General features: G+C 56.1%; 11 protein-coding genes across 19 annotated transcripts; 3 read left to right on the forward strand and 8 right to left on the reverse strand.

The window, feature by feature from the left end:
* The first annotated feature begins 2,419 nt into the window (after positions 1-2,419).
* Positions 2,420-15,297, forward strand: KCTD13 (potassium channel tetramerization domain containing 13). The gene is made up of 6 exons (XM_004586869.4): positions 2,420-2,866; positions 3,498-3,667; positions 11,876-11,965; positions 12,064-12,116; positions 12,609-12,804; positions 14,496-15,297. Exons 1-6 carry the CDS (start codon positions 2,620-2,622, stop codon positions 14,730-14,732), a joined length of 993 nt encoding a protein of 330 aa, XP_004586926.1. The 5' UTR covers positions 2,420-2,619; the 3' UTR covers positions 14,733-15,297.
* A 191-nt stretch (positions 15,298-15,488) lies between these two features.
* ASPHD1 (aspartate beta-hydroxylase domain containing 1) lies at positions 15,489-18,640 on the reverse strand. Its single transcript, XM_058680521.1, has 4 exons — positions 18,340-18,640; positions 17,065-17,433; positions 16,020-16,133; positions 15,489-15,619 (listed from the first exon to the last, which is right to left on the reverse strand). Exons 2-4 carry the CDS (start codon positions 17,420-17,422, stop codon positions 15,510-15,512), a joined length of 582 nt encoding a protein of 193 aa, XP_058536504.1. The 5' UTR covers positions 17,423-17,433; positions 18,340-18,640; the 3' UTR covers positions 15,489-15,509.
* A 617-nt stretch (positions 18,641-19,257) lies between these two features.
* Positions 19,258-37,032, forward strand: SEZ6L2 (seizure related 6 homolog like 2). Of its 2 annotated transcripts, XM_004586870.4 has the most exons (18): positions 19,258-19,877; positions 20,755-20,886; positions 21,523-21,822; positions 22,065-22,204; positions 22,401-22,602; positions 27,317-27,502; positions 27,735-27,903; positions 29,198-29,361; positions 30,902-31,102; positions 31,476-31,614; positions 32,286-32,482; positions 32,628-32,822; positions 34,543-34,734; positions 34,824-35,015; positions 35,447-35,485; positions 35,661-35,778; positions 35,892-35,988; positions 36,493-37,032. In XM_004586870.4, exons 1-18 carry the CDS (start codon positions 19,799-19,801, stop codon positions 36,520-36,522), a joined length of 2,772 nt encoding a protein of 923 aa, XP_004586927.2. In that variant the 5' UTR covers positions 19,258-19,798; the 3' UTR covers positions 36,523-37,032. The 2 variants fall into 2 exon arrangements, with proteins under 2 accessions (XP_004586927.2, XP_004586928.2); XM_004586871.2 differs by lacking the exon at positions 35,447-35,485.
* A 1,555-nt stretch (positions 37,033-38,587) lies between these two features.
* LOC118757784 (putative protein T-ENOL) lies at positions 38,588-42,023 on the reverse strand. 3 transcript variants are annotated; one of them, XM_058680524.1, is made up of 6 exons: positions 41,803-41,984; positions 41,412-41,495; positions 41,023-41,173; positions 40,432-40,465; positions 40,253-40,310; positions 38,588-38,669 (listed from the first exon to the last, which is right to left on the reverse strand). In XM_058680524.1, the coding sequence occupies exons 2-6, from the start codon at positions 41,490-41,492 to the stop codon at positions 38,634-38,636; spliced, it is 360 nt and encodes a 119-aa protein (XP_058536507.1). In that variant the 5' UTR covers positions 41,493-41,495; positions 41,803-41,984; the 3' UTR covers positions 38,588-38,633. The 3 variants fall into 3 exon arrangements, with proteins under 3 accessions (XP_058536507.1, XP_058536508.1, XP_058536509.1); XM_058680525.1 differs by having other exon boundaries at positions 38,592-38,669; positions 41,976-42,023; XM_058680526.1 differs by lacking the exons at positions 41,412-41,495; positions 41,803-41,984 and having other exon boundaries at positions 38,592-38,669; positions 40,848-41,165.
* Positions 42,024-42,795: 772 nt separating this feature from the next.
* CDIPT (CDP-diacylglycerol--inositol 3-phosphatidyltransferase) lies at positions 42,796-46,074 on the forward strand. The gene is made up of 6 exons (XM_004586877.4): positions 42,796-42,938; positions 43,054-43,188; positions 43,713-43,866; positions 44,913-44,994; positions 45,305-45,386; positions 45,485-46,074. The coding sequence occupies exons 1-6, from the start codon at positions 42,896-42,898 to the stop codon at positions 45,628-45,630; spliced, it is 642 nt and encodes a 213-aa protein (XP_004586934.1). The 5' UTR covers positions 42,796-42,895; the 3' UTR covers positions 45,631-46,074.
* Positions 46,075-51,959: 5,885 nt separating this feature from the next.
* Positions 51,960-78,642, reverse strand: MVP (major vault protein). 2 transcript variants are annotated; one of them, XM_058680501.1, is made up of 16 exons: positions 78,472-78,642; positions 71,091-71,196; positions 65,788-65,932; positions 65,467-65,662; positions 63,735-63,858; positions 63,495-63,626; positions 61,056-61,150; positions 60,611-60,847; positions 56,881-57,162; positions 55,591-55,835; positions 55,285-55,482; positions 54,106-54,492; positions 53,329-53,445; positions 53,016-53,142; positions 52,524-52,712; positions 51,960-52,223 (listed from the first exon to the last, which is right to left on the reverse strand). In XM_058680501.1, the coding sequence occupies exons 2-16, from the start codon at positions 71,158-71,160 to the stop codon at positions 52,035-52,037; spliced, it is 2,733 nt and encodes a 910-aa protein (XP_058536484.1). In that variant the 5' UTR covers positions 71,161-71,196; positions 78,472-78,642; the 3' UTR covers positions 51,960-52,034. The 2 variants fall into 2 exon arrangements, with proteins under 2 accessions (XP_058536484.1, XP_004587190.2); XM_004587133.4 differs by lacking the exon at positions 71,091-71,196.
* A 154-nt stretch (positions 78,643-78,796) lies between these two features.
* PAGR1 (PAXIP1 associated glutamate rich protein 1) lies at positions 78,797-80,896 on the reverse strand. Its single transcript, XM_004587134.3, has 3 exons — positions 80,141-80,896; positions 79,892-79,974; positions 78,797-79,195 (listed from the first exon to the last, which is right to left on the reverse strand). Exons 1-3 carry the CDS (start codon positions 80,599-80,601, stop codon positions 78,996-78,998), a joined length of 744 nt encoding a protein of 247 aa, XP_004587191.2. The 5' UTR covers positions 80,602-80,896; the 3' UTR covers positions 78,797-78,995.
* A 970-nt stretch (positions 80,897-81,866) lies between these two features.
* On the reverse strand, positions 81,867-85,074 carry PRRT2 (proline rich transmembrane protein 2). Its single transcript, XM_004586878.2, has 4 exons — positions 84,527-85,074; positions 82,989-83,880; positions 82,480-82,612; positions 81,867-82,338 (listed from the first exon to the last, which is right to left on the reverse strand). Exons 2-4 carry the CDS (start codon positions 83,805-83,807, stop codon positions 82,328-82,330), a joined length of 963 nt encoding a protein of 320 aa, XP_004586935.2. The 5' UTR covers positions 83,808-83,880; positions 84,527-85,074; the 3' UTR covers positions 81,867-82,327.
* Positions 85,075-85,618: 544 nt separating this feature from the next.
* Positions 85,619-90,557, reverse strand: MAZ (MYC associated zinc finger protein). 4 transcript variants are annotated; one of them, XM_058680508.1, is made up of 7 exons: positions 90,429-90,557; positions 89,717-89,803; positions 88,775-89,628; positions 88,354-88,417; positions 87,906-88,077; positions 86,971-87,195; positions 86,529-86,670 (listed from the first exon to the last, which is right to left on the reverse strand). In XM_058680508.1, exons 1-6 carry the CDS (start codon positions 90,462-90,464, stop codon positions 86,993-86,995), a joined length of 1,416 nt encoding a protein of 471 aa, XP_058536491.1. In that variant the 5' UTR covers positions 90,465-90,557; the 3' UTR covers positions 86,529-86,670; positions 86,971-86,992. The 4 variants fall into 4 exon arrangements, with proteins under 4 accessions (XP_058536492.1, XP_058536490.1, XP_058536491.1 ...); XM_058680509.1 differs by lacking the exon at positions 86,971-87,195 and having other exon boundaries at positions 85,619-86,670; positions 90,429-90,553; XM_058680506.1 differs by lacking the exon at positions 90,429-90,557 and having other exon boundaries at positions 89,717-90,239.
* Positions 90,558-91,198: 641 nt separating this feature from the next.
* KIF22 (kinesin family member 22) lies at positions 91,199-105,284 on the reverse strand. Of its 2 annotated transcripts, none has more exons than XM_004587135.2 (14): positions 105,135-105,284; positions 99,585-99,780; positions 96,929-97,056; positions 96,666-96,820; positions 96,265-96,474; positions 95,940-96,170; positions 95,704-95,857; positions 95,477-95,612; positions 93,236-93,404; positions 92,696-92,861; positions 92,341-92,408; positions 91,542-91,754; positions 91,402-91,461; positions 91,199-91,327 (listed from the first exon to the last, which is right to left on the reverse strand). In XM_004587135.2, the coding sequence occupies exons 1-14, from the start codon at positions 105,190-105,192 to the stop codon at positions 91,280-91,282; spliced, it is 1,992 nt and encodes a 663-aa protein (XP_004587192.2). In that variant the 5' UTR covers positions 105,193-105,284; the 3' UTR covers positions 91,199-91,279. The 2 variants fall into 2 exon arrangements, with proteins under 2 accessions (XP_004587192.2, XP_058536485.1); XM_058680502.1 differs by lacking the exon at positions 105,135-105,284 and adding an exon at positions 104,849-104,989.
* Positions 105,285-113,209: 7,925 nt separating this feature from the next.
* ZG16 (zymogen granule protein 16) lies at positions 113,210-114,461 on the reverse strand. The gene is made up of 3 exons (XM_012927469.2): positions 114,400-114,461; positions 114,110-114,242; positions 113,210-113,513 (listed from the first exon to the last, which is right to left on the reverse strand). The coding sequence occupies exons 1-3, from the start codon at positions 114,452-114,454 to the stop codon at positions 113,210-113,212; spliced, it is 492 nt and encodes a 163-aa protein (XP_012782923.2). The 5' UTR covers positions 114,455-114,461.
* Positions 114,462-120,471: the final 6,010 nt, after the last annotated feature.

A 120,471-nucleotide genomic window follows, 5' to 3' on the forward strand; every position in this document is an offset into this window, starting at 1 on the left:
AAGTCACTAGGTGACGATGCCAAGACCGACAAATTAATCTTTTTTAAACAAATTAATCTTCAAAATACAGATCTTTGTCAGGCAAAATAATTTGGTTTTGTCAAACAGGGTTACCAACTTCCTCATAAGGGTTTCCCTGCAGTTTATTCTTAAGTACCTCCCAACTGAACAATCTTTTCTCAACAGAAATTCCCTGAAATGGCCACTGTTATTCCCAACTGTACTCAGCAGAAACACATCCGCTGGGGGCTGCGTTGTGACACTGTAGGTTCAGACCCTGCTGAGTGCTGTCCAATGGTCTGAGTAGCTGCTGCTCCACTTCCCATTCTGCTCTCTGCTAATGCTCCTGGGGAGGACGAGGAGGAAGATGACCCAGATGCTCAGGCCTCTGCTGCCCACGAGGGAGACCCAGATGAATTTCAGGCTCCTGGCTTCAGTCTGGCCTAACCCTTGGCTGTCGCTATTTGAGGAATGAGCCTGTGGATGAAAGATCTCTTTCTTTCTCCTCCTCTCTCTGTCAAGTAAATTAATCTTTAAAATAAACAAATAAACAAAAGCTTCTGCATCAGAGAGGTGAGGGCCCAAGTTGGCCCAGCTGTGAGGAAACACAAAAGGAGCCGCTCTTCAGGCTAGTTAGCTGAGGCAAGGATGCTGCAGGATGGCACTTCTGCACTTTGCTATCTTGGCATCTCTGGCCAAGGCTGTGCCTCGCCTTTAAAAAAAAAAAGATTTATTTTATTTTTATTGGAAAGTAAGATAAACAGAGAGCAAGAGAAACAGAGAGAAAGATCTTCCATCCGTTGATTTACTCCCCAAGTGGCTGCAATGGCCAGATTTAGGTGATCTGAAGCCAGGAGCCAGTAGCTCTTACAGGTCTTCCATGTGGGTGCAGAGTCCCAAGGCTCTGGGCCAGGGAGGCAAGAACTTAGTATACAATTTGGGCTTGCGGTTTGATTTCTGAGGGAGTTCCAGGAAGGGGACCTGGCTCTAGGTTAGAGGCTGACAGGATTATTTGTTTCAATTATCTTAATAATTGTTATCAAAGACAGGAATGACTGCTGGCTAAACTGTGCTTGGTGAAGAAGCAGCCATCAGTCCACTATAGGAAAGGCAGAGTCACAGAGAGGAAGATCTTCCATCCCGTGATTCACTCCCCAAGCTAAGTCAATCTGAAGCCAGGAGCCCAGAGCTTCTAGGTCTCCCACGCGGGTGCAGGGTCCCAAAGCTTTGGGCCATCCTCGACTTCTTTCCCAGGCCAGAAGAAGGGAGCTGGATGGGAAGCAGGGCTGCCGGGATTAGAACCAGCAACCATATGGGATCCCGAGAGTGCAAGGTGAAGACCTTAACCACTATGCTATCGCGCCAGGCCCATATTTGCACCTCTTTTATGCAGAAAAGAAACCAATCAAGCCCAGAGAATGTTGGAATTTGTTAGGAAATCAAGAATGCTAAGGAGGCCAGCTTAACAGCCAAGACAGGTTTACTTGAGCAAACTTAAAGGAGTCCCCTCTCTTGCAGGCTATGGGTTTTTATAGAAGGAGTGAACAGGTGTGTGAGCTATCCATTGGGGAAGTTTTGTGGTGGGCAGTTGACATCTGTGGTTACTGGCAGCATGCAGGGAAATCGAAGCCCAAAAGCTAAAATGGTGGATTTTTCCAGATGGAATTACCCACGTCCTATTTCCCATGAGAGACAAATGACTCGTTTGGGATCCCCCCACCAGTGAACGGGTGGCAAGGCTGAAGCCCCAGAGCTCTGGCCCCGTGTTTGGTTTTCTTCCAGCTGACCTTCCTGCATGAAGGGACACCATTCGGTTGCCCATTTCCCCAGCTGCAAACCCCGGGTGAATGCCTGCTCAGAGAACACGGGGTTCTCTATTTCTTCTTTCTGGTCAGCTGGGGGCTAAGTATTATTCTGAGAATCTGTTATCTTTGTTCAACTGTTCCCGCCACCCCGAAAATTCTCTCGGTTCCAGACGCCAAGCCCGTTGCTGCGCGAGGTCTTGGCACCTGCTCTTCCCTGCGCCTGCTCTCCCCGTGGCCTCCCCAGACCCTGCGCCTGCTCTCCCCGTGGCCTCCCAGAGAGGCCCCCTTCCATTCAGGTTGCTCAGTTCGCAACCTCGGCACGGTCCATCAGCGAGTGGGGCTTTGGGAGGTGGACGCTGCCCAACACCCTGGTCTCTTCGAGCCAGGTTTCCCTCCATGCCCACCAAGTTCTGACAGCGGAGGCCCCCATCAGGTCCAGGAGTTTTGCTTTCCTCGCTCGGCAGGGGGCTGGGAACCTCCTCAGGGTCGATGCACCCTGAAACGCCGGCCTAACCGCGGTCCACACAGCAACTGTACCCGCTTCCGAGACCACTGGGCATGCGCCGCACGCGCGGCCACGCCCCAAGGTCAACATGGGGGCGGGGACTAGGCGCGCCTGCGCAGCTGCCCGGCGCCGGCTTCCGGGTGAGGCGAGCGCTGCGGGGGGGAGGAGGGCCAGAGTGGCGGAGTAGCGGCAGCGAGTGGGCGTGTACGGCGGACGGTGTGGCGGGCTGGCCAGCGTCCCGGGATCTGTGGGAACTAGCCTGAGAGCACGGAAGGAACCTGGGGTGGCCGCCTGCCGTTGTCACCCGGCATGTCGGCCGAGGCTTCGGACCCGGCGGCAGCCGCGGCCGCGTCCCTGGAAGTCCCTAAGCCCTCGGCACTGGAGCCTGGCTCGGCCGCCGCGTGCAGTCTGAAGCCGCTGACCCCGAACAGCAAGTATGTGAAGTTGAACGTGGGCGGTTCGCTGCACTACACCACGCTGCGTACCCTCACGGGGCAGGACACGATGCTCAAGGCCATGTTCAGCGGCCGCGTGGAGGTGCTCACGGACGCCGGAGGTAAGCCACGCACGCCTTCCCAAGTGGCGAGCTGCGACCCCAAGTCTCCAGGCTCGAGTGGCGCAGCCTTCTTGTACCCCTCTTCCCTGGCTCCCACTCTCACCTCCCTGCAGCCTCCATCCCATTAACGCCTTTCTCACTCTGGTGATAACGTTCTTTGCCTGTGTTTGCACAGAGCTCCTCACTCCGCCAGGCACTATTGCGCAGCGCTAAGTCTCTCCGTCATTCCCCTTGCCAGTTCTTGTATCCTTCACTCCTCACCTCAGGAGACTTGAGAGCCAGCCCTGCCACCAGCCACACCCCGCCCGGCCGCGTCTTCCCTTCTCTCTGCCTCCAAACCCTGCACCTGCACGGCCACCTGGACCGCTGCTGAGCCTGAGCGGTCGCTCACTCCACTCACGTCAATCCCTGCACACTGTCTGGAAATGCAGACTGTGGATGGGGCGGCCGTTTGGTGTTCTCGTGGCAGGTGACCCTTACCCACGTCCTGGTGGGTTGCACTCCAGTCGGCTTCAGATGGGCTAGTGTTTCAAAAGAGGTTACCAGGGCTGAAAGAACAGGAAACTGAGAGAAGTGAAGTGCAGGCCTTCCAGTACCCAAATGATTGCTCCGCTCCTGCCTCTCCCGCTAGGATGGGTGCTCATTGACCGCAGTGGCCGCCACTTTGGTACCATCCTCAACTACCTGCGGGACGGATCGGTGCCACTGCCCGAGAGTGCCAGAGAACTTGGGGAGCTGCTGGGCGAAGCACGCTACTACCTGGTTCAGGGCCTGATCGAGGACTGCCAGCTGGCCCTGCAGGTGAGGGACCCTCCTCCCGTGTCCCTGGGGGAGCTGTCCAAGTGGTTAGATACTGGAGAGCAAGAAAGAGAGCGAGAGAGTATGTGTGTGTGTGTGTGTGTGTGTGTGTGTGTGTGTGTAGGTACTGCCTGGAGAGCAGGGCTGTCCCTGGCCTGAGTCCCTCAGGCTCTCCCGCAGCCCTGCAGCCTCAGGCATAAGAAACTGCTGTCTGCTTCCTGCCGTTCCTTCCCACCCAACCCGGCCATTATCCTTCAACGCACCCCCAGTCTGTTCTGTCCCCTGCTTAGAAACCCTGGACAGGTCCCAGTGCCAGTAGAGGGGTCAGCACCTATGTTTAAATTGGGGTGTACATGCTAGGTGGCGCCCCAATCCCCAGGGTAACATTTCCATCACACTAAGAGTCTTTCTCGCTTGGGATGGTCTGTTTCATTTAGCTTCCAAATTCTTGGCTCACATGAAAGCACCAGGAAGCAGAGCCATTCCTAGACAAGCAACACCAGGGTTTCCATAGCACACCCCCCCCACTGGCTGGCTGGGGGGCTTCTTGGACCCTGAGGGTTCTAAGGAGCTGGGCTGAGAAAGCACAGGGAGACACAGAGCTTGGAGCAGGGGCTGCGGGGCTTGGAGCAGGAGCCGCAGGGCTTGGAGCAGGGGCTGCAGGAGCCGCAGGGCTTGAAGGCGGGCTGCCCCACAGAGCTGACTGAATGCCCTTGAGCCAGTCCCTCCCTCACACTCCCTCCTTCTCACGTTCTGTCCTCCTGCTCTGAAAGATCAGAACCAAGAAAAATAAGGGCAGTGTCCTGAGGTTCCCAGACAGCTCTTCAGTCCGTTCTGCTTCTACAATGGTAGAATGCTCTTTCTTTTAGGATACAATCATAGTAGGAGAATATGGGCGTTTCTTTTGATGTGTTTTTATAGCTTAGAAAGTGGCAGCCCTGACCAGCTCTCTGTCATCCCCACAAGCATTTATAGGCTCTTCAACTCCACAGACATCGAATTGTTGTGGACAAATACCATGTTTTTCATACTCTCAGATTGTAGCTTTTGTGGCGGGCCAGGGGTGGGGGGTAGGCATGCATTTTATACTCATGTGCATATAACCGAAAAAGAATTTTCTAAAACGATATGTGTTGGACACTCCGTTCGTTTGTTCGTTCATTCATTCTTTCTTTCTAAAGATTTGCTTATTTTTCTTGGAAAGGCATATTTGCAGAGAAGAGACAGTGAGAAAGATTATATCTGCTGGTTCACTCCCCAAATGGCTGCAGTGGCCGGCGCTGAGCCGATCTGAAGCCAGGAGCTTCTTCCAGGTCTCCCATGTGGGTGCAGGGTTCAAGGCTTTGGGTCATCCTCTGCTGCCTTCCCAGGCCAGAAGCAGGGAACTGGATGGGAAATGGAGCAGCTGGGACATGACCCAGTGCCCTTATGGATAGGTGCATGCTAGGTGAGGATTTAGTCACTGAGCCATTGTGCGAGGTGCTCTTTCTTTTCAGTGCTGTTTGGGACTCATTAAGCTTAGTTCCTGACCCACTCATGGGTTACCCATTGGGTTTTGAAATACAATGCATTATATCTGGGAAGCACATTTCTACTTTATAGTTTTCTAGGGAGCTGATGTGATTGCACACCCATCGTGTATCCATGAGCTGCCTTCCACCCAGTCTCCCTCTTGGACCCTAGACTGCCAGAGGAGTAGGAAGGTACATCCATGGTCAAGGCAGCAGCACACCGCAGAGCTCGGGCATGGCCCCAGGTCACCTGACCACCAAGCAGGGGTTTTCTCCCAAGCTCAGTCTCCAGTGCCTGCAGTCCAGGTTCCCTGAGATTGTTCCCACCCTCCCCGCCTCTGTACCCTCCCCCGCCCCGCCCCCACTCAGCACACTCCTCCCTATACTCCTCTTCACCTCAGCCTACGCCCATCTATTCCTGGTTGTTTTTTATCTTTCTCCCTTCATTCCCAGCCCCTGCCCACTTCCTTTTTCCCCAGGGACACCCATGCTAGTTTTATGTTTGATACAAAGGCTTGGATTATATTTGTAGCCCACAAGTGTCGTTTTATATACATCTTCATGAACGGCGCTGAGCTGTGGGTCACAGTTCATGGTTTCTGAGTTTGGAACTTTCTTCAGGATCTAGCTATACTGTTGGGTGCCCATCTCCTCCAGTGTGGGGCATTCCCTGCTGTCTTATGTGTTTGTTCCCTCTGGATTGAAGATCAAGACTGCCTCCTGCTTCCTGCCCCCCATAAGCAGTGCCCACTGTGAGCAGCCGTGCATACCTGCCCCATGGCCTGTGCCAGGGCTGCTTGTGGTTATAGCTGGCAGTAGAATGGCTGGATCACAGGAGACCTGCACATGGTGTGACAGTTTCAGTGGGATGCTGTCCTGCATGGCTGCAGTCCTTGGTCCTCACCTCTAACTGTGAGCTCCTGCACACACCCAGCCCCACGGGGTGTCCTACAGCTTCTCGCTCTGCCAGTCTGACAGGTGATCTCGTTTTAATTTGCACACTGCTGAGTACTAAATGAGATTGAGCATCTTCTCATATACATATTCACTGGTTTCTTCACCATCTCCGTCTGTGACTTGCTTATTCATATTCCTTACCAGCTTTCCTACTGAGCTGCCTATCTTTCTGCTAGGGCTTGGCAAGAAAGCAGAGCATATTTCAATTTAGTTTGCAGAAAGAACTAAGCCATCTTACATAAGGCCATGTGTCATACACGTTGTGAGGCTTGGGTTATACATAATCGGGCATGGTGCTATTTACCTACCAGCCTTGGGAGAGTTCAGAAAATTCTGTAAGTATTTGCTAGATTTTGAGATTCAGATGAGAAACCCCAATGAGAAGATCTGTTACACGTAATAACTTGTAGTCAGTTTTAGATATTGCCAACTTCTAATCAGTTTTAGGTATGGTTACCTATCCATGGCATCTGGTATTTAGTAAGTTTAGTAATTAGTAAATTGATAACTAATTTTTTTAAAGTTTATTTGTTTTCATTTTGTTTTGAAAGGGAGAGAGATAAAGGGGAGAGAGATCTGCTATCTACTGGCTGTTGCCCCAAATGCCTGTGACAGCCAGGACTGGGCCAGTCCTGGAACTCCATCTTGATCTCCCGTGTGGGAGGAAGGGACCCAAGTTCCTGAGCCATCCCCTGCTGCCTCCCAGGGTGGCCGAGCGGGAGGCCAGGACTCCCAGCTCAGGCCCTCCCATGTGAGATGCAGGCACCCTGAGCGGCATCTGTAATCACTCTATCAAATGCATACCCCAAGACCTTAGTATTTTAAAATGCAACAAACCATTTATTATTTCTGCAGCAGTATTTATGAACTGTAAAGGTTGAAGGAACACAGGTAATCATAAAATGAAGACACCAAACATGTACTTTGCAGATATGTTTGTGTGTATATTTTTGCCAGAATACAATCATGTTATGTCTACCATTTTGTTATCTGCTTGTTTTGGTATTGTTGAAAATTGACATCCTCCTGTATCAACGTAATGTTTATCTAGCATCCAGGGCAACCTCTAGTTTCTCCAGTTGTTCCAGAAATGTGTTTTTGTAGCTGAGTCATCCAATGCAGGATCCAGTCTAGATCCTCAAATTCCGTCTGCTTGTCATGTCTGCACTTCTATGCCAGTCCACACCAGTCCTGTTGCCTCCTCATGCTGACTTGTTAGAGAGCCTGCCAGTCGTCCTAGAGAATGACCCATTTTCTAAATCTGCCTGGCTGTTTACGTGTGCTATCAGTAGGTTTGTTACCTTACCCTAACTGGAATTTCCTGTAAACTAGACCATAGATTTGGAGGCATGATAGCAAACAGTTTGGTAAGAATACATTCTAGGTAATGTGATATAATTCTTTTTTGGGTTACCCCAAGATACCCATAATATTGCTGATCTTACTGTTAGTCAATATTGCTCAGAATTGGCCCCTGTGTTTAGGTGATGGCAGTTTAATCCCTCCACTGTTGGTGCACTTCCTTGTTCCGAACCATAGAGTATTCTAGGTAATAATGTAGGTGCACAAGTGACTGATCAGCTGTCAACACCAAATGCATGGAACGAGCAGAGGCGGGGCACACTGCAGCCAGCAGCCAGGATCTCAACGCCAGATCTCTGTTCCAGCTGCTCCCTCAGGTGCGTGTTAGTGAGAAGCTAGAGTCAGGCGCAGAGCTGGGACTCGAGCCGTAGTGTTCTGATATGGGACTTGGGCATCCCAGTCTTAACTGTTGGATCAAATGGCTGATTTCAACATGGTCAAGTTCTGAAGCGAGGAAACAGCAGCTTCAGAAGAAGGACCTCCCACACAGGTGCAGAATCCCAAAAACTTGGCCCATCCTCCACTGCTTTCCCAGGCCACAAGCAGGAAGCTGGATGGGAAGCAGAGCAGCTGAGCCCAAGTGTGTGACTTTCAGTGTAAATGGTACAAAAGGCATGGAAGGCTCTGTGTGTCTGTTGGGTCATTCCCTCTGGGGGAAGCAGCTGCTGCCATACAAGGGCCACTTGATGGGGAGATGACTGCCTCCTGCCAGCAGCCAGCACAGACTCGCAGCCAGGGCAGGAGCCTTTCAGAAGCAAATCTTCCGGGCCCAGCCACGTCATCAGATGACCACAGCCCTGGCCAACATCCAGACTGCAGCTTACCGAGAGACCCTGGGCCAGTACCACACTGGCTCTGTGCCCAGAGGGCCAGTGTGGGACAGTGGGTGTTTACTGTGGTGTTAAATCTGTAGCAATTTATTGTCCAGCAGTGAGTAGCTAACAGAGCTTGAGTTCCGGAATGGGGTGGCTGTCATAACAAAAACTGCAAGTGTGGAAGTACTTGCACTTTTCATCTATGCTAGGCAGAGAGGCAGGCCGAGCTGCCTCCTACTGGTGGAGTCCTCGGTTCTCCCAGTCCCATCAGTGCTCACAGGGGCTGTGGACTCAATCCAGGTCTCCCCCAGGGACAGCAGGGACCCAGTGCCTGCAAGCCAGGACTTGAGTTTAGGCATGCCAAGATGGAATGTGGATGTCCCAGCTAGGGACTGAGGGATTTGTCCAGTGGCTGCCCAGGCAGTAACTTTGGAACTAAGAAGTGGGCAGAACCGGAAGCCCTTTGGGGAGAGGGTTAGTAAAAGTGTCAGCGGGCAATGCAAGAAAGTCAGCTGCAGTGAGGGCTTGAGCAACAGTCAGGAGGATGTAATTGGAAACAGAAAGGGGATCCTTGCCTACCAGCAGGAAGTTCAGCAACTCTGTCTCCTGCAGTGCTGTAGAAAAGTACAGACTATCTGAGCCAGCACCACAGTAGAGCATGCTAAACCTCCACCTGTGGTGCCAGCATCCATTTGGGCACCAGTTTGTATCCCGGCTGTTCCACTTCCCAGCCAGCTCCCTGCTTGTGGCCTGGGAAAGCAGCTGGGGATGATGACTTAAAGCATTGGGACCCTGCACCCATGTAGGAGACCTGGAAGCAGCTCCAGCTGTTGTGGCCATTTGGGGAGTGAACCAATGGATGGAAGATCTCTCTGTCTCTCTTTCTCTCTGATTAACTCTGCTTTTCAAATAAAAACAATTTTTTTCCAGATTTATTTATTTTTATTGGAAAGGCAGATATACAGAGAGAAAGGGATACAGAAAGATCTGTGTGCTGGTTCAGTCCCCAAGTGGCTGCAAAAGCCAGAGCTGAGCTGATCCATAGCCAGGAGTCAGGAGCTTTTTCAATTCTGTGTAATAGTGCTCCTAAGAAGCCTGCAAACCTCAGTGCTGGCAGAAGCCCCAGCAGGAGCAGATCTGGCTTCGCAGAGGTCTGTCAGGACAACTGTCTCCTAAAGAACTGAGTTCCAAGACTTTCAAGGTACCCAGGACAGTTTTTTCTTTTTAAAGGTTTATTTATTTTTATTGGAAAGTCAGATATACAGAGAGGATGAGACAGTGAGAAAGATCTTCCGTCCGATGATTCACTCCCCAAGTGAGCGCAACGGCCGGTGCTGTGCCGATCCGGAGCCAGGATCCAGGAACTTCTTCCAGGTCTCCCACACGGGTGCAGAGTCCCAAAGCTTTGGGCTGTCCTCGACTGCTTTCCCAGGCCACAAGCAGGGAGCTGGATGGGAAGTGGAGCTGCCAGGGCATTAGAACCAGCGTCCGAATGGGATCCCGGGGTGCGTTCAAGGCGGGGACTTCAGCCGCTAGGCCATGCTGCCAGGCCCACCCAGGACAGTTTTTGAGAGAATTCTATGGGCAGAAACCCTGTCGAATGTAGACTGAAAGGGACAGAGCCAAAGAAGGGGTCGTTGGATCCCTGAACTATAAACAGGCAAAATGCAGGCTGAGGAGACGGCCGCCGCACACAGCCTTCATGGACAAGCAGGGAGTGCTGTGGCAGGGGCCATGGCAAAGCACTCAGAGCCAAAGTCTGCATCCTTAGCAGGCTGCCTGCAACCCGGTCCACAGCTCCGCCAGGCATCCCTTCTAGGCTTCACCCCTGGGAACAAGAGTGCCCCTGGTGGTGACTCTGGCTAGTCCACTGCTGCATCATGGGCACGTGGAGGCCCTAGCTGGTCTATGTGGCTCACTGGGGTGTAGAGGGGAAGTTTACCTAGAAAGCTGTAATTAGGAAACAACACCCACCAGAGGAACCTCATTTCCACTAGGACCTCATTTGAGACTCTCTTTGAGCACTGCTACATAACGAGATGACACTTGGGGACACCGAAGCCAAGTATGCATTTGGCATGTGGGAGAGATGGGTCTCCATGGGGGTCAGAGTGTAGGCTGTGGGAGCCAGGACTGCCCAAGCATCCCACTGACCCTGGCTTCCTTCATTCCTGTATGGCTGTACCGAAGAGGGCTGACAAAGCTGGGTCATCAGACATCAAGACTCTACTTGGCACAGGTAGATGCCCTGGAGATGTCTGTTGGAAGGGCGGTTGCAGCCCAGAGGAAAGGCCCCGTGTTGGCAGGGTGGGCTATTTCCTGGCTCTGGCTGGCTGGCTGACTGAGCTTTCTCCCAGGACCGTGGAGGCAGCAATGCCTTCGTTGCCTTCGGCCCCAGCTAACACCCTCATTACTACCAGGCCAGGACCACCTGGCTGAGCCACGCCTGAACTGACCACTCTGCTTATTGCCCCCTAGAGTTGCTAAGTTGGGGAGGATTTGTTCAATAGCAATAGATAACCCATACATACCTGTTTCCTACATCTTCAGATTAGCTTATCCTTGAATATTTATTTATTTGGAAGAGTAACAGAGAGACAGAAAGAGGTTTTCACCCACTGGGTCGCTCCCCAAATGGCTCCAGCAGCCAGGAACAGGCCCAGCTGGAGGTAGGGGTCTGGAACTCAATCACTGTGAGCCATCAGCTGCTGCTTTCACAGGTGTATGAGCTGGATGGGAAATGGAGCAGCCGGAACTCGAATGAGCCCTCCCATGGGATGCCTGTGTTGCAGGTGGTGGCTTAACGTGCTGTGCCACAGTGCTGGCCCAGAGGTGTCTCTCTCTTTTTTTTTTTTTGAAATGGCTATTTTTGTGCACGCCCCAGTCTGTATCCTGGTCCTGACTATGTTCCATTGAGTTTTCTTCTGTTTGCACCAGGAACCACCCTGTCATTACCATGGCTTTGTCGTGCCTCCCTCTGTCCAGCAGGATCTGTCTCTTCTTGGCTTCTCTGTGCAGATTGACCTGTGACTGTGGCTACCATCCTTCCGTATTAATTTTAGTAAAAATTTCTAAAGCTTCCAGAAGTACTGTGTGCTAAAATTATAGAGATGCGCCTTCTAGTTGTCAGGGTTGGGAGAGGTGAGCGCAGATTGAGCAGGATGATTTGAGAAAGCAGAGGAGAAACTCGTCTGGCTTGTTCTACCCTTTTCTCCAGCCTCTTGCCACCCAGCCAGGTTTGCCACTTAACAGACACTTGCTGAGTATCTGATGTCTGTCTGCTGGGCACTGAGTGCTGAGGGGGAAAGGAGCTGGGAAGGGGGTGGGGTCACCCTGCAGGGAGGGGCCTGGCTTCTGCAGGGGTGGGAGCTGACAGCCCAACAGGGCAGACAAAGGTAGCCCACAGGCTGGGTGGGCCAAGGGGCAGGCGGCTGGAGCCTAGCTGGCCAGGGGAGACCACTGAGGAGTCTGCATTCTCTGGCCACCCACCCCCACCGACGCTCTAAGTGGGAGCATGCAAGACCTCCTTCTGGTAAGCCCTGAACCACTTTCCACTTCTTCCCCAGCAAAAAAAGGAGAACCTGTCGCCACTGTGCCTCATCCCAACCCTGACATCTCCCCGGGAGGAGCAGCAGCTCCTGGCCAGCACCTCCAAGGTGAGGCACCCTCCCAGCCGCAGACAGCCCTGCAGGGGGGAGGTGGGCCTCTCCACAGCCTCACCCCAAGCCTTCCGCATCCTCTCTCCCCCCAACAGCCGGTGGTGAAGCTGCTGCACAACCGCAGTAACAACAAGTACTCCTACACCAGGTGATGCAACCTGTGGGGGGCATGAGTGGAGCCTGGGGGGCATGGCCCTGCTCCTGACCCACAGCAGGGTGGCAGGAGTGCCAGCACCCTGCAGACAAACCACTGCAGTTGCTGCCATGGACGCCCTGCCACTCACCCCAGGGTATTCAGGTAGCTCATTTCCCCCTCAGAGTTCCAGATTGGGTTCCAAGGGCATGGGGCTCCAGGGAAAGTTCTTGTGAATCCCTGTTTTGTGGATGGGTGTTCTGAGGCCCCAAGAAGTTGCCTGGTGTCACCCTGCTTAGGGGTCAGGGTGGAGTGGCAGGAGCCCAGTGCGTGCAGCCTTGTCAGGGAGCTGCCCCGTGCTGGGACTTAATGCTTCCTTTCTGAGGCCCACTTAGCCTGGCCCCAGAGGGCAGGAGCTAAGTGCAGGTAACTGCGGACTCTACCCTGGGTGGGGTGGGGGACTCATCCAGGGAAGCTGAGGTCCTGGACATCCCTCCCTGTCCTCAGTACCTCTGATGACAACCTGCTTAAGAACATTGAGCTGTTTGACAAGCTGGCCCTGCGCTTCCACGGACGGTTGCTCTTCCTCAAGGACGTGCTGGGCGATGAGATCTGCTGCTGGTCCTTCTATGGGCAGGGCCGCAAGATTGCCGAGGTCTGCTGCACGTCCATCGTGTATGCCACGGAGAAAAAGCAGACCAAGGTCAGGAGGCTTTAGGGGTGGGGGATGTGAGGGAACTGGGACAAAGGCAGTTGAACATGCCCAACAGGAGCCGAGCACCTCCCTGTGCTTTGGGAGCTGGGTAGCTGGAGTTCTGGGTGTAACCTAGCACAGGTTACTTCTGTGAGTCTGATTTGTTTTTTCAAAAAGATTTTATGTTCATTTGAAAGGGAGATTTCACAGAAAGGAGAGAGAGAGATTTTTTACCCACTGGTTCATTCTCCAAGTGGCTACTATGGCCAAAGCTAAGCTAATCAGAAGCCAGGAGCCAGGAATGGCTTCTGGGTTTTACATGTGGGTACAGGGACTCAAGAACTTGGGTCATCTTCTGCTTTTTCAGGCCATAAACAGGGAGTTGGATCGGAAGTGGAGCAGCCAGGACACCGAACTGGCATTCATATGGGATGCTGGCACCACAAGGATTAGCTTGCTGTACCACTGAAATGGCCCCTGTTATGTTTTTGTCTTTTTGGAAAGATTGATTAATTGGAAAGGCAGAACAAAAGACGGAGAGACAGAGATCTTCCATCTACTGATTTATTCCTCAGAGGGCAGCAGGAGTCTGCCAGGCCAGGCCAGGCCCAAACCAGAAGCCAGGAACTCCATCCGGGTCTCTCAGGGGGCGGCAGGAGCCCACACATTTGGGACATCTTGCTGCTGCCTTCCAGGCACAGCAGCCAGAAACTGGATGGGAGGTGTGCCAGAATGACACCAGGCACACCCCTGACCCAGAGCTCTCCCTTCACCTCTTCCTAGAGCGCTCTCCCCAGGCCATCCACAAGGCCCAATATCGCCTCGGCGAGATGATCCCAACATTCCCGCTTTGCCAGCCTGGCAATACAAGCCATTCTAACTGGCTGTCTCTCAGCATTTGTCATCACCTGACTTAGTTTTACATCTTCTTAAGTGTCTCTGCAGGGCACTTGACAGAGCTTGTGGAGACAATGTACAAAATATTTTGATGCAAAAACATTTTGAAATGCATGCACACAGCTTTTCTCGTGGTATCTGTTTTCCATGGATTTTGTGAGGACCCCTTGAATGTCTGCAGCTCCCCACCCTGGAGCCTGAGCTCCCTGGGGACCGGGGCTGTGCTTGACTCATTGCTGTACTCCCAGGATGCAGCACAACCCCGGGGAAGGTGCAGCCGGCGGGTAAGGATTCGCCAGACGGTGAGAGTCTACGAAGACTCTAGGCGGAGGGAGCAGAAGCAAGGCATTCTTCCTGCTGGGCCTGCAAGTGTGACTTCACTGAGTAAAGGGCTAACAGGGGCGGGCCTTGTGGTACAGTAGGAAAGCTGCCAGCTGCGAAACTGGCATTCCTTATGGGTTCATGTCTGGGCTGCTCCACTTTGGATCCAGCTCCCTGCTCATGTGCTTGGGAAAAGCAACGAAAGAGGACCCAGATACTTGGGCCCTACCACCCACATAGGAGATGCAGATGAAGCTCCTGGCTTCAGGCTGGCCCAGCTCTGGCCTTGCAGCATTTGGGGAGTGAGCTAGAGGATGGAAGATATTTCTCCTTCTCTCTAACTCTTTCAAATAAATAAATGCATCTTTAAAGAGGAAGTAGTTGCAGAGAAGGGCCATTGTTGAGCATCAGAGTGCGGAGAGAGGCTGGGTCGGCACCACTGAGCGCAGGGTAGCAGCTGAGGGGTCACTGGTCTTTGGCAGGTGGAATTCCCAGAGGCCCGGATCTTTGAAGAGACCCTGAACATTCTGATCTACGAGACCCCCAGAGGCCCAGACCCAGCACTCCTGGAGGCCACAGGAGGCGCAGCTGGAGGAGGTAGGGCAGGCCGCGGGGAGGATGAGGAGACGCGAGAGCACCGTGTCCGCAGAATCCACGTTCGGCGCCACATCACCCACGATGAGCGTCCTCATGGCCAGCAGATTGTTTTCAAGGACTGACCTCTGACCCGTGCCCAGCCTCCTACCTCTGGGCACCGCCCCCTCCCTGCCTCGACTTTGCTGGTCAAGTCGCGGCCCCTCCCTATCTGCCCTACCTTCCCTGCGGTTGCATCACTGCATGGGACAGTCCACCTCCACCGTGGCCCTTCTCAAGTCATCCTCACTCGCTGCTAACAACAGGGGGCACCCTCACACCTCCCTGCGTTCCCATCCCTGCCCCACCCTCCTTCCCTCAGCAGCTGGGTTGGAATGATTCAGAATTCCCTCTGCCTTTTTTTAGTGTGTTGCCCACGCTCAAGTGTCAAGGATGACACCCACCACTTTGGAGCCACCCCACTCCCGCCTGCCCCATGCAGGGTAGCTTACCCCCCTCTTCGTCCTGCCATTCTCCCTGCGCCCATGACTTTGTACGAGGCTGTCCTGGACCTGGCCCAGTTCAGCCATCTTCTTGATCTGTTTCATATTATTTATTATTTAAATTTTCTATTAAATTATTGGAATAAAGTGGAGTAGAAGATGTGATGCCAGCTGTCCCAGCAGAGGCTCTGAGGACCACCTGTGCTAAGCAGACGCCTGACTCATTTTGTGGGAGTGGTCATGAGCCCCTGCCCAGAGCCTGGTAGCAGAGAAGGAAGTAGTCAGGACTCAGGAGATGATTCACAAATTCTATTTCGTGGCCACACCACCAGCCGCCTGCCTCCCCAAGACCCTCACAGTTTGGAGGCCCTGGCCACCGCCGACGCCAACCCTGAGTGCATCATCTCTCCAGCTCAGGTGTCAAGGGTCTGGTGCAAAGACGTAGTCCAGGGCCTGACGCTCGGCCCCAGCTACGTTGGGGTGCCAAAGGTCCACGATGAACACCACTCGCGGCCCGTCTTCTGGGTTGCCTGGGACATGGAAGGTGGGAAGAACAGCGCTCACCAAGCCCTCGTGACGGCAAGCACATGTTCAGGAGGTGCCCAGCCTCGTTCTAACTCCAGGCCTGTACCAACACTCATAGTGAAAGTAACTGACACAGTGGCACAGCCCAAGCACAGCCGCTTAGTCACCTGCCCAAGCACAGGGCAGGGCAGGAGCCCCAGCCATCCAGGTCCCCTCCCCCACAGCCACCGGGCTCTGTGCCTACATTCACCCTTGCGGCCACCAGGGAAGGCAGTCACCCCATGGAGATGGCCCAAGGTCCTGCAGCTTGCTGTTGGAACAGGAATCAGTCAGACCTGATTCTCCCACCCTCTGCCCACTCTCCTTCCCCTTTCTCCCACCTCCCCCGCCACTCGCAGCCCTTACCATTGTGGGCTACTGTGTGCAGGAAGGAGTCATCCACCAGTAGACAGTGCCCCTCAGCCCAACACTGGGGCTCACCCCCGACCACCAGCTCACAGCCAGAGGGGATCTTCAGGCCTGTGGGGGAGAGAGTCCAGCATCCAACCCTCCTGGCCAATGCAGACATAATTAAACACACTGCTGAAGTAAGTGCTCAGAGATGCCCAAAGTGCAGTCTATGGCCGACAGAGGCTGCCTGCAAGAAATGGCACTGCAGGCTTTCTGATGGTCGGAGTCAAGCACCTAACTAACCAGGTGCAAGACAGTGTAGGACTGGCAGCTCCAGCCTGGCGCTCAGATCACGTGGCTGAGCATGGGACACAAAGGCAGCAGCCCAATCAGAGAAGGCGTGGCCACTGCCACTTGGACAGGAGTTTCCCAGAAGGCCAACAGGGAGGAAAGATGGGAAGGATCAGCCCCATGGCCTCCGTGCTGTGGGCATGATGGGAGGGCAAGAAGGTTCTAGACTGCATCCTGAGGCCAGCATGTCCCTAAGGGCAGGACACAGCCAACTGGCAGCACGAGCGATGATTTTGCGCCATGGTCATTTCCTTATAAACTTTAAAGCATCAAAAGAAAAACCAAAAACCCTCTTGGGGTGTTACTGCCTCAAACACTCCAGTGACTGCTCCCTTTTCAGAGAAGAACATGTAGATTTCAGGCTGAGGGAGAACAGAGTATTTAGCTGGAATGTTTACAAATTTCTTTCTGAGAACCTGTTTTTACGAGTAGCTTCCCTTTGGGGCAAGTCATAGTGGTGGGCACTTAGAGTTCCATAAAGATCCCTAATAAGTAAAAGAAGGTGTGGGGCCGGGGGTCCTTCTGAGGCCAGTGGGCAGGTAGAAAAGGCCCACAGAAAGGCTAACTAAACCCGCCTGCAGGTCCCTGCTGTGGGCGCCCAGGAACTGTGCTCACAGCCCTGGAGAGAACGCTCAGGCAGCAGAGAACCTCTGCTCAGGGATCTCACAGAGCCATGGAGGAGGTCTGCTGGCCGACTGCATCTACTCACCCAGGTGGCAGCGGACGCGAGCATTGGTGGGCCCGCAGCGACCCTCGAGCCGAGCTCCGGGCAGGAGGACGGAGAAGCCAGCATTGCCAAAGGTGTTGGCACTCATGAAGCTTCGCAGGCCCCGCAGGGCCCGGTAGGCACCCGGGCATCGGCGGCAGTTGCTGGGTTGGCAGCGGCCTGCTTGGTAGAGCAGGAGCTGGTAGCAGCCAGGCCCCAGTGCTGGGGACCAGCCCCGAGGCAGGGGACTAGTCCCTGAGAAGTCCCAGCTCACAGCCCCAAAGTCACGCAGGATGGCAGGGAAGCTGTTTTCCAAGAGCTCCACGTCGTGCCGCTGAGCATCCCGCGGCACAAAGGGCATCGAAGGCAGGTCTGGCAGGAAGAATAGGCCTGGGCGCTGAATGCCCAGGATGCACGGCCCTCCCCCGGGGCCTGGGCCACCCTGTGCTGCCCGTCTCACTCTCCCCATACCTGCCCAGGAGTAGCGCTGGGCATAGGCCCGCAACCGACGGCTCACCAGGCCCTCAGCCCTGCTCCCTTCCCTGGCCTCCACAGAGCTCCTGGGGCCTGGCCTGCCAGCCTCGGGGCATCCCACGCTCACAGCCCCAGCCTGGCCACCAGCTCCCAGGGCCTGCAGGTCTTGGGAACCCAGCCGGTAGCAGTACCAGAGGAAGAGGGAAGTGAGGGCGCCCAAGAGCAAGGTGAAAGCTGAGGATGCCAGGGGCAGTGGCCAGGGCAGCAGGCCCGGCAGGACGGCCCTGGCCAAGAGCCCCGGGGTGTCCTCCAGGCCCCAGGCTCCGAGTGCCCCCAGCTCGCCACCTGTGCCTTCCATGGCAGCCTCCTGATTCTCCCCGATGACCCCCCTGACGGCCCTTGTGGTCTCCTGAGGTCTGCTCTTCACTTTGGGTCTGTCAGAGAACCCTGCTTGCCGGCTGGCTCCTCCTACCTCTTGCTTCTCACCCCTTCCACCCCTGCCTTCTCCATCAACCCTCCCCTCCTCCTCTTCCTTTTCTGCTCCCGGCAGCCTCCTGTCTCCTCCTTCCACCCCTGCCCCCTCTTTCAGCTCTCTGGCTTCCTCTCCCCCCGCCACTTCCTGTTCACTTTCCCGGACTGTAGCTCCTACCCCACCTGGCCCCGCACCCCCAGGGACCCCGCAGCCCGCCTTCCTCGATGCAGCTTCTCTCTGTCCTGCCTCCTGTCTGCGTCTTGCCCTCGCTCCTCGCTCGATCCCACTTGCAGGCCCTGCCTCTCCTCGCGCCTTCCTTGGCTCCCACTCACCCTGACGTCACTCCTTCCTGGACCCCTCCCAGGGGCAGCCGCAACTCAGCCCTGCGGGCGGGAGGAGGCAGGTGTTCCTCTGGATTCCCTCCCGGTCCCGCTCCGCCCCATACCGGCCCCGACCGGACGGCACGTGGGGTGCCCTGTATGGGGGACCCCGTACCAACCTCCTGCCGTCCCGCAATGCGAAAAGAAGAGGCGGGACATTAAGGGGGCGGGACCAGCCCGGGGAGCGTGTGGACTGACGTGGCGGAGCAGCCCCGGGACTGCGGATGGGGTCGCCCCGGGCTGTGCGAGGGTCAGCGGATCCCGGGGGTAGGGGGTGGGGGGCAGTCGGCTTGTGGACCCCTCACACTTCCCAGCCCCTTGGCATTTCTGAGAGCCGGCCCCGGGAGGGGGCTGATGAGTGAAAGCAACTTCCACCAATCGCCGTCGGCGCGGGGGCGGGGCGCTGGGCGCTGTCCGCGCCCTGTGGTTCTGAAACAGGGCGCCCGGGCAGGCCGGAGCCCGGCGCTGGGGTTAGGAGAGTTCCCCCCGGTCAGGACTCCTGCCCGCCACCCTAGGAATTCTCCCCCGTTATCCCGGAGAGGAAAGAAGCCCTCCGTTCCACCGGAGCTCCTGCGAAAGGCCCGAGGCAATCCCATGGGGGTTCCGGATGTGGAAAGAGGGCCATAGGGAAGTGGAGCAGCGGCGGCCCAGGCTCTGCAGCCCATCTGCACCCGGGGAAAAGGAGATTTCGATTCCAGATGTGCTGGAATGGCGTGGGGGATGGGTCTAATGACTGCTGGGACCGGAGCGTTTCCTCTGCACCCCCTAGGGGCCGCGGGAGTGCGGATTATGGTCCTGGCTCACAAGATCCCACCTCCCTCCATCTGCACTTCCTCCTCCGCCCTCCCCCACAAATAAACCCAGGCCCCTCCCTCCGCCCGTCCCCAGGATCTGACGTGGGCTCGACACCTCTCCCAGCCTCTGCCTCCCGCAGCTCCAGTGCCCAGAACCTCTGCTCTCCGGGTTTCGCAACCCCCTCCCCGCCCCTGCAACCCCCTAGAGCCCAGTAGAGACCCTCCCAACCCTCCTTAACCCCACCCCAGGTCCCCCCACAAGCTGCCTTCCTCCTCCCCATCCCCCCACACCCCCATACCCCAGCTTGGGATCCAACCGGGTGAACCCAGGCTGCAGATGAGAGGGTAACCCAGGCGACCCGGCCCCTTCAGCCCTGCCAGCCCCACCTCCTGCAGCCGGAGCCGCGCCCCCCTCTACCGCACAGAGGACAGAAAAGATTGAGCGAAGAGGGGGTGGGTGGGCTCCAGCCACCCCCAACCCTGTCCTGTCCCTCCAGTTCAAGGGAAAAATTGTATTCCTTTGCTGACCCTTAGCAGGAAAAAGAAAAAAGAGTACTAAAGGGAAAGAGAAAAGGTGGCAGCCAGATTCCTTGGGAGAGAAGCCTGGGTGAGTCGCCATGGGGACTCCCGGGCCCCACCACCCATCGCCTCCCCAGCTGCTGTTCCTGATTCTGCTGAGCTGTCCCTGGATCCAGGGTAAGGACATGAGAGTGTGTGTGTGGGGGGGGGACAGGAAGGCCCCCAGCAGGTCCTCCGCCCTCCTTTCTCCAAGCATCCTGGGACTTTGGAGCTTGTGGGGGAGGGGAGGGGCACCACTGATGAGAAGGGGCAAGCCTAGGCTTTCTGGCTTGTGTGTGAAACCCCGTTATGCCCAACCTTGAGCAATGGGCCAGAAAGGGATTGTTTTTAGCAGCCTCTCAAGGGTTAAATCCAGGAAGGAGAGCTGGGGAAGCAGGGGGTGTTTGCAGAGGCGGTGGGCAGGAGGAGCAAGCGGGGCACCCGGGTGGGAGATGGAGGTGCGAGAGGAGACGCCAGGCGCTATACACGCCACTGCTCTTGGACATCTGGACAAAGAGAAAGGAACAGAGGCAGGGAGCAGAGATCCAAGCCTCGGTCCCGCAGCCAGACTCCAGAGGAGGCAGGGACTGCAGGCGATGAGAGAGAGAGAGCGCCAGCTACACTGCAGACAGAGACCCAGAGAGAAAGCTCAGCACTCCTTGCGGGGCAGCAAGGCCTCGGGAGCAGCCAGACCCTCCCAGTGCCTCAGGGCTGGGGGCACAGCACCATAGAGCTGGAGGGGCGGTGGTTTCAGTGCTCCAAGCTGCCCCGTTGGCGCTGTCCAGCACTCGTGAATGCTCCATGGTGCCTACCGGAGGCCCACATGGCCGCAGCAGGGGAGGCGGTGGCAGGGTGATTGGTGTCTAGCAGCTTACTTCTCCAGTCTTGGCTCTCAGCCCAGCCTGGGACCCTCTAAGATCCCTCAGGCCCAGCGGATGGAGGAGGGAGGAAGAACTCTGGAAAAGGGAGGGATGGGAGGAGGGGGTGGAGGGGCTCACTCAACTTCACCCCTTAGGCTTGCCCCTTCAGGAAGATGAGGTCTTGCCAGAGCCTGCAAGTGAGACCCCCACCGTGGCCACCGAGGCACTGGCTGAGCTGCTGCATGGGGCCCTGCTGAGGAGAGGTCCGGAGATGGGCTTCCTGCCGGGTGAGCCCCCCACTCCACCCAGTATAGGGAGTGGCACAGAGGAGACGTTGGCTCTGGGTGGAGAACCATCAGGCAGGTGGTGCACAAGGGAGATGGGCAAAGTTGGGAAGGTGTCAGAAGTGGGCATGGACAGATGCAGAGAAAGCCAGCCAGACACAGAGAAAGCAGGGGATGTGGAGAACCAGAGTCAGAAACAGCAGAAGAAAAGCAGAGGGAGTGAGAGCAAAACACAAAAGCTGGGAGAGCTAGAATTGAACCTCAGAGAGCAGTGAGGATGCAAAATAGAGAAATGGAGAATTCCAGAGAGAGCGAGACAGGGAAGAGAAGGGCTACTGGGAGAGAGAGCTGGGGAGAAAGGGGTACCAGGAGAGAGAGCAGATCTGGATGAGGAGACGGATGGGGGGACCATGATCCTGATGGAGGCTCCTGAGAGTGGGAAGAGGGGTGTCAGGCTGTGGAGGCCTTGGGGGAAGGTGAAGAACTCCAGTGGGGAAGGGAGAAGTGAGGGGACCTGTGCCTTCTGAGGGGTCCTAGAGTTCAGGAAGGAACCTCCTCTTCCCCTGTGCTCTCAACTTCCCCCACCCCGGCCCTGTCATTTGGTGCTTCTGTACCCTAACCCCTTTTGCCCTGCCCCAGAATCTGACCCAGACACCACCCTAGCAACCCCTCCAGCCGGCCAGACTCCTGCAGCACCCTACCTGCCACGGGCCACCGAGCCAGCCACAGGGCCTCTGACTACCGCGGTCACCCCTCAGGGGGTGCGAGGGGCAGGGCCCACCGCCCCCGAGCTGCTGACCCCGCCCCCAGGAACCACGGCCCCGCCCCCTCCAGGCCCCGCCTCCCCGGTCCCCCCTCTGGGACCTGAGGGAAGTGAAGAGGAGACCACGACCACCATCATCACCACCACCACTGTCACCACCACAGTGACCAGTCCAGGTGAGGCCCTTGGAGAGGACGGGGTGAAACGAGCCGGAGAGGTTGCAGGGAAACTGTGAGTGAGGCATGGTGGCTATTTCTGCTTAACCACTTCAAAGGGCAAGCGGGAGTGTGGCTCGCCAGGTGTGTTATCCTTGATGCGCCTGGCTACAGGTGGGAGAGCAAGCCTGAGGGTGGGGGGTAAGATGGTGAGGCGTGGGAGGTGGCGGAAAGAACCTCTGCAGCCACTTTGGTCTCTTCAGTTCTGTGCAATAACAACATCTCGGAGGGCGAAGGGTTTGTGGAGTCCCCAGATCCTGGGAGCGCTGCCGGCCGCAGCCTGGGACTGCTGGACTGCACTTACAGCATCCACGTCTACCCCGGCTACGGCATCGAGATCCAGGTAACTGAAGCCCGCTGCTGTCCACACCCCTGTCCACGAGTGAGCGCACACAGGGCCTCCCACCTGCCCCGAGCTCTCGCAGAGACCCTGTGCTGGTCTCTGGGCTACCCGACCCTTGGAAGTGGAAAGAGAGGGTGTCAGGATTCCCCCCGCCTACCCTCCAGTGAATGTGTGTGTATGTCTGACTCCCTTCTAGGTGCAGACCCTGAACCTCTCACAGGAGGAGGAGCTTCTGGTGCTGGCTGGAGGGGGGTCTCCTGGCCTGGCCCCCCGACTTCTGGCCAACTCCTCCATGCTGGGAGAAGGACAGGTGCTTCGGAGTCCCACAAACCGGCTGCTGCTGCACTTCCAGAGCCCACGAACGCCCAGGGGCGGCGGCTTCAGGATTCACTATCAGGGTGAGTCATTGGGGTTAGGGTGGGTGGGTTGCTGGAGGAAGGGCAGGGGTCATCCTGGGCACCAGAAGCACAACTCCCAGAGGCAAGGCACTGAGGGGGAGCCCGCCTCTCCAAGGAGACCCTGGTTCCTCCTCACACACCTCCACATGGCAGTTTACCTATTCAACTCCACCAGTGTGTTCTGAGTGCCTGCTTCATGCCAGGAAGGGAGTGAACAAGCCAAGCGTACATTACGGGACCGTAATTAGGCATATGGGCACATGTGCCTGGAAAAGGTGATGGCCGAAGAAGAGAGAGAGAGAGAGGAAGAGGGAGGCAGTTGTCCAAGTAGATGAGGAAGCACATCCCAGACCCAGAGAGGACAGAGCCTGTGACGTGCTGGCCTAGAAGACAGGAGGGTCCTAGCTGAGGGACCTGGGACAATGCCTTGACCTTTCTGTGCCTTGTGGTCTTGTCTGAAAAGTAGGGAGGAGCGCTCCTTAGGACGGCCAGGTGAGTACACACACGTGTACGGGCTTCAGACAGCATTCAGCACATGGGGAGAGCTGAGGCCTCGGTCAGTGCCAGTACAGTGAGAGCGCAGAGGGGATGAGCAGGTGGCCCCTCCCTGCCAAAGCCAGGGCTGTGCAGCCTGGAGGAGTCAGATCTGGAGCAGACACGTTGGCTTTAGGAAGAGGTTCAGGTGCCTTCCCCAGCAAGTGTGAAGGAGACCTGCAGCATCCTAGCCTCACCTCTGTGTCTTGGATTCTTAGGATGCCAGGGGTTGTGCCTGTGCATGGCTGCATTCACAATGTGCACCTGCAGCCAACTTGCACGTGTGTGTACACCTGTGCTCATCTGTGTACGGATACCTTCCCCCTGTGCACACGTGGACACGAGGTGAACCCCCACCCCCCGGCCGAGACACTGCCATCTTCTCCAGGCCCCTTCCTATGTGCTTAAAGAAAAAGATTTATTTATTTATTTATTTATGTAATTGGAAGGCAGAGTTACAGGGACAATGATTGGAGGGGAGAGGGGGCATGGATCATCCAACTGCTGGTTCATTCCCAAAATGGCTGCAATAGCTGGGACTGGATCAGGCAAAGCCAGGAGTCAGAAGTTTCTTCTGGGTCTCCCACAAGGGTGCAGGAGTCCCAAGCCTTGGGCCGTCCTCCATTGCCTGCCCAGATCATAGGCAGGGAACTGGATTGGAAGTGGAACCGCTAGGTCTACAATTTGTGCCCAAATGTGTGGCAGGTAGAGGATTAGCCTGATGTGTGACAGCATTGACTCTATCCTGTGTTCTGTGATGACAGGAAGTATTAGGCCAGTGTGGGGGTCATGTCACCGCAGGCCTGGCCTGGCTTCGTGGATGGACACCGGCCACTGTGAGCCCTGCTGGTGTTTTCTATGTTCTGCTCAGAACACAGCCTGTAAATCCTCCTTTGGATGCACCAGCTTCTCCCACCCCGCTCCAGGGGCTCCTGGGTGCACAGCGGGGTGTACCCAGAGCCCAGGGAGTGAGCTGGGGCCATGTCCTTGGCAGGGACGCCTGCATGTTAGCAGCAAGAGTGGGCCTTGGAGGCCACCCCCACCCCTGTCCTGGGGCCTTGGATTGGGCTTGAGATACTATTGGATGGCTCCCTTGACTCCTCGCTGCCGCCACTCCCCCGGGGCATCCAAAATAGGACTCCGTAGGCTAACTGGAACGTAGGTGAAAGCAGGGCTGTTGCATAAACTGGCCTTGGTTCCCGCCTTAGTCTTCCTCACTCTGTGGCTCTACCAGCACCTCGGAGACCCAGGCCTACTTAAGCCGCACCTCACTTCCCAAGGTTGGAGGGGGCAGAGGGGACTGGGCTCAGGGTGGCCTCATTCACTCCTCTGAGAGGTCCAAAATGCCACCACCTGTCACCCCAAGTGCAGAGCCCTTTCTCCTGTAACAGTCCCTGCAACAGTCCCCGAGCCCCCAGCTGTGATAACAGCCCTGAAGATTATGCAGATTCTCAAGCACCTGTAAGCCAAGCGCACCCTCACACACCCTGACTCCCCATGGCTCTTGAGTGAAGTAGGAGGGGCAGATCTTGAGCCCTCTGCATCCTCTGAGCTCTGTATGTTTCTTGTAACTTTCAAACCCATGCTCACTGAGTGGGGAGGAGAGTTCCTGCCATCCAGAGGCATCGGGGCTGCAGAGGCGAAAGCTGTTGCTGACAGTGACGGAGCCCAGAAGCTGGGGCTCCCAGGACTGGACCTCAGCTCTGCCTACTTCCAAACACATCCACTTGGCTAGGCTATTAGGAGAGAAATGAAATTGGAGTTAGTTTTATCTCATAGTGGCACTGGACAGAGGCAAGAAGTAACACTGTTGCAGAGAGAAGATGGAGGCTTCCTGAAAGGGGTGGTGGTAGGGTTACTCCTTGAAAGAGGAAGAAGTGTGCAGGGAGGGCCTTCACAATCTAGGGCGAGGACATGAGCCAAGGTACAGAGGTGGGGTTATAAGGAGTCCCCAAGCTGTGTTATGTCGGAGGGCTATGATTCAGGTGCTGAATACCATAGCCAGTCATGCTGGACTGGACCCAGCTGTGCAATGGTTTAAAGTTTAGAATGAAACATGTGACTGTTTCTGTAGACCCCAGGGGCTAAGTGTGACCCAGACCATCGAGGCCCGAGTCATTCTGAGATCCTTGCACCTCAGCAGACTGGAGAGACTCAGCGGGCAAAGCCAGGGTCTTGGGCATCTCTCCGTCCCCCAAAGGGAATGCTTGTTGCATTTTGGAAAGAGTCAAGGACAAAGCAAGCTAGGAGTCACCCAAGCTCTCTGCTGCCCAGAACCTGCCCCTCCTACAAGATGCAGCTTTGCTGTGCTTCCTTCAGGAAGCCCTTCTGGATGTCAAGTTACACCTGGTTCTGAAGCGTAGACACACAGAATTCTGTTGGGATCAAGGTCAGAGCTCAATGTTGATTAACAAGCAGCTTGCAATTCATTTCTTCTTCTTTTTTTAAAAAAATTTATTTATTTTTATTGGAGAGCCAGGTTTACAGAAAGAAGGAGAGACAGAGAGATATCCCATCCATTGATTTACTCCCCAGTGGCCACGATGGCCAGAGTTGAGCCAATCCAAAGCCAGGAGCCAGGAGCTTCTTCCTGGTCTCCCATGTGGGTGCAGGGACCCAAAGCTTGGGCCATCCTCAACTACCGGCACCTATATAGGATCAGTGCGTGCAAGGCAAGGTTTAGCTGCTAGGCTACTGTGCTGGGCCCCTGTCTTTTTTTTTTTTTTTGAAAGGCAGATTTATAGGTAGAGAATAAGAGACAGAGAAACACCTGCCATCCACTGGTTCACTCGCCAAATGACCACAATGGCCGAAACTTTAAAGCCAGTAGCCAGGAGCCAGGAGGCTCCTCTGGGTCTCTCATGTAGGTACAGAGTCCCAAGGCTTTGGACCATCCTCAACTGCTTTCCCAGGCCACAGACAGGGAGCTGGATGGGAAGTGGAGCAGCTGGAATAACAACTGGTGCCATATGGGATGTTGGCACTTTCATGTGGAAGGTTAAGCAGTTGAGCCACTGTGCTGCGCCCTGTGCGGTTCTTTTATCCCATATGCTTGCGTGGGAATTTCAGGAGGCTTTCAGAAACAGTGCAAGCAATACCGTTATACAGACCAAGTAAGAAAAAACAGCACCAGCTAGTTCTTACTAGTGTCAAAAGGATCAGCAAGGCTGGGGCCCCACCTTAATCTCTTTCCAAGCCTCCTGGCTGCCAGTGCAAAAAAGAAAGTCTCTCATGGCAAGAAAGAGAACAAGCCACTTGTTCAAGGAGAGTGAGCCCTGCTGAGCACTTCCCCTGCACTGGGGAATGGGCAGGTTCACTAGGTTAGGGGCCGGGTGCTAATCATCCCAGCCTTTACTGAGAGTCAACATTGCTAAAAGAAAGGGTCTTATGGTTCATCTGGATGGCATGTGGAGGGTATGCCACCCCAAGACGCTTGTGTGGAAAATCCTTGTGTGTGTGTGTGTGGAGGGGTTGTATGTGTTTGAGTGTGAGTATTGTGAGTGTGTGAATGTGAGTGTGTTAGTGTGTATATGTGTGAGCGTGTAGGGAAGCAACTATTATACGGCACTGCAAAACTTGGAGCTCAATGTCTGCCTCTGGGAAATAGGTTGCTCAGCCTTTGCCTTTATCACACCCACAGAACGAATTCACTTGGGAAGCAGAATTTGTTCTGTGGACACTGTCTGTTCTTGTTAGAGCTGGCCAGAGTTCCGAGTAGTCAGCTGATTCATCTGAGGCCAGAATAGCTTCTTGGAGCTTCAACTCCCTCATGAAGTAGGGAGGTGGGGAGTAGGAGGATTGCCAAGATTAGGGGTACCATTTCACCATCGTGAAATGACCTCCTCACAGAACAAGGTGTTGGGGCAAGGAACTTTTTTTAAAGATTTATTTTATTTTTATTACAAAGTCAGATATACTGAGAGGAGGAGAGATAGAGAGGAAGTGGAGCTGCCGGGATTAGAACCAGCGGCCATATGGGATCAAGGCGAGGACCTTAGCCACTAGGCTACGCTGCCGAGCCCGGGGCAAGGAACTTTTAGTGTGAGCCGTGGACTTCTGAGGAGAGCCAATTTACACTGCAGGGTTTGGGAAGAGGACGTCCTGGGGGCTTGGTGTGAGGCTGGTGAGCTTGGTGGAGGGAGGTGGCAAGGTGACATCCCATGTGTGTTCCATGGCGCAGCCTACCTGCTGAGCTGTGGCTTCCCTCTGCGGCCGGCGCACGGGGACGTGAGCGTCACTGACCTGCACCCCGGGGGCACTGCCACCTTCCATTGCGACTCAGGGTACCAGTTGCAGGGCGAGGAGACCCTCATCTGCCTCAATGGCACGCGGCCCGCCTGGAGTGGGGCACCCCCCAGCTGCATAGGTGAGTCTCCTGTCTGTCCTGGGCTCCCGTGTTGGGAGGGACCTGCCCTGGGTGGGGTCCCCATCTTTGGGGAAAAGCCCATTCTGCAGGGGTTTCTCACCAGGACCATCCTTTGTCCCAGAGCTCACCACACTGAGGGTCTCTATCCGATCCCTTTGCCTGTGCCCTCCCACCCAGGAGAAGGACAGGCCACCCCCAGGCTGGCCCTGACCTGACCCTCCTGTGCCCACAGCGTCCTGTGGAGGCACTATCCACAATGCCACTCTGGGCCGCATCGTGTCGCCCGAGCCCGGGGGAGCGGCCGGCCCCAACCTCACCTGCCGCTGGGTTATCGAAGCAGCTGAGGGGCGCCGGCTGCACCTGCACTTCGAGAGGGTCTCACTGGATGAGGACAATGACCGGTGAGGCTCGGGGCCGGGGCTGCATCACTATCCTCCTTCTTTAAAAAAAAATGTATTTCTATATTTATTTACTTTCCTACTTATTTATTTGAAAGGCAGAGTGACACACATGCACACACATAGGGAGGAAGAGAGAAAGGGCTTCCATCTGCTTTCACTCCCCATGCAGCCACAATAGCCCAGCAGGTCTGGGCTGGGCCAAAACCAGGAGCCAGGAGCTCCACTCAGGTCTGTCTAGTCACAGGAGCCCTGGTACTTTAATCATGATTGTCCTCCTTCCCAGGCAAATTAGCAGGAAGCTGGCTTTGAAGCAGAGCAGTTGGGACTCAAATCAGCACCTCAGTGTGGGATGCAGGTGTCTTGGGCAGTGGCTTAGCTCTCTGCCCCCTGTCCATTCCTGTCATCATTGTCTAATAGCGTGGCACCCCAGCTGTACTGTGCATCTTGGACAGGCTGCATCTTCTTTCTGAATGACAATATTTGACTCAGATGCAAGTGAAGCAACATCTAAGTTATATCAGCTTCAAAGTATATGGGTGCCTTAGTGAATCTTTGATAATGAGAGCTATAAGAGTGAGTTAGAAGAGGGGCTGACACCATGGCATAGTTGAACCAACTCCTGCAGTGCTGGCATCCCATGTGGACGCTGGTTCGAGTCCCAAGTGCTCCACTTCCAATCTAGTTCCCTACTAATGTGCCTGGGAAAGCAGCAGAGGTTCTTGGTGCCCATGTGAGAGACTCAGAACAAACTCCTGGCTCCCGGCTTTGGATTAGCCCAGCTTTGGCCATTGTGGCTAATTGTGGAGTGCAGGAGCAGATGGAGGATCTCTCTATATAAATCTGCCTTTCAAATAAAAGTAAAATAAACAAATTTTTTAAAAATAACAATTTGGGCCCCGTAGTAGCCTAGCAGCTAAAGTCCACGCCTTGCATGTGCCGGGATCCCATATGGGTGCCGTTTTGTATCCTGGCTGTTCCACTTCCCATCCAGCTCCCTGCCTGTGGCCTGGGAAAGCAGTGGAGGACGGCCCAAAGCCTTGGACCCTGCACCCTCATGGGAGACCTTGCAGAAGCTCCTGGCTTTGGATGGGCTCAACTCCAGCTGTTGTGGCCATTTAGGGAGTGAATCAGTGGACAGAGAATCTTCCTCTCTGTCTCTCCTCCTCTCTGTGTATCTGACTTTCCAATAAAATTTAATAAATCTTCTTAAAAAATAATTTAGGAGAGCAGGCAGGAGGTGCGGCCCCTACTGGGTTGGGGACCGAGCCCCTGGTCAGTCTCCTGTCTCCTGCAGGCTCATGGTGCGCTCTGGGGGGAGTCCCCTGTCACCGGTGATCTACGACTCGGACATGGATGACGTCCCGGAGCGCGGCCTCCTCAGCGATGCCCAGTCCCTCTATGTGGAGCTGCTCTCAGAGACCCCTGCCAATCCCCTGCTGCTCAGCCTCCGCTTTGAAGGTGCCCGACACATGAAACCCCCACCACCACCACACACATACCCTTATCACCTGAGTTTGCGTCCCTGTGCCTGCACCGTCTTAGAGGCCCCGTCTCCTCCCTCCCTAGGGAGCCCTTGCTATTGTAGCTTCCTGCCTGGCTAGCAGGTACACAGCAAGAAGCTACAGGCCCCTGTGGCTCGTCCTTTGCACTATGTTGGCTCGAACCTGAAGCAAGTGCTCCCCATGGAACAGCCTGGCCACAGACTTCCCACTGACTTAGCCAGCTCAGCATGGGGAGGAAAGTGAGGAAAGTGTCCCCTCTCCTGAGCGCATCCACACAGGCACCAGGAGAGGTTCTCCTTGACCTGGTTTTAAGTCCTGTGCCTCTGTCTGAGCCGATCGCTATAGCTTGGCAGGCAGGGCGAGGGGGAGAAAGGGAGGACAGGCCAGTGCCGTGTGCCCCGTTGGCACCACTGGCACCGGCTCAAGCTGGGGAACTGGGAGTAGGGAAGGTATGCTTTCCGAAATGAAAGCAAAACAAGAGGGGGAGGGGAGATGGAGGCTGGATAGAAGAATGACCATGGGGGAAGAGACATCTGAACTTGACATTAAAGGGAAGCGAGTAGTTTCAAAGAGAAAAACAGAGATAGCATCCCAGTGTACAGGCTGCAGAATGCCATGTGTGTTCCAGAAACAGAACTTCACTCTGACTGGTTATGTATGGACAGTGGGAGAGCGAGTAAGATGCTCAGAGATGCGAGAAGCTAATTCCTGGAATGAATCATAGGAGCCACGGAATTGGCACTGGGCCCTGATGGGTAGGTGGGGTTTAGACCGGACACCTGGTTGGGTTAAGTAGCAGGCAAATAGGGCAGCGGTTTCCGCCAAGATTGCCCGATAGACCGCGAGGGTGTGGACACTCTGGAGCACTGATCTTTGGGGACAGTGCCTGGTCTTGAGGCCTGGCTCCACAACCCTGGAGGCCAGTCTACTCTTGGAACTTCCGGTTCCTTCTTGGCCGTGTCCTCCCTGGCAAGTGCTTTTGCTGTGAAGAGACTACCTACGTGTGCTCGCTTCGCTGGCTCGGGCTGAAGCGCAAGCCCAGTCCCCGTTTGGCGTGAGCTCAGCGTTGCCTTCTAGCAACAGCATGGATGCTCATTGTATTTTGAGGCGAGAACACACCTACACAAGCCAGTTCTTCACAGTCGTCCCTGCCCTCCCTCTGCCTGCCTCCCCCCACCCCCTCTTTGCAGTTGCCACAGCCAAGTATTTGTGGCTGAGAAACATCAAGCCATCTGGTGTAGCCTTGTGGCCTGCTGGGTGACCTTGGAGAAGTGGCTTTTTTTTTTTTTTTGGCTGTGAATGTGCCCATCCATGTTTACTTCCAAAGGGGTCAAGGAAGGTAACGCAAAGGTGCAAATGAGGAGGATGAGTGTTTTAGGTAGGCTGGAACATGTAAGCGAAGCCCCAGGGCACTTTGGCTTTAAGGAGCCATGCCGTGGCACCCTGGCACCTGCCTTGAGCTCATTGAGGCCTATACTAACTGGACCCTTCCGCAGCCTTTGAAGAGGACCGTTGCTTTGCCCCCTTCCTGGCCCATGGCAATGTCACGACCACAGATCCTGAGTACCGCCCAGGGGCACTGGCCACCTTCACCTGCCTCCCAGGCTATGCCCTGGATCCCCCGGGGCCCCCCAGTGCCATTGAGTGTGTGGACCCCACGGAGCCGCACTGGAACGACACAGAGCCAGCCTGCAAGGGTGAGCTGTCTGCAGCTTGGGGTTGGGGTGGGAGGCTGGGAACCTACAGGACCTGAGGGTTTTCAGGAAGGAGACCCTCAAAGCCAGACCTGAAAAACCCAGGCTGGGAAGCACCGTCCCCGCAGGGATGGCTTCCTTTGGCTGAATTTAGGGGTCACAAACCCCGATGTCTTTGGGATCCAGAGCCGGGACTGGGCTAAGTCTGGGATGAGATGGGGTAGGTGAGCGGGAGAGTGGGCGTAGGAAGATCTCATGCGGCAAGAAGCAGGTGCATCTTAGGGCCTAGGAAGCAGGTGCACACAGTGAGGACTGTGGAGAAACGGGAGACCGTGTGCCCTCCTGGCTCCTAAACTTGTGACCTCTTGTGTCCTAGCCATGTGCGGAGGAGAGCTGTCGGAGGCTGCTGGTGTGGTGCTCTCTCCGGACTGGCCGCAGAGCTACAGCCCTGGCCAGGACTGCGTGTGGGGCCTGCATGTGCAGGAAGAGAAACGCATCTTGCTCCAAGTGGAGATGTACGTGTGGGTCAAGCCGAGGGTGTGGTGGGTGCGGGCTTGGTGCGGGCATGACTGGCTCCTGTGTCCACACAGACTGCCGTACACGTAGAGGCGACCAAGGGTTCAGCATAGGGCGGCAGACCTAGCTAAAAGGCATCTGTTACTGGGCAACATTGGACAAGTAAATGCAGCTGTACAGCCTCATGGGGATGGGCAGGTGCAGGCGGTACTAAACTAAGAACAAGGGGGCTTTACCTTGCTGTCTGAGGCAGACCCTGACCCGAGCAGTTTCCCTGGGGTAAGGGCAAAACTATTCCAACACCAGAACACATGGTGTGCAAGATGGCTTTGGTAGGAGGGGCTCAGGGGAAATGGACAGGACCAGAAGTGGGTGTGGCCGCAAAGCAGGTGCTTGGGCCTATGATTGTTGGTGAGAGCTGGGCGTTGGGCTGAGCTAGGGATCCTGTGATCCTGTGGTGATCCAGGAAGGATTTGAGGTTAGATGGAGCTAGTGATAAGTGCATTGGGGGACTGCGAAGCTGGACATGGGCGGAGCCACGGGCAGGTGGGCTTGGAGAGGGGATGTGGGGTGGGGCTGGAGCGTGGGAGGGATTACTGATGAACAGGATTGGGAACGTGGATAGGAGGGGGCGGCTACAGCCGCGCCCTAGTGTCCGCGCTCCCCACAGCTTGAACGTCCGCGAGGGGGATATGTTGACCCTGTTCGATGGAGATGGTCCCAGCGCCCGGGTCCTAGCTCAGCTGCGGGGCCCTCAACCGCGCCGCCGACTCCTCTCTTCTGGGCCAGACCTGACACTGCAGTTCCAGGCACCGCCAGGACCCCCAAATCCAGGCCTGGGTCAGGGCTTCGTGCTGCACTTCAAAGGTACCAAGGGATGGGGCCTGGGAGAAAGGCAAAAAGCTAAAGGCCAGAGACGACAGGAGGGGGAGCCGGGAGAAGCCCCCCCCGAAGCGGGAAGGACGTCCCCAGCCCCAGAGCAGCCTCTAAACCTGCCTTCTTACCGCTGCAGAGGTCCCCAGGAACGACACGTGCCCCGAGCTGCCACCTCCGGAGTGGGGCTGGAGGACGGCGTCGCACGGGGACCTGATCCGGGGCACGGTGCTCACTTACCAGTGCGAGCCTGGCTACGAGCTGCTGGGCTCCGACATTCTCACCTGCCAGTGGGACCTGTCCTGGAGCGCCGCACCACCCGCCTGCCAGAAGAGTGAGAAAGCCCCGCCCCATCCCGTAGGGTCCCACCCCCAACCCCATCACACCCAGTTCACAACCCTGTTCCCCGAGGCCCCGCCCAGCCCCTCGCGGCCACGCCCTTCCAGTTCCGCCCCAGCCCTCGAGGCCACACCCCTTCCAGGCCCCGCCCCGGTCCCTCGCGGCCACGCCCTTCCATGCTCCGCCCCAGCCCTCGCGGCCACGCCCTTACATGCTCCGCCGCCATCACGGTCCCCGCTCCCGTTCAGGCCCCGCCCCAGTCCCTCGCGGCCCCGCCCACACCCTTTCCCGCGTGCTGCATCCTGCCTGGATCTTGCGTCCGTCGTGTACCACTCCCTTGCGCAGCGCCCCGAAACTGTCTTTCCTGGGGTCCGTTTTCATCTTCTCCTGGCTGCATCTCTTGCTCTTACACTGTTTGGCTTTCATCCCCGTTTCCTCTGGGCGTCCCTCCCTTGCCCCCACCATCATCTCATGGCCCCTCCTCTTTCTGACAGCGCCTCTATCCAGACTCGGGTCCCACTGAGACCCCCCCCCCCAGTGCACATCTTGGCGTGGTAGGGTGGCGCCTGGCTAAGCCCAAAGCTTGTCGGGAGTTTAGTTCGTGTTAATGCAGTCCTTGATACCCCATGCTGGGTTAGGGGTGTCAAGAAGATTTGGGGCTCCCACTCACCACCTGGGAGAGAGACAGAGACAAACAGCTAAGGCCATTGCTGGGTGGGGACCCCTGAGGAACCCTGGACCAGGCACTTAGCATCTCTGGGCCCAGACCCCCTCGTGGGTGCTGGGGGAAATAAGGCATCGAGAAGAGCAAAGCTTTTTGCACTGTGCCTGGTGCCATAAAGAGTAAGTGGAAACTGGCAGAAGTGCCAGGAGCTGGGAGGGGCAGGAGCCGACACAGAGCAGGTGTCATTTATAGGAGTGGGGAGCATTGGCCTTTTTAGAGGAGCAGAAAGGGACAGGGAGCTTGCCATGAGATGCAAGGCCGAGGCCCCTGGGCCCAGTGGCAATGGCAGGACCTACGATGAGAAGCTTCAGGATGTAAGATCTGGGGCGGACACAGAAAAGTTCCCCAGTTGACCCAGTTGTCACAGGCTCTGGGAACACGGAGCTTGCTGGGCCTGACTAGTTGGGGCTTGGAAAGGCACCTGCCATGGCCACAAGCTGAGCCAGGGGCTAAGCCAAGACCCAAGTGTCCACTGGCCCTGAGCGAAGAGCAGGTTCTAGCTCTGTCAGGCCCTGGCTGAGTGGCGTGTCTGGTCCTCTCACTGCCCCGAGCCCTGGGCCCAAGAGAGATGCCAGTGACATTGACCTTGTGTAATGAACGCCTAGTGGAGTACCTGGCGCAACCTCCCTGAGAAGTGGCTGCGATGCCGGCATCCACAGTGGGGTTTTCCTCAACTGGAACGTGTGCAGGTCCAGACAGGCAGTGGGAATGAAGTGGCTAGGTGTGGTGAACAAGAGCAGTGCTAGGGGGGCAGTGCTGGGGTCCAGCTGGCGCCGTGCCAGGGATCACCCCCATCTTGCTGTCTTCCCAAAGAAGCCTGAGATAGGACATAAAGTACAGTTTTAGGTTCCTAATCCACTGTCTCCTTCTGTGGAGTCACAGGCAAGGGAGCTGTTCTGAGGTGGCGGCCTGAGGTCTCTGCTGACACTGAGGTCCCACGCAAGGCCCGAGTTCCCCCCACTGACTTTGCTCTCCTGCCCCGTCCCCCCAGTCATGACGTGTGCCGACCCAGGTGAGATCACCAATGGCCACCGGACTACCTCGGATGCCGGCTTTCCCGTGGGTTCCCATGTGCAGTACCGCTGTCTACCAGGCTACAGCCTGGAGGGGGCAGCTGTGCTTACCTGCTACAGTCGGGACACAGGCACCCCCAAGTGGAGCGACCGTGTCCCCAAGTGCGCCTGTGAGTCTGGGGACCACCCTGACTGCCGTGCTGCCTCTGCTGTGGGTGTGGTGTTGGCAGCAGGTGTGTGACTGGCATCCTCCCTGCAGTGAAATATGAGCCGTGCCTGAACCCCGGAGTCCCTGAGAATGGCTACCAGACGTTGTACAAACACCACTACCAGGCTGGCGAGTCCCTTCGCTTTTTCTGCTACGAGGGCTTTGAGCTCATCGGTGAAGTCACCATCACTTGCGTGCCCGGCCACCCCTCCCAGTGGACCAGCCAGCCCCCACTGTGCAAAGGTATGTGGGTAGGAGGAGCGAATACACAAAAGGGGGGGTGTGACAGGTGGGGGAGAGTCAGGTAGTGAGCGTCTCCCAGGCGCTCCCCCGCCTCCTGGGGGAGGCACAGGCCTGGGGGAGTTGTGAGGGCAAAGATTAGAGCGGCGAGGGCCTTAGTCTGGAAAAGTCCCCTGCCCTCCCTGAGGACAGGCCTCAGTGTCCCTGTCTCTGATGAATTCTGGAGACCTAGTGGGTTCAGCTCAGCCAGGACCCCGACCTCAAACACTCCTCTCCCCCTGGCACCATGGCCAAGCTAATGTCCAGGTGAAGTGGAAGGCAGAGAAAAAGGGCAGCAGGCTGCCCAGCCCAGCCCCACTGGGCTCCGGCCCTCCAGCCAGTCTCCTTCCCTCCCTGGCTCAGACCCCGTCCCCCTCCCCCTCCTCTCCCCACAGTGACCTATGAGGAGCTCCTGGACAACCGCAAACTGGAAGGTCAGTGAGGGCCACAGCTGGAGACCCAGGCCTGGCCAGGTTGGGAGGACAAGGCAGAGACGGGGCAGCAGGCCAAGCTCCAAGGGCCCAGGGCAAGAGGAACTGGGAGAAGCCCAGGTCAGCGCCCATGTCGACGCCCCGCCTCAGCTCATGGGGGCCTCTTGTCCTCCCACAGTGACCCAGACGACAGACCCTTCCCGGCAGCTGGAGGGAGGGAACCTCGCCCTGGCCATCCTGCTGCCCCTCGGCTTGGTCATTGTCCTCGGCAGTGGTGTTTATGTCTACTACACCAAGTAAGTGTTTCATGTGAGCACCTGCTGGCCAGGCACCTGGCTCACGCCTGCCTGGGTCGGGGACAGCTCGGCCTCACCTGCTAATGTGCCCCTCTTGCTCCTCCCTCTCTCAGGTTGCAGGGAAAATCCCTCTTCGGCTTCTCGGGTTCCCATTCCTACAGCCCCATTACCGTGGAGTCAGACTTCAGCAACCCGCTGTATGAAGCTGGGGTGAGTGCCCCTGGCCCCACCCCATCTCCCCCTCCCGGCTCCCCCTCAGCTTCTCTCAAGGTCCCTGTAATCACCATTGTCATGGGAATTTCAAATGTGGCTGTTAACAGAGGCAGCCACATGGACTACAACAGGGAGTGGTGAGGATTGCGGCTAATGAGAGCTCTAGAGTAGCAGGAGTAGGGGTGATGGGGGAGGGACCGTGAACAGGATGTGGTTCTAACCACAATGGGAACTTAGACCAAACTTATCAGATCTTGCAGTCTTTGGAGACAATGTAGGAGCTTCGGTGTTGAAGTCATTCTCTTGACACTGCAGGAGGATTGAACTCATTGGCTAGATTCAGCCCTATCATGTGCCCCCCCTCCAAATCCCAGGGATCGAGGTCACATGGCAAACCTAGGCTCCTTTCTCCCCCTCGTGGACAGCGCCTGCCATTGCTGCTGCTTGCTGTCCCTCTGATCTGTCCCATTCCAACAGCTGGTCCTTTCCTCATGTCCGCAGGATACACGGGAGTACGAGGTCTCCATCTGAACCAGGACTGAGGCTGCAGGACCTGGAACGCCCCCTCCCCTCCTTTATTGGGGCGGTGGGGGGGGAGGGTCCGCCCTCCTACCTGCTGTGTACATAGTCTGCCCATCCCGCCAGGGGGCTTTTCTGGCCCTGGAGACCCCACAGTTGACAAACCAGCAGCCTGCCGCCCAGAGCCGCCTCTTGTCAGTTGCCAAACAGGGGGGCCTGCCCCCTACACCCTACTGGCTTTTGGATCCCAGGAGGGGAACTCAGCCCCCCTCCCCTGCAGCTCTTGGGGTCCCTGCACCCCTCCAGGACTGCCCATGACAGCCCTACAGTCTCCTTGGTCCTGCAGGCCCCTCCTCTCCCCAGCTGTCCTGGCCCCATCCGGATGCCTGGAAGATGAGAGAGGGAGGGCAGGCAGAGCCAAGGCCCTGCCCCCTTCCTGCTGTTTCCTCAACCCCCCATTTTCTCCATCTTTGCTTCTGGATTTTTGGTTTTCAGCAATAAAAAGAAAGTCATCACTTGTAACTGGGCTGCTGGGGTGTGGGAGGCGCTGGGATAGGAGAAGGGGCCAGTAAGACAGATGCAGTTAGAGCAGGAGGCCATGCCCTGGGTTCTAGGCTCAGCCCTGGTGGACGGCTGGCTGGAACCAGGGGCCTTGACCTTGCTGGGCTGTCTCTTCTGGCTCCTAACAGTGGGTGGCAGCTAATCCCCCACCAGCACTGTTTGGCAAGAGTTGCATCATGACCAGTTGACTTAAAAGTTGACTTTTGACAACTTTTGTTACCTATTCAAGTGTATCACCTTTTTAAGATTATTTTACTTGAAAGGCAGAGTTACAGAGGGAGAAAGAGAGAGAGAGAGAGATCTTCCATCTGCTAGTTCACTCCCCAAATGGCTGAAATGGCTGGAGCCAGGCCTGCCTTAATCCAGGAGCCCAGAGCTTCTTCTAGATCTCCCATGTGGATGCAGGGACCCAAGCACTCAGACCATCTTCCAGTGCTTTCCCAGGGAGAGCGGTCAGAAATGGAGCAGCCAGGACTCGAACTGGCAGCCATGTGGGATGCAACCAGTCACAGTGCCACAGTCAGCAGCTTTGCCAGCAGCCTCAGGTGCACCATTCCTTTACACCCCCAATCTTGGGGGGGGGGTGCGTTTTGAAGCTACCTGTTGTCACGTGGCTCCCAGGTGTGAGTTCAATGTGTGTCCTTTTCTGCTCTTGGTACTTTTCAGCATTATAAGGAATTTATATTGTTTTCTTGAGTCCTTTTCTAAATTAAGTGAATTTTACCTAATTAAAATTTTACGTCTAAATATGAATCAGTGGTTTTAGGACACCCAGAAGGACACTAAAATACTCAAAAGGAACGAATTGTAGAACATGAGGCTAGCTGACCTTGACAGTAACTGGAAGTTCTGAGTCAAGCAGTGCACTGAGCACTCTGCCCATACTGTTTCTGAACCCTCCCAAGGCCCCGGGGGACAATCTATGATTCCCACTTTCCTGACAGCACCTACCTTCACAGTGGCTCAGCTCCCGCCCTACAGCCCTTTGGGGAGTAAAGCAGTGGATGGAAGAACTCGCTTTCTCCGTCTTGCCAGGTATTTATGACACTGTCTTTCAAGTGAAAATAAATCTTAAAAAAAAAAAAGCAAAGGCATGTGTGTGGGGGATGTGATGCGTCCCTTCAGGCCCTATTTAACTCTGGATCTTCGGTCCCTACGGTGGTGGCAGAGAAGGCTCCTACCAGGCAAAAGTGAGCCCCTGGTGGGTGGCCTAGGCCAGACCTTGGAGACAGCATGCCCTTGCTCTGCAATCCAACCCCCTCTGGGGCTTTGTGTCCTCCCTCCCCCCCCCCCCATACAGAGTGGCGCTGGTGCACTCTGGAACCACAGGAAGGGAGGGGCAGTCTCTTTATTAAAAGCCTCCTCTTTCTGGCAGGGTCCTGGCTGGCTGAGGGTGGCGAGGTGGGTGACAAGCTGTGTGATGATTCCAGAACAGTCGGCCAGGCTTCAGGAGGGCTGTTCACCATCAGGGGTCCCTCTCAAACCAAGAGTTGCAAAGGGGAACTTGCAGGGTCTGGGGGGGGCAGAGCAGGGGATGGGATGGGAGGGTAGCAGCGTGGGATTCATCTTGTGGCTGCCAAGCTGGTAGGAAGAGCTCCCTGGAAGAGAGTAAGTCCTCCGTCCACCATCAACCTGTCCCTCACCCACCCTGATGCAGCCACTCGCCCCTCAGGGCCAGCAGCTATCCACCCCCTGCCTGTCCACTCATCTGCCCATCTACTCGGCACCTACTCTTCCATTGTATCCCCCGTCCACACTGAGCCCTTTCCAAGAGCCTGGACTCTTTATCTTGCACCCCACTGAAGTGCTGGCCCCAGAGCACATAGTTGGTGCTCAATAAGTGTGCAGGGAATTCTACTCAAGCTCTTACCAACCACCCCACTCACCCCTCACCATTCCCCAGTTCGACATTCCTGGCTAGCTGTGGTGCTTTGCAAGACCCAGGGGTGCTTCCCGAGACCCAAGGGTGCAGAGGGCAAGGTTCCTTGGAATGACACACCCAGGCTGTCACAGTTTCTTCTCTGTCTTCTCTGTGAGCCCTCACCACCACCACACACGGCTCCAGGGCTCCTGCTTCATGGCCTCCTCCCCTCACTCCACACGCTCCCTCTCGGACGGTGCTGCCCTCCAGCTGCCCCCTCCCTCCTGCTGACTTCCAGGCCGAACTTGACCCTCAGCCCTTGTTTCCATCAAGTTTCCAGGACAGCCTCAAAGTCAGTACTCCCCAAAGTGGCGGACATGACTTGTGCGTGCTCCAGGAAGGAAGGGGAGGCTGGCCTGGGCAGCACAGAGAACAGGGGAAGGGTCATGGGCCTAGGGTCAGAGAGGGGGGCAGGCATAGAGAAATCACACTTAGGGCTGTACAGCGCCTCAACCCTTGCCGTGACTCTGAAATGCAAAGCAATGGAAGAGCTTGGGACACTAACATCACAGGATCACAATGAGGTTACCTAGGTCAGAAACCTAGCAGTTGCCTGCTTCCGTCCCTGTGGCCGCTGCTATTTCTGATTAATAACCAAACTCGTTCATTCTCCTGTCTTTACCCTCTCACCTACACATGCCTCCCTTCCCCAGTCTCTACTGTTGCTACAGCAAGTCAGGCCCTTACCACCTCTAGCTTGGCCTCTGCAGAATAATTCCGAACTGGCCCTCCTGCCCCCGGCGCCACGCTGCCTGCCGACCATGACAAGGACTGACCTCAAACTCCAACCTGGGGCTAGCACTGTGGCACAGCGGGCCAAACTGCCACATGGTATGCTGGTATCCCACACTGGAGCACTGACTGCAGAGTCCCAGATACTTTGTTTCCCAGCAGCTCCTCGGGAACACACCACCAAGGCTGGGGCCTGGGCCTTTGCTCATGCAATTCCCACCAACCCTGGAAAATTCCCTATGGGGAAGCCACCTCTAGGAAGCTTTCCTGGTTTCTCCAATGGACGCTGGGATAAGCACTCTTGCTCCCAGATCTATTACAAGCATTTATCCATGGGGTGCTGTCTGTCCCTGGCTATCCACTTGTCTCTCCACACAAAACCATGTATTCCTCAGGGAACAGAAACTGTATCATGTGTTCCTGTGCTCCAAGCTCTCTGGGACAGACACTGGCATGGAGCATGCGCTAACCTGCTAACCTGCTTAGGCCCAGCCAGGCTCATGCTGACAGCCCTGCCCCCACCCCTACCTTAGCACGAGGGGATGGCAGCAGGTGCACCTTGGTGCGGGTCCGGTTCCTGTCAGATCTAAGAGCAGAGGAGAAGAGAGAGAGAGCTGACAGGAACGGAGAGGAGGCCTGAGGGTGGCAGAGCTGCCAGACCCTGGCTCTGTCCCCTCATCCCTCCGCCCCACAGCAGCCTCACTCACCGGGTGTCTGTACCTCTGGTCTTTGTGCAGAACACTGCAAGGGGAGGCCCAGTCAGAGGATGGCCATTCCCAGGGCCAAAGAGAGGGGGAGGGGATTGGCTAGAGAGAGGGAACTGAGGGGTGTGCTAGCTGGGCTCCAGGGCTGACTATGAGGTGAGAAAAATGGGCACAGAATACTAGAACAGGGGGCAGCGTCTGGCACGGCACATAAGATGCCACTGGGGAGGCCTGCACCTCATATCAGAAGGCCTGGGTTCGAGTCCCAGCTCTGCTTCCCATCCCAGCTTCCTGCTAAGGCACCCTCTGGGAGGCAAGAGGAGAAGGTTCCAGTACTTGGAGTCCCTGCCACCCTGCCGCCCCAGGGGTGGAGGTGGTACACCCAGACTGAGTGCCTTGGCTTCTTGCCTGGCCCAGACCTGCCTGCTGTGGGCATCTGGGGACGTGGACCAAGCAGATGGGAGAGCTCTGTCTCTCTACCCTAACAAGCACATAAACACTAAAACTCCAAAGCGCATCGCAGAGAGCTCCGCTCTGAGGGGGAAGGGGTCCGCGGGCAGACGAGGCACGGCCTTTCCGAGTTAGGGGGGTCACCATGCTGTGAGATCTGCGTCCCCTGGTCTTTCGTTTGCTTTTCCTTGGGGGGCCCTGGGGTCACGTGGCAGCAAGCTATAAACAAGGCCTCATCCGTGAGCTCTGTGCTGATCCGGCTCAGGAACTCCTCAGAGTGAGGTAATGAAAACTTCTGGAAAAAAAAGAATTCCAAGGGCTCAACACGGAGGCCTGCGTGGAGTGCAGGGGCTCACGGGCTGGACTGGGGACTACGGGAGGGCGAGGCTGGCCCTGGGTGGAGAGGCCTCACAGGCTGGTGCTGTGGGCTGCAGATCTGGGCCCACCGGCTTCGGGATGACACAGGAGGCTGGGGGCTCAGGGCTCTGACCTGCCCCTCATCCCCACACACACATCCCAGCCCCTTAGCTCACCGGTCCCTCACTCGGGGAGACTGCAGCTTGACACAGCCGGCTGTCCTTGGCCTCCTCATGCTTGGCAGGAGTGGAGGCCATTCCCTGAGAAAGCAAAGGCCTGGGTTGGGCTGAGAAAGAGCTCCACCAGCTTCTCGCCCACCCAACCCTATCCCATCACCATCCCCCAAGTCCAGAGTTAAAGGGGGCTTTTCCAAAAAACACTGCATGGTATCATGTCTCTGAAAAAAGAGGAAAAAAATGGTATAGCTTTCTATGTTTTGGGGGGGTTGGGAGCCAGTTCTGAAGGGGTCCCCACAGCAACTCCCCCTCCCCATTTTGCTCCTCTTGGCCCTTCTTCCCTCCCAAGGTCCTTCCCCAGGCCAGGCAGCTGTGCCTTGTCACCCCGGACCTGGTAGATGGGTTGAAATCTTGGGGGTATTCGGCCAGGGGAGGAGGCGGGGAGAAGGGAAGATCCAAGGGGACCCCGTGAAGGTCGCGGGGAGGGGCAGAGGAGGAGGAACCAGGGAAGAAGGCTGGAGAGAGGGGAGCCCGGGAGGCGCTGCTACCCGTTGCTATAAAAACCTCAGTGCGGGCAGGGGTTCCGCAGCCTGGTTGCTAGGAGATGAGGGTTCTAGAACCGAGGCCGAGAGAATGTCCCGAGCACGCCGCGTTCGCCCTCCACACCCCTCAGGTCCCTCCTGGGGGCGGAGGCCTCAGGGCCTGGGGCTGGGGGAGTTTGGGAGAGACGAAGCAGGGCGGAGCCTGGCACCTAAGCCTCCCACCGCTAGGATGTCCCAAGAAGTCCACCTGCTCCCGGGCCGCTCTAGCCGCCACTCGGCAGCCCAGAGCCTGCGGGAGCGGAGGGGGCCGGCGAGCTCGGGGGCGGGGACCAAAATGCGGACTATACTAAGTGCCCGGACCCCTCGGGGATGCGAAGACCCGGAGGGGCGGGGTCTCACCGCCTCCTCTCTGCCTCCAGGAGGTCATCCCCTCCGCCAGAGCAGACATTTTCATTTAGGTCTCCTTCTTCCGTTTTCAGCTTCTTGATTTGGTTTGCGCCGAGGGTCTTTTGTTCCTTCTCTCCTTCTCCCCCCCGCTTGCGCTTTGGTACGATCCGGTGGAAAGAGGCGGAGGGAGGAGAAGGAAAAGGAAGCGGGCAGGTCTTTAAAGGGGCAGCAGCTATTTAAAGCTTTTTTTTTTTTTTTTTTTTTTTTGACTTTTCCTCCCGCCGCCTCCTCCCTCTTACATCCTAATCGTTGACGTCTAGCGCCCGTGGAGGTAGGCTCCCAGAAGCTCTCCTGGAGCAGCCGGGACAACACACCTGCTGACCGCGACCGCTGCTGGACGCCTGACGGGAGGTGCGGGCTTGTGCACTTACCAGGGCACCTCGCGCACAGCTGCAACCCATTAGCCGGGCCGGGGGCAGCGGGGTCCAGGGCGGCGGAGGCTGGGACAACGCAGTACCTCCGGAGCTCGCCCTGGGCCACGAGGGGACCGCCACCATGGCGGAGGAAAACATCTTCCTGTTCGTGCCCAACCTCATCGGTGAGTGCTGCCCATGACCCAGGCCGGATACGAGGGCCACAGCGGCCGGGGCGGGGTGGGGTTTGAGCCAGGCTTCCACATGCCGCCCTGTCTCTCCCCACCGTTCTCTTCCAAGGTTATGCCCGGATCGTCTTCGCCATCATCGCCTTCTACTTCATGCCCTGTTGTCCACTCACGGCCTCCTCTTTCTACCTGCTCAGCGGGCTGCTGGACGCTTTTGATGGACACGCCGCCCGAGCCCTTAACCAAGGTGACGGACACCCCCTTGGAGCCTCTGCCCCTCTCCCTGACCCCGCTGAGGACATGGGGTGGGAGAAGTTTGGGGTCAGAGGGCTCTAAGCTGGCTCTTGAGACCCCTGCTAAGTTTACTGCTGCTGATGGCGGTGTCAGAGCCAGCCAGGACGTGGCTGTGGAGATGCTGGCAATCCCGTCACAGTTAACAGCAGCCAGGAAGGAGGGAGATGGAAGGTGGGTGGGGAAGGGTGCTTCCAGCTGTTTTCCTGTAGCCTGTCCCGCTGGGACCTCCCTGCTCCCCTGGCTTGCCTGGGGGGGGGGGTCGGGGAGAGCCTTGGACCTGGGTTTGCTGGGCCCTGCCTCTGTTTCAGGTTTTGGTGACCCCACAGCCCACCCAGAGTGGCCCGTGTTCCACTTTCTAGCATCACAGTGTTCCACCTGAAACGGGCACCTGTCCCTCCCCTCCCCTGGCCCTCCCCAAGCAGTGCCGCCCCACCTAACAGCCTCCTCTCTATGCACCACCCCTGACCCCATTTCCAGGAACCCGGTTTGGAGCCATGCTGGACATGCTGACCGACCGCTGTGCCACTATGTGTCTGCTGGTCAACCTGGCCCTGCTCTACCCTCGTGCCACGCTCCTCTTCCAGCTCAGCATGAGCCTGGACGTGGCCAGTCACTGGCTGCACCTGCACAGGTCTGTTGGGGCTGGGTGCGGGGGCAGGGGCAGGTGGCCGATCCCACCCTGGGGGTGGTGCCTGAAATGTCCTGGGAGGGGGTCTTCATCTTAGCTCTGCTTTGCTGGGGAGCCTGGGGTCCCACAGGATCACCCCTCAACAGTCAAGTTCACAGTTGGGTTCAGCAGGTCCCAGGACATGCATCACTGGAGAAACTCAGTGGAAGCTCACACAAAGAGCCCTGGAAGCTGGCGGTTGTTGTTGTGTGTTTTTTTTTTTTTTTTTTTTAAGATATATGCGTTTTTATTCAAAAGGCAGAGTTGCAGAGCGAGGAGACAGAGAGATTCTATCTGCTGATTGACTCTCCGGTAGCCACAATGGCCAGAGCTGAGCCAATCACAGCCAGTAACTAAGAGCATCTTCCTGGTCTCCAACCTGGGTGCAGGGTCCCAACCTCTTGGGCCATCCTCTGCTGCTTTCCCAGGCCACAGGGAGGGAGCTGATGGGAAGTAAAACAGCCAGGACTTGAATTGGTACCAGTATGCAAGGTGGACACTGCAGATGGCAGCTTAGCCTACTATGCCACAGTACTGGCCCAAGTTTCAGAGGCATAGAGAGATCCCTCCCCAAGTGTCTGCCTTGGCCAGGACTGAGTTAGTTCAGAACAGAAGCTCTCCTCCAGGTTTCACACCTGGGTGGCCAGGTCCAATGATGTGAGCCAGAGTCTGCACTGGCTGTGACATTGGGAACACAGATTGGGAGCAGAGCCCAGACCAAGACACGGGGACTGAGGTGTGTCTCCAGGATGGGTGCAACTGTTCCAAGGCGCATCTTGGTGACTAGAGCAGACCTCTGTCCCACAGGAAATTTCTCAATGTGGAGTCTGTCCCCTGACTCACCCCCCCAATCGGGACTTGTGGGGCATTGGGGCACTATGTAGCTGTGCCCCAATCTTTATCTGTGTAGGCACCCTTGCCACGTGGATTGATGAGGGGTCAGGTATGCACTGGTGCTGATTCAAGTAGCTCATTGGGTTGCCTCTCCCCCGTCCCATTTGCTCCCCCAGTTCCGTGGTCCGGGGCAGCGAGAGTCACAAGATGATTGACCTGTCAGGGAATCCAGTGCTACGGATCTACTACACCTCCAAGGTGAGCCTGGCCCACCATCCCTCACAATCCCCCAATCCCCCACTGCCCGGAGGTCCAAGGTCAGAGGGGGAGGGCACAGTAGCCGATAAGGACCAATCCAGACTCTGCCAGCCCCCCAGGGTGGGAGGGGAGGCCCTGGTGCACCCTGGCTGAAGGAGCTGAGTGGCTGGGAGTGGAAGGGGGGAGTGGGACCAGAAAGTGTTTCTGGGAGTGAGGGCAGCAAATACGCACCCCCACTTGGTGCGGGAGGGGGTGATGGTGGGAGTGGGCAGGTGGCATGTGGCCCACTGCGCTTCCCCTCTGTGTGCAGCCCGCTCTGTTCACCATGTGCGCTGGAAACGAGCTCTTCTACTGCCTGCTCTACTTGTTCCACTTCTCCGAGGGACCCTTAGGTACGCGGAGGAAGCGAGGGAGGTGCACCTGCCTGCCCAGCTGAGGGCTCCGTGCCCCCTCCCCTGACCCCCTTCTCTCCTCCTCCCCTCCCCTGTAGTCGGCTCCGTGGGGCTCTTCCGCGTGGGCCTGTGGATCACAGCCCCCGTGGCCCTGCTCAAGTCCCTCATCAGTGTCATCCACTTGGTCACGGCCTCCCGCAATATGGCTGCCCTGGACGCTGCAGACCGAGCCAAGAAGAAGTGACCCCAAAGCCCTGGGTCCCCCGGCCACTTGCCTGCCTGCCCTGGGCGTTGCCTTGTGTCACGAGGCCCACACCCTTCCTGCGAGGAGGCCTGGGGCTCTCACATAGTCTTCGTGTGTGCTCTACCCTGCTGGGAGGGGTCAGCTTCTCTTGGGGTGACATGGCAGTCTCAGGACCAGGCGCTCCCCCTGGGCTTGGAAAGTTCTGTGGGGGTCCGGGGGGCAGTACCTGCCTGCTGGTCAGTCCTGGGCCCGAGGTGCTGGGGAAATTGGAGTGAGGGAGCTGGTGGAGAGGGCGTGGCTTGCCCAAGGGGCAGGAGAGAAGTCTTGGAGTGCCAGGCCAGGAGGGAGGGGCCACCCACATCCCTACCTGTCATGGTGTGGTGTCCTCCCCCTGTCCACACTGGCTCAAGAAGCCTGGGCAATAAAGGCAGCAGCTTCACCATGCCGGATGTGGCTTTCTTGGAGATGTCTGTGGCTAGGCGTGGGGGTCCTCGGCTTTCCCTCCCTCCTAGTTGAGGGTTTGCCACTATGGTTGCTCCCATAGCAGCTTGAGTGATGTGCTTCCTGGCCTTTAAACTCTCAGTCCCCGCTGCTTGGTAACCCTGTCTCTGCTCTGGATTAAGAGAACTGCTCACTGCTGTGTAGTAGCTCACTCAGAAATATTCCTGACCCGAACTGGGAACTTCTCAAAGCTTGGGGGAGATTTGGGACACCTGTATCCCCTATTGGGGTCCTGGGTCAGCATCCAGCTCCGCTGTTCCTACCACCTGCCTGCTAATGCCCAGGCTGGGAGCCAGCAGCTGATGAATCAAAGAATTTGGTTCTGGGCCTGGTGCTGTGGCTCAACTGGCTAAACCTCCACCTTCAAGTGCCAGCTTCCTAGAGGGGCACTGATTCACGTCCCAGCTACTCTACTTCCCATCCAGTTTCCTGCTTGTGGCCTGAGAGATCAGTGGAGGATGGCCCAAAGCCTTGGCACCCTGCACCCACGTGGGAGACCCAGAAGAAGCTCCTGGCTCCTGGCTTAGGATCAGCTCAGCTCTGGCCATTGGGGTCATCTGGGGAGTGAACCAGTGGATGGAAGATCTTTCTCTTCCTCTGTAGCTGGACTTTGGCTGGACTCTGAGATGCAACATTTGTATTCCCCGACCATGGCTGTGCCCCACAGCTCAGGCTCCACGGTGCCTGTTTCTTGCACTTCCATAAACTTGGGGTTCCATAAACTTGGGCCTCCCCCCCAGAAGCTTTATTTCTCACAATTATTCCAGGGCACCTGCCGCAGACAGCTAACTATTCCGCCGTTTGGTCCCTAATGCCTACTGTCCGAGTCCGCTCTAGTATGCCACCAGATTTTTCTTGTTAAGATGTATTTACTTCAGTAAAAAGGCAAAGCAATAGAGAAAGAGAAAGACATCAAATGATCTTTGATCTGCTGGCTTACTCCCCAAAGGGCTGCAATAACGGGCTGGGCCAGGCTGGGGTGAAGCCTGGAACCAGGAACCCCAAACAGCTCTCCCCTGTGGGTGCAGGGATGCAAGCCCTTGGGCCCTCTCCTGCTGCTTTCCAGGCATCCCCTAAGGGTGCTGCTTGCTCCAATTCCCTGCTGTTCCACTTGCCATCCAGCTCCCTGCTAATACACCTGGGAAAGCAGCAGAGGATGGCCCAAGTGTTTGGGTCTATGCACCCACCTGGGAGGCCCAGAAGAAGCTCCAGGCTGCGGGCTTCATTTCTTGTAGGTGCTGTTCTGAGGGCTTTCCAGGTGTGTGCTGAACAGGTGCTGTGCCACAAGGAGATGGAGGCTTCGGGAGGGCTGTGGCCTGGGTGGGTGAGCGTCAGAATCTCCCATCTTAGCATTCAGATTGAGCGGCCCTTCCCTCACCTTAAGGGCAGTGTGGAGTGAGCCCTCAGTCACCTTGCCCGTCTTACCGTAATTCCCTGCTTCCTTGAGCCTGCAGCAAATGACCTTGCACTCCTGGGTTGGATGTCCCGGATGGCACCTTCCTGATGCCCCACAAACACACAGGCTGGTTTGTTCCGCTCTGAATCAGAACTGCTGGAACTCAGTCACTGAAATGTTGTGATTTGTATTCCTGCTTTACATCCCTGCACTGACATTAAAAAAATCCATGCATGAAAAAAAAAAAATCCACACATGTGTGGCAGTGGAAAAACTGCCAAAGCTTGGTTTCTGGACTCCATTTCCCCACGGAGAGTCAGTCCCAGACTTAGGTCTCTTCCCTGGCAGGTAGTGGGGCATTGTATGTGTGTGGGAGTTCTAACTTCAGAACTACTAATTACAGGGTGAAAAATTTTTGAGAATGAAATATTGCCCATCAGAACTCCTTTGTCAGGGCACAGTCCCTGTAGGTGAGCACAAGTACCAAGGCAAAGAACAGCCCAGCCCAGCTCATGTTGGGCAGCAGCACCCACAGGCATATGTGTGGCTCAGATCTGGAGGCAGGCCAGGCTGGGCCGGTTCATAATACCCATTGGCAGATCTGAGAACCAGGATGGAGTGCAAGAGAGGCCAAGTCGGCCCACAGCACCAACCAGTTCACATTAGGGCCGGGACTGGGAGCTAACTGCCCCAGGTTGGGAGGCATCATTTGCCAGCACAAGCTGGAATGGGGACAGACCGGGCCAGGCCAGGCTGCAGCACCTGCTGGCAAATGCCGAGGTGAGACAGGCCATGCCAGACTGGGCCGCAGCACCCACCAGCACATGCGAGACCGTGGGGAAGGTAGCGGAGAGGGTTTTGGGGGGTGGTGAGAGGAAGTATGTGAGGCCTGGCAGGGGAATAATGGGGACTCCCTTGCTGGGACACTGCCCCTGCTGGTGAGCAGGAGAGCTGGGACTAGTGTCAAACCAGGCAGGGAACGGCTACAGCACCTGTTTACCTACATGTAAACTGGGTTAGGGGAAGACCCAGGCTAGGCTAACCGATTGTATCCATTGGGGCAGGCATGAGTCAGAATAAGGGCAGGTGGGTTGGGCTTTGTCACAGGATCAGCTTGTAAATGCTGAGACTAGGGACAAGTCCTGGCAAGTTAGACTGCAGAACCACCTGGAGAGTGCAAAGATCTGAGGCAAGGAGTTGGTCCAGTGGACAGGCTGTGGGCACGTCTTTGATGGGCTGCAACTCTCACTGGTGAACATGAGAACCAGCACTGGGGGCGGGCCTGGCATGAGTGTGGGCTGGAGAGCAGAGTTGGATGGATTGACTTAGGCTTCAATGCCCGATAATGTGTGTGAGATCTCAATGGGATGTGGGCCGATCAGACCAGTTTACTGCACATACTGGCAGGCACAGGAATAAGAGCTGGGGGCTGGTCCAGGGGTGGGGTGGAGTGGTTCCTGAGGGTCGCTCCTGCTGGGCTGCAGCTCCCCCTGGTGTACGTGAGGGCTAAGTGTGTGGTTGGCAGCGTTGGGCTGAGCCACAGTACTCACTGGTTTATAAGAGGAAAGCGGGCAGAACAAATTGATTAACTATCCCAGAGCATTTTGACAGCAAATCTCTGCTCAAATAGAGACTCAGAGGTGGACTGTGTCAGCCAATTGACCTTGGAAGGATTTCTTCATCCTTGGAGCAGCGATATTAACAGCTTCTCAGAACTATAAAAACCACATGAGCAGAACCCTCAGAAAATGCTCCACAACAGGGACACTGGGATGACATTAGGTGGCAGTTCCCCATCCCCCACATGGTCTCAGCTCCCTCACCTATCTGTGAGTGTGGTGATCCATTCCGTGGAAGCCTCCAGAAGTCACTCCTTCCTTGTCAAACATGCCCTCCACTGCTCCCACTCCAACATGTTCCAGGTTCCCTTCCCTGGGCAATTGGCAGATCACTCCCACCTAAGGGCTGGGGTGGCACAGCCTGGCCAGACATTCCCTGCATTCCCCACATGCCTTGGATTCAAAAATAGAATCAACAACTATGCTGGTACACTGGTAGAGTTAGCCTTAACCAGGTCCAGAATGCCCACCAGCAAAGGGCTGCTCTTCTCCAAGCCATGTAACTTCCCGAGGTACAAAGAAACCTTAGCTGTTGCCTACAGCTGGGGGTCTTCTTTAGTTTATTTTAATGAACTAATCTTAAACAGAGTTAAGAAAGAAAAATCTTCCATCTGCCAGTTCACTCCTCAATTGCCTTCATAGTCAGAGCTGGGCTAGTCCCAGGTCAGGAGCCAGGAGCTTGTTCTGGGTCTCCTGCACTGGGGCAGGAGCCAGGGACTTGAGCCATCCTCGCTGCTTTCCCAGGTCATAAGCAGGGAGCTGCATCACAAGTGGAGCAGCCTGGACGCAACCAGCACCTCGATGGGATGTCGGTCCTTGCAGGTAGAGGATTAGCCTGTGGAACCACCACACTGGCCCCAAAGGTTTATTGCTTTGTAACATTTTTTTGGTTCTTTTGAAAGACACCAAGAGAGGGGCAGACAGAGCTCACCCAGCTGCCGTCTTATTCCTCAAATGAGTGCACCAGCCAGGAAGGGGTCAGACCAAAGCCCAGGCCTCAGAACTTAATCCCATGGGTGGGGGGTCAGGCCCCAGGTACTTGAGGCCATTGCCTGCTGTTTCCCAGCGTGCACACTGGAAGCCACCAGGAATGGGAGGAGGAGCTGGGCAAGGACCCCTGTCCCTCAGCCCTGGGCTGCGGGCGTTGCAAGCAGCAGAGCACCTGTCTCTGTGCTTGTCTGTTGATGCCGGTCCCCTAGTTTCCTGGGGGTGTCCGTGACAGCCACCAGAGATGAGATTACCCTGAGATGTCCCTTATCTCCACCGCTGAAGTGCTGAAGTGGAAAGGGGGCATTGGGATAGGGACAGTGGTTGGGGACCACTGAGGCCTTGAGTTGAAGGAAAGGTCGGGCTAGGTGGAAGAAGACTTCACGTCCTGCAGGCTCCAACGATGGTGGGGCTGGCACTGCGGAAGCCACCTGCTTCCACAGCTCCAGTTCAAGTCCCCACTGTCCCACCACTTCCCACCCAGCTCCTTGCTTCTGGCCTAGGAAGGCAGTGGAGGAAGGCTCAAGGCCTTGGACCCCTACACCCATGAGGGAGACCCAGATGAAATCCCTGGCTTCAACCTAATCGTTGCAACCACTGGGAAAGTAAACCTGTGGAAGAGAGATTGTTTTAATTCACTGCTTAATTGCAAAAAGCCAAGGATGGTTGTGCAAGCAGGTGGTGAGGAGAAAGGAACAGCCGTCCCTGTGGGCAACATCACCAGTTTCTGCCACTGTCCCCGGGGGCACTGGAGTGTGAGCCTTGGGAACACAGCAGTGCTGATGTGGGACACACAGCTAGCAGGTGGATGAGTCACCCTTGGGGAAGCTGGGGTGGGGGAGGTGGCTCCCGCTCCTGGGCCACAAACACTGAGCGAGCCCCGCAGAGTGGGAATGGGATAGCCCTGGCCTAGGCGCTGCCCCTCAAATGTGGCCCGACCTGGAGAGAATGAGGCTCACAGGGACGGGCTGCAATGTCGGGGAGTTGGTGGGAGGGGAGGACAAGGGTTCTGAAAGAGAGGACTTCGTATTACAGTGTGCCAACAGCCTCATTCAGCAAGGGCTCACTGACCCATTTTGCAGATGGGAAGCAAGCTCCAAGTTCAAGGTACCCTCCCTAGCCACACCTGAGCGAGCCCAAGGCCTTTTAGCCTCCTTGTCAGCCACATGCATGCCTGGCTGCCAGCCCTTGTGAACACTGCTGGGTGATTCTCCTACTACAAGGCCCCTTCGGGTGCTGCGGGAGGATGAACAGGGTACCCGCTCCTGTGGTGCTCCCGCAGAGCCCAGAGCAAGCAATTCAAGGGTGTTTTGGGGGTTCCTGTTCCTAAGCTCCTGGACGGGGTCTTTTCTCCATGCTGACTTCCCCACCAGAGAAGCCTCCAGTGCAGGAGATTGGCCCGGAGGGGGGTGGGGGGGAGCGGCGCAAGTTCCTGAATTAGCACCTGTGGGCTGCTATTGTGCGATGCGGCCAGCAGGTGGCGCGGAAGGAGGCTCCGAGGCTGCGGTGGGCTGGGACTGCGAGGGCCGGCTTCCTGGAGGAATGGGCGGACAGTGGGATGCTGCCGGCAAGGGAGCAGTCCCAGAGGCTTGGGCCAGGCAGGTTCCTTCCTCCCACCCGTGGCATCATCTCCTTTTGCCAAATGGAGGGCCGGCGTGCTGGCTCTGCGACTTGGGCATCTCACTGCTCCCCTCCCCGTTTCTGCTCTCTGCACGGATGCCCCGTATTTTCTAGCAGCGATCTAGAGGCTTCAAGGGTGCTGTTCCTTGCCCTCTTAGCTCGTCGGAGCCGCGGGCCGCACAGAAAGTGGAGACAGGCTCAGCAGCTTGGAGCAGTGGCTTTTATTTGTCGGCCACTAGAGCTGCAGCCAGCCAAGGCAGGAGGTGAGTGCTCCCGGGAGCCTAGGAAGCAGGCGGTGATGGGGGAAGCGCGCCCTCCTGCTGGCGGGGCCCACTGGCCGCCATGCTAGTTGGGGGCTGGCCGTTGTTGCCCAGTCCCAGCAGACCGTAGGCTGTGTTGAAGAGGTTGATAGGAGTGGAGCCGTCGGTGATGAGCGTGGATTTCAGGCCCAGGGATTGGAGCAGTTTGACCTGGAAGAAGGGAGTGGGGTGCAGGGAGGCAGATGAGAAACTGCAGCCACAGTGGCTGGCTACTCTGCTCCTGTCTGCCAGCACCACATCAGGGATGGCCTCTTTGTACCAAAAGAGCTGCACTGCTGCCGCCCCTTTCATCTTACAGCCCTGCCTGGTTTTCTTGGCCTGTTGGTTTCTTGTCTCTCCTAAGAGCTGCAGCAGGACACCGTTCCCCAGCTTCACCCCCACCAGATGTTTCTGATGGTGTGTTTGCCTTCCTGATCAAAGCCTGTGCCCAAGACGCACACACTCACTCACCTGCATCTCTGGCCCAGCTACAGCCAGGTCCCTGATGGTGCTGGGGCCCAGGGCCTCGGTCATCTGCTTGAACTTCTTGGCCTCCACCTCTGCCAGCTGCTGGGCCTTGCTCACTTCCAGTTCCAGCTGGGCCCGGGCATAGACCAGCTCCAGCTCTCGCACTTTCTGCACGCGCTGCAGCTCAGCCTCCTGGGAGCGGGGATAGCCCGGTGTTCTTTAGGTCATGTGGCCTCTGGGAGCTGTCCAGCACGTCACCCTGGCCAGCAGGCTAGGGGTGTATGTGTGTCAGTGTGTGTGGGGGTGGGGTGGGGAGGGAAACTGAGGCAGCCAGCTTGCAGACAGTTGGTGTTGCATCCGGGCTATGCCACCGCTTAGCCTGTGTGAGTGTCTGAGCTTACAGCCTGACATCAGGGCATCTGGTGTCCCCCTCCAGCGATGCAGCCACCCCAGACCCCAAGGCCGTGTCCCGCCCCCCCTTGCCCCGCCACTTGCCGTCTCAATGGCCAAGGCCTGTGCCTTCAGCTTGGCCTGCAGCACGGAGCCTTCGCCCTCGATGCGTGCTGCCTCGGCGCGGGACTCAGCCTCTGCCTTGGCAGTGCCAGTACTCTCCACTGCCATGCTGTGGGAGCAGGAAGAGGCGGTCAACGCTGCGAGGAAGCCCTCCCCTGTGGCCTTGGGGCCTGCTGCCACAGCGCGCGCACACACACACACACAGATGAACACATATTCAGATACACAACTACACCGACACATACACAAGCCCCCCGCTGCCCGCGACCCCTCGCGCCCCGTGCTCCCTGTTCACCTCAGGGCTTCCAGCTCTAGCAGCTCCTTACGGGCCTTCTCAGCTTCCGACTGGTCCAGGATCTTCTGTCTCTCCAGCCGGCCCCGGGCCTCCTGCTCTAGCCTTTGTGCCTCATGCCTGCAGGAGGGGGCATAGAGACCAGGGCTTGGGCCAGGAGTACAGGGGCGCAGAGGCCAGGGCTAGGCTGGGCATGGGGCGTGGGCCCGCCAATCCTCTAAGATGGCTGGGGGTGGCACCCTGAGAAGGCCCTCAATGTGGGACTCAGGTCAGGAGAGAACAGGTAGTCCATGGTCAAGGCCACCGTGGTCACACTCATGACCTTCCTGGGTGAGTGGCACATCCAAGGCAGTAAGATGGGCAGGTGATGGGGTAAGGTGGGAGAAGAGGGCGCTCCAGCAGTTGTGGGAGAAAGGAAGAGCTCCCCAGGGAGGAGGAGGAGATGGCAGTAGAGGCTGGCAGGGGAAGGACATGCTGCAGGGGGGAGAGCTTGTGGGGGCAGAGGGAACCGGCAGTGCAGAGGCAAAGGCAAGATAGGCTGTGCATGTGGGAAGCAGGAGGGAGCTGGGGGCGGCGGCAGGGCTGCAAGGTGGGGGACAGGGGGACCAGGGACACAGCTGGGCTGTGGCATGAGCAGGGTGGGCGGCCCCTAGGATGCACACTCGCTAGTGCATGGCAGAGGCGAGGAGACCTGCAGGCCATGCAGGGCTGTGAGGGTGTGGTAGCACAGAGCGGGGCAGCATGGTTGCAGGGCAGCAGGATCCCCCGGCCCACACTCACTTGGCCGCGGCCTCCTGGGAGTTGGTGGTGATCTCGATGGCCAGCTGGACACTGCGCTGCAGGGCGTCCCGTGTCCTCTGGTCCACAGGCTCCACCGACTGCACATCCACGCTGCTGACCACCAGCCCATTCTGGGGAAAGACAGCCCGGTCCCGGGGCCTGGGCAGGGCTATGCCATCCGGGCCCTTGGCTTCGTTTGTCTCGAAGCCGAAGACGGCGGTGCGGATGATGCGTGCCGAGTTCTTGTGGAAGTCATCGAAGGTGACGGAAGCCACGGCGCCCCGCACCCGGGACGCGATGGCTTTGCAGGCATCCCCCACGAAGTCGGGCACAGAGAAGAGTTTGGCCATCTCCTGGGGGTCCTTCCGGTCGCTCAGCTCGAAGTGCCTGGGAGCAGAGGGGCCCAGCATGACTGTTTTCCTATGGTTACTACATTCCTGGGGCCAGCATCATGTAGCCTGGCCAGTTATGGCCAGTTATCTATGACCCCTCCTACAGACATAACCACCACTGCGGGGGCACTGACATCTCCTATGGGAATGCCCCATTGAGTCCTGGCTGCTCCACTTCCCATCCAGCTTCCTGCTAAGGCACCTGCATGGTCCAAGTGTTCAGGCCCCTGCCACCCCTACATCGAGACCTGGATGGAGTTCCAGGCTCCTGGCTTTGGCCTGGCCCAGCCATGGCTGGAGTGGTCATTTGGAGACTCAGTCAGCAAATGGAAGACCTCTCTCTGCCTTAAGGCAGGACTCACATGTCTATCCTGTGTGTGGGGGCAGGGACCCTTACAACAGGGGATGCTAATTTTGCTTACAGGGTCTGAGGAACATAACCCATGTTCCCATAAATCCTTTTGGCAACCCTAGGCAATGGGAGGATGAGCAGAGGGGACAAGAGACCAACAGTTAAGCTGGGATCTGTGGGGTGTTTTGGGGGGTGCCTGCCCTCCTGGTTCTCCCCTTGCTTCCCCTTGACTGTGGCCTTGAGTCAGATCCGCCAGCTTCAGCAGGTGCTGCTAAGATCTGCATGTGGGCAGCTGACAGGCCCCCGTGGTGCCCATGGGTCTGGGCACCTCGCCTTGGCCACAGCAAACGGGTATCCAGGAACCCAGCGGCCATGACTTCAGGAGGCCTCTAATCCTCGGGGCACCCCCCCCCCACCCCAAGCCCTATGCCTCACCAGTTATAGGCCAGCTGCAGCTGCAGCCGGGCGTGGTCGGCCGTCTCGATGGTGATGACGTCGGTGAAGAAGTCAGGTCCCAGCAGCAGGCAGAGGGCGCGACGGGCATGTGGACGCTTGGGCCGGCCGGCCGACAGGGACAACACGGTGAATTGCTCCTCCGGACCCAGTGACACCAGCTCGGGCCCAAAGACCACGCTGCAGGGGGTGGACGGGCAGTCAGCCAGTCATGCCCACTGGTTCCCCGCCTCCCCCGGACCCTGCTTGCTCGGCGGGGGGGTGGGGGGGAGGCAGACAGCTCCTCACCGAGCTCGCTTCTCCCTGTAGTCATACACTTGTACCGCTGCATTGTGAGGCACGCGGTAGCTGACCACGCGGGTCTTGTTTCGGAGCCCTAGGGGCGGATGGGGCTTGGGAATGGCCGTCTGGCCCCTGTCGGCCAGAGGGTCCTGCCCCTTATTCAGCAGCTCCTCCACTCCGGGGGGCAGCTCCTTGTCCCACAGGATCTCGTCCTGGGTCAGCATGTAGGTGCTTCCAATCACAGCGCGAACCTGAGAAGAAGAAACCAGAGAGAGATGGCGCTAGTGAAGTGGGAGTCCAGGGAGACCTGGGCACGGGGCTTCAGGTAGAACTTCCTGTTTGCCACCTGCTGGCTCCGTGGTCTTGGGAAAGCTGTTTGAGCCCTGGGCTTCAGTTGCCTCATCTGTGAGATGGACACTTTAGTAGCTCGCTCAGGGGCCAGAGTGGGGCAGTGAGGAAGGGGCTGCTTGGGACGCCCTCATTTTGCGTTCAACAGCTGACACCAGTCCTGGCTACTCCTCACTTCAGATCCAATTTCCGGCTAACGTGCCAGAGATGGCAGCAAGTGGTGACCTAAGTCCCTGAGTCCCCCATCACCCCTGTGGAAGACCCAGCTGGAGTTCCTAGTTGCTTGTTTTGGGTCGGCCCAGGCCTGGCTGCCGTCTCTCTCTCTCTCTCTCCAGTGCAATCTCAAGGGGCTAAGCAATGAATGTCATTTGCATGAGGGGTTCAAAGAATAGCACTTGGCATCTAGTGAGTACATGATACCATTCTTTCTAGAACCTTCCTTCATGAGGCAGACACAATCCCAGGAAGTAAGTGGGACACACTCCCTGCTTGGCAGACCTTCTCATGTGTCCCCCCCAACCTAGCAATCCCACTCCAAGGTTAAACCCAGAAGAAACATTGGCCTGTGTCCAACAGGAGGTCCCATGAACAAATGCTTAGCCCAGACGCCCAGGAACATGGGAGGTCGGGTAAAACAGACCACAGTCACCCATCACACAGCTCCCTGGGCTCCATGGAGAGGAGGACGGATGCAGCCCAGGTCAGACCAAGGTCAGGACTCAGGCACCAGGGAAGGGGCCACAAAGGGGGACACACCTACAGGCCCAGGGTCAACTTCACCCAGCCCACCCTCTCTGTTGATTTGAGACCATGGGGACAGGATGGCCAGTGTTCCCTGCAATGCTCTCAGGCCCACCAGCCACCCACCCTGCTGCTACCATGGAGAGACGGTTGGTGTCCCCTCCCCCTGCTCCATCAGCATCAACCCCGCCCCTCCCCAACTGTTACCTTCCCAGTTTTGACATCTTGCACGTAAATGCCCTCATTTTCGTCCAGGGGGATGGCTTGGCGCTCTTCTACCACTTCCACCTTGGCGGACGGCACATACTCCAGAGGCCCGCGGATAAGCCAGCGGTCCCCGGCCTGGCGGGAGATCCTGTCGGTGCCTTCACCCTCCTCCAGGGGCTGCAGGGCCCGCAGCAGCAGCCCCTGCTGCTCCGAAAGCACGTACACATCCTGAATGCCTCGCTCCAGCCTCTCCCCGGGCTGCAGGAAGAAGGACTTCTCGCCCTGGTGGGGAGACACAGGTGCAGTTAGAAGCAGGTGCCATCTGGAGTTGCAAGGTGTCCCCTCTCCCCAGCTCCATGGCACTTCCCGGGCTGTCCCAGAAAGTAGCCCCCAGACCCAACCACACTAGAACCCCAAGGAGTCCCTCTGGACGACAGGGGTCTCTGCAGATCCACACAGGCTCTCACGGGGGTCCAACGTGAAGAGTTTGTACCTCGTGGGGACCCACGTCCTCAAACCCACAGTGAGGCCCGAGCCTGCCAGTGGGGTGGACCTCTGGCACGCTGGTTAGGATGCTGCTCAGACTGCCTGCTCCACATGCCAGCTCCTCTGCCTCTGAACCGGCTTCCAGCACAGACACCCCGGGAGGCAGCAGGGGACAGCTCAGGTCCTGGGGTCCCTGCCACTGGGTGAACCAGTTGGAGCTCCTGGCTCCTGGCTGCAGCTTGGCCCTGCTCTGGCTGTCGTGAGCATTTGGGGAGTGAATAAACAGAAGATCTCTTTCCATCTGTCTCTGCTTTTCAAATAACACAAAAATAAGCATAATTGAAAAAAATTTAAATAGAAAAAGAAAGAAGAAAGAAAATATTGACCTATGTTCCTTTTCATTTTTCCCAGGTGCTGTATTCTTGGGATGGTGGAGTTTAGGCATTGGCAAATGCCAATCTTGGTGCCAAATCTGCTCCGGCCCATCTTGTGTGAATGCCCGCACGCCTGGGCCTGGGCTGTCCACAGTGGATCAATACCCGATGCCCAGCACTACAAAACAGTGTAGCATTTGCTGGGAAGAGGAGACTTCCTGCTGCCAAAAAATACATATTTTAAATATATACTTATTGATTTGAAATGCAGAGTGCCGGAGAGTGGAATAGAGAGAGAGTGAGGGATTTTTCCATCTGATTTTCTATCTCTGTGTGTGTATGTGATGGAGAGAGAGATTGTCCACCTGTTGGCTCACTCCCCAGTTGCAGTTGGCATTGAGCTAGGCTGAAGCCATGGTTTGCCATACATGCATCCTGTGTTAGAGCGCTGGGTTGAGCTCCAGCTGCTCTATTTCTCATCCAGCTCCCTGTTAATGCCTCGGGAAGGCAGCAGAAACGATCCAAGTGCTTGGGCCCCGCCGCCCACGCGGGAGATCTGGAAGAACATTTTGGCTCCTGGCTTCGGCCTGGCCCAGCCCTGGCTGTTGCTGCCATTTCAGGAGTGAACCAATAGATGGAAGGTCTCTCTTCCCTCTTTCTCCCTCTGTCACTTTGCCTTTCAAGTAGAGAAGATACATCTTCAAAAAGAAAATCAGAGAAGATGTCAAGAACTCCATGCAGGTTTCTCTGTCTTTCAAGTTGATTAAAATGAGCATTTTTTTTAAAGTCCTAAGAATTAAAAATAATGACAGGGACACAGCTCTTGTTCACACATGGTCTATGCTGCTTTTTTGAGACGGTGGTGGAGTTGAGCAATTTCAGCAGAGACCATATGGCTCACAAAGCCCAAAATAGCTGCTATCCAGCCCTCCACAGAAAGGGCTTGCTGGGGCGGGCGCTGTGGTACAGTGGATTAAGCCGTAGCCTGGGACGCTGGCGTCTCATAGGAGCACCAATTCAAATCGCAACTGCCCTATTTGTGCTGCAGCTCCCTGCTAATACAGCAGGGAGGGCAGTGGATGCTGGTCCAGGTGCTGGCCACCTGCGAGGGAGAGCTGGATGGAATTCTAGGCTCCTGCCTGCAGCACGGCTGAGCCTGAGCATCTCTGCCATTTCAGGAGTGAACTTCAGATAGAATATGGTCATCTCTCTATTTCCATCTCTTCCGAAGGGCTTGGCAGCGTGGCCTAATGGCTAAGGTCCTCGCCTTGATCCCATATGGCTGCTGGTTCTAATCCCGGCAGCTCCACTTCCTCTCTGTCTCTCCTCCTCTCAGTATATCTGACTTTGTAATAAAAATAAAATAAATCTTTAAAAAAAATATATATATATATATATAGGAAAGGCAGATCAGATTTATGGAGAGAAGGACAGACAGAAAGATCCTCCATTTGTTGGTTCACTTCCCAAATGGCCTCAACAACCAGAGTTGAGCCAATCTGAAGCCAGGAGCTTCTTCTAGGTTCCCCACGCGGGTGCAGGGTCCCAAGGCTTTGGGCTATCCTTGACTGCTTTCCCAGGTTACAAACAGGGAGCTGGATGGAAGCAAAGCAGCCGGCCCTTGAACAAGCACTCATTTGAGATTCTGGCACTTGCATGGTAAGGATTTAGCCATTGAGTCATTGCACTGGGCTCTATTTCTGCCTTTCAAATAAATAATAAATAAAACTTCACACATAGACACATAAAGGTTTGCTACCCTTGGTATGTGGCCACATATAGCTCAGAGAGACAAGGAAGCAGTAGTAAGGGTTAACCAATAGATGTGCTTTAGGAAGGAGGACACAGGTAACAGAACACAGAAGGACGTTTTCAGAACCATGAAGGAAAGTTCCAGAGTCTTCATGCTTGCAGTGGGTCAGGTGGCAACATCTGAGGGTACTTCCGAATGGCCATTAAAATGGAACTAGAAGATAAGCTTACTCCTGGTCACATGTTTTTGAAACTCAAGCACAGCAGAGGTCTTCAAGAGGCTTGCAAAATGCACAAATTATGAAATAACTCTGTGTGCATTTCAAATAATTTTGCACCAAAATAAACTTATCTTGTTGTTTTAAGGGTTTGTTTATTACAAAAGCAGAGTGACACAGAAAGAAATATCTTCTGGCAGCTGGCTTACTCCCCCGGTGCCTGAAACAGTCAGGGCACAGCCAGGCTGAAGCCAGGAGCCAGGAGCTCCATCTGGTTTTTCACATGGGTGCAGGGAATGAATCAGCAGATGGAAGATCTTTTTCTCTCTCTCCTTCTGTCCTGTAACTTTGCTTTTGAAACGAAAAGAAAATAAATCTTTAAAATAAAAAAAGAGAGAAATCCTTATCTATTTCTGTATCTACTCATTCATTTTATATGAAAGGCATGGAGAGAGAGACAGAGAGGACAAGGAAAGACCTCTCATCCTCTGGCTTATGTCCCTACCGTCCATGGCACTAGGAACAAGGAACTTCATCTGAGTCACCCCTGGGCCAATACCTGCTGCTTCCCAACCCAAGCATGAGTAGGGGGCTGCAGCAGGGTGGGGCTGCAGCAGGGTGGGGCTGCAGCAGGGGTGGGGCTGCAGCAGGGGTGGGGCTGCAGCAGAGGTGAAGGCAGACAGTGGTATGGGATGTGGGGAGTCCCAAACAGCATCCTAACTGCTTCATCCCTAGACTTGTCTGTTTCTTTCATCTGTGCATTTCTGGAAACCTCGTTGGGGGTAAATCAGCGGCTGGCAGGAATCTAGCAGAAGGGTGTTTTGAGCCTTCTCTATTTCCCATGCAAAAACACAGCAGGTGCTTCTAGAACGTTCCAGCGATGCAGAGAGCCATACTCACCTTGACGACACGCTTCTGCCCTAGCTGATTCTTGCCGTCAGGGCCAACTGGGTCTAGAATGACACAGTAGTTTCGGGGGCCCAGAGTGGTGATGGGCACCACCCCTAGCACCTCCTCGTAGACGTCGGGCACGTGGGCTTCCGTGTCCTGCACTGTCACCAGCCACTCCTCCCCCGTGCGGCGGACCACGCCCCGCAGGTCTCGGAAGTTCTGCCGAGCCCGCAGATGCAGGGCTGTCTGTGGGACAACAAGGGGCATGAGTGGCAGAGGGAGGGCCCCCGGCTCCTCCAAAGGCTGCTGGGGAACCCCCACCCCCGGGACACCAAAGGTTGCTGGGAGCCTAGTGACTAAATGCCCACCACCCCAGAAGTTTGGAGTTTGTGACCCTGGAAATGCAACGCACACAATCCGCCGCACCCTGACCCCGCAGCCTCGGCTCACAAACCTTCTCAGTGAGGATCACTGCATTCACCAAGTCCAGGACCTCCTCGAACACCGCAGGGAGGTATGCACCCACCGTGCGCACCAGCCATTCTTCCCCTAGGCCGAGGGCAAAGGGGAAGGGTCAGAGGTCACTCTGCTGTCCCCTCTCACCAAGTCAACAGCAGGGGACCTGCAGGACTTTCTAAGCCAAGGGCTGACTTCAGGGCCCAGACAGCAGCGTTCACACTCATGCCTTTCTTGTTCTTCTTTATTTAAGGATTTATTTATTTCTATTTGAAAGGCGGATATACAGAGAGGAGGAGAGACAGAGAGGAAGATCTTCTGTGTAACGATTCATTCCACATGCGGCCTCAACAGCGGAGCTGAGGCAATCCAAAGCCAGGAGCCAGGAGCTTCTTCTGGGTCTCTCATGCGGGTGCAGGGTCCCAAGGCTTTGGGCTGTCCTCAACTGCTTTTCCAGGCCACAATCAGGGAGCTGGATGAGAAGCGGGGCTGCTGGGATTAGAACCAGCTCCCATATGGGATCCCGGGTGTGCAAGGCGAGGACTTTAACCACTACGCTATTGTGCCAGGCCATTTTTGGATTAGCTCAGCTCAGCCATTGCAGCCACTTGGGGAGTAAATCAGCAGGCAGATCTTTCTCTGTGTCTCCTTCTCTCTGTAAATCTGCCCCCCCAATAAAAATAAATAAATGTTAAAAAAAAAAAAAAGAAAAAGAGTCCAGTGCAGTAGCCTAGTAGCTAAAGCTATTGTCTTGAACATGCCCAGGATCCCATATGGGCACCGGTTCTAATCCCAGCAGCCCTGCTTTCCATCCTGCTCCCTGCTTGTGGCCTGGAAAAGCAGTCAAAGACAGCCCAAAGCCTTGGGACCCTGTACCCGCATGAGAGACCCAGAAGAAGCTCCTGGTTCCTGGCTTTGGTTTGGCTCAGCTCTGGCTGTTAGGGTCATTTGGAGAGTAGACCAGCAGGTGGAAGCTCTTTCCGTCTTTCCTTCTCTCTGTAAATCTGCTTTTCTAATAAAAATAAATAAATCTAAAAAAAAAAAAAAAAAAAAGGAAAGAAAAAGCCAGTCAAAGCAGTTCAGATCGCTGCTCTGCCAACACCCTGCAACACCTGCTCCAAGTTCCAAATACCAACTGTTTTCCTCTCGCTGGCACGGGCGGCAGAAGTTGCTTTGTGACAGGTGTAGACGCCCTTCAGTGTATGGCAACAGGTGCAAGCTACAGCCTCATCTTGCAGGGTCACACACCCAGCATCAGGAATCTGAGTTCTGTCCTATCCTTTGAAACACATGAGCACTTGATGGTTGACACTGTGAAGCTTCTCCCTGTGGTACCAGTTTACCCATGTGGATGCCAGATCAAGTCGCAGCTGCTCCACTTCCCATCCAGCTCCTGCTTGTGGCCTGGGAAAGCAGTAGAGCACAACCCAAAGCCTTGGGACCCTGCACCCGCATGGGAGACCCGAAAGAAACTCCTGGATTCAGATCAGCTCAGCTCCAGCCATTGCTCCCATTTAGGGAGTAGACAGTTTTCTCTGTCTTTTCTTCTTTCTGTAAATCTGCCTTTCCAATAAAAATAAATCTGAAGAAAATATTTTTATTGGAAAGGCAACACAGAAAGAGATCTTCCATTCCTTGCTTCACTCCCCAAATGGCCACCAGGGCTGGAGCTAAGTCAACTCGAAGTCAGGAGTCTCCTGCTTTCCCAGGCCACAAGCAGGGAGCTGGATGAGAAGTGGAGCAGCTGGGACATGAACCAGCACACATATGGGATGCTGACGCTGGCATCACAGACCCCCAACATAAATATTGTTTTAAATAAAGAAGAAAATGGAACAGTACTCTTTTGAGGTTTTTGGATAAAGTGAACTATAAAACTTTTAATCTGAAAGGCAGAGAAGCAGAGGGAGAGCCAGCTGCATCCACCAAGTCCACCCTCCAAACGCCTGAGATAGTTGGGGTTGTGCAAGGGTCAACGGCAGGAGCCAGGAACCCCTCCTGGTCTCCAACATGACTGGCAGGACTTCAAACACTGGAGCCATCACCAGCACTTCCCAGGGTGCACATTAGCACAAGGCTGGAGTTGGATTCCAGGGCCAACACAGGGATTCTAACATGAGCATCGAGCCAGCTGGGTCAGCGCCCTGCCCTGGGTAGCGCATGGCATGGGACCCATGATGCCTTTGCTTGAGGCACCTGAACTGCTGTCCTGTCAGTCTGTAAGCAGAGGAGACACGGCCACTGCCTGCAGTGCCCAGTGGAGGCTGGGGACAGAGGCCAGGCCAGGCCAGGTGACAGGAACACAGGGTCAGCATGAGAGCGGAGCCAGCATCAGGTGAGGAGTGGGGAAAGGCCAGGGCAGCTCTGGCCAGCTTTACCCAGCTCCTCCCCATTCTTCTCCCACAGTGGAGCTCTCTTGGGCCCCTTGGCAACCCACCTGTCACCCTCTCCTTGCCATCCCGGTCCAAGCACTCCTTGCGGGCCCTCAGCCGCAGCGCCTGGTTCTGTCTGATGACTGTGGCTTGAATGATCTCCACAACCTCCACCTCTTTCTGGGGGATGTACGTGCCTGGGGGGAGGCAAGGCGAGGGAAGGCGAGAGGTCAGAGGGGCAGGCGTGAGAGCCACAGGGAAAGAACAGGAAGACCTTGACCGTGAACCATGTGGAAAGCACATACCGGGCCCTTCAAACAGCCACTCATCTCCTGCCACCACCTTCTCTCCATCCTTGTTTTCGAAATCCAGCAGGGCCTTCAGATGCAGTGCCGTATTGGGCAGGACCACCTGCAGTGGGGTGATATCCTAGAAGGAGAAGAACAGGGTTATGGGGTGCTCAGTGCATTAACGCTACCCCCACTCTGTCCCAGCCAGCTCAACTTCATTATCAGGAAATCTGAGGCCATGATGCCCAGCTTCCTATGTCCCAGGAAATGGACAAGGTCGGGGAGGGGGTCTGGAAAATTGTGACGGAGCAGTCCAGGCCGAAGGATGTCCCTGCTGCCCGGCCAGGAGCACACCTGCCTCTGCAGAGGATGCTTCCGGGTGCTCAGAGCTAGAAATCCACCAGGAGGGAGGCCGGGTGGATTTCTTGGTGGGAGACACCTCCAGGAAGCTGGCTGTGAGAGTAGGTCGTGGCCTGGCCACGGCTCTTCAGGAGGCAGCAAAGGTAGAAACTGCTATACATGGCAAGACTCAGCACATGACCTTGTTTTCAAAGTTGCCTTCCAGTCACAAAACTGCCCACCTGCACTGGTCATCACATCTTCCATCAGCGAGGGATACCCAACAGAGAGTCGAAATCCCTGTTGAGATGCTTGTGGAATCAATGGGGTTGATGTTCTGAGATGAGAGAGATGGAGAGATGGAGAGACGGAAAGAAGGAAGGAAGGAAGGCAGGGTCACAGTAAGGATTTGAGCTACACTCGTGGTGGGACAGGGAAGGCAGGCCAGAGGCAGCTGTCCCGCTCCAGGGTGGAGAGGGTCATTTAGGGGTCATCATTGTCCTCCTGGCTCACGGCAGGTTAAAGCAAGTCTGGGAGGGATGACAAAGTCCTGGGGGCTTTGAGGGATGACAAAGCTCTTGCAACTATATCACACACACACACACACACACACACACACACACGTGTGTGCGCATGTGTGCGAAGGGAGATTCCAGTGGGTCTGAGACAAAGCCTGAATATGGATTTAAACAAACACCTTCATTTTAACAGCTTCAGACTTTGGGAAAATTGGCAAGCATAATGCACAGAATTCCTAGACACTGCTTCAATTCCTTAGGATTGACTTTTTAGTAACGTTCCACTTCCTCTCTCCACACATCCACACTTCTTCCCCAGACTGTTTGCATCTAAGCAGACTTGAACTCTCCCCAGGTTATGCTCCTGCACCCCCAGGACCAAGAAGCACTTGCTAAGGGTCCATGCCATGACACAGTAGACTAAGCCACCACCTGTGACACCAACAAATGTACCCAAGTGACAGTCAAGTCTCACTTGGTCTTCTTCCTATCCAGCTTCCTGTTTATTTGCCTAGAGATTCAACAGGAGATAGCCCAAGTACTTGGGCCCCTGACACCTACGTGGGCAATCTGAATGGAATTCTTTGCTCCTGGCTTTGGCCTGGTGCAGCCCTGGCTGTGGCAGCCACTTAGGTAGGTTGTTCAAATGGATGAGGAGCTTAACCTTGGCTCAGCCAGTTGAGGGCTATGCAGCTGCTGAGATGGACTCTTCGGTCTCAAGGGAGGGCGGGGTCATCAAGGGTCCATGAAGAAAAAGGGGCTAGCTAGGCTGGTGGGTGAAGGGACACTGAGGCAGCTCTGCTCTGGCGGCAGCCAACACCTGTCCTGTCCCAGCTCATGTAAGGTGACAGGTGGGTAGACTGGGGGCATGGGGAAACCATGCCAGGTACCTTCTCTAGAACCTCCCCTGGATACAGGGGGAAGGGGTCCTGAGCCAGGCGGATCTCCAGGTCAGCATGGCGAAGCCGAACTTGCCCCGTGACATCCAGTAGCACTGAGCCCTGGGCGTCCCGACACACGGGGTTGGCCACCGTGCAGTAGTGACGTGGGGGGACTGTCACCATCCGAACCGGGGCAAACAGGACCCTGTTGGGGGAATGAAAAGGGATGTGAGGACCCTGCCTGTTGCCCGACCCACCTCCAGTGAAGGTAAGGACAATAACAGCCCCAGGGCCCCCACCCCCACATGGACAGTCAGTCCCCATGCCAACCTCTCATTGTCCTGTCGGATGTAGGTCTTGGGTCCCACCTCCACACGAGACACATTGCTGTTCTGGTCCAGCACATGGATGTAGTGGTACGGAGGGATACGGATGATGGACTCTGTGGTTGCCATGGTAACTCCTGCAGGGACAGCTGCACAGGTGGGGAGGAGACACACGATGAGCACAGGGTGCCTGCCACGAGGCGGGCTGGGGCCCAGGGTTGGGCTGTGTATGGGGCAAAACATCTTTTTTCTTCCCTCCCAGGACAATACAGTCCTTCCCAACCTCACCTTTGCTGAGACCCACTTGTCACAATGAGGCACAGAAGGTTAAGGTACCAACTCCTCCCCTCTCAATTCCCATCACCTCCCTCCCTCTAAAGAGTCCACGGGGACCCATGCTGTGATATGGCTACTTAAGCCACTTCCTGTAATGCTGGCATCCTGTATTGGGAACACCAGTTGGCGTTCCAGCAGCTCCATTTCTGATCCAGCTCTCTGCTAACAGACAGGAAAGCAGTGGAGGATGGCCTCAGTACCTCGACCGTTTCCACTCATGTGGGAAACCCAGAAGAAGCTCCTGGTTCTTGGCTTTCACTTGACCTAGCCTCTGCTGCGGCATCCATTTGGGAAGTGAATTTGCAGATGGAAGATCTCTCTCTTCCTTTATCTCAGTAAATCTGCCTTTCAAATTTTTATTTGTATTTATTTGCTTTTGAAATAAAAATTGAAAATGTATTTATTTATTCTTCTTGTAAAGTCAGATTTACAAAGAGAAGGAGAGACAGAAAGATCTGCCATCCACTAGTTCACTCCCCAAATGGTCAAAACGGCCAGAGCTGAGCTGAACCGGAGCCAGGAGCCAGGAGCCAGCTTCTGGGTCTTCCATATGAGTAGTAGGGATGTAAGAACCTGGGCCATCCTCTGCTGCTCCCCCAGGCCACAAGCAGGGAACTGCATCGGAAATGGAGCAGTCAGAAATCTAGCTGGCTGTGGGAAGCTGGTGTTGTAGGCGCTGGCTTAGCCAGCAAACCCACAGCACTGGCCCCAATAAAAGAAATCTGAAATAAACTGCTTGCATCAGTAGGCACCAGGAGGGGCTTAGAACAAATGTTCCCAACAAGGTGGAAATGAACCCCTGGGGTGGGGAGGGGGACAGGGACCAAAGGGCAGCTGTGACCATGTCAGCACAGGTGGACAGTGTGGCTCCGCACTGCTCTGCCTTCTCCAGGGGCAGATGACCCCGTGATCCCCGGGGCACCCAAGGACCTGGCTGTATTGAAAGGTAACCCTGCAACCAGTGACAATTGCATTATCTTTGCCTGCTGCCCCACCCTCTCCAGTGAGCCCTAAGCACGCCTAGGGGGGTGAACTGTGAAGGGCTGGGCCAAAGCTCAGAGATTCAAAGAGGGAGACAGAGAGAGAGAGAGAGAGACCTCCTATCTGCTGGTTCACTCTCCAAATGGCTGTGACAGCTTGGACTGGGCCAGGCCACAGTCAGGCATCAGGAAAATCTTCCTAGCCTCCCACTTAGGTGTGGGGTCCCAAGGACTTGGGACATCTTCTGCTGCTTTCCCAGTCCTTATGCAGAATTTCATCGGAAGTAGAGCAGCCCAGACTCAAACTGTCATGTCAGCGCTTGCAAGGGGGAGGATTAGCCTGTGTTTCGCCATGTTAGCTCCTCAGGCAAGCATTTTAGAAGACCAAAGTCAATGAGCCAAAAGTGCACTAAGAGCCACAGTGCCTCGGGCCTTACGGGGAGGCACGGTAACAAGACATTGGCTGCTTTGACCAGAGCCTGATTATCCAAGCAAACAGTTGGATTTTAAAAAACCTGCATGGGGGGCCTGGCGGCGTGGCCTAGCGGCTAAAGTCCTCACCTTGAACGCCCCGGGATCCCATATGGGTGTCGGTTCTAATCCCTGCAGCTCCACTTCCCACCCAGCTCCCTGCTTGTGGCCTGGGAAGGCAGTTGAGGACGGCCCAAAGCCTTGGGACCCTGCACCCGCATGGGAGACCTGGAAGAGTTCCAGGTTCCTGGCATCGGATCGGTGCGCACCGGCCCGTTGCGGCTCACTTGGGGAGTGAAACATCGGATGGAAGATCTTCCTCTCTGTCTCTCCTCCTCTCTGTATATCTGACTTTGTAATAAAAATAAATCTTTTAAAAAAAAAACCTGCATGGGGCCCGGCACAGTAACCTAGAGGCTAAAGTCCTCACCTTGCACATGCTGGGATCCCATGTAGGCACCGGTTCTAATCCTGATTGCCCTGCTTCCCATCCAACTCCCTGCTTGCGATCTGGGAAAGCAGTCCAGTATGGCCCAAAGCCTTGGGACCCCGCACCCACGTGTGGGAGACCTGGAGGAAGTTCCTGGCTCCTGGCTTTGGATCTGCTCAGCTGCAGCCATTGTGGCCACTTGGGGAGTGAACCATCGGATGGAAGTTCTTCCTCTTTGTCTCTCCTCCTCTCTTATATATGACTTTTCAATAAAAATAAAATAAATCTTAAAAAAAAAAAAAAAACTTGGGCCCGGTGGCGTGGCCTAGCGGCTAAAGTTCTCACCTTGAACGCCCCGGATCCCATATGGGCACCGGTTCGTATCCTGGCAGCTCCACTTCCCACCCAGCTCCCTACTTGTGGCCTGGGAAAGCAGTTTAGGACAGCCCAAAGCCTTGGGACTCTGCATCCATGTGGGAGACCTGGAAGAAGTTCCTGGATCCTGGCTTCGGATCAGCATAGCATCGGCCGTTGCGCTCACTTGGGGAGTGAATCATCGGGCGGAAGATCTTTCTCACTGTCTCTCCTCCTCTCTGCATATCTGACTTTCCAGTAAAAATAAATAAATCTTATAAAGAAAAAAGTTATAAAAAAACAAACTTGCATGAAGGGTTTCCCATGAAATAATGGGTTAGGACAATCCCAGGGTGAAAAGACATGCACAGTGACATGTCAGCCATGCCAGGAATTTCACCAGCAGCTGGAGGCTGCTGCCCAAGGTGGCAATGCAAGGACCTTGGCTTATCTCCCAAGGAGACGGGACAACAGGTACAGAAAGGACAGTTCACCGCATGACCGGATCCCGGATTCCCAAGTCCAGCAGCCAAGGACAGCCCCCTCTTGGAATACATCTGACCTCCCCACACCGCACCAAACAGCCTGTCAGAGGCTCAAGTGCTACGGGTTTTGTAGGCAGCTGGGCTCCGCCTTGAGGGTCTGCAGGCACTTGGCCCACAGCGGATCTGCATCAGCGTCTCTCTCCTTCCCACCCTTTCCTCGCTGTTTCTTCCTCCCTGCCGGAGCCAGCAAGACAACCTTGGACTTGGTGAGTTAGGGCCAAGGATTCACACCCAAGCTACTTGGGCCTGCACTTGTGGTGGGCTCTGTTTCCTGAGCGTTTCCCCTTAGTCTCACTTCTGGGCACACTTCCCACAACAAGGCACGCTACTCTGCTTCTCATTCTTTTTCTTTTTTTTTTTTTTTTTTTTTAAGATTTATTTTATTTTTATTGCAAAGTCATATATACAGAGAAGAGGAAAGAAAGAGAGGAAGATCTTCACTCTTTTGGGGGAGTGGTAATTCACTCCCCAAATTACCACAATGCCCGGTGCTGCACCGATCCGAAGCCAGGAACCAAGAACTTCATCCAGGTCTCCTACATGCGGGTGCAGGGATGGGTTCCCAAGGCTTTGGGCCATCCTTGAATGCTTTCCCAGGCCACAAGCAGGGAGCTGGATGGGAAGTGGGGCTTGGGTTAGAACCAGTGCCCATATGGGATCCCAGTGCATTCAAGGTGAGGGCCCTAGCCGCTAGGCCACCACACCAGGCCCCCTCATTCTTTTTTAAAGATTGATTTATTTATCTGAAATTCAGAGTTAACAGAGAAAGTTCTCCCACCTGCTGATTTACTCCCCAAATGGCTGCAATGGCCTGACCCCGGGCCGGTCTGAAGCCAGGAGCCAGGAGCTTCTTCTGGCCCTGGTACGTGGATGTAGGAGCCCAAGAACATGAGTAGTCTGCTGTTTCCCTAGGCACGTGAGCAGAGAGCTGGACTGGAAGTGTAGCAAGCAGGACTTGAACCAGTGCCCATATAGGACTGACACTGCAGGCAGAAGATTATCGTGCTACATCATGGTGCCAGCCCCCTAGATTCACTTCTACTCTTCAACTACTGCTTGTTCCGGAAGCTATGTTGATATGTGCAAGGGGTGGCTCTCCTTCTACTCCAGTCTCTTGTCTGGGACAAAGACAGGCATTCTAAATGCAGATACATATAAGGTGCAAGAATTGGTAACCAAATGTATTCAAACGCAAATTCACGTACACACAGCAGCATCTGGTGCACCACGCGGAGAAAAATCTGCTATGTGTGGACAGCAGGGTCAGCAGAGACTGACCCAAAGGAGGAGGGGCAGGGCAAGAAGGAATGGGTGCCCACCCAGCACCTGCAGCTCTGGTCTACGGAGTGAGGCCCCGCTGAGGGAAAGCCTGGTGCTGCTCCAGGCAGCCTGGGACAAGGGTGTGTCCTGCTTGACAAGTCAGGGGCTGGTGACCACCAGCTCAGCCCACCCTCAACGAGCTTCCCTGGTTGCTCTTGGGTATCTCCAGGCTGGGAATGCCGGGATCCTGGCTCTTGTTCTTAGCCTCATAGCTGCTTCCTCATCTACCAAATGGGAGCAGGTCTCTGCAGCCTGTCTGGTTGTGAGGATTCAGGGCAGAGGGGCCGGCTCTTCCCCAGCACGCTGTGTCCCCCTATCCTGATGGGGGTGGGGACAAAGGGGATGCTACTAGAGGTCTCCCCCCGCCACACACACACACCAAGCATCCCTGGTTTCTGGTTAGGAAGGTGACAAGACCTGTAACACAGCACAGAGGGGGTACCTGATGACCAAGGAAAGCTTTTCCCAGGAAGTGCGGGAAGGGGAGGAGGGCTCCTCTACCATGTGGAAGCTGGGCCAGGACACCAGATGGGGAAACAGGAAGGGCCAGGGCTGCAGGAAGAAAGTTGAACCTGCGCCTGGCAGCAGGCTCTAGCCTAGCCTCCACCGTTCCTTGCTGGCCCAGCTCCCATGCCCCTGTGGCTGAGGCCTTGCCACCATCTGCTGGCCCAGCTGGGCCCAGTCAAGGGGGGGGGGTGCCGCACACAGCTCAGTGACTCAGCAGGAATCATCCTCACGGCCCATCAGGCCCCATTCCTGTCGGGTTCCCAGGTCAGAGCATCTCACCTCCCCTGATCACAACCCTGGAGCTGAACCTTCACCCAAAGTCACCAGGGGACAGAGCTTGTCTCCCTCCACACCCACCACTCACGGAGGGGAGTCGGGGAGCCACTTGACTCTGGCAGTGTGCTTGGGACACGAGGCAGCCTGATGCGGCTCATCGGTTCTTGTGGACAGTAGCTCACCGTGCCAGGGCCCTGAAAAGAACAATGGCAGAGTGGGCATTTGGCACAGCAGCTGTGCTGCCTGCCACCTAGGATATTATGCCTGCATGCCACATTAGTGTGTCTGGGGTCACGTCCACGCACCATTCTCCTCTCCAGCTTCCTGCTCTGTATCCCCACCCACCGCAGGGAGGTGTTTCAGGCACCTCCTCAACACACATGCAGGAGACCTGGATGGAGTTTCTGTCTTCTGGCTGTGGCCTGGCTCGGCCACACCTGTTGTGGGCATTTGGGGTGTGAACCAGCAGATAGGAGATCATTCTGTCTTTCAAATAAAGAAATAAGGAAGTAAGGGGGAAATGACTGTTGACCTCCAGAAGGTATTTACCAGCTCTCAGGTTCGGCCCCAACTCCTCCAACCCACTCTCCTTTCAGTTCCTGCTTCTGACATTTGCCATATTCAGCTGTCTGTGTCCGTGCCCTGCCCTACCCAACCACGCATGTCTCAAATGTCATGAGACCTACAAGAACCACAGGTGACACTACTCCTCTCTGTCAGTTTCATGCTGGGTTCACCCTCTAGTTAAAACATGGACTGAGTTCTGGGTCCCAGTCTCCTGACTTAAAACTTGGCCCAACATCGGGCCCGGCGACGTGGCCTAGCGGCTAAAGTCCTCTCCTTGAACGCCCTGGGATCCCATATGGGCGCCAGTTCTAATCCCGGCAGCTCCACTTCCCATCCAGCTCCCTGCTTGTGGCCTGGGAAATCAGATGAGGACAGCCCGGAGCTTTGGAACCCTGTGCCCATGTAGGAGACCTGGAAGAGGTTCCTGGTTCCCGGCTTCGGATCGGTGCAGCACCGGCCGTTGCGCTCACTTGGGGAGTGAATCATTGGATGGAAGATCTTCCTCTCTGTATATCTGACTTTGTAATAAAATAAATAAATCTTAAAAAAAAAAAAAAAAAGATTACTGTTAAAACCTTGGTCCAGCATCGTGGTGTAGTAGGTAAAACCGCTGCCTGTGATAATGACATCCCATATGGATGCTGGTTGCTGTCCCGACTGCCCTGCTTCTTTATTCTTTTTTAAGATTTATTTATTTATTTTACTGGATAAATAAATGAGGCAGATATACAGACAGAAGGTTTACTCCCCAAGTGCCTGCAATGGCCAGAGCTGAGCTGATCTGAAGCCGGGAGTCAGGAGCTTCTTTCTGGTCTCCCATGCAGGTGCAGGGTTCCAAGGCTTTGGGCCATCCTCACTGCTTTCCCAGGCCACAAGCAGGGAGCTGAATGGGAAATGGAGCAGCTGGGATATGAACCAGTGCTCACATGGGATCCCAGTGGATGCAAGGTAGGATTTAACCATTAGGCTATCGTGCCGGGCCCTGGCTGCTCCGCTTTTGATCTGGTTTGCTGCTTATGCACTCAGGTGCTAGCCCAAGGATGTGGGCCCCTGCTACTCCTGTGGGAGACCTGGATGCACCTCCTGGCCTCAGCCTGGATCTGCCCTTAGCTATTGTGGCTATCTGGGGAGTAAAGCTCTTTCTCCACCCTTCCCCTTTCTCTAGGACTCTCCCTTTCAAATAAATAAATAATGAAATAACCGAGCCATGAGTCACTACAGATCAGCTTCAGGGTCAGCTGCGGGTGGTTGATATGGTGGCTCTTTTTTTTTTTTTTTAAGATTTATTTATTTTTATTACAAAGTCAGATATACAGAGAGGAGGAGAGATAGAGAGAAAGATCTTCCGTCTGATGATTCACTCCCCAAGTGAGCGCAAAGGACGGTGCTGTGCCGATCCGGAGCCAAGAGCCTGGAACTTCCTCCCGGTCTCCCACACGGGTGCAGGGTCCCAATGCTTTGGGCCGTCCTCGACTGCTTTCCCAGGCCACAAGCAGGGAGCTGGATAGGAAGTGGAGCTGCCGGGATATGAACTGTCACCCAAATGGGATCCCAGTGCGTTCAAGGCGTGGACTTGAGCCGCTAGGCCACAGCGCCGGGCCCAATATGGTGGCTCTTAAATAGCAGATGTCCCAAGCCAACCCCATGGGCTGCAGAGAGCTGCATGAGCACCTGCCCGCAGACCACACAGGGGCCTGTTGGTGCTACAGAGTCAGGGGCCCCAGCCCAGAGCTAACCCAGATCCCCAGTGACTTGGTGAGAGCAGCTCGGGTGGAAGGTAACCACTCTCAGGCAAGGCTGTTTGTTAAAGGCACCTGGGGACCTTCTAAAGCCACATCTCCGGGGAGTTGATATGAGCAGTCTGAAGCTTGGATAAAAGCTTAACTGTTTTTAAAAGCTTTCCACTGGGGTAGGGCGTGGTGGTTCAGTGAGCTAAGCTGCCACTCGTCACAACCACATCCTGGTTGAAGGAGTCCTGGCTGCTGTGCATCGTGTCCAACTTCCTGCTAATGCATTCTGGGAGGCAGCAGATGATGGTCCAAGGGCTTTGGACCCCTGTGACCTGCATGGGACACCTACAGGGTGTCCCTGGCCTTGCACTAGCCGTGGAGGGCAGGTGGGGCGTGTCCCAGTAGATGTGAGCTCTCTCTGCCACTCTGCCTTTCAAGTAGATTCAAATAAACTTTTTTTCTTTTTTTAAGCTGATCCTAATATACAAAGGTACTTTGACTCCCAAAAGTGCTTCCCAGGTTTTATACCCACCAGCAGGATCAAGGGCCTCTCACAGGACTCCTTGTCTTCCCCTCTGGACCGCTCCCTGTACAGAGCAAGTGCACAGTTGGGGTCCTCGGCAGGCAGGGCGCTTCACTCATTCTCCTCCAGCGCCCTCCCCTCAGGTCCCAGAGGGCCATTGAGCCCCACCCCTGGGCCCTGGGTCCAGCCAGCCATGAAGCTGGGAGAGAGGGAAGTGGCCCCCAGTCAACCTGAGGTTGTGGAACAGGAGTCCCTGCGGAGTCTTCCTTCGCTTGATGTGAAGATGAACATTCTGGTCTGTGTTTACCAAATGAGTCATCCCACAGGCCCGGAGAGAGCCTGTTGTCACCAGCAGCTTCCTAGTTTATCAAAATCACGCCCTACTTCAGGGAAACTGAGAAGTCGCAGCCTATCAATCTTCCAGACAGCAACATTTCAGGGACTTGCCCCTTTTGTTAATTAATTTTAAAGGCACAGTAACAGAAAATGAGAATCTTCCTTCTGTGGGCTCATAGTTCCAACATCCAAGTTTGAGCCAGGCTGTCACCTGGAACTCCAACAAGGCCTCCGTCACGGGTGCTGGGGCCCTAGCACTTAGACCATCTTGTACTACTTTTCCAGGCACATCAGCAGGAAGCTGGAGGGGAAGCGGAGCAGCCAAGACTCAAACCAAATGGGATGCCAGCATTGCTGGCTCAACCCACTCTGCCATGATGTCAGCCCTAGCAACACTTTGGTTAATTTTTTTTTAAATTACTTACTGGGCACACGTGTTGCAGTGGATTAAGCTGGAGCCTAGAAAGCCCTTATTCTATATCAAAAGTGCTGGTTCTAGTCCCAGCTACTCCACCTTGCTAAAATAAAAGGATGCCAGATAGCAGGCAGATGCCTAACTTGCAGCACCACAAGACTGGCCCCAGGAATCTTCTAAGAAAATCATCTGAGTTGCTACGAGTTATACCTTTGTTGGGAGAGGGGAAGGATGGGTGTGGGAGCAGAAAGGGGCCATTGTGCCAGCCCAGGACCCTGCCACTCCTGCATGCAGCCAATTCATGTTAATCATTGACAATGAGGAGTGCTGAGACTAGAAGTGACTCAGTCTGGGCCTGGCGTGGTGGCCTGGTGGTTAAAGTCCTTGCCTTGAATGCGCTAGGATCCCATATGGGCACCGATTCTAATCCTGGCAGCCCTGCTTCCCATCCAGCTCCCTGCTTGTGGCCTGGGAAGACAGTCGAGGATGGCTCAAAGCCTTGGGACCCTGCACCTGTGTGGGAGACCTGGAGGAAGCTCCTGGCTCCGAATCAGCGCAGCACTGGCTGTTGTGGTCACTTGGGGAGTGAATCATTGGACGGAAAATCTTACTCTCTATCTGATCTTCCAATTTAAAAAAAAAAAGTGACCCAGCCTGCAAAGCTTTCACTTTAGATCTCTTTTTAAAATTTTTTTAACTTGTGTTCCATCTGCTGGTTCCCCAAATGTACACCACAGACAGGGCTGGGCCAAGCCCACGCCAAGAACCAGGAAGTTAATCCAGGTCTCCTAAGTGTGCAGGGATCCAGTACATGAGCCATAGCCTGCTGCTTCTCATGTAGGCACCAGCAGGAAGATGCAATTTCAAGTGGAGCTGGAATTTGAAGCCAGCTTTTCCCATACAGGTTGCACAGGGGCCCAGGAATGTTCCAATCACACTGCCAAAGGCTAGTTCCTAGGTTCCTTTCACTAAACTGTGTCAGCATAGCATTTGGCTGGGATTCTTACTCCTGCTGTTTCCCAGACCTCGCCCTGGACCACGGAGTCAAAGTTCCTAGGACAGACAGACTCTGGGACTTGTAGGCAAGTCCCCCAGATAATAGCTGTTACTTGCTCTAAACTTCACCGCTGCCAGGCACTGAGGTTATCAGAAAGGCAGATTGATTGGGCCTGCACCATGACATGGTGGTCAGGCCTCTGCCTGTGGCACTGCTTCAATCCCAGCTGCTCTTTACTTATGGCCTAGGGAAGCAGCAGAGGATGCTTCGAGTCCTTGGACCCCTGCATCCACATGGCAGATCTGGAAGAAGCTCCTGGCTCCTGATCGTCTCAGCTCTGGCCATTGTCATTTGGGGAGTGGCCATTTGGGGATTAAACCTGTGGACAGAAGATGTCTTTCTTTCCTCTAACTCTGCCTTTCAATAAAAATTATTATTATTTGAGGCAGACTGACAGGGAAAGAGACACACACACACACACACACACACACATGCTCACATACTCTTCCATCTGCTGGTTCATTTCTCAAATAGCCACCACAGCAAGGTGTGTGACAAGCTCCATTCTGGTCTCCCACATGCGTGGCAGGGGCCCAAGCAGCTAAGCCATCTCCCACTGTCTCCCCAGGCACATCAGCAAGAAGCTGGATTGGAAGATCAGCGGCCATGACTCAACTGGCATTCTGAAGTGGGATGCGGACATGAGCAGTGGTTTCAACCACATGCCACCATGGCGGCTCCCTGCCCAGGGCCTTTCACCCACTCATTGGCAGATCTGAGGGTGGAGTCAGTGTGCCCCCACTCCACCCCAGGTATCATGGTTGCAGAATCCTGCCTGGCCAGCAATAATCCTGGAGCTGAAGGGCCTGGGAAGGGCAGGGGATTGCCCAGGAAACTGTGCCACAGGTCAGGGCTCACAATCCAGGCCTCTGTGCCCCCTAGAGATAGACAGGGTACACCCAGGGAGGTGGTTGAGCACCCAGCTACCTCAGTCCTCCGAATGGCTCCAGATCACCCACAGGAGGCGGCTGCCCCACCCCAGGGCATGCCACACAGGTTCTCAAGGAATCTGACCAGTGATAGCCAGCCTTACCTTCCTCACCAAGCGGTCCCCCAGGACAGAAGTGTGGTAGTGCGGGGGCACAAGGCTGTAGCTCAGTAAGCCACGCTGCTGCTTCCGTGGCTGGCAGCGCACATCATGGTATGTCCCCCATCCAGCTTCCTGCCAATGCCCCCTGGGAAGGCAGCTGGAAGATGGCATATGGACTTGGGCTCCTGTCACCCATAGGAGACCAGGTGGAGTTGACTGGTTTCAGCCTGGCTGAAACTTGGATATTGGGCTACCTGGGAGTGAACCTGCAGATGGGGGAGGTCTGATACTCTGTTTTACAAAGAAGTTGGTATATCTTGAAAAAATTTTTTTAAAAAACCAGGGGCCATCTTTCATATCCCTTTTCCAACAGCTCACTCTAGAGTGACAGCTCTGACTTCCCACAACACAGGCTCACAAGAGAGCTTCCTTGTTTTTTTTTAAATGTCATTGGGGCTCAGCGCCATAGCCTAGCGGCGTAAGTCCTCACCTTGCACATGTCAGGATCCCATATGGGCACCTGTTCTAATCCCAGCAGCCCGCTTTCATCCAGCTCACTGTTTGCAGCCTGGAAAGGCAGTCCAGGACGGCCCAAGGGCTTGGGACCCTGCACCCACATGGGAGACCCAGAAGCTCCTGGCTTCAGATCAGCACACCGCCAGCCATTGTGGACACTTGGGGAGTACATCAGTGGACGGAAGATCTTCCTCTCTGTATAACTGACTTTCCAAAAAAAAAAGTCTTTGTCCCGGGGCTGGTGATGTAACAGGCTAATCCTCTTCGTGCAGCACCAGCATCTCATATGAGTGCCTGTTACAGTCCTGGCTGCTCTACTTGTCATCCAGTTCCCTGCTAACGCACCTGGGAAAGCAGTAGAAGATGGCCCAAATCCTTGGGCCCCTGCTATTCACATAGGAGACCCAGAAGCTCCTGGCTCCTGGCTTTGGATCTGCCCAGCTGTAGCTCTTGGGGCAATCTGGCCATCGTGAACCAACTAAGATCTCTTTCTCCACAACCTAACTTTTAAGTAAAATAAAAAAAAACCTTTATATATATATATATATATATATATATATATATATATATATATATAATATACACACACACACATACATATATATATATAAAAATCGTTGTTCCTTTTATTTATTTGAGAGGCAAAAACAGAAACAGAGTGTACACCGACCCACTGGGCCACTCCCTAAATGCCTGCAAAGGCCCAAGGTGAGAGTATTACCAGCAGAAAGCTGGCCTTAGGAGTGGGGCCAGGACCCAAAGACAAAAAATTTAGGTATGAGATGCAGACATCAAAACCGGTGGCTTGAACAGCCATGCCAAACGCCCACCCCAGCTTCCTATTTTTTCAAGACTTCCTCCCCTCAACCCCATCCTCCCTGCCCCAGAGATGAACCATGTCAGGTAAACTCAAGTTCACTCTGAGTGACTTCTGCAAGCACCAAGGCCCACAACAGGCACAGCCTGGCGGCAGGTACAGCGTCTGGCAGAGCTGAGAGCTCTGAGGAAGTGCCTGAGAGGACAGGCCCAAGTTGGGGTCCCTGGGAGGAACAGGTGGGAGAGTAGGCAAGCACCAGACTGGCTGGGAGTTGGAATGGATGCCCGCCAGTCCCCTAGCCCCAAAGGGAGAGCGGCCCCGGGGCTGCGAGGCAGCCATCTATCAGTTGATCTACTGTTGCTGTAAAAGCCACAGAACCCCAGCACAGAAAGCAAAAGCGCACACCCCTCTTCCCCTTTACACCTGCCACAGCAGAAGCAGGACCCAGGAGGCCTGCCTCAAGGGGACACAGACTCACCAATATGCGGGGGGTTTCGGGGCCAGGACCCTGTACTCCACAGTGCTGTGTTCCTGTCTACTATACACGCCACACCGGGGCCAGCCTCGGTCCGGGAAACTCCCTTGCCCAACCCCAGGGATCACTTCCCGGCCGTCGGGGGCGGGCCCGGGGCGGGGCCTGGCGACTTAAAGCCCAAGGGCCTTCCGTGCTGCCAGCAGCTCACACACAGCACCCCGCGGTCAAGCCAAGTTGGGGACCTTCTGCCTCAGCCAGCTCAGGGAACCACCTTGCTGGGTCAGAGGGCGGGCTGAATGGAGGGTGCTGGGTTAGCTTCAGCTCCATTTGGCTTTAATTTTCCATGTGGGCTCTCCGCTTCAGCTATCTCAAGGAGACAGGAACACTGCATCTTTTATTTTAGCTCAGGCCCCTAGAGTCCATGTTCAACAACAAAACAAACAGCACATGCCCCCTCTCCTGCAAGGAGCTGTGTGGGCCTTCCCGGCACCCCCTTGCAGGATTGTCTAGGCTCCAGTGGCCAGCAATCAGTATTTTCGCTGCCGGGGGAAGAGGCTGCTGGCCGAGGCCCGAAGTGGGGGGCTGGCAGGGCTGGGATCCTCCGAGTCCAGGCTGAAGAGGTCCCTCCCAGTGCGAAGGATCTGTTCCTCTAGCTTCTTGTGTCGCTTCATGTCTGAGAGGACCTTGTCCAGGCGGGCTTCCCGCTTCTGGCTGCGGGCTGAACTCCCTGGATAACAAGGGGCAGGTAAGAAATGCGAGAGGGATTGAAGGAGGCAGCCCTCCCTCTGCCCGGAAGTTCTGAGATAAGGGGTGGGCAGGGAAACCTCTGGAACTGTAGGAAGGCTATCAGCGCAAGACGTGAGCAGTGCCTGCCAGTGAGGGGGCAGGACCAAGTCCCAGAGACGGTCAATGGAGAGGGAAGGACCAAGTCCCAGAGACGGTCAATGGAGAGGGAAGGGGGCCTGAAGGCTTCCTTCCCCAGATGTGGAATCTTCTAGAGCATTTCCAACAGAGACATGACTGGTGTTTAAAGAATCATTTGCTGGCTGAGACTGGAAGCAGGGAGACCGGCTCGTGTGCTGGCCCAGGCGGGATGGTGGATTGGAGGAAGATGTGTCAATGGGGCGGCAGCAGATGGGGTTGGTAATGTGGGGGAGGCAGAGCCAGCTCATGGCACCTGCTGCTGGCTCAAGGGTCTGGGTAACAGATCAGGAATGACTGCAAAGTCAGACACTAGGGGTGAGAACCAGATCAGAGAACAGGGCTGTGGTTCCGGCAAGTGAGGAAGGGGAGGGACCAGCAACAGAGCTATCTGTAAAGTGTTGTTGTGCCGTGGGTTGGGGGCCCGCCCCAGCAGCCACCTGCAGGGTGGCACCTGAAGCATCAAGCAAAGGCTTCTGGAAGGGAGCCGTGCTGTGTGTACCTGGCGTGCGTCTCCGATCAATCAGGGCGTCCTTGGGTGTCATCGGTTCATCATCAAAGTCAAATTCCGTGGGCATGTGTGGTCTGGCAGAGGCAGAGAGAGTGTGTGAGTGGTGGTCCTCCTCCCAGCACCCGCAGACAGGCCTGCTCATCCCACCATCTGCCCCCACCTCCCACTTCCCACCCCTGTCCCTGGCATTGGGAAGCAGAGTCCAGGGATGGAGTGTGAAGGTGATGAGCCTGCCCTCACTTTTCCTCCTCTTCCTCTTTAGCTTCCGGCTCTTCATCTGATCTCTCCTCTTCGCTCTGGGCCTCGGGAGTGGGTGGCCGACGGGGCAGGATCTCGGCTTGTAGCTCCACGGTGCCATGGGCAGCCAGCAGTTCATAGAGCCGCTGGATTTCAGAAGGCGGGGGCATCCAGGCCTGCCCTTCCGCTGGCATCTCCACCTCGTCGTCGCTGCAGGGCACGCACCAGTCCTCGGCTTCTCCCTCCGCTGCCTCCTCCCCAGCAGCGCTCCGGGCTTCTCCTGGCACCTCCTCCGCCCCACATCCCCCCCGTTCGGCCTCCTCCTGGCCTTCCTCCCCCTCGTCCTCAGCCTTGCTGGCGGAGGCAGAGGGGCCTCCGGTATCCTCCACGGCCAAAGCCTGGAGGCCGGAGGTCACTTCTCCTTCTTCCGACAGAGGTGCCGTCGTGGCGGCTGCCAGGGACATAGGCCCTTAGGGACAAGGGAACCCGGAGGTGACAAGAGATACCAGAGGCCTAAGCCGGGGTCCTTGCCCCGCCCAGGGAGGGGGCTTCCTAGGGGGGTTTGAAGGAGTGTCTCTAACCAGTCAGGGTCTACTGGCAGCGTTCACGGCCAGAAAGCCAGTCCCCGGGAGGGGACTCTGGGGTCCCGTCCAAGGACCCCGCCCACGGCCCGAGGTCCCGTACTACGGCGTTTCCAAGAACCCGCAGCAAGCACTTTCTGAGGCGGCGATGGGCAGGCCCACTCTTCCTGCCTTTCCACCGGCCTCGCTCCACACCGGTGCCCGGAGCCCTCTCCCCAGGCCTGGAATTGGGGCCCCGACGACTTAGCTGCTGTACGCACCTGAACCTAACGCCCGCCTCCCGGGTTGCGCAGGGTCACAGTGCGCAGGCGCACAGAAATGGCGCGGGAGGCTATGCTCTAGTGAAAGCTACTGGGGAGACGCAAAGCAAGGGAAGGCTTGCACATGCGCAGACCGACGCTGGGGGGGGGTGAGTGGGTGGGGCAGCCAACAGGTTTTGGCCCACATTAAAGATGGCCACCGAGACGGCGCATGCGTACACCCCACCCACTTGGGCTCTGCCTGTAAGGCGGCAGCACCGCTAGCCGGGCGGGACCGACGCAGGGATGAGACTAGAGGCGCCTCTCATGCAGTCTCCGTTTATTGGTGTTTCAGACTCATGCAGCATCCAGCATACAAAAAGGGAGAATCCGTTTACCTAGTTTTATCCTCCTTCAGATTTTTTTCTTTTTTTTTCTTTTTTATTTTTTTAGAAAACAGAATCCCCGCCAGTCCCGACCCACAAGGTAGCTGGGTCTTCAGCAGGTTGCTGCGTGCACCACACCTCCCTCCTAGAAAGGAACGGCAGCGCTCCCCGCCCTTCCCTCGCTCCCTGTCCACCCCCGGGGAGCTTTGGTCCTAATGTTTGGGTTCTTTCTGTACCAAGCCTGAACCCCAATACCTTCAAGAAAGAAACTTGGGATTTGAAAGCCCAGGTGGGCGGGTCAACTCGGACCGCCCCTCCTCCCTCCAAGGTGTTCAGAGACAGTGCTTGGCAGACCACCCTAGCACGGGAAGCCTGGCTGGCCAAGCTGTGTGTGGGGGGCCGGGTGGAGAACAGTCAGCGTGCCGGGCCAGAAACCCACTGTCCCAGACCACTCCCCTCCTCTCCCCTCTCCTAGCCTGATCTACACTTGATCTTAGCCAAAAAGCCAAGAAGTGATCCTAGCCTGATCTAAGTGCAGAATGAACAGGTGGAGAAAAGGGTGCTGAGGGGAGATGAGGAGGCTGGAAGAGACTGTGGGTGGCAGAAAGGCAAGGAGGAGAGGACTTAAGACAAGGACAACACCACTAGGTGGGAAAGACTGGGTCAGATGAGGCGGGGAGCTCAGGAGGGAGCACAGAGTGGGAAGATGTTCACAGAGGTTTCCGGAAGTGCAGGGAGGGGCAGGCCCAGAGGCCAGAGGGGATGCAGGCAGAAATGCAGGCAGTGGGAGGCCTACGGTTGGCAGAGGAGCCTGGTAGGATGCAGGAACGGGAGAGGAGCTGTAAACAAGGCCGCTGGGGCTCCCTTCGTCCTAGGGGTGGGGGCCGGGGAATTCGACCGGGCTCCCCCCACCAGGGGAGGGATGGACCCATGGCAGCTCCCAACAGGAAGAAGAAAAGTCTCGGAGTGTGGGGGCAGAGCCCCTCACTTATACACTGTGGGAAAGGAAGGGGGGAAGACAGAGACAGGGCAACAAAGTCGAGGGGACAGACAGGAGAGAGCAGGGCAGGGGTTAGTAAGGCCGCCTTCCACACAACCCCCCAGCCTGCCCCGGCTTGTCCCGCAGCTCTACTCACCGCCCAAGTTGATGACGCAGGAGGCGATGATGATAAGGACACCCCCGACCAGTGCCACGATGCTTAAGAGCTTGGCCACACGACCCAGACGCTGAGCCCCATCCACGTCCCCCTGCTGCAGGCTGTTACGAGACTGGGGTTAGGGAGTAGTGCATAGGTCGGTTCAGGTTGGGAGAAGGCAGCCCAGCAGGTAAGAAGAGAGAGAGAGAGAGAAAGAGATACAGTCATCCAGTCCCATGGGCACTGTGGGGACCGGGGAGGGGGAAGGTTGAAGCAGCAGGGCAAGAGGTCTCTCCCACCCATTGGAGAAGGGCACAGCCAGGTCCTGAAGGAGGTAAGCAAGGGCCCTGTCCCTGGGGAAGTGGGATCCCTGCAGAGAGGGGAAGGGACAGCATGGTTACTCGTGTGGTTTCGTGCCAGCGGTGGCCAACAGGACACTGAGAGCCAAGACAGGTGATAGGCCTCCCCCCTCCCGCCCCTGCCCAGGGCCAGGGTCCCGTGGGGCTCACCATGACAGCATAAGCAAAGGCCACGATGTTGACAGGCCACATGGGGCAGAAACACGACAGGATGGCAAGGATGATGTAGTCTCGAGGTTTCTGGGTACCTTCGCCCCCCTCCACCCCTGCCAGCTGGGAGCTAGGGTGGCGGCTCAGGCTACCTCGGGGAGATCCCGGGTGCCCACCATGAGCTCTTCCTTTTCGATCCTCCTCAACCAGCTGCTGCAACACCCGAGGGGGAGCCCCGTTGGCTGGGGGTGGGGAGTGAGGCTGGGGGGCTTGGCCCTCTTTCCCATTACCAGCCTCGAGTGGGACCACTACCCCATTTTCTTGCCTTCCCCCCTCATTCTTGGTCAGGCTCTCAGGGGTGTGGTCTTGGCTCAGGGATTCTGGCTGGACAGCCGGCTTGAGGCTGGGCTGGGGCTCCTCCGGCTGGGGAGCAGGCTCTGCGGCTGGCTCAGGTGGGGTCGCCGGCTGCAGCTCGGAGCCCTGATCTGCAGCTGGGGCCTCCCTGCTCTCCTCTGCTGTGGAGGCTGCTTCTTGGCATGCTTCTTGGGGACTGGAGTTGGTCTTGGAGTTCCCTCCTGGGCTAACACTGAGGTCTGTGGCCTGGGCTGGGGTCTCAGAGGTTTCAGGAGCTGACCCAGCCTTTGGCTCTCCTGAGTCCACGGGGGCCACGTTGGGGTCTGGGTCTGCCTGTTGGGGGGCCTCGGGCTGGGGTGGAACCCCTGTTGGTGGGGCTTCAGAGGGGCCTGGCCCTTCTTGCTGGGTCTCAGGACTCCTTTCCGCCTCGTTTATCTCAGAGACCTCGGAGGTGCTGGCTGCCATCTTGACAGAGGGGCAAGGGGAGAGGGGTCCCTGCGGGCGGGCGGAGGATGGCCAGTAGAAAAGGAAGCAAATCCTGAAAGAGGAGACAGGCTTCGTGTGAGGAGGCAATGGGCGCGCTGAATGCTGCAGCCCCAAGAGGGCCAGGCTCCTGTCTCCCAGCCAGCCTCTTGCTACCTCTAGGGAGAGGGAGAAAAGTTGGGGCTTCCTTTCCTTGGGGTGGGATACCCCTGAGGAAGGAATGTCTTTCTCCGAGGCTTTGCGAGCCACCACCCCCCGGGGTGTGGGGGGGAGAATCAACCCTTTACAAACAGGACTCTCCCCGGGGGTCGTCAGGCCAGTAGAGGCACTGGCACCCCCAAATCAGACAGCTGTCCAGGCACCCGGCCAACTCCGCCAAGCAGACGGCAGAGGACCCGACACGCACTCCACGCCCTCTGCATCCTCGTTCTCCGCCTCTGGGAGTGCAGGGCTTTTTTTTTGTTTTTTTTGGTTTTTTTTGCTGCGTGGTTCAGGTTCCGACGCCCCCGCCCCGCCCTGGGGTGCCGAGGTAGCTCCTCTGAGAGCCCCTTCTTGGCCCCTCTCCTAGGGATTCCCTCATCCTCAGTGGGCCGGCACCTTCCTCCCCGCCAGGCGCCCGCATTCCCGTGCAACCCGCCCGCCAGGCGTCGGCCGTCTGTCGGTCCACTCCTACCCGCAGCTTCAGTCTGTCCCCGGCTCACCTCGACGCCGGCCTCCGGCCAGCTCCGCCGCCGAGCCCCTGCTGCTGCCTTTGCAGCAGCCGCAGCCCGGGAGGGAGCAAGTCAGCGAAGAAAGAGGGAGGCGACGGGTCTTCCCTTCTCTCTCCTCCCGTTTGCTCGTCCCCTCGCCTCCCGTCCCCTCCCCTACGCTCCAGTGCTGCGCGCCGCCCCCGCCCCTCGCACGCCTCCGGCCCCTCCCGGCCAGCCCAAGGGAGTCTCGCGTGCCAGGCCCCGCGTTTCCAGGCAACCGGCCCGGGGACCACTCGCGCCCCCTCCCACGCGCGCCTCCTGGCGGGGCACCTCCTTCCTAAGTCCTCGGCCCCTCCCGCCAACGGTCACCAGGGGTCCTGGCCGAGACCCAGTGAGGATAAACGGAGAAGGGTCTCAGAGGAGATGGATGAGGACCTATCAGACTGGCTGGACTGGTTGGGGGCAGTTCCACAGCAGGAGGAGGGGGCAAAAGGGGCTGGCTGCATAGCAGCAGTATGGGGTTTGGAAAGATAGCCTGCAGAATGAGCGGTCTCCTGACGCCCCCCCCTCGAGGAAGCAGCAAACAGGTACTGGAAGGCTGGGACAGGGGCTAGGCTGGGGCTGCAAGGGTGGCCTGGAGCAGCACCAAGGGGCTGGGCCTTAGGTGCCTGGGCAGACTGAACCGTGCGCACAGCCAGGGGCCAAGTGCATCTTAGTCTGGACTGAGACTGCTCCTAGCCCTAGGGCCTGAGGCTTTCTGCAGCTACACTATCCACCAGCGCCTGCCAAGGCCTGAAGGGTGTGCAGTTACTCTGACAGGGCCAGAGCAAAAGCAAGGGTGCAGTGGGGCACACAGTGTAGCCGTCCACCAGCCATCTGGGCCAGTCCAGATTGGGGATTCCCCACAGAGCAGGGGGACCTGGAACTTGTTCGCCAACACCCCTGGAGTCTTGACCCTTGCATCCCAAATCCTTGCTACAGCTGGGAGAGGTGGGAGTGTGAACCATGGGCCACTCAGAGCTGAGAAAAGGTGGACATGACATCAGACCTTTGGGGGATAGTCTCCTGGGGCTGGGAAAAATTCACTCAACCCAGAAACAGAGACAGGTTTTTATTTAAAATTTATTGTAATAGGGTCCGCGCAAAAGGAGGGGGTGGAGGGCGGGGGACATGCAGGGGACACAGGAACACGATGACACGGCCAGGGCCATAGCTCTGTCGTGGGGGAAAGGGGCGAAGAGACCAGACCAGGGCTGGAGCTGGGGTGGAGAGGGAAGGGGGAGACCCCATGGCTGCATTCCCCCTGCCCAGGAAGCACCTCTAGTCCTGGACCCTCTCATTTACCCTGGCCCCCTCGATGCCCCCTCCTGTTCTACCTCTGGCCCTGGCAGCTCCTCTTCCTGCTCCCCTAACCTCCCCCCAACAGATACTCAGTAAGTACCACCTCTACCTTTCCTGTCTGTCCCTTCTCGAATCTCACCTTTCCCTTCCCAGGACAGAATTTTTGATTCCCTCCTTCCTCTCCTCCCTCCCCCTGAAGAAAAAAAAAAAAAGAAAAACAAAACAAAACAAAACAAAAAGAAAGCACCAACTCCCCAGGGAGGGGCAGCAGACAGTAGTGAGGGAAAGGACCGGAAGGAGTGAGGGCTGTGACAGAAGAGACTCGCAGCCCCTGGGAGGGCCGGGCAGGGGTGACAGAGAGGAGAAGGGGAAGGGCAGTGGCTGCTCCTGTCCTCTGCCATCCCGGCCCGTGGTCCAGGGGGGCTTCAACACAAACCAAGGGCACAGGTGAGTGTAGGGTCATCTCTGGGGCAAGGGGGAGAGGAGCAGGAGACAAATGGTGAAAACCTAGCCAATCCCCTAAGAAAACGCGCCTTCCTCCTTCCTGCAGGAGGCTCCCGGGTGGGTGGGGACGCAGTGAGGAGTTGGTGAGCAGAGGGCTGAGGAGACTGTGCCAAAGCACATCCCTCCACTCTCCCCTCCCGCCCACCAACCTGGGGCTCACCAGGGCTGGGAGGGAAGTGGCTGGGAGCTCACGGGCACCCCCTCAGCCCCAGGGAGGGAACCCACAGCTGTGGGAGGGGCTGCCACTGCTGCTGCTGCTGCTGCTGCCGCTGCTGCTGCCGCCGCCGCCATTGGACAAACCTCGCCGGTACCTGCACGGTGGGGAACACAAGAGCACAGTGCAGGCTGAATGCCTATCACCTCGCCCGTCCCCCAGACTGCTTCCCCAGGACACAGCCGTTGCTAACTTCCTGTCTGGTCCCGAGAGCCTCTGGCCTGCATCCTCACCCACACAGAGCAGTTCTGAGGGGCCCTGCTTGGTCCCCGCAGTCTCCCTAACCTGAAGGACAGATGGGGGTGTCCCTGGCCTTCCTGAGCTCCCCTAGTGGGCCCTTGGAGCCCCCTTGTCCCACCCTCCCGCTTCATCCCCCCAGCCATGCCCCACGCCTTGCCTGGTGGGTGCGGGGGTCCCCCTCAGCAGGTGGGCTGTGGCTGGGGGGCGTCTCCCAGGACAGGGGGGGCGGCCCCCCCCAGATGGGTCTGCATGTGGCCGGCCAGCTGGGCAGGGGTCTTGCAGTGCACGCTGCACAGCTTGCACAGGATGCGGTCAGCCCGCGGGGCCTGGAGCCCATGGTCCTTCACCGCGTGGATGCGCAGGTATGCTGCTGTGGTGAAGCCTATGGGGGGTGGGGTGGATTGGGATGGGGGATGGGGGTCAGCCAGGTGGAGACCCCAGAGACGGGGCTGTTCTCCCAGGCTGGGGACGCCCTCCTCAGATGGCCCTGTCCTCCTCCCCCCATATCCTTGATAGTGTGGGGTTGTCTGCCTGCAGCTGCTGGGGGGTGGGGAGGCCCAGCTTGGGTGATACCCACTTCTCAGCCTGGCCACCTACAGTGCTCCCTCTCCCAGGATGAGCAGTCACTGGCTCCTAGCTACTTGGAAGGTTGCTCCTCAGAAGAGACGGCTGTGTCCCCCCCCCAAGTACCCCCCAGCCCTAACCCAGACCCTCAGTGAACAAGTTACCAAAGAAAAAAAAAAGGCAGCCCTGCCATGGCAGCAGGTGCAGGCTTAGAGCCCCTGCAGAGGGCCTCCACTAGCCTAGGTGCTGGACACAAGAAGCTGTGGCTCTGCAGCAGGAAGCCTGCCTGACCGCCTTGATTGCTTCTCCCTGGGGCCTCGTCCCACTGCCCCTGCCCACCCATGAGCTGGCCTCTCTAGTAGATGGTCTCCCCATTGCCACCTCAACTTCTCAGAACTTGGTGACGTTCAGTTGGCCCCATATTGCTTTGCTCGCTTCCCAATGGGCTATAGATGCCACGAGCTCTTGGTTCCAGCACCCGCTGGCTTCGTGCCCACCCTGGCCCTCCTGGCCCCCTGATGTGTGTACCTTTGTTGCAGAGCTCACAGACATGGTGAGGGCCCTGGCTGTGCACCTTCATATGGTCCGAAATATAAGCCGAGCTCAGCATCTTGCCACACACGTGACATGGCACCTTTTCCTCGTGTCGTACTGTGTGCGCCCGCAGTCGGTCCTTCGTAGCAAAAGCTGCCTCACATTTCTGGGGAGGGGGGAGGGGCGTGGGGGGTGTCACAGGAGCGTTAAAGCTTCAGGGAGTGGGGAGCAGGGAGTAAGACTAAAGGCGTCAGCGCCTTGGGGCTGTGGGAGCTGTAGGGAATGGGAGTGAGATGATGAGGCCTTGGAGGAGGAATGAGACAATGGAGTGAAAAGGCAAAAAGAAGAGAGAGAAAAAGGGGGTCTGAGAGGCTGAACTGAGACAGCTACCATGAGGATCAAAACCGATGAAAACCAGGACAGGAGGCGGCGGGCTTCCTACCTCACATTTGAAGGGCCGTTCTGTGGAGTGCACTTGTCTGACGTGACTGTTGAGGTGATCCGGCCTGGGGACACGTCGGGGAGCAGGATTAGGGCTCAGGGGGTGTGTGCGTCCCGGCCAGCGCACCCCTCCTCGCCTCCCAGGGCTTCCGGAGCCAGCGGGAGCAGGAAACCCCTCCCCTCGACCTCGGCTTCCTCCACCTCCTCCTCCTCCCACCCGAGGCTCTCCCTCCACCCATAGGCCCACCTCCTTCGCCAAGTACCACCCCCCGCTCCCTGCCAAGCGGAGCGCTCGCCTCCCTCCTCCCGGGGAGGGGCTCTCCTGCCCCGTCCCCAGCCGTGCCTGCCTGCCGGGTCCAGGCCAGCCGCCCCCGCCTCCCTCCCGCCCGCCCCCGGCCGCGGCGGCCGAGCCCCCTGCACACCGGGAGAAGCTCTTGCCACAGTGGGAGCAGTTGTAGGGCTTGTGCACAGCGCCGTCATGTGAGCGCACGTGGTAGCTCATGCGGTCCTTGCGCTTGAAGCGCTGCTGGCACACCGGGCACTGGTAGGGCTTCTCGTCCGAGTGCGACAGCTTGTGTCGGTTCAGGTGGTAGACGTCGCGGAAGGCCTTGCCGCACATCTCGCACGCGTGGTTCTTCCGAATGCGCTTGCCCGAGGCCGTGGTGGTCACCACGCCGCCGGCGGCCACCGCGGCCGCCCCGCCGCCGGCCCCCGCTTCGCCCCCTCCCCCGCCGGCTCCGCTCAGCTGGGGCACGCTCAGGAGGCTCAGGGGCACCATGGTGGGCATCTTCATGGCCCCAGAGGAGACGCGGCCAGCCTTGGCCCCTGTGTGGATGGCCTCGTGCCTCCGGAGGTTGTAGCCGTTCTTGAACTCCTTGGCGCACAGAGCGCAAATGTAGGGCCCCTTGCTCTTTGTCTTCTTCTCCAAGGCGGACGCGACCGGGGCCACGGCGACCGTCGAGGTCGGGGCGACGACGGCGGTGGCCGCGGCGGCGGCGGCGATGGTGGCGGCGGCGGCGGGGGGCGCGGCCTCGGCGGCGGGCGCCGACACGGGCGGGGGCGGCGGCGGGGGCGCCGGGGGCTGCTTCAGGGCCGCTGTGTCCACAGTGGACGCGGCGGCCGGGGCCGGGGGCGCCGTCACCACGGCGGCAGCGGCGGCGGCGGCGGCCGCGGCGGCGGCGGCGGACTCTTGAGCGGCGGCGAGAACCGGGAGCAAGTCCACCTGGAGGGGCTCGGCCGCCGGGGCCTGGGGCGTGGGGGGGGGCGCCGGCGCGGCCTGCGGAGACAAGGCGCCGTGGTGGGCCGCGGCCGCGGGTCGGCGCCCTCCCGGCCCGGCCAGCCCGCCGCGGCCGGCCCCTACTCACCTGGAATGGACTCTGGGCGCAGCCCTGGGAGGCAAAGAAGCGGGACTGGAGCTCAGCCCCGACCTGCAGGGGGTTCTGGGCGTGACCCTGAGGTGGCGGGAAGGAGTTCATGAGGCCGCCCACCCCCCGGGAGTCCAGGCCCAGCACGGGGAAGGGGGGGGCCAGCAGCGTGCAAGGGAACACGGGGAACATGGCCTCGGCCACGGTGGGGGGCCCCTGGGGCTCAGCGGGGGCCGGGGGCGCGGGCCGCGCGGGGCCCGGGCTCGGGGCGCCGCCCCCGGCCGGCCGGGCTGGGCCGCGCCGAACGCATGGCCCGCGGGCCGCCCCGCCGCCCGCGCACCCCGGCCGGCGGGAGGGAGGGAGGGAGCGAAGGGAGGGCGCCTTGCGGGCCGCGGAGCGCGGCGACGGCGGCGGCGGCGGCGACGCCCCCTGGGTGGGGGCGGGAGGCCCCGCGGGGCCGGGGGCCGGGGCCGGGGGCGGGGGCCCGGGCGGCGGTGGCGGCGGCGGCGGCGGCGGTTGGAGCCTGGCGGGGCGGGGTGGGGGGAGCGAGGGAGCAGCCTCGGCCCCCGCCGCGCGCGCGCCCAGCCGGCGCCTCGGGGAGGGCGGGGGAGGGCGCGAGGGAGGGAGGGGGACAGCTGCGCGCGCACCGGGCGCGCGGAGGGGGGGTGGGACGGGAGGGCAGGGGGTGGGGGCGGGGGGAGGGGGTTGTTACCTGGAAGATGAAGCTGCTCCAGTTGCTGGGATCCATGGCGGAGGGAGGGAGGGAGGTGGCTCGCGCTCGCCCTGGGGCGGGAGGAGGAGGAGGCCGCGGCGGCGGCGGCGGCCGCGGGGGGAGGGGGCCGAGGAGGAGGCGCGCGGGGCGGGCGGGGGGAGGAGGAGGAGGAGGGTGGGGGGAGCGGAGCACTCTGCGCGCGGGGAGGGCGGGCGGGGGGCGCGGGGACACACAGGAGGCTGGAGCGGGCGCGAGCGCGAGCGCGCGCGGGGCCGGCGGGCGGGGGAGGGCCCGTGGCGGGAGGAGGGCCGAGGGAGCCGCCCAGCAGCCCGAGGCGCCCCGAGCGCGAGACCCCGGAGGCGACTGCTGATTGGCTGACGCTGGCGCAGGTGGTGGGCGCGCGGGAGACGGGGCGGCCTCGTTCTTCTTCCCCCCCCTCAAAGACTCCAGCCCCCCCCACAGCCCGCCAGCGGCCGTTATTCCGCGCGCACGCGCACAAGGTCGCCCTCGCCGAGGAGCGGGAGCGGAGGGGCGCGCGCGCGCCGGGGGCGGGGCGGGGCCAAGCTCCGAGCGCGCGCCCGGCTAACGGTCGCCGTCTCCGGCCTTCGCGTCAGCTTTTTGTTTCCTTTCGGCCGCCGTCTCTTCCCCTCCCCATTCCAGAGGTTTTATTTACAATCCGGCGCTGGGTCGTGGTTCCCCAAAGATGGCGTCCCTCCGGGGTCGTTCGCGGAGCCCGTGGCCCGCCCACCCCAAAAATCAGGCCGAGGCACCAGCGTAACAACTGTATTTACACAACACAAGGATTTTCGCTGACACAAGGATAATAAAAATAGAACGGGAGGTGGCAGCAGTCAGCAGGGGCCGCAGCGCTGGCCGGCGGCGAGACCCAGGATGTTGGCCTGCAACACAGGAGGGGAGGGAGCCACGTTAGCGCGGGCCGAGCCGGGCGGGGAGGGCCGGGGCAGGACCTCACCTTCAGGAACGACTCCATCTGCTTCCCGGATATGCCTTCCACACGCTCCAGGTCCTCCACCTGTGGCGGGACGGCAGCCATGGGGGAAGAGCCCTAGGCCAGGGCACACGCCTCCCCCCAGCTCCCGCTCCCGCCCTCACCTGGCTGAAAGGGCCGTGCAGCTCCCTCCAGCCCACTATGAGCTGGGCCTTCTTCTGGCCGATGCGCTGCAGGCTGCGCAGGTCCTGAGCGGAGCCCTCGTTCAGAAGATCCAAGATTTTCTGGCGGCCCTGAGCCAGCAGCCCGGGGTTTATCTGCAGCTCCCAGCAGTCCTCAGCCTTCTCCTCGGGCTTGGGGGCATCCAGGGACTCCAGCTGGCAGGCAGGCAGGGGCGGAGGGATGAGTGTGCAGCGCCTCGCCTGCTCTGCCAGAGCTTGGAACCCAGCTAGCAGCGGCCCCCTCCGGCCCTCTCCTCTCCCCCTTGCATCAAGTGTCTCCCCACAATCCTTCCCTCTGCCACTCTGGGTGAATTTTCACTCTCTCCAACTTGTGAAACCGCGGTGACACTAGTCCCTTTCTCATAGTTACTGTGGAGATCATTTCCAGTACAAAAGTCAATCTGTCCCTCCCCCTCCAGCAAGGAAGCCGCCTTCTACTCCTGGCAAAGCCATCCCCGACGACAGCTCAGTTGGGATAGTTCTACTCACCCACCCATGCACGTGTGTGCACACTGACCTGTGTGTGTGAAGGGGTGCCAAAGTCATTTTCCTGATTGTGCTCTAAGTTTGTAGCAAGCAGGTGCAACACGAGCCCCAAGGGGAAGGAGGCAACAGGTGTGGGGTCACACAGCCACACTTGTTTCACCCTAAATTCCCTTCTCATGACTTGTCACCAGGTCTCTCCCTACAGTTGCCCACCACTTTCACTCCAGGGGTAGCCTGGGGCCACAGCTAGTCTCACCTTCCGCTTCCGGCCTCTCTTCTTTAGGATATGGATTTCTGTACTTGGGGAAGCCGCCTGCTCCTGAACTGAAAGCAGGAATGGTGAGCTGGAGTTAGGGAGGCTATCATTTTCACCCTCCCCGGCAGCCACTTGGGGAGAGGTGTGGCCTAGGGCCTCTCTTACACCTGTAGACACCCACAGAGTGCTCTCGGCTGATCTTGCAGCAGAAGCAGTCCTGCCTTGGTGGCCTGACCATAGGCTGATGAGGGCAGAGTGCCCAGCTTTGTGCCAGCTGTTCCTCATCCTCCCCACCCCCATGTTCCAGGCAGGACCGAGCCAGTTCCCCCAACACCCACACCGGACCCAGACTTACTCAGTTGCAGGGGCATCACCACAGCCTTCTTCAGGGGGTTTGCGGCTGTGACTGTGCGACGAGGAAGGAGCCGGAGCGCTGTGGGAGAGCAGTTCTCCTTCTTTGGGTCAGTAGCCTCCTGTGCCAGCACTTTGGCCTCCAATTCTTTCTGCTTCATTTTAAGCCTCTGTTGGGAGGATGAGGCAGATGGGACTCAGACCCACCCTGAGGGCAGCAGGTTAGGGTGAGCATGAAAGAACACCCAGGCAGGACATGCAGGGAAAGCTGGCCGGGCAGTCCATTAAAGCTAGAACGGAATCTAGGAAATTCAGCGTCAACATTTCTTCCTTTGACTTGGAATCTTCTCTAATATCCTCACATATGTCTCAGTTACTTTCACCAAAACAAAACTTTCCAGCACTTTCCAGCTCAGGTGAAAAATAGATTCTAGGTCCAGCCTCTTAAGTGTCCTTTATCCCATCTGAAGAACTGCCTCAAGGCCAGGGGAGGGGGTGATGAGGAACGTTATGTGTGTTCCAGCCCCCAGTTTCCAGCATGTACCTCAATTTCCAAGTCCTTCTCTTCTACTGTCTTCATAAGCATCATCCTTTCTCGCTTGGGGGTGTTTAGCAGTGGAGTCCCTTGGCTGCCCTGGGAGCCCAGCAGCCGGTCCAACCTCAGAAGGCGCTCCAGCATAGCTGGATCCATGCTCCTGAGCTCCTGCAGGGGGCTGAACAGACAGATGTTACTCCCGCACATCTCCTCAGCCCTCACCACACTGCTGCATCCTGCAGTTCCAAACCCCAAGGTTAGGTTGTTGGACAACCCTGAGCAAGTTTCCTGGCCTCTCTGGACACAGGCTCTTTCAGGTAAAATACCTCGGGGCTGCCAGGAGTCTTGAGTGCCAGGTGTTAGGGACTTGAAGACAAGACCCTGTGCTGGGGGCGCTTACTGTCTGATGAGGAAACTAAGAAAAAGGGAGACTACAGGGTTGAGGGCCTGTGTGTGCGGAGAGGCAGTCAGGGAAGGCGTCCCCGAAGGAGGTCAGCTCTAGCAGGCTCTGAAAGCCACTGCAGACCTGAGCTGCCAGGCCTTCTCCTGTGGGCAGAAGGAGAGGCCTGTCCCAGCAGGGTCCTCACATCCCATGCAGCATGAAGTCTCCCATCCTCCCCTTCCGCCTGGCATTTCCCCACCTCCTCATACCTGGTAGCTCATTTGTCAGTCACTCTCCCATGAGGATGCCCCATGTCACTGGCCGTCCTGTTCGCTACCCTGTGGACTAGCCCCTCTGTCCTGCTGTCTGATGCAAGGGCCTTAGAGGAACACATTGGAAGCTGTGTGTGCAACACACCAGTCATTTCCTCATGGCTCCTCCTGCCCTGTCTGCGTGGCCTTGGACAAGTCAGCCCTCGTTATCTATGGAGACAGTCATCCCAGAACAGCTGAGGATGCCAGAATCCCAAGATGCCAAGTCCTTGCTGTAACATGCCCCCAGACACTCCAAGACATCTCCGGGGGTGGGAGGAGGGGTCTTGCAACAGCTAGGACAGCGCCATGTAAACTGGGACCTGCTGCACTGTTCGGGGAGTGTAGACAGGAAGTATGTGCATGCGCAGGATGCAGAACCCATGGATGTTCCTATCTTCCCCAAAACTGAGCACCTGAGGAGAGGGATGGTCTTGGCACCCCAGTGCCCAGAGGGCCTGTTGGGCAGCGAGCGTACTGTTCATGCACGATACCCATGGGCATGTGAGCTCAAACTCTGTACATGGAGCAGGAGAAGCAGACATGACTGAGGGGGTGATGAGTGAACTCACACTTTTTTGCATGCCACTTTCCTCAATGGTGCTAGCCCCTGCTGAAGTGTTAGGACTTAAGATAGGGCAAAGTTACAGCTACACTGGCTCACTGGAGTCAAAAAGGGCCCATTGCTAGGTTCAGAAAGCAAGAACACTGACATAGCACTGGTGGCAATCTCCACTGAGAAGTGGGTCAGTAGCTTAAAAGGGATAAAAGTAGAAGCAGCAATGTTAGGTCCAGCACGGTAGCCTAATGGCTAAAGTCCTTGCCTTGCATGTACCAGGATCCCATATGGGTGCTGGTTTACGTCCAGCCGCTCTACTTGCCATCCAGCTCCCTGCTTGTGGCCTGGGAAAACAGTCAAGGATGGCTCAAAGCCTTGGGACCCTGCACCCCGTGTGGGAGACTTGGAAAAAACTCCTGGCTCCTAGCTTTGGCTCGACTGAACATCAGCTGTTGTGGCCACTTAGGGAGTGAACCAATGGATGGAAAATGTTTCTTTCTCTATCTCCTCTCAGTAAATCTACCTTTCCAATAAAAATAAATAAATCTTAAAAAAAGAAAGAAAAGAAAAATAGAAACATCAGTGTTAGGACCACACCCAGTTCCCTGAGGTCTGGCATCTAGCTCAGAGCCTGAGGGGCTTCAGGCAGCCAGCTCATTTCCTTTGGACCAGAAAGATTCGATCCACGACACTCCTTGAGGAGACACAATAAGTACTCCCCTTCAAACAGCTGCCCCAGCAGCTGCTTAAAGCCTGGGAGGAAGGGGTGGCTGGAAAATGGAGGGAAGTGGGCTAAGAGGCCCAGGAAATGGCCTCCCACTGGGCGGTAGCCTGGAATAACGTGGAGGCTTAGGGTGAATTCAGCAGGAGAGCAGTAAGTCCCCAGCTGCCGATGCTCAGGGACCTGAGAGACCACACTGCCACCCCTGCTAGGCCACACTGCTGCCCTCCGCTGAGCTGCATGTGGTAGGCAGGGTCCACTGGGGCCTCATGCTCACCTGAGTTTCGGGGAACCAGAGGCTGTGGCTGCTGTGGGCTCAGGGCTCTCGAGCTCCTCTTCCTCGGGGCTTCGGGCTCTCTTGGCCTCTGAGGGGCCTAGTGGTTCCTTCTGAGATGGTTTAACAGGTGCCAAGACTGGGAGGCGAGAGTGGGGAGGAGGGCAGTCAGCCTGTGGGCTGAGGCCTGGTGGCTCCAGCCAACACCCCAGCTGTCCATGGGCACTCACCATGGAGCTGCAGACTCTCATTGGTAAAGGGCCGGTTGATCACTTCCTTGGACCTGGCAGCAAAGTTGAGCGCGGAGACCGTGTCCAGGTAGTACCGCCTCTCGGGGGCAATGTTGGCAATGAGAATACTGTGCGCCGAGCCACCCAGTGAGTCCTGAGGCAGAGCGGGCAGGTCAGAAGCCCAGTTTGCCTAGCTCTGACCACCCAGCAGACCTGGGAGCCCCTTTGGGCCTGACCTGAAGTAAGCGAGTGAGCTTGCTGTCGCGGTAGGGCACCCGAGGGAGGCCCTGGTTCAGTGCATCGACCACCTTGCCCAGCACAAAGAGGGAAGTGTTGATGGCGCCACTCTCTTTGAGCCGCAGGCCCCGGTTGCCCGTGCGCCGGTTGTCCTCTGAGCCAGCCAAGTCGATCAAGTAGAGTTTTCCTTCCCGCTGGCGAAACGGGGCCAGGCGTTCCCGCTGGTCCACCTGGGGACAAGCATGAAGGCCTCAGGCTTAACCCCAACTCTGACTCCGGCTCCGCAGAGCTTCCTGGGCCACCGCAACAGCCAGCAGACCTCACCTTGACCAGTAGCACGGCGTGACTGCGAGAAGAACGCTGGTTCAGCCGGGTGGCACCCACAGTCCGGTTCCGACTGGCAGGCAGGAAGTGCCGCTCAAAATCAGCAAAGCTGCTGATGGGCTTCTGCGTGAGGCCCGGGATCAGGATATTGCCCCGACAGTCTTCGCGGATCACCAGGTCTCCAGATGCAGGCTCTAGGAGGTCTAACACCTGTCGAAGCCCGGCCAGGTGAGTGCCGAGTGGCCAGCCCTCCACACCCAGGCTGGCCACTCTCTTCCTAGGACTTGGGTTTCCTGTCCTGTGCTGGACACTTGGCGTGACACCATCTGCCACAATGCCCCAGGACTGGGCACTCTAGACCCTGCTGCCTCTTCCCTCCCCAGCCCAGAAGGGGGCATCACCTTTTCCTGGTAGATCTCTAAGTAGGACATGGTGACAGAGAGAGCCCACGGCCGGCCCTCGGCCCCCTCCTCCCGGGTGAGATGCAGGAGATCCATGAGTGCCCGGGGGATCACGCCAGGCTGCTCCGGGCTGCCCAGCATCGTGTGGGTCTTTCCTGGGGGAAGAGAGGAGGATGCATTGAGGGTTGCCTCTTCACGCCCCTCAGCCTTGGTGCCCCACAGTGCTGCCTGGCCAACCCGCTTACCCGTCCTGCCCCTCTCACCTGCCCCTGTGGGCCCATAGGCGAGCACACTGGCATTCTGCCCTTCCAGCAAGTGCCGCAGGATGGGCTGCACAGAGCCTGCATACACATCCTGCTGAGAGCTTCGGTCCCCATAGAAAGCATCAAACCTATTGGCAGGAAGGAAGGAATTAGCTGGGGGCTCCATGTCCACCGCAGCTGGAGGAAACTGGCCTTGGATTTAACAATGTTTATCACTGTGGCTGCACGAGACCTGAATAGGCACACGAAGTGCCTGCTCTGCCACAGCCTCTGGGTTGGGGTTATGAATACAGAGACACACAGGCCTCCCCTGCTCTCGGGAGCTTTGCAGTCTCATGGGATTGGCAGATGACCTGGAATTTACTGGGACTCAGGAAATGATGAGAATACACGAAAAGGACTCCACTTCACGAAAGAAGATTTTTGTCATCAGAAAAAAAAGAAATTCTTTTTTTTTTAAGATTTTATTTATTTTATTGGAAAGGCAGATGTACAGAGGAGGAGAGACAGAAAGGAAGATCCTCCATCTGATGATTCACTCCCTAAGTGGCCGCAACGACCATTGCTGAGCCGCTCCAAAGCCAGGAGCCAGGAACTTCTTTCTGGGTCTCCCACGCAGGTACAGGGTCCCAAGGCTTTGAGCTTTCTTCTAATGATTTCCCAGGCCAGAAGCATTGACCTGAATGGGAAGTGGAGCAGCCAGGACATTAAGCAGCACCCATATGGGATCCCGGCACATGCAAGACAAGGACTTTAGTTACTAAACTATCACACTGGGCCCTCTGTGCTATTTTTTTAAGAATTTCTTTTGGGCGCAGCGTGATAGCATAGTGGTTGGGGTCCTTGCCTTGAGCGCGCCGGGATCCCCTTGGGCGCCGGTTCTAATCCTGGTGGCTCCACTTCCCATCCAGTTCCCTGCTTGTGGCCTGAGAAAGCAGGCAAGGATGGGCCAAAGCCTTGGAACCCTGCACCTGTGTGGGAGACCCAGAAGAAACTTCTGGCTTCAGATCAGCTCAGCTCTGGCCATTGTGGCCACCTGGGGAGTGAACCTGCAGATGGAAGATCTTTCTCTTTGTCTCTCCTTCTCTCTGTAAATCTGACTTTCCAATACATAAATCTTTAAAAAAGAGAGAGAGAGAGAGGGCTGGCACGATAGCATAGTGGTTAAAGTCCTCGCCTTGAACGTGTTCTAATCCTGGCAGCCCCGCTTCCCATCCAGCTCCCTGTTTGTGGCCTGGGAAAGCAGTCGAGGACAGCCCAAAGCCTTGGGACCCTGCACCTGCGTGAGAGTCCCGGAAGAGCTCCTGGCTTCTGGCTTTAGATCAGCTCAGCTCCAGCCATTGCGGTCACTTAGGGAGTGAACCAGTGGATGGAAGTGACCATACAACATGCCCATGGCCCCTCCACCACACTCGGAGAAGCTGTGGCCTAGGCCACAGCAAGGCATTTAGTATGGGGTAGGGGAGATGGGATTGGAAAGAAACTGAAGCCCAACTGTCACAGGCCTATAATGAAGCTGGCAAGCTTCTTTTGGAAAGAGCCAAACAGGAGATATTCTGGCGTCTGTAAGCCCCATGGTTCCCTCCACTCCTTAGCCTCAGGCACTGCACCTGGGAAACCACCATCAAGGACCCGTGATAAAACTAGACTACTGGGGCCGGGTGGTAGTCTAGTGGCTAAAGACCTCGCCTTGTATGTGATGGGATCCCATATGGGTGCCGGTTCATATCCCGGTGGCCCACTTTCCATCCAGCTCCCTGCTTCCAATTTTAGTATTTGTGCAACCAAAGCTCCAGCTCCCTGCTTGTGGCCTGGGAAAGCAGTCAAGAACAGCCCAAAGCCCTGGGACCTCGCAGCTGCATGGAAGACCTGGAAGATGCTCCTGGTTTCGAATAGGCAATGCCACTATTGTGGCCACTTGGGAAGTGAACCAGCAGATAGAAGATCTTTGTCTCTGTCTCTCCTTTGTCTCTACAGATGTGACTTTACCAGTAAAAATAAACAGATCTTAAAAAAAATGGCCTGGTTCAGTAGCCTAGTAGCTAGTTCTCGCCTTGCCTGCCCGGGATCCCATATGGTTGCCTGTTCGTTCATATCCCGGCAGCTCCACTTCCCATCCAGCTCCTTGCTTGTGGCCTGGGAAAGCAGTCGAGGACAGCCCAAAGCCTTGGGACCCTGCACCTGCGTGGGAGACCCGGAAGAAAACTCTTGGCTCCTGGCTTCAGCTGAGCTCCAGCTGTTGCGGTCACTTGAGGAGTGAACCAGTGGACGGAAGATCCTTCTCTCTGTATATCTGACTTTCCAATAAAAACACATAAATCTTAACAACAACAAGAAAAAACTAGACTACTGGTCAGATTGGATCTGCAGGCTGTGATTCCACACCCCCTAGCCTAGAACAGGCCTTAGGCCTTTGAACTTGAACTTCCCAGTGGGAATTTTAGGGAGCTGCCCAGCTACAGTCTGGGCGGTGCTTCCCAGCCCCTCCCACTGGTCCCTTAGTGGTGCTTACCTCGCTGCTCCTTCCCCCATTGTGTCTGCTTCCCCAGCAAGGCGTGTCTGACTCCCTCCCCACAGCAGTCCTGATAGGACCCATCACAGTGGGCCTGGGAGGCAGCTCTGATAGCTGCACAAGAGAGGGGGGCCTGGTCCTTACTGGTACTTGAGAGTCTCCTGATAGTTCCTCCAGTTGGCGACCTCCAGAGAGCAGCTGTCCAGGCCCCGGACACAAGGCGGGTCATTGGCTCCGGCTGTCCCATCCACAAAGGGACGCAGTCTCACAGCCACCCGCACACGGGCTGGAGGCGGCCGGCGGCCAGTGCCCATCTTGCTTAGCCGACAGCGACCAGCTCCTGGAAGAGAGAAGGAAAGTGTTAGGCACGCAGCTTGGTGGTCATAGCTCATTTACAGGGGAGCACTTTACCCTGGCTCTGCCGTGGGCAGCCCTGACGAGAGGTTAGGGAGTGCTAAGCAGGCCTCTCCAGCCATGGTGAATACACAAATATCCTGGAAGATATGGCTCAAGTATAGGTTTGGCTGCAGTCCCCCAGATCCTGCACTTCTAACAAGTGCCTGGGTTTAGCTATGGGACCGTTTGATGGGCCAAGATGGGCAGGTCAGCTTCTCAGAGCTGTTCCAAGGACTGAGCTGACAGGCAGCCCCAGGTGGATCCAGATAATGAACTCTCTCTCTGTTCCTCACCTGCATTTAGACATACACAGAGGTACCCAAACACGCTCCCTAACCATTCATGGTAGTTTTCTCTGAGCAAGGACTGCGTGGCTGTTTTTCTTGTTGCCCATTCTGTAATGCTCCAATGGTTGCATTTATAAAAAACACCCATACTCAACCTCTTTGTTTGGCAGGGATCAGGTTGCAGAGCAGCTGGCAAGCCCTTGCTGTCCCAGCTCAGTCTGCAAAAGGCCCTGACAAGAAATTCTTATAAGCATTCCACTGAGCTTGCTTCTACAGGTTAAATCTAGGTCACTTGGAGAGATGATGGGCATGGGCACTAGGCCGCACTTGGGGGGCCCGCATCTCCTGTCAGTGGGCCTGTGTGGGAGTCCCCACTCTGCTTCCGGCTCCAGCTTCCTACGCTCAAGTACCATGGGAGGCAGCAGGGCACAGTTCAAGTACCCGAGGCCCTGGCACCCTCATAAGAGAACTTTGCATTGAGTTCTGTGCTTCTGCTCAAACAGGGCCATCACAGGCATTTTCAGGAATGTACTGGTGGTTGGAAAAAAAACCTCAGACTGCTATCTCTCACTGCTCTTCAAATAAACATAAATATGTTTAGAAAGCACAACAAAGACAAAGACTTTAAGTGTATTTCTGGGAGGATTAAGTAATCTGAAACTGTCTTTTGAGTTGTATACTACTGTGGAGGGTAGCGTGGATTCCACAGTTTGCAGCTGGTAGCAGAATTCAAACTAGATCTCCTCCCCTCCCAAATTTGCTTTTAATGAGGATGCCCATGGCCTTCCATGGTGGGCCAACTCTGCCTGCCTCCTCCCAGCTGGGGACCTACAGGCCTCAGAGGAGACAAATGTTGTTCTGGCATAAGAGACCAACATCGACACAGCAAGACAAAAAGAAGACAAAAAGTTACCTATAGGGGCGGAATCGGAGAGGCTGGCATTGTGGCACAATGGGTTAAGCCACCATCTGCAATCCCAGCATCCACAAGTGCTAGTTTAAGTCCTGGCTACTCTGGATTCAATCCTTAAAACAGGATGGCACAAGTGCTTGGGCCCCTTCCACCCAAGCGGGAAAAGCAATGGAGTTCCTGACTACTGGCTTCATGGAAGATCTCTTACTCTAACTGCCTTTTAACTAAAAATAAGTACATAACCCTCCCCCACACCCCCCACAATGGATCTCCTAACCCCCTACCCCTCATCACCAAACAGCTCACAGAGCACCTGGCCACCTGGTTCTCACGGTAATCCTGAGAGTCAGGACCAAGCAGGGGAACACATGCAGATGTACACGCACGCAGACAGAACATGAGGGGCGCACGGCAGGACTGACTTGCCTAACACACACAGGTGCCACCTCCGCCTCGCCAGCCCAGGGTTTCAGAGAATAAGATGGCAGATGCAGTGTGGTGACACAGCAGGCAGAGCTACCACCTGCAATGCCAGCAACCCATATGAGTGCCAGGTCAAACAAATCCACCACTTTCCATCCAGTTGCCTCTGAATGCACTTGGGACGGCAATAGACTATAGCCGGGTACAGGGCCCTGGCACCTACGGAGGCGACCCTGATGAGTTCTTGCTTCTAAGCTTTGGCTTGGCCCAGCTCCGGTTATAGCAGCTATTTGGGGAGTGAACCTGTGGGTGGAAGACCTCTCCTTCTCTAACTCCGCCTTAATTTCTTACCTATAAAACAGGAGTATCTGTTGGGTTGTTCATTAAGGAAGAATTAAGCTAATTCATCTAAAGTGCTTAGAACAGCATCCTATGCTTGGCTAAAGTGTTCATATACATCCCCCACTTTGCAGATGAAATTTCTGCATGACTGGATCAGCTAACTGGCCCAAAGTCAAGTTAATGAGAGCTTCAAATCAAAGTCTGATTCCAAAGTGCATTACGTCAGCTTGCAGGCCCCCACAGCACCTTTACTTTGTTTTTTGTTTTAAGGCTGATTTTTTTAATTGGAAAGTCAGATATACAGAGAGGAAGATATTCCGTCCACTGGTTCACTCCCCAAGTGGCCTCCAACAGCTGGAGCTGAGCTCTGATCCGAAGCCAGGAGCCTGGGTCTTCTTCCAGGTCTCCCATGCGGGTGCAGGGTCCCAAGGCTCTGGGCCATCCTCGACTGCTTTCCCAGGCCAACAAGCAAGGAGCTGAATGGGAAGCAGGCTGCCGGGATTAGAACCGGTGCCCATATGGGATCCCGGGCGTACAAGGCAAGGACTTAAGCCACTAGGCTACCATGTGGGGCCCAGGACCACCTGCGCTTTGAATCCCCATGAATCTGGAGCCAGAGACCATCCCACCTACTGGCTGTGTGATCTCAGAAAGGTGGCCTAACTGTGCAACCTCAGTGTCTCTACAAAAATAACAACAGGAGGGAAGGGGGCAACATTGTGGCACACATGTTAAGACTCCTGTGGAAGATGGCCCAAGCGTTTGGGTTCCTGCACCTACATGGGAGACCTGACAGAAGCTCTGGGCTCCTAGATTTGGTCTGGCCCAGCCCTGGGCCATTTGGGGAATGATCCAGCAGATGGAAGATTTCTGTCTCTCTCTGTAACTCTACTTTGACTGTGGGATGGGGGGGATCTTTTAAAGCACCAGCATCTCATATGGGCCCCAGTCAGTGTCCCAGCTGCTCCACTTTCACATCCAGCTCTGTGTGTCTCCTGGGAAAGCAGTGAAGGATGGCCCAAAGCCTTGGGACCCTATACCCATGGGGGAGGGAAGAAAGAGGGGGGACCAAAAGGAGGTTCCTAGCTCCTGGCTTCAGATCAGTTCAGTTCCAGCCATTCCAGCCATTTGGGGAGTGAAACAGCAGATGGAAGGGAAGATCTTTCTCTGTCTCTTCTCTCTGTAAATCTGCCTTTCCAACAAAAAGAAATAAATCTTCAAAAAAAAAAAAATTGAAAGCCAGGGTTAAAGAGAGAGTATGAGAGAGAAAGGGAGAATCTTCCGTTACTGGTTCACTCCCCAAATGGCTGCAACAGCCAGGCCGAAATCACCAATCTAGCGCTACCTCCAGATCTCCCACATGGGTGCAGGGGTCCAAGCACTTGGGCCATCCTCTGTGGCTTTCCTAGGCACATCAGCAAGGATCTGCACAGGAAGTGGAGCCGCGGGGTATAGAACCATATGAACTGGGTATAGTGCTCATATGGGATGCCAGCCTCCCAGCCTGTGGCTTTAGTCGCCATGCCATAATCCTTTCCCCTGCACATCCATATTCTGAGTTGTGCTGGCATCTCGGGTACCTCCAACTCCCCCCGTTCTAAACTGAGCCCTGCCCCATCCCGCTGTAGTCTCAGCTCTTCCTCTGCCCCCACGGTGAGTGAAGCCAACCAAGATGGGTCTGTAATTCCACCTCTTCTCTTCCAACCAGTCAATTATTCACAACTGTAACTTTCTTAGTTGATCTGTAAATGAGTCCACTACTCCACCCTGCTCCCCAGCCTCCGGCCTCCTCTGCAATCCTCCCTCCGCTCCTGACACTGCACAGCTCAGTCCCTGTGGTTCCTAAGTTCTCTCACACCTATGAGCCTTCATTCTTTTTTTTTTAAAGATTTATTTATTTTTATTGTAAAGTTAGATATACAGAGAGGAGAGACAGGAAGATCTTCCGTCCGATGATTCATTCCCCAACTGACTGCAATGGCCAGTGCTGTGCTGATCCGGAGCCAGAAGCCTGGAACTTCCTCCAGGTCTCCCATGCGGGTGCAGGGTCCCAAGGCTTTGGGCTGTCCTCGACTGCTTTCCCAGGTCACAAGCCAGGGAGCTAGATGGGAAGTGGAGCTGCCAGGATTAGAACCGGTGCCCATATGGGATCCCAGTGTGTTCAAGGAGAGGACCTTAGCCACTAGGCCACCATGCTGGGCCCAAGCCTTCATTCTTGCTCCCTGGAACATCTCTGTCACTGCTGCTTCCACTCTATCTCCTAAGTGACTGAGATAAAATAATCACCATTCTTTAAAAACAAACAAAAACACGAGACACCTCTGTGACATAGAAGGCTAATCTGCCTACAGCACCAGCATCCCATTAGGGCACTGGTTAATGTCTCGGGTGCTCCACTTTGGATTCAGCTCCCTGCTTATGGACTGGGAAGCAAAACAGGGGATGGCCCAAGGCCCTGAGTCCCTGCACCCAATGGGAGACCTGGAAGAAGCTCCTGGCTCCTGATTGGCCCAGTTCCAGCCACTGTCCACTGTGGCCATTTGGAGAGTGAACCGAATGGAGTGGACGGAAGTGGTTGGAAGTGGTGTCTCTCCTTCTCTCTGTAAACTGGTCTTTTCAATAAAAACAATATTTAAAACACACACCCCAACAGCCCCCTCCCCTGTAGAAAGGACCATCCTCCTCCAGCGTGGTCAGGCAGCCCATAGCTCTCTGTGGCTCCTCCAAGCAGGTATATTGTACACTCCACACAGCTGCAGCCTCCCCGACTTCTCTCCCTAACTGCGAACTCTAATGAGTTCACTCTGCTGCCCTTCCAGCACTCGGGCAGTGGGGGGGGCTGGGGGCAGAAGGGGAGTGACTGAACAGCCTCAGATTTGATGAAGAAGCTCGCCCTCTCCCCCCGGCTCCCTCCTTTCCCATTCCCGTTCTTGCCCCAGCTGCAGCTCGGTCTGGACCTCGGACCCAACTTCCGCCTCTCCAGGGAGCTCCTCGTACCCAAACACTGGATTCTACCCACAGTCCTTTCCTCACCCCGCAAAACACACCTGCGGCCCCAGTTCCCTTCAGCTGGTCTCCCCCTGATGGCTCCAGGCATCTTTCCACAGAAGTGAAGCTCCACAAGGACCGGGGCCGGGCCTCTCCCCCTTAACGCCAACCGACCCGAGCGCAGAACGAGGCGGACCGGTAGTAAAGTGGGGAGCTCCCCATCCCCGCACCCCCACCGTTCCCGTCTCCCCGACAACACGCCGAGCCACGACCAGACTCGGCAACATCACCCCACGAGAGCTCCAGGTTTCAGGATCCGACCTCCCCCAGGCCAGAGCCCCGTACCTGAGGCCGCCGCTGCCATCCCGCGCCGCCTGGGGTGTGCCGAGGCCCTGGCATCCATCCCAGTCACTCCCTCCCTCCGCCCGCCTCTCCCGTTCGAATTTGCTGGGCCCCGCCCCCCGCCCGTGCTCCACCAATCAAAACTACCCGCTGCCAGACGTCCCTGCTGGCGAAGCGCTGCGGTACCAACCTCTAGCGGCTCGCCTCCGGGTCCTTCAAGAAAAAGCTTCCCCTGGCGCAGGGAGCCTGCGTGCGCCCGTCACGGAGCCGTTGACGTTGCCGCGCGCGCACGACCGCGGCACCGGGCGCTCTAGACATCTGCCTCGGTGGTAATTGGCGGAAGCGGCTGTGCGCCATTTCCAGGCGTGGGGGGTTTGCAATGTGGAGACTTGACGAAGCAGAGAACGAGCCCGAAGAGAAATCACAGGGAGGTTAGCAAGTTTCGGGAAACCGGCGATTTACCACGACTCCGCGGGAACCAAAAGGGGATGAAACTCTAACAGCTCTAAGCTGACTGCCTTTGCCCGTACTTCTTGCTTGCGTCCGCATTCTTATTTAAAGCTTGACAGAACACACCGGCGGGGCTCAGCCATTTTGGAATGATCCAGGCTGACGGTCTGGGAGGAATATCGGTCCTTTCTTGTCCACAGGTGGCTGGCGACTCCCTGGTGGTCTGTTCAAGAACAGGATAAAACACGGGTCCTGCTGTCCCCGAGGTCGCCTGCTTCCCTGGTCCGGAGCCCGCGACCCGGGCTTGGGGACTCCAAAGCACAAGCCCCCGCAGGTGTCGGGTTTCCTTCCGAGGCTTGAGCGTGGACCGCGGACCCAGGGACGCAGACGCCTCTGGTGGGAAAGGGGCAACGTCTGAACGGGTGAGTCTGTGCTCAGGGGCAGCCACGTCGGCCGACACAGGACGGGTGTGTGTGAGTGAGTGAGCTGGGGCCACGGGATCTGAGTGGGCTCTAACCTGCGGTTCCATCCTGATTCCAGTCCACCGATCATTCTGGAGTTTCAGCACATCTAAAATGAGGCCTTGTCCTACAGGTCATGGTAGGTCATTTTAAAACAGGATTTTCAGGAATATACAGGACTGGCCAACCTTCGGATATGACACTGGACATTTCACTAATTTCCCCATATGTGTGTTTGGGAACCCTTGATCAGTCCCCCTACATAGACTCTTGGTGTTCGCTTGTTTCTGCTACCAGATCCCCAGACACCTGGCCAAGCTCTCGCAGGTCACCAAGCTGCCCCCGAAACCACCGCCATGTGCCTCTGGGACCCAAGCTGGGAAACTTGAGATAAGGTCTCAGGGGTTATTCCCATGCCAGGTGCAGGTAGGTTTGCCCTTCCTACAAAAAGATGGTTGCTGGAGCCCTCCAAGGTTGCTGATGTTATCCAGCAAGATCCACAGCATGGCTTCATGCCCTTCGACCCCGAAGCACCTAGTCACCAATTGCTGAACGGCTCCAAACCCAAATTTTAAGAAGATTGTTAGATATGCTAGGCTACCCCAGTCTCCTGTGTGGAGGTGGAACCTGAACAGGGTGACTTGTCCCAACCCGAGGGATGACCCCAGGTTGAGGTGTACTGAAGTGCTGGTGCTAGGAGGGGTGGGGCGGGGAAATGGCCAAAACCATCCAGACTGCCCAGTGCTGACAGCCAGTGCCTCGGCCACATGGCAACCTTGTTCAGCTGACCAGGAACGTATTTCGCCACTTGGGAAAATCCAGCTGGTCCTAGCTATAAACTTGGACTCAGTAGGACTGATGGTACAGCCTTGCCAAGAGTGGGCTATATTCATTTGCTTGTTCCTCAAGAGTGTTTCAGCTGGTACCCTGGAGCTGCGGCCGTAAAAGTACAACAAGGACAACTCAGCCAGTTAACCCTACAAATAAAGATTGCCTGGACCATGGTCCAGAAAAGCCAGGTAGTCTGACACTGTGCGGCATAGCAGGAGAGGAGACAAGCGGAAAGCTGTGTACGCCTCCACTAGGGGCGTGGCTTCTGTGTGTGCCAGCCAGGAGTAGTAAGAGAAAATGCCAAACAATTGCTGGAAAGAGTACAAGGAAAGAAGAAATAGGCCTCCTCAGGGTGCCAGGCAACTTGGACTTGTGTGAAAGTTCCTCACACATTTCATTCGGTCCGGCGTTGAGACAGATTCCAGCTGCTAGCACAAGTGGATCTGAGAAACCTGCAAGAAATGGACCAGAGATTAAGGTGGTGAGAGGAGGGAATGGGGCAGAAGAAAAGCCAGGATGGAGTCCTCAGAGAGCTTGGGAAGTCTGGGAAACTGAACCTAATGTGGAATGAAAGTACCAACTCAAAGCTGACTGCCTCTAATTAGCTTTTGTCCGTGCTCCCTCATTCTTGCCCTCTAAAAGCTTGAGAGAATAGCCCGGCGGGGCTCAGCCATTTTACAGTGGGAGAAATCGTAGTTCTTCCTTGTCTGCAACAGGCTAGCGGTTCCGGACACTGAGCCAATGCACCCCATGTGTCCCAGTGCTGTGGATGATTCTCTGTCTCCCAGCGGCATAGGTGCTCCCAGCAAACAAGGAAACTGATGCCTGGCAATGGGTAAGAGTGACCTGCGCTATGCCACCTTGCTCCTAGTGGCATCAGTTCCTTGGGTGTTTAGTGGATTGCAGGCTCCTGTACAGTCAACGCCCCCAGCCTCCCTGCAGAGCCCAAGGCCACTGTGTGTTGCCCTGTGTTGTGCCCCTGCTGCAGAGGTTTCTCCCTTAGGAATTCACCACCTGCTGAGTCAGCCTCGCCCACCAGCCAGTGCCCCTATGAGCTCAGCAACTCGAGTAGTTCAAGATCGAGACTGGCTTTTTTGTATGAAAAGAATTGGGTGACACTACGTCTTGTAAAATAGCCATTCCACTAAGTTAAGCAGCAGAGGCTGGTTTTGTTATGGGAACCTGGGTGCCTCCCAATGGACAAGCGCTCCACCCCTCCCCTGGAGATACTCTTGACAAAAACGGTTGAACCTGGGTCTGGCTTTCACTGGCTAAGACTCTAAGCAGCTCAGAAGTCTTCAGATGCGACTCTACCAGGAGAGCCTCAAAGCACAGTCTCTGGAGTTGTCTTTCAGGTTTGTATACATGTTCTGGAGATAGGTGCAGTCATCATCCACGCTGGATGGAGTCAGGTCCCACCACAAAAGCAACACCTGTGCACATGGGCATGAAGTACCCAGAGGTCACCTTGGGCTTATTTTTAAATTTTTATTTTATTATTATTTTTTAATAATAATTACATGGTTGATCGAGGTTTAAGGAAAATTGGGTGAATTCATTGTTTCCAAATTTGCTATTTCTTCTTGCTGTTCCTGGGGGAAGGGGGGAGACAAAGGGGAAGACCACTCATGACTTTCCACAAGTCCCAGTACCCAGGAATGAGAAACCACCACCTCACATCAACCCAGTGTGTACATATTCCAAGTGTTCTGTCCAAGTGGTTTGGATAGTTCTGAAATGCTGCCAGCTTCACCCTCCCAATGATGTCACCCTCCCAATATCCATTGGCTCCATTCACTGAGATTTTTTGCTGTCATCATTTGTTTGGGGTAGTTGTCCAGTTAATTCTGTTCTGCTACAGCACCAAATGTGCTGCCATATTCTTCTCTTACAACAGGGCTTGTGTCCACTGCTCCACCTTTTTCATTAAGTGGGGCATGTTCTTGCAGGCAAGTACAAGTACCTAGACCAGGAGTCCCAAGCATCACCGGATCCCCAACCCCTGAAACCCAATATCCTCCTGGGACAGGAGACCCAACCTGTGCCTAATCCCCCACCCCTGGGGCTCATGAACCTGACACCCACCTAGTAGGTGAACCCTGGGACCTGGGCCAAAAAACCCAAGCCCTGCCAGATCCCCCACCCCTGGGGTTTACCAACACCCACCTAGAAAGTGGGGCCCAGGCTTACAACTCACCTCACCTCAGCATCTGCAGTCTTATTGCACAGCCTGGCCTAGTCTAGTCTGCCTGTCGTTCCAGCTCCTGTTGGTGGGTGCTGTAGCCTATGCCATCCCAGCCTGTCTTGGTTATAATGTGAGCTGGCAGTTATTGCAGCCCGATCTGGCTCCTTCTACCCACTGCCCTGGTTCTCAAATCTGCCAGTGGGTGTGCTGGCCCAGACTAGTCTGTCCCCAGACCTGACCCACATGTACACCAGCAGATACTGTAACCTGGCATGATCTGGGCTGCTCCTTGCCTTACTTCTGTGCTCCCCTGCGGAGGCTGCGTCCCAATGAAGGAGTTTCCTAAGCTCCTCCATCGAGTCTCCTCCCAGTGGTAGTTCTTGCATACACCATTGGGTTATTGACCCAGGTTGACTTTGTCCACCTCCTGTCCTGATACGAACAACCGGCCACACCCATTCTGGCTCTTGTTGGGTGTTACAGCCCATTGCTACCTGGTCCGTGCCCAGACACAGCTTTCACATAGTTCAGAAGAGCCAAGACCTAGTCTGGCCTATTCTACACCCAACCTGGCTCTCACAGGTACCAGTGGGGGCTGGAGTCAAGCCCGATCTTCCACCGTACCGGTACACACCCACACCAGTGCATTCTGTAGCCATGTACAGCCACACCTGCTGCCCTCAATTCTATTCTCATTCTCACCAGTTGGAACCCCAACCCAGCTGGAGTACCCGCTTAGCTCCCCAGCAAGGCCTGACCCCATCTGCAGTTCTTAGGTGAGCCAGCGAAGATTGCAGCTCCACATTTGTGAGTCCACATTGCCTCCACAGATTCTATCAGTCCTACTTCTCTCACTCTTGTTTTCCGCTCCAAACCACTTTGGTGTCGGTTCCCTACATACATACACATGTCATGGACTTGTCAATGGAAGTCCCTCAGTTGTAATTCCTAACCTAGGCATAAAAACTACAGGTCATCTCCTACTGCACTTGTGTGATCCCAGCATCCCCTGTAAATCAAGACCCTCTAATCGTGAGGGTACGTTCCTAGGAGGCCTGAGGGGCTTTGCCCAGCACCTTTGGTGCCCGAGCCAACAGCTACTTGCCCCTAGCCAGTCAAATAATCTAACCTCCAGGATGGGGTGATCTTGGAGCCCCACCAAGCTTCCCTCCCCCCGGGGAGATAGTATGCTCAGCTGGACACACCTGTGCCAGCTTATTTTTATTTTTATTTATTTTATTTGAAAGGCAAAGTCACAGAGAAGGAGAGAGATCATTGCTGGTTCACTTCCCAAACAACTGCAATGGCCAGAGCTTAGCCTTTCTGAAGCCAGGAGCCTAGAGTTTCCTCCAGGTCCCCAGGGGCCCAAGGATTTGAACCATCTACAGGTTTCTCAGGCCACGAGCAGTGAACTGGATTGAAAGTGTACAACGTGGAATCATTGCCCATGTGGGTTACCATTGCCATGTTTTTTTTTTTTTTTAATTTAGTTATTTTACTTGAGTTTCAGAATGACAGATAGAGGTGGGGAGAGATAGATCTTTCATCCATTGGTTCATTCCTCAAATGGCTGACATGGCCAGAGCTGAGTTGATCTGAAGTCAGGCGCTTCTTTCTTTATCCTTGGATCTGTGAGATCAACAACATTTCAGAACTAACGGGACCACTTGAACAGAACCCTCAGAGCATGCTCCACATCAGGGACCCTGGGATGACATCAAGGTGGCCATACCCCATCCCCAGGTACTGGGGCAGTTGGGAGGCTGCATGTGGCTTTTCTTCTCTTCCCTCCCCCCAAATATAGAAGATAAAGGGGAAAAAATTGATAGTTATCAGCGACTTGGGGAAGGTTGGATGGAGAAAGGCAAGATGAAACTCAGAGCATGCAGAATTTCAGAGGAAACAGATAAGCTTTAGTGATCCTGTAGCGTGGAATGGGGAGGATAATCAGAATTGCTGAAAGTCGATTTTAGTGTTTTCAGCACAAATGAGTGTTTGAGGCCGCGGCTTTGTCAGTTTGGTTTAATCCTTCCATTTGGTAATGCATGAGCACATCACACCATCTTGATGTTCTGTTGTATTTCTATCTCAGTAAAAGATAAAGTAGACAATGGCATAATATTCTGTTCCATGGAAGTGACTATTTGAAGCAATAAAGTCATTGTTGTAAAAACAGCCAGTGGTGAGTTTATTTTTACAGTGTTGATATTTCTTTACAAAATTACATGTCTGTAGCTGTTATCTTTGTCTAATGGGGAATATGACTTTGACATTCCCTGTGACACAAAGAAATTAACTGCCTACCAAACCTCGAAACTGCCAGCATTTGAGAGCCCTAAATGTGATTTCCAAAACTGCTTTACCGGACTCTGTCGCCCTATTCTAATGCTTCCCCTGGATTCTAACCAATCCCTGATACACTGGTGCCAACCAAAGATGAAAGTGTGTCTACCTTGGAATTTCCTTTTGAAAAAATTATTTTTACTTTTTTAAAATGAAGATTTATTTATTTTTATTACAAAGTCAGATATACAGAGAGGAGGAGAGACAGAGAGGAAGATCTTCCGCCCGATGATTCACTCCCCAAGTACCGCAACGGCCAGTACTGCGCCAATCCAAAGCCAGGAGCCTGGAACTTCCTCCCAGTCTCCCACACGGGTGCAGGGTCCCAAGGCTTTGGGCCGTCCTCGACTGCTTTCCCAGGCCACAAGCAGGGAGCTGGATGGGAAGTGGAGCTGCCGGGACCAGAACCGGTGCCCATATGGGATCCCAGGGTGTTCAAGGTGAGGACCTTAGCCGCTAGGCCACACCGCCAGGCCCTATTTTTTCTTTTTAAAAAAGATTTATTTAGTATTTATTTTCATTGGAAAGGCATATTTATAGAGAGAAAGATCTTCATCCACTGTTTCACTCCCCAAATGGCTGCAATAGCCAGAACAGAGCTGATCTGAAGGCAGGAGCCAGGAGTTTCTTTGGGGTCTTCCACGCAGGTACAGGGTCCCAAGGCTTTGGGCCATCCTATACTACTTTCCCAGGTCACAAGCAGGAGGCTGGATGAGAAGTAGAGCAACCTGGACATGAACCAGTGTCTATGTGGGATGCTAGCACTTGGAGGTAGAAGATTGCCAGTTGAACCAACACACCGACTCCTACTTTCACTTCATTTCAAAGGAAGAAGTAGAGATCTCCTATCCACTGGCTCAGTCCCTGAATGCCCACAACAGCCAGGCTGAAGCCAGGAGCCCAGAATTCAATCCAGGGTAGCGTTAGTAGGAAGCTGAAATCAAAAGTGCAGCCTGGCCTTGAACCCAGGCACTTGGATATGGAGTGCGGGTGTCCCGAGTGGCAGCACCAGACCCAGAATTTCCCTTATACAATGGCATAGGCAGGTTGCACTAATGATATGGTGGGGCCCCAAGGAAAGACACCTGTTGTTATTTTCTGTTAGAGGTGGGAGGGGAGCTTGATGTGGGCCTCCCTTGTGGGAGGCAAGAGCCCAACCACCACACCATCACTTCTGCTTCCCAGAATCTGCATAAGGAAGGTCAAGTCAGGCACTGGAGCTGGGAATCAAATCCATCCCTCCGATGTGGGACATGGATGTTCCAATCAGCATCTTGACCACCAGGCTGGACCCCTGACCCACACTACCAGTCTGGAAGAGCTAAGCAGGAGCACCAGGGTTTATGGATAATGATGAGTGATAGGATCTGAGAAAGAAAAAGGAAAATGGTCCAGGTCACCCACCCACAGTGAACAGGGAAAGGTCAAGGGGGAGGCGGCAGCCTTGTGGCCAATAAGGCAGTTCTCGAAGGGGCCAGCGGCACATCTGGGGTTTGGGCCATGCACCACGACTGCACCTCGTCCCCCCAGCTCAGAACCCCTATTTGGAAAAGCATTCTCAAGAGTTGAAGAGTTGGTGCAAGCCAGCATCTTATCTCCTCAGGTCACCTTGTAATGAAAAGCCCCGAATTCTTATGCCTCTGTCCCTTGGGCCCCCGACTCCTTCCTGACTGATGTCCAGCAGGTGGCTGGAAATGAGATTTTGCACGTCGCAGCTGCACATATGCCCACATTCACACCAGCTTTAGACATGTCTTTTTATTGAACCATTTGGATGGGAACAGTCATCAGGGAATTCACACCCCATCTCAGCACTTGGGGTAGTTGTCCCAGTGCAGGCCGATGGCGTTGAGGAATAAACCAGCCCGGCCGCTGATGAAGCGGAGCACAGTGTTGGGATACAGGGGAGCGGCATTGAAGCTCACTCCTGTGTCCTTCCCGAAGGACAGGTAGCGACCCTTGTCCGTCACAAAGACCAGCTTCCTCACGTAGTACTTGTACTTCCCGGACACCTGGATCACCGATTCCCCTGGGTGCAGGACAATCTCCTCCAGGTCCCCCAGTTTGCCACCCACATAGTCACTCCACACCTTGCCATAGCGCACCTGGAGACTGAGGAGATAGGGTGGTAGGGCAGAAAGGGAAACCCTGATTATTAGAGTTATCAGAATGGTAGGGTCCCCTGGCCTGCACGTGGAACCCTCCAAACTTCTTTGGAGTCTAGACTTTTATCGTGTCCCTCATCCCTCCACTTGAAAGAAGCAAAGGGAGCTACAGGGGCTCCTGTGTGGGAGACGGAAGAGGCATATCCAGGCTGCCCCAAGCCGCAGATCCAAGGACCCGGGGAGCCAGGCCCAGAGTGGTGGCTCAGTTGCTAAACCTAAGGATTTGGAGCCATATTTGGCTTTGCATGTGACGGAATTTTCCAGCTCTTAACAAAGTGGGAACTATCTCAGGAGAGGCACTGAGCAGACTTGGAGGGTAAAGGCCAAGGATGTTACTGAATCTTGAACCTTGAACCTTGTAGGGGGGCTGAGCTGGTCAATTTCCAGTCCCTCAAGAAACTGATTGGCATTTGGGGGAGGAAGGAGTTGCAAAGGCATAGATCAGAGTCCAAGACCTCTAATAACTTTCACCATTTCCTGGTGTCCTTGTGCCCTGATGTAATAAGAGTCCCCCAAGCCATGGAATGGCTTTCACAGTCTTACCCCACAATAAAGAGAGAGTTGACTCGAACACGGATGGCGGTGATGGGGCCCTCCAGCTGGTTGCTTGAGTGGGAGAACCGCTGCCCTCCACTGCTTCCGTACTCCCCGTTGTAGGATGAAGACCTGGCCTGGACTGCAGTGGGAAGGAGACGTTGCAGGCAGAATTGCCCAGTGCCAGTGCCCAGTGCCCCAGGACAACCTCTACAAGTTTTGGGCAACAGCAGTGCGAGGGACCACGCCCCTCATCCCTCCCATGATGCTGTCACCAGACCCCTCAGCGTCTCACTTACTGGCAGTGGCCGAGGCCAAGGCACAGAGAAGGGCTAGGAGAACCAAGGTCTGCATCGTGAGCTGCAAGGCAAGAAGAGAGACGATGAAGGGATGAAGAGGGCTGTTCTAACCCCCGGGGTGGTCCTGGGCTCTGGGACAGACTGAAGGCTGTCTGGTCCCTCAGCCTCCACCTCGCTGGAGCCTGGCTGAAGGTTTCAGAGGACTGTCCTGTGACCTCTAGTCCCCTCCTCCAGGTCTGATCTGCCATGACCCCAACGCCTCTGGCCCTCTGGTTAGGCTACAACCAATGGCTGCTTTTCCCTCTTCAAGCAGGAGTTCAGTCCTCCCTCTCTGGAGAAAGCTGTGCCACCTGCTGTCCTGACCCAGACAGGAAGGACACCATCCGAAGGCTGAGTAGGATGCGGCCAAAGCACCGAGATAGCTGAAACCAGAACCTAAGCAAAAGCCAACAAGCCGGCCTGTAGTCGCTTGGTCTCTATTACAGGGTCTGGTTTAGATCCCTAACCCTGTGCTGGTCTCAGATCAGACACAAAAGGGGCTTTTGTGTCACCTGACATTGCAAATGGTGGCAGGGGACATGATGCCAGCAGCCAGTGCCCAAGCTGTTTGGGTGGCACTAGTAACCTTGAGAAGTTGAAGGAGGAGTCAGGAGCAGCTCAAGGCGCTGGATGCCAGAGCCCTAGCCTCTCCTTCACCATGCTTTATCCACCTAACACACACCTGGCCTCCTCCAGTCACCTGAGGGTGCTGGTGGTTCCTAGCCCTTAACAAGACCCCTGCAAACTTCTGCTGCTGGGTTAGCTTCCGCCCAGGCTCTCCTACTCGAGTCTGTCCTGCCGCTCAGCCCCTTCCACAAATCAGATTAGAATCCTGCCCAAGGCAGACCCAGGAATCCATCACCCCCTCACCTGGAAACTTCGGGTGCTAGGTAACCCCTTCAAGACTTGCAGAACTTTTATACCAACCCCAAGCCCTCCTCCCTGTTTGTCATGTGAACCTCACCTCCTGAACAAACACGGTCAACCTCTTAGAACATCTTGCCCTGCCCCCCCGCCATGAGAGGTGGCAAGATGGGGACCCATCTGAGACAAATGTCAGAAGGGGCAGAATAAGTGTGAACCACAGTTGCCACGAGCTATGGGTGACCAGAGGAGCTGGCCACCTCCAGAGTGCGGTGTGGAAGGTCTCCCCTCCCAGCAATCTGCAGGTGCGCTCACCTGCACCTGAGTGCTATGGGAATAGATACTGCTCCCCACAAACACCCAAGTTGAGAACACAAGGTCAAGGCCTTGGCCTGTGGGGTACCCACAACTTGTCAAATACTCTCTGCTTTCCCTTCCCTCATGCTTAACTGTCCTCAGCCCTCCTCCCCGCCCCCAAAATGACAAAGTTTGATGAAGCTCACGGTGGACACCCCGGAGCCAGCAGAGAATCTTCAGGCTGGAGACGGCACCCCCATTCCTGCCAGCTGAAGGACTGAGGGGACACAGGGTCCCTTTGGGGTGGGGTTGGACTTTGCAGTCGGAGACACTGAGGTACTTCCTGAGGCTTCTGCTCCACCCCTTGGATCTGACACACCTGCAAGGTGGGTGTCAGGTGGCTGCCCCCTGAGCCCCTGCTGGGTGGGACTGATGGCTCCCCACCTCATGTCCCGAGGGCCCACTCCTGAGTCAGACAAGAGGTAGACTCCCAAGGACTGCCCCCGTAGTGACTCCTGTGAGTCAACAGGTGATGTTCGCTGTGGACAGAAGGACGGAGCCCAGGGAGGGGCTGGAGAGAGCAGCATCACTTATCAATCGATGCTCCATGACCTGTGGCTTGGGGCATCCCACTCCCTTCCCTCGCCCAGGCCAGGCTGGCCATCTGGAGCTGAGGAGTCATCCCAGATAGCCAAGGGAGTCCCGCCCTGCGGAGCCGGAAGTAGGGCGGCGAGCTTCCAGGAGCCTCGCTGGCCCCCAGCCAGGAGCGCCAGTGCGTGTCATCACCTCCTTGCTCCTCTCCTTTCCTCCTCACGTTCAAGACAAGCACAACCGCTTCACCCCACTGTGCCTGCTCCTCTTGGCTCCTGCCATCTTCCTCTCTCTCTCTCTGCCTTCCTCTCCTTTCTCCCTCTTCGCCGTCTCTTTCTCTCATTATCCTTGGTCCCAGGGGAGCGGAACACATAGTCTTGACCAAACAGGGCACAAGTCAAGATGGCAGTCCTGAGCTGTCTGAGGTGAACAGCTTGGGGTCCCCTTAGGACAGAGACCGTAAGGGGTCTCCCGGCCCCGCCCCTGACCTGTCCAGAGACAAGGAAGGCCATCTTGGGCCGGGGCTGAGGTCTTCGCATCTGTCTCTTGTGGTGACTCGATATCCAGGGAGAGGGAGGCAAGGCAGCAGGACACCGCACCTCCCACCTGTCATTCTGGTCTACATTTTAATTAAAAAAAAAAAATTTTTTTTTTTTTCATTAGAAAGTGAGATATACAGAGAGGAGGAGAGGAAGATCTTCCATCCGATGGTTTATTCCCCAAGTGGACACAACGGTTAGAGCTGAGCTGATCTGAAGCCAGGAGTTTCTTCCAGGTCTCCCATGCGGGTGCAGAGTCCCAAGGCTTTGGGCTGTCCTGGACTGCGTTCCCAGGCCACAAGCAGGAAGATGGAAGGGAAGTGGGGCTGCTGGGATTAGAACCGGCGCCCATATGGGATCCTGGCCAGTACTTTAGCTGCTAGACTACTGTGCTGGGCCCTACATTTTAATTTTCAAAGATTTTACTTAGAGGCCAGCATTGTAGCACAGTGGGTAGAGCTGCCACTTAAGATAGGTGGCAGTTCGTGTCCTGGCTGCTCCACTTCCCATTCATGCTCCCTGCTAATGGCCTGGGAAAAGCAGCAAAGAATAGTCCACGTGCTTGGACCTGCCACCCATGTGGGAGATCTGAAAGAAGCTCCTGGCTTCAGCCTGGCCTAGCTGGGTGTTGTCAGGATTTAGAGAATGAACCAGTGGAAGGACTATCTCTGTTATTCTTGTTCTCTCTCTCTCTCTCTTCTGCCTTGCAAAATAAATGAAAACATGTTCATAGGAAAATGGAACAAAAACCCAACCTCATTTTGGTGCATGCGTAGTTTTCTCATAATTCCTCACTTTCCACCAGCTTTTTGAAGTCTGAACAGAGTAAACAAAAGAGAAACTCTAAAGCCACAAGTGAGAGGGGGGTGTGTGTGTGTGATGAATTTGGAAATAACTAGGACAATAGGGTAGCTGGCAGCAAACAGTGGGTGCCAGCAGGAGGTGTGGTCTGGGCTGCAGCCAGGGTGACCAGATGGGGTCTTTTTTTTTTTTTTTTTTTTTTTTTTTAGATTTATTTTATTTTTATTACAAAGTCAGATATACTGAGAGGAGGATAGATAGAGAGGAAGTGGAGCTGCCGGGATTAGAACCAGCGGCCATATGGGATCAAGGCGAGAACCTTAGCCACTAGGCCATGCTGCCAAGCCCCAGATGGGGTCTTGAGAGGCCATGGTCAAGAACAAGTGCTTGCTGGCCTGCTTCCAAGCCCCTCCAGCCAGAACACGCCTACATTTCCACACCCCAACTTGCTCCTACACCATCTCTAGAACTTCCCCAGACACCCCCTCTCCTGTCCCCGACCTCCACCACCAATGGCAGAATCAGCTTTGAACCCAGCCTCCTTCTGCCCAGGAACACAGCACTCTTTTTCTAAAGCCCAGCATCACAGAGTGATAGCCAAGCTGGAACAGACCAAAACCAGGATCTAGGAGCTTCTTCCAGGTCTCCCACATGCATGCAGGATCCCAAGCATTTGGGTCATCCTTTTGTGTGTGTGTGTGTGTGTGTGTGTGTGTGTGTGTGTGTGTGTGTTTTACATCGTTGACCAGGGTCAGAAGAGTGGAGGACTAGAGGACAGCGGGTGAAATCATTGTTTCTAAAATTTCCCTTTCTTCTTCCTGTATCTGGAGGAAGGGGAAAGATTAGGAAAGAAGCTGTACTCAGCATCCCAACTGCCCCAGTACCCAGGGATGGGGTACGACCACCTGATGTTATCCTGGGGTCCCCTAAGTAGAGCTGCTCCCAGGATTCTGTTCAAGTGATTTTGATGTTCTGAAATGCTGTTGATTTCATTACTCTGAGGGTGAGGATATCCTTTAAGGTCCATTCACTGAAATAGTCCACCTTAGGGTCTCCATTTGCCCAGATATTTGCTGTCAACGCTTGCCTGCAGGAGTAGTCCAGTTTGTTTTGCCCTCCGTCTTCTGCTATGGTACCAGATGTTCTCTGCAGGCCCCAACAAACCATCACATCCCCCATGTGCATTTGGGCATGCCATCCACTTGTCTGTCTTAGCCACTGAGGAGGCCCAGTTCTGACACATGTACTCCATGGTCAGACCACAGATCCTACAATTCTCCCCAAGGTTGGAGCTCTGAGTCCAGTTGTTCAGTTGGGCAGAATCCCCAAACAATCCTCATCTGAGTGGTCCCAGACCTGACTCTTGTGTGTGCTTGCCAGTATGGAGTCTGGCTCAGTCTGTCACCCACATCAGCCTACACACATACTGTTAGTTGCAATTGCTGGGTCAGTTCTGTCTCCAGCCCCATCTCGTATTAAACCAATGGATACTGTAGCCCAGCCCAACCCTACCCACCACACACTTGGCTCTCATGTACACCAGAGTGAACTGCAGCCTAGTTGGAGTGACCCTATAACCCCCACTAGGCCTACCCGGGCCTGGTTCCTTGCCAGTATGTGCAGCAGACTGACCCAGTCTGTCCCACATCCCATTCATCTCTCTCTCTCTCTTTTTAAAAGATTTATTCATTTTATTACAGCCAGATATACACAGAGGAGGAGAGACAGAGAGGAAGATCTTCCGCCCGATGATTCACTCCCCAAGTGAGCCGCAATGGGCCGATGCGCGCCGATCCGAAGCCAGGAACCAGGAACCTCTTCCGGGTCTCCCACACAGGTGCAGGGTCCCAATGCATTGGGCTGTCCTCAACTGCTTTCCCAGGCCACAAGCAGGGAGCTGAATGGGAAGTGGAGCTGCCAGGATTAGAACCGGAGCCCATATGGGATCCTGGGCTTTCAATGCGAGGACTTTAGCCGCTAGGCCACGCCACCGGGCCCATCCCATTCATCTCTTGCACACGTCAATGGGCATTGAAGTCTAGCTCAACCCAACTGTCCCCACTATCCAGCTGACACTTATGCTGGTAGGCCTGCCCCCAGCCCTGGTTCTCATGTTCAATAGTGGGAGTTGGAGCCCATCAGAGAGGTGCCCAGTTTCCCTACTGGACCCACTCCCCACCCGGGATCTCATACTTCTCAGGTGGTTCTGCAGTCTAGATTGACAAGACTTGCCCCCAGTCCCAAAACTTGCCAGCTGATCCTGCAGCCAAGCCCAACCCACCTGTCCTTACTCTGGCTCATGCCTACACCAGTGGATACAATGGGTTAGTTCAGCCTGGCTCTCCCGCTAACCCAACTCACATGCAGATTAATAGGTGTTATATCCCTGTCGAGCCTGGTCTGCCCTCAGTCCCAGTTCTCATGCTCACCAGTGTGATTAGTGGCCCAGTGGTAGAGCACCCCCCACCACAGTCTCCTACCAGGCTCATACCGCCCCCATACCAGTCTCATGTTTGACCAGTGGGTGCTGCAGCCAGTCTGGAATGGCCTGCCTCATCTTGGTATTTGCCTGTGGGTGCTGTAGCCTGGCTGGGCCTAGTCTGTCCCCAGTTCCAGCTCATGCTAGTGGGTGCCGATGTTGAGTTATCTTTTCTTGAGTTATCCCAGGGACATCAGCAAGGAGCAAGATCAGAAGTAGAGCAGCTGGGACTTGAACCAGAGCACATGTTTACACAATGGTATTTCACTCAAAGATGCTCATCTTATAAACACCCTGAGCTCTGCGCTCAGCCTTTAGGGCTCCAAGAAATCAACTAGAATCCAATGAGCAGCCCAGAGGGGTCCCTCTGCCCCCTTCATCCCTCCCATGCCCTTTGCCCATAGCCGTTTCCCAGCAACCTGCACCTGCAGCTGCCCTAACACTTTCCTCCCCCTTCTCCCC

Source organism: Ochotona princeps, chromosome 24 (assembly GCF_030435755.1).
Source record: "Ochotona princeps isolate mOchPri1 chromosome 24, mOchPri1.hap1, whole genome shotgun sequence".
NCBI lineage: Eukaryota > Metazoa > Chordata > Mammalia > Lagomorpha > Ochotonidae > Ochotona > Ochotona princeps.

Excerpts from the sequence above, each read along its gene's own strand:
- KCTD13 (XM_004586869.4), top strand. The coding sequence starts at position 2,620 with ATGTCGGCCGAGGCTTCGGACCCGGCGGCAGCCGCGGCCGCGTCCCTG. Across the intron at positions 3,668-11,875 it reads ACTGCCAGCTGGCCCTGCAG|CAAAAAAAGGAGAACCTGTC; the intron begins GTGAGGGACCCT and ends CTTCTTCCCCAG. Across the intron at positions 12,805-14,495 it reads CGGAGAAAAAGCAGACCAAG|GTGGAATTCCCAGAGGCCCG; the intron begins GTCAGGAGGCTT and ends GGTCTTTGGCAG.
- ASPHD1 (XM_058680521.1), bottom strand. The coding sequence starts at position 17,422 with ATGCCCTTTGTGCCGCGGGATGCTCAGCGGCACGACGTGGAGCTCTTG. Across the intron at positions 16,134-17,064 it reads TCGCGTCCGCTGCCACCTGG|GCCTGAAGATCCCCTCTGGC; the intron begins GTGAGTAGATGC and ends TCTCCCCCACAG. Across the intron at positions 15,620-16,019 it reads GCACACAGTAGCCCACAATG|GCAACCCAGAAGACGGGCCG; the intron begins GTAAGGGCTGCG and ends TCCATGTCCCAG.
- SEZ6L2 (XM_004586870.4), top strand. The coding sequence starts at position 19,799 with ATGGGGACTCCCGGGCCCCACCACCCATCGCCTCCCCAGCTGCTGTTC. Across the intron at positions 32,823-34,542 it reads ACCACCCGCCTGCCAGAAGA|TCATGACGTGTGCCGACCCA; the intron begins GTGAGAAAGCCC and ends CCGTCCCCCCAG. Across the intron at positions 35,989-36,492 it reads ACCCGCTGTATGAAGCTGGG|GATACACGGGAGTACGAGGT; the intron begins GTGAGTGCCCCT and ends TCATGTCCGCAG.
- LOC118757784 (XM_058680524.1), bottom strand. The coding sequence starts at position 41,492 with ATGGCCTCCACTCCTGCCAAGCATGAGGAGGCCAAGGACAGCCGGCTG. Across the intron at positions 40,466-41,022 it reads GACGCAGATCTCACAGCATG|TGTTCTGCACAAAGACCAGA; the intron begins GTGACCCCCCTA and ends CTCCCCTTGCAG. Across the intron at positions 38,670-40,252 it reads TGCCATCCCCTCGTGCTAAG|GGAGCTCTTCCTACCAGCTT; the intron begins GTAGGGGTGGGG and ends ACTCTCTTCCAG.
- CDIPT (XM_004586877.4), top strand. The coding sequence starts at position 42,896 with ATGGCGGAGGAAAACATCTTCCTGTTCGTGCCCAACCTCATCG. Across the intron at positions 43,867-44,912 it reads CACTGGCTGCACCTGCACAG|TTCCGTGGTCCGGGGCAGCG; the intron begins GTCTGTTGGGGC and ends TTGCTCCCCCAG. Across the intron at positions 44,995-45,304 it reads GGATCTACTACACCTCCAAG|CCCGCTCTGTTCACCATGTG; the intron begins GTGAGCCTGGCC and ends CTCTGTGTGCAG.
- MVP (XM_058680501.1), bottom strand. The coding sequence starts at position 71,160 with ATGAGCCGCATCAGGCTGCCTCGTGTCCCAAGCACACTGCCAGAGTCA. Across the intron at positions 63,627-63,734 it reads GTGGCTGTTTGAAGGGCCCG|GCACGTACATCCCCCAGAAA; the intron begins GTATGTGCTTTC and ends GCCTCCCCCCAG. Across the intron at positions 61,151-63,494 it reads TGGCAAGGAGAGGGTGACAG|GGGAAGAATGGCTGGTGCGC; the intron begins GTGGGTTGCCAA and ends CCCTCGGCCTAG.
- PAGR1 (XM_004587134.3), bottom strand. The coding sequence starts at position 80,601 with ATGTCCCTGGCAGCCGCCACGACGGCACCTCTGTCGGAAGAAGGAGAA. Across the intron at positions 79,975-80,140 it reads AAAGAGGAAGAGGAGGAAAA|ACCACACATGCCCACGGAAT; the intron begins GTGAGGGCAGGC and ends TGCCTCTGCCAG. Across the intron at positions 79,196-79,891 it reads TGATCGGAGACGCACGCCAG|GGAGTTCAGCCCGCAGCCAG; the intron begins GTACACACAGCA and ends CTTGTTATCCAG.
- PRRT2 (XM_004586878.2), bottom strand. The coding sequence starts at position 83,807 with ATGGCAGCCAGCACCTCCGAGGTCTCTGAGATAAACGAGGCGGAAAGG. Across the intron at positions 82,613-82,988 it reads CCTTTGCTTATGCTGTCATG|TCTCGTAACAGCCTGCAGCA; the intron begins GTGAGCCCCACG and ends CCCTAACCCCAG.
- MAZ (XM_058680506.1), bottom strand. The coding sequence starts at position 89,908 with ATGTTCCCCGTGTTCCCTTGCACGCTGCTGGCCCCCCCCTTCCCCGTG. Across the intron at positions 89,629-89,716 it reads GCGCCCAGAGTCCATTCCAG|GCCGCGCCGGCGCCCCCCCC; the intron begins GTGAGTAGGGGC and ends TTGTCTCCGCAG. Across the intron at positions 88,418-88,774 it reads TGTGGCAAGAGCTTCTCCCG|GCCGGATCACCTCAACAGTC; the intron begins GTGTGCAGGGGG and ends ACGTGTCCCCAG.
- KIF22 (XM_004587135.2), bottom strand. The coding sequence starts at position 105,192 with ATGGATGCCAGGGCCTCGGCACACCCCAGGCGGCGCGGGATGGCAGCG. Across the intron at positions 96,475-96,665 it reads TAGAGATCTACCAGGAAAAG|GTGTTAGACCTCCTAGAGCC; the intron begins GTGATGCCCCCT and ends GGGCTTCGACAG. Across the intron at positions 95,858-95,939 it reads AGCTCACTCGCTTACTTCAG|GACTCACTGGGTGGCTCGGC; the intron begins GTCAGGCCCAAA and ends GCTCTGCCTCAG.
- ZG16 (XM_012927469.2), bottom strand. The coding sequence starts at position 114,454 with ATGCAGACCTTGGTTCTCCTAGCCCTTCTCTGTGCCTTGGCCTCGGCC. Across the intron at positions 114,243-114,399 it reads CTTGGCCTCGGCCACTGCCA|TCCAGGCCAGGTCTTCATCC; the intron begins GTAAGTGAGACG and ends TTCCCACTGCAG. Across the intron at positions 113,514-114,109 it reads AACTCTCTCTTTATTGTGGG|TCTCCAGGTGCGCTATGGCA; the intron begins GTAAGACTGTGA and ends CTATCTCCTCAG.